Here is a 144,179-nt window from a genome sequence, read left to right as displayed (position 1 = left end):
ATCTCAGTCAGGCAGAAAAAACCCACTTTTTAGCCAGTCTCTAAGATGCTAATGAAACCCAGAGCAACCCACTGGTATATAAAGTACCTCATTTAATGAATTTATACACATACATATGTGTATCTGTATATGTGTATGTATACACACAAACACACAGTTTAACTGAAGAAAAACAAACCCTAAGCAAAAGAAAAATCCTCAGTACTAGATACAGTACCCTTTAAGTACAGAGCTGTTTAAAATAGCAATCTCTTTATTGTAATTTGATGTGTGAAATTCAAGCACGCATTTACAATTCAGATCCTATTCCTTAGGGATTCCCATTTAGGGCCTGTTCATATGATTTATTTAGTGCCTTTCTTCACTTACTTACGCTTGAGATCGTTAGGTATAATGCACATATATGCACAGGGATAAAATGTTTATCATCATTACTTCAATGAAGTCATTTGCCATCCTTGACACCCTCTAATGTCCCAAGTGCTTCAACCCACTGGCTCATTTGCCCAGATTTGCTCTCTCTTCACTTTTTCATCTCAAATTCTCAATGTGTTCCCTTCATCAATCACAGATGTTTAGCGGGTAGCAGAAGGGAAGACAGCAGAATAATTATCCAAATATAACAAAAGAAGGTCCCCTTTGTGATTCAGGAGGGACATGGATGGGGGAGGGGGAGCAGAGGAATCAGGAGTGTGGATTTCATGCTTCTTTGAAAGCATTAATGATGTTTAACAGAAACCAAAGGACGCACTGGAAGTTATCATAGTCTCAAATCTGTGTCCCACATAGCTAACGTGAGGACTTGGTCCCCCCCAAGTGTCCTCTTTCCGCTCTGCCTCTCATTGCCCCAGGTTGCCAGCATTTCACCACCACTGATTGTTGCAGTCAGGAACCACTTTGAATCTACCCTTTTGGATCTATTTTTCAAAAAACCAGGATCCAAATCACTGTGCCCTGGCCACATTCAGCTAATTGGCCCTTGCTTTTGATGACATCCATGGTGTGGGGATGAACAAATTGAAGATGAAAGGGAGGGCTGGGGTGGGGGCAGGGGAAGTTAGCATGGCCTGGGGCACAGTGTCGTGCACAACTGGGGAGAGGCGAGAGGCTGTGGGGTCCCCAGGTGGCTGTGTGCAACGTGACTTTTTCACTTTGAAAGAAGATTGGTCTCTCACATTTCTCTGCCTGCCTGGTACAGGCACCAGCTGCAACATGGTGTTTCTCTATGACGTGAAAGCAGGGATGTACAAAAAGCCTTGTGGGGTCTAATGCTGGGGAGACAGATCCTAGAGATGTTCATGCTCAGGAAAACAAATATTTTTAGGGGTGCTTCAGAGCTCAGTCAAATAATGGTTGCCAATGTGTGCTAGAGTTGGGATGAATTAAAACAGAAACTTCTCATGTAGACTATGAAACCAACACCGAGTAAAAAGCAATCCTTTTGAAACAGAATCGAACAATTCAAGATAGAAATGAACAACTATTTATCTACTAATTTTTCCCAGTAAGTCCATGCTGGGATTTGATAATTTACTCAAACATTAATATTTGCCCCACTCAAAATTCAATCAAAGTGACAATTACCAGAAAGAAAACTCAGGGTTTCTGAATGCTACCTGGCACTTTAAAATACACCAATAAACAAATAGCTAGTCATAGCAAAACCTTTATTTTTCTTTCAGTTTCTTCTCCCTTTCCCTAAATATGAAGATCTTTGTCATGCACTTAGATGGTAGATCTGACATAATCACAGAAACTCTTCACAGAGAGATTGCTCATGATCTTCATAGAAAACACAGTGGTTGCATAGCAGCAGTGGTTGTCTCTGATTACAACAGGAAATTCTGGCCTTGAACATATCTACTGCATCAGCTGTTAGAGGTAAGTGTTCTACCGGGGAATTCCCAAGCCCTTTGTTCACAGCTACAGGGAAATAAATGGAAGATGAACTACTGGTACTGAAGTAAAGGCTAAAATGCATACCTCTACAGAAAACTAAATGTTCTTGATTTACCTTTTTTTTTTTTTTTAGGGCCTATATATAACCTGGGATACTTGTCATCTACTCCAGTTTAAAGTATGTGAGCTAGAGCTCATATATGGTCACTAGAGTCCCCATGGACTTCTTCAATCTTTTTGAATCCCTCTAACAACACGTTAGAATGTTGTGTTAGTGTCCACAACATTCGATGGTAATAAGTTCTACTGTTTAATCAGGCAGCGTATAAAAAGAAAATAATGGACATTTCTGGATCTTTGACAGAGATTTGTCATTTTTGCTACCTGAAAATGAAAAGAGTGGAGTTTTCCTCAGCCATTTTTCATGCCGTATATTAGCAAGTCAAAACCAAAGTAGAAGAGCCAGTCTTTCACAGCTCCTTCTCAGAATTATGCGTTGGGACATTTTTCTGCCTCTCAGAAATGGTCACTTCTACTTTAACAAATATTCAACATTCACTCACTTTTCCTGCTAAGTGGTTCGGTCTATTTTCTTCTCCTTTCAGAGTTTTTAGGAGGAGAAACAGAGGAAGAGAGAGAGAGAGAGAGAGAGAGAAAGACTGTGTTTGAAGATCATGAAAGAGGCAACAGAGTTTATCACAGCTGCTTTGACCTGTGAGGAGTCTGAAACATAGCTTGAGCCACAACCTTAGCCAGTGATGGTTTTGTTATTTTTTTTTTTTTTCTGATCTGAAGTATAAAACAGCACACTCTGGCACAGAAATGCATTATAAAGCTATGGAGAAAAAGCAGAAAGTAAATTCCTCCAAAGGGAAAATGAATCAGCATTCTTTCCAGGGGAGTGGATAGAATTGTAAAAATCATATAAGCACAGTACTTATCTATGGCATTTATTTTTGGTTAATACTCTTTAAAGCAATATTTGGAGTGATTTAAGCACTTCTCTTTATGTCCACCATGAAATTTGCTATTCTGTATTACCTGTCTGGGCTGGTAAACACCAAATAAATACAGACATTTCTTCAAAAACCATTCAGAATGTTACTCATGTCCTAGAAATAAAAGGAATTTACGGATATTAGTTTGTTAGTTTGGTTTTTACCTGATGCAAAATGCCTATTCTGCAGCATTATTTTGTTTTCACACTGGCACTTACAGTTCATGGCACCTGATCTGTATCTTTTAGTCTCCTGAAAGCCTTTCCAAAAACTGGTAGCATGTGTCCAATGTACCGAAATCATACAAGACCATGACTCACATTTCCTCCATATCAGACCCAGCTCTTCAGGGCTGTGTAAATAAGAGGTAGAGGAGCAATAACAGGTCCTCTGTGCTTGAGGTCCTGGCTGGACCACGCTCCCTGTACCAGGGCAGAAATTTTATGCTCCAGGCCCTTCTCTCTTGAAGAAATATTTATTTCTTTGAGTGCTGCTGGGGGCATCTTGAGTTAGCTCTGCTAACTCCATTTCTTACAAGATGCTCCACACCTCAAAAATTTTGTGGTGCAAACACAGGGAGCTAAATAGTCAGAAACTCCAGGCATGCCACTGTAGAACTCTTTTCCCCATTCCACATTGTCATAGTATCTTCACACAGTCTTAACGTCACATTTAGAAATCAACAGGATATTTTCCTTCCAAAAACATCCCTACTCTATGGTCAGTGACATCTGGCTCTGTTAAGCACGTTTTCCTCTTTCTTGGGATTCAGAAGTTACAGCAACAAAACTCCTCTTTTCTGACACACCAAAAGAATAAATGCAGCCTTGCAGGGCTCCTGGCTGAATCAGGATGTTAATGAGTAGGGAAACAGCAGTGAAGATGATGGCTAACCAATCAATAATGACTGAATTACAGTTTAAAAACTGGATGTGTTAGATAGTTATTAACAGTGTAATTATTCATAAATGTGCCTAATTATTCATAATTATTCAGAAACCTTATTACTTCCCTGATTGTCATAAGTGATCTCTGAGGCCAATTATTATTTGATTATGGCCACAGGACTCTATGTTGGTATTACTCCTTTTGTCCTAGAAAAGTACAGAGAAAGCTGGTGAAGTGAAACTCACAATCTGCATCAAGTAGTCCTTTAAGAACAAGAAGCCTGTGATTTGAAAGCCTCTGTTGTGTTTCCTCTTAGCTCTTTCTTCAGATTTCCTTGATTCCTTTATTACAGAAGCTGCTGCTGCCTAATTAGGGTTTTCTTGTTGTAATTGCTGCATTTGATATCTTAATAGTGTTACAGTGAGTGTGAGGGAGGAAGGGGGAAAGGGGCAGAGGGACTATCAATGCATGTTTTGTGGAGAAAGCTCCCCAGGCTGTATGACTGAGCCAGAAAGGCCCAGGAGCCAAACCCCAGCTAGCTCAGGTGTCTTGTAACTCAGCAGGGAGCTCTGTCAGATGCAGCTAGGGTAGTTTCTAGCCCCTGACAATACGAATGACAGTGCCTTTCCCTTTAAACAAACAGCTGGGCTTGATTAGTCATTTCCACAAAAGCAGGTGAGAAAATTGTATTTTATATTTGCTTACATTTGACACACAGGAATGTAAACTCAAACCTAACTGCAAGCTTGGTTAAGTGCTGAACCAGATGTATCCAGGGTCTTGATGCAATCAGAACTCATAATCAGAAAATCTGGGATTTTTGTCAGAAGACACTTCACTAATCAAACAGGAGCGTCAGCTTCTCTCCACTCTCTTTCCTCCCCTGAAAACATTAGAGCCATTATATTGTGGGGCGGCATTAGTCATGTTAAATTAGCATATAGATGAGTTCTGGGGGTAGGAAGGAGGGGGAGGTAGGTTATGATAACCTGATACTGTAATGCAGAAATCTTTGGCTTATATACCAGGCCCCACAGTGCCCTGAGCTTGTTGCACAGGGGAAAATGTAGTTTCCCAACAGGGATGCAACCAGCTTCTATTGTGTGATTTTACTGACAGTGTTTAATAAGAAAACACGCACCCAAGCACTGAAGAATCATGAACCAAGCACCACAGAATCATCTAATTGTCTTAAAAATCATGAGATTCAAAACCCTATACTTTTTTGTTTGTTTGTTTGTTTTTTGTCTTCTGTTTTCTATCTTCTCTTACTAAATGAGAAGGGCTGGAAATCTCTTTACACTGACAGCCAAGATTGTCCTTCTAATAGCTTGAAGGGGTAATAAAGAAAAGCATTAGGCACTGCAAGTGCTGTCAGGTCCATCAGTGGCTCACAACCACTACGGTATGGAAAGAAGGGCTGCCCAGCTGTGTGGTCATTTCAGCATCCCTTGATCCAAAATGTATGTGTCATAGCAGGGGGTTCAATGGGAAGCATTATGGTTCTTCTGACTCTTCCCCATCCCATTATCACAAAGTCTGTGCCCAGGTACTGTCACATATGTATATTTGAGTGCTGTCCTCACTTCAGGAGACGAGGCCAGATTCTGGTTGTGGTTACAGCTCTGTACCCCTGGAGCTGTTTCACAGATGGCAGTGGAATCTGGAAAATGAGATCGTTGTTGTCTGATGTAAGAACTCTCACAGCTGAAGATATGGTGGAAAATAGTTTCATGCTGAGAGACTGCTACCAAATGTAAGAAATGAAACAGTTCGGCAGCAGCTGAAATGTGTGTATATATAGTTCTGGATTTCTTAAAATCCTCTGGGAAGTTTAACAGGGGCATTTTTCTTTTTGTTAGGCTATGTGATATAAACAGTCAAATCCTAGTAACCCCCTTGTTTTGCAGCAGTCTCTAGAATTTCTGTGATAGGGAATAAAACCACAAAACAATTACAACCATTTGGTCTTTCGTGAAGGCTTCAATACACAACAGTAGGTTTCAAACAGCACAAGTTGCTGTGCTCAACAGTAACATGAAAGGAATATACTTGATTTCTCAAGGTATTTGTGTGTAGGAATAAGAGTTTTGCAAGATGCATGCTTGCAGTCTGCACTTTTGCAAAGAGTACAGAAATGAAGGTTTCTATTTTCTTTAGAATATATAAGCAAAAAAAGGAAAATATTACTCTGTCAGACAAAGAATGAAGACGGCTTCCTCCTTCAGAATTCTTTATTTCACCTCAGAAATGAAATTTCTTTAGTCACACTTGCATACCTTTGGTCTTTTCTCATCAAAATTGTGATGGAAATTCAATTTCTACAAGTGCTATGGGGAAACCAGTGCTCAGTTTGCACACTGGGGATACTTCCAGGACATTCCAATATGACTTGACACAGCAGGACAGAACACTTCACAAACTCTTTGACAAGATCTGTCAGAATGGAAGTCAGGAATCTTATTTTGCCACAGTTCAGGCTCTAGCATATTACAGCATTCTAGTCTCAGTGAATCAGACTAGGATGTAACTTCAGATTTTGTAAATAGGATGGTTTATCTAGTTATTTTGTAATACAGACGTAAATTGATCTCTTCTGTTCACCTAATATTACTGCAGCTAAGACCTGCTGCAGGTCTCCTTGGAATGACAACTCAGTCTAGACCCAGAAATGCAAAGTTAAGCTAGCTGCTAATATCACTAGGTATATTTGATCTGAGATTAAAAATAGAGTTCACATATGTAAACAGTCTCTCTGAACTTTTTTAACTATACTGAGTATGTGTTATTTATTTCTTATCAACGCAGAGAAAGAGAAGAAATTGTGAAAAACGTTAAGGTCACATTTAATACTACAGCTTAATTGCTAAGGCAGGGCAGAATATCTCATATATACCTTTTCTAACATGGCTGCAGCTTTCTGGCTTGTAACACAAGCTATAGCTACCACATTGTCTTCTGCCTCCCTGACTCTCAGTGAAGTATATTACACTGTAAGCTAAAGGATAAGGCTTTGATTGTTCTTAACTTACATAGGATGACAGCTTAATTTTGCTAAATCCTGCGCCTGAAAAATTAAGAAGATGCTTCCTTTCCATGAATCTGAAACCCCAAGGCTGCTTTGCCACAAAGCACAACGAACAGCCATGATGTATTCTATTATGCAAAGTTAAGCAAAGCTCTAAGCAAACTCTCACAGGCACTATGAGCTACAACTCTACTTCAGAAAAAAAAACGACCAAAAAACCACTAGAGAAAATGGTTGCAAGTGTGTGTGTTATTTGTTCCCCCCCCCCCCCCCCCCTCCCCACCCCCTTTGTGGCTTCAAAGGGTGAAAATGGAAGAATGTGACTGCAGAGCATAATGGGTCAACACTGCAGCTCTGATCGCTGGAGCATACACTCTAAATTTCACGCTACATTAGGTAGATTTTTAACCTAATCTGCTGCTACGACTGTTTTATTGGTAATTCTATGAAGGTACAGATTTCTTGACAAGTGAGACATAAGAGAGGTACTTGGTAATCCACAACTTTGTGACACCCCAGTGACCCAGCAGTCCAGCACATTCAGTGCACCTTGGCTCAAGGGGGTGCACCATAACAAGCCTCCTTTCAGCTCTCATTCCCCTCTGCTGTGACAGTGAAGGGCATTCATTTAACCAATTACAATTTTTCCCTTGGTGTCCACATAACTCCGAAGTATTGATCTAGTAAGGGTGTATTCTGCACTGAAAGCTTTACAGATTGGCATAGTTTTAAAACCAGCTCCTGTGCTCAGCCAAACACTGTTTGAGAGATGGAGAAGGCTTTGGCTTACTCTGCCTCAGAGCTGTTAATACACTGTGCAACAGTACCACTCACTTTGTTTTTGTTTTTCCAATTTAAATTTCTCCAGTTTAAAACAAACCTTAGCCGAAGTGATGTAATTGCTGAGCTGGAGAGCAATCGTTACCATTTCTGTCCCTGACTCCACTGGTGTTTCAATATTCCACTAAAAACAGAGCAGCAGCAACAAAAGCAACTGGAGCTGCAGAAGAGGCTTTAATATGAGCTGTGCATCTCTGCCATGATGGAAACACTTCTGGTCACCTGTTGGTGATGAGTAAGCTTTGCTGCTGAAAACTACAGGACTGGAGATTTTGGCTGCCGCAAGAGTCAGCTGGAAGCTTGGCAGGTGGCTTCAGGGTCAAACGTGATATTAGATATCTAAAGGGAGGAGATTGTAATTCTCATTACTATCTCTTCAACTAAACCAAGACTCAAACCTACCCACAGGATTTAATTTATCTTTGAGAAGTCGACCAGCAATCCTTTCTAACAGAACTGGGCATGGCTGGATTAAACCCTCCTTCACTAGACCTTCCACGCAATCTTTAACGCACTTTGAACACCTTCTCTTTCTGTTCTGTGCTCATTGTAGCCCCAGTTGTCCTATAATAGCATAATTCTTATGGACTAACTTTAATTTACAGTGCTTTTTCTTTCTCTTTTTTATTGTAATAATTGTTTTACACATGTGTTACAAATAATCAGGGTCCTGCACACTACAAACAGCGGCACAAAGGCCCAGATTGAATAGTCAGGTTGTAATTCAGTCTCCAGGCTGAGAGGTTTGCTACCATACCCAAACCCTAAAGCAATATTCTTCAGTGTGGGACATTAGCAGGATCCCTCAATTGAATTACAGCATTGTATTCCATCTGGGACTCAGTATTGTAGTGTACTTAACATTGTACTACATAGGGAGGCATGAGAGTAATGGAATTTTACAGTAATAAGATTTTTTTTTTTATTAAATGAGAAGTAGGCACATAAGATCCCCAACTATGTAGCATTAGTGGAGTTAGAAATAAAGACCCTGTAAAACATAGCTGAAAAATAAGATTTTAAAAAATCTTATAAATATTGCAGTGTGCTGTTAATATACAATAAACATCTTAGAACACTAAGTCTTTCTCAAGATGTCAAACTTGCTATGCAGTTTTAGGAGGATTTTTATCATAATAATTACAATGTATTGGTAACTGATTTTTGAAATGAAGTGTGTGTCACCCCCACCCCCCAGTTCAGTAAAGTATTTTGGCGCATGTTTCCATTCATCCTTATAAGAAATGAGCTCATGTACATGTGCACGTTTCAGATAATTTATATCAGATATAAAGTAGATATAGTATATATGAAATATATATATATGTATTTATAAGATAGTGTAAAGGTTTTTCTGAAATCAGTGCTGAAAGTTATTTTATATTTTTCATTCTGCTTAAAAAATCCATATACCAGAATAGCATTGACAAGCAAGTAAAGCAAGTGCTAACATCAGTTCAATATCTGCTGCTTCACTGCACTGACTTGGGTAATATCATATTAAATAGTAAGAAACAAACTAGAAAAGCTCAGATTCTTAAAGGAAGACAAGAAGACATAAAAAACAGGCAGACACCACAGAAATAACTCCCTATCATATATTTTTCTTTTAAATTAATATTTCATGATCAGTTAACCAGCAGTCTGTTATCTTCCTAATAAAGTAAAAGTATTATAACCAATAAAAAATATTTATTGCCACATTTTATGTTTTAATCAAGGGCAAGCCCCTCAACATATTCTTTTTTAATTCCTTGACATGGTGAATGATTAAGCAGAAAAAATAACTTTTTATGTTAAAAAGAAAAGGCTGTGCGCTGATTAGTTAATTAACACAGCATCTTTTGGAAGTGCAATAAATCTGGGGAATCAGAAAGAAATAGAGATAAGAATCTGAAAGATATAGTGTGCTGCTCAAATTCTGAATTCACTGTGCTAATATCAGTTTTGTCACTGGCTTCAAGGGCCAGAGTTTTCCCCTTACTTCTCACTGCAGAGATAGGGAGTATTATGGGAACTCAGAAATCCCTGGGGAAGTGCTGGGACTTGAGGTTTCCAGCAACACTAACTGGTGAATTTGCAAGTGCAAGCAAAATGGGCTATATTGATCTTAATAAAAAAAAAAAAATCTTAATGAGCCCCTAATGTGCAATGGGATAAATTTCCAAGTCTGGTGGGTAATAATTAGGCAAAATGAAGTAAGCTGGCAACTCAAGCAGTTCAGACTTCAATTTGGATCCTTCTCTGAGTTAAAATAAATCATGTGTTTTAAGTGGCTGTTATTTAAATTTCTCCCTTCGTTGTTGCCATCTTTCTGGCTACTCTTCAACCAACCAGTTTTTACCAGCTTCTCAAAACCCCGATGTTTTAACCTTGAGGCATAGAAAAGGTGTATTTATTTTACTACTACTATGTTGCTGTTGCTGCTGCTGCTGGTACTGGTACTACTCCTGTTGTTGTGGTTAATCATTAAATAAATACGTATTTCTAAAAGAAATAAATCGACTTTGCCTAAAGTTTTGGCAAAAGTATTTGGAATGCCTTGGCCCCTGTTTCCCAGAAATACACTGGACAGGGTTTCTGATATTCCGGGAAGGATTTAACTGAGAAAGAATTAGGTATTTCTCTCAGTTTACAGCTCTTCATGGGACTAAGATCTAAAATACCATGACAGCCTGAAGGAAAAGACAAAATATTAGGTTAAAAATGAAAATATGAGGGATGTGATACTGTAAACTTTCTGTTTTCCTGAGGAAGATGAACGAAAAGAGTTTGCAAATCTCGCTGTCCAAAAATATTAATGCTTCTTTCTTCCACTTTATGCCCTAGGTAGTCACCCTGTTGAACAGCCAAGGGAATGACGTGAACCTACACCTCAGGATTAACCACAGACCACTGAAGGGTGGTGATGATGCAGAGCCTTACACGTTCTGTTCTGCAGCCACAGACACAGGGCAGCAACTTCTGGAGGAAGGATGGCACGTGCGGCAAAAGGCAGTGATGTTGTACACTCCAGTAACTACATTTATCAGCTGGTCTGTCAGAGTCCTAATGTAGAGCACAGTGAAGCCAACAGCCAGTTAAAGTAGAAAGATGTTATCCACTTTTAGCTTGGGTAAGACAGAGTAGGTCATTTTGGCTGGTATAGTGAGGTATATCCCCTTTTATTTGCTACTACCTTCTTAGAGTATGCTCAGAATATATTTCCTTTAAATAAAACAAAACCAAAAAACCACCTCAGGTTTGGTCCTATCAAAAGTGGGCAGAAAATGATGCACCTGATCCTATATCAAAATCTTTGCATGATCCTGTTTCCCAGTGAGTGATACAGTGGGAAAATGACAAGATGTATTGTACCACAAATGTTTCTTATATATGTCTGCATTTACAATATGCAAGTTTAATTCCTGAAGAATTTCTATCAAATGCTAGTGTCTCCTCTTGTTTCTGGGGCTTGTTGCTCTCCCACATTAAAGATTTTAAATGTCATGGATTAATATCTCATTTAATAGATTCTAGAGTTAAAATAACAATGATAAAACTGAATGATTCGTTAGGAACAACCCAAAGTCAAATTAAAATTACTTGTACTGCTGAGGAAGTGGAAGAATTTTCTTCCTTTTTTGGTCACTCTTCATGTTATTCTTCCAGATATAAGAAGTGTAGAAAGAGTTACTAAATTATTTGCAGCTGTTTTAGTAAATGGACTACAGCAGCTGAAAACCACATAACCAACTACAATTGCACATACTGATATGCATCTATTGCGTGTACTGATCATATCTGAAATGTGCTTATAACGTCCATTAATTATTTATTAACCTTTATAAACCGCTTAACAGTGGAATGCTAATATCGAGTGCAATCTTGTGGGAACCAGGGATAATTTTTCCCAGCAGATAAATGGTATTTTCAGACTGATCATGTGATAACATTTTATGTTTTGAACAAAAATATAGAGAGAATCCATGTATTTTTGAACATTCCAGGGTAAAAATTCCCAGCTTATTGCATGCCTTAGTCATAGCTTCATTTAAAGATATAGCTCGGGGAGAGTGGCCATTTTGTACTTAGATGAGCTGCTGTAGAATTCAAAATCTTATTCATATGAGTCCTTTTATAAAAACAATACTTCTTTTCCAGCATGTTATCATGTTTCTAGGACTCTGAATATTCAATATAAAGCTACATTTTCTCTGAAAAAGCTGTCATTGACAAAGGTTTTCCTCTTTTTTAATTTCTCTGTCTGGGGATTTTTGAACTGCTTTGCTCTGAAATTTGAAGTACAGAGGTGTTAGCAGATATCACTATTTGCGAGAAAGTAGGAAGCGAACCAGTAGAAAAGTGAATTTCATTAATTTCTTCTTAAAGGTACATCTTGCTTTTTCATATTTGCAGTAGCAGGGCTGAAAGTCAAAAAGAGTTTTTCCAACAGCTTCTATTTTCCTCTCCTCACCTCACCTTGCCTTGCCTCGCCTCTCCTCTCCCTATCACACCACTGATCTCCAGAGCTACACTTTTGTGTGTATAGTTTACAGGCCTATAGTTTACCTCAGGAGGAGCAACTAATTTTCAAGGTGTCATCCATAACTGGTTTTTAAATACTACCTACAGTGAAATTAATTCAAGCAGAAATTAATTTTGAAGCAGAAAGATCATGTATGATATACTGAGTACTTGCTTTTGCATTCAAGCCTGGTGCAGGCTATCTGTGCAGAACTGACAGCATCCTTGTTATCATCTAAAGGACAGTCCTCAGCAGTCAATCAGAAGCCCAAGGTTGAAAGAAGCTGACATAATGCCCATCAAAGTCTTCTCATTAAAACTGATTTCAGATTGTAAGTTGACTCTCCTTGACCAGAAGGACTCTGTGGATGTTTGTGTAGTGTGTAAGGCATTGCTCAGACAGTTGGTAGCCCCAGCAGCAAATTGTGCAACATTCTGTACGGCCAGGGGATCAGACGAATTCTGGGATCTTCCTTGCACGTCCACTGAGGCCAAAATATTTGGTCTTCAGTTGTTTCTGTTTTATTAATGAAGGTGATATTTAAGTGCCTCTGAGATTTCATGGGTAAGGATGACTTCTACAATAGCTGACTGCCTCTCAGTTTATAAATTCTCACTGCTACAACCTCTCCCACAACATAGATTTTTCTTCTTCTTCCTATCTTTTTTTCTTGATGTCATTTTCACCTCTTTCAAAAATAATCCTAAAATAATCCTTGATGTCAGGGTGTCTTGCCAGTGAGGCTTTCTCTAGACTGTACTATAGAGCAATGCAAACTATAATTTTTTTAAGACATCATGTTTACTTCCATATTTTAGTACAATTAATCTGTCAGCTCTTTCTGGTTATAGATTTTTGGTTTGCAGTAAAAGAAGCATTTTGTTGCTATATTTTTTTTCTTCTCTTCTTGTTCTGCTGAATTGCTTTTCCTGAGATTGAGTCAATTATTATTTTGAAAAACAAAACATCTTTGTTTGGGGTTTTTTTTTGGAGGGAGGAGACAATAATAGCAGAACTACACTAATCCTACAATGTACAGGATGGACCTAAAGTACGCCGAGATTCTGAACATCAGTGTATTTCCCTTGCTGGTTGCAGTACAAAGTTACGTTTATAAAGCCACAATTCATCCCTTGAAGTGACATTTGCCAATCTCAAAACCAGAGAATTTACTTAAATTGGGCAACTTTTGTGCCACCTAGTGGCCCCTCGTCTCTGAGAAATGCATTTGGTGTTCCCTTGCCTGAAATCCCGCATGCCTCTGGTCTTTAAGTATGTAGAACAGCTGCAGAGCAGTAAATTGTGAACTAAAGAGTCAAACTCACATACTTTAACTATGAAGGTTATCCTTTGCTGTCTTTCCTTGCAGTTTTTGTTTGGCTGTTCACCCCTTATCTCTGCAGGCATTCATCCATGCCTGGCCACTGCTATGCAGAGAGAATTATCACAAATCTGAGTCTGTTTATTACTTGAGTTTATTTCTGAGATGAGGCCTTGTCATTTCCAGACCCTTTACACTTCCCTATTTTGATGCTCTCAACAGATGAGTCCTCAGTTCACCCTTACTTTTGGGGTCATTGAAAATGGAACAAATTGCTACCACTTCATCACTCAGTAGAGCTAAGTCAGTGCAGAGCAGGAAAGGTGGTGAACCTTTTCAAATAACTACACTGTTAGCTGTACTAGCCACAGGTTTTTGAGCCTTGCTGCTTGAAGTCAGTCACCTCCATCTATATTTGGGCAGTAAAACAGCAGCAGAGCTAACAAGTTCCCAGAGGCTGCAAAGATGGATGGATCCTATTGGCTTCAGAAGGAATTTGAGATGTTGACAAGGCCAGCCCATCCCACATCTGATCTAATGATAACTGTTGTGAGGGTCCTAAGAGCGCCTCTTATTCCTGTGGTTCCAGTGATGCACTTCAGACACTAAACCCCAGTATTCAGCCTAGCCAGACTGGTTCCTATCCCAGCAAACTCTTTAGGTGAGGCATGTTAAATGTAAGCCTAAGGCTAAGTGCAGAGCGCTTTCACAGACAGCAATGGGCAATGAACAGGGGCTGCCAAGCACTGAGAAAATCTGCCTTGAGCTGTGTTTGAAAGGTTGTGCACTTCAGGTACATCATCGCCTAATGACACAGTGTTTCACAGACCCACGGAGGACCAGCATATATGAGGGATCTGCTGCTGGACACAGGCAGTCTGACACATGCCTTTTTACACTACTAGCCAGATTTTCTCCTGCAGTCTGTGTCACAGTGTCATCTGGATTCAACTCAAAAATTCGGCATTTAAATACTGGTGTAGTCAGGAAGAACCAGGTGATGAGTTCTTTTTGTAGATGTCCTTCTGGCAGTCACCTGACAGGGTCTGACAAGTGGCACTGCAATGTTTATTTCAATTAGAATATCTAACCCCTTTTCCCCCAAATCTTTACTGTACACTGGGATACTCTGTTTGAAAAAGGACTTAATTATGATGATATTCATTTACAAAGACCACTGATTTGAGAAATGGCCCAAATGATAAGTGCTGTCAGAATAATTACAAGACTATGAGGCTAGCAGTAGTGATATTTGCTCTGCTAATTGTACTTAATTTACTGTGAAGCTTTTCAGTGGCTCCTGTAGCTTTGAGTGCACTGAGTTGTGGTGCCGCTGTATATACCAGGGGGAGAAGACTATCAGTGAGGTAGCTCAGTGAGAACCATTTCTGAAATGAGCCCTTGTGGCAGATTCTCCAGTGCTTTCATTGCACACAGCCACTGCTGTGAGCGACACTGTCCCTGGAGCTCTTGGTAATACAATAGCTACTCACAAGGTACAATAGGGAAGCCAGCAAGCTCCAATCTGGGTGCACATGTGAAGATTTTATTCTATTTCCTTCCTTCTTTACGGCCTTGAACTGGCCCTTCTCATCATGGAAAATTATGTATGTGTTACCAGGGTCAGAACTGGATGTCTGTTTGCAGTGGATGCTGACAGACAATAGGGCTGGGACAGTCACTTACCTACAGACCACCATGAGGCTGTGAATACATTCTCCATTTGTAACTGGGCCATATGATTACCTGTTACATCTCAGGGGACCTCATGGGAGTTCTTCAAAAGGGAAAACCCCATCTTGAGGGAAAGGAAAAAAATCATTCGGGAAGTTAAAAAAAAAAAAAAAAAAAAAAGAAGAGGGGCAAAAGAAAACTTAGAAAGAAAAAATGGGCAACACACTGAACCACAACCCCAGCTTGCCAATGACTGATTTTCAGGCTACTTGACAAGGAACAAGCTAATGGAATAATTATTTTTCATCTCTTCATGTGCAAGAGCATATATCTCTCTCTGATAAATTTTGAGTCTATTGACCAATATCAGCAGAACTTAATAGAACAGTAGAGATCTCTGAGAGACTAAGCAACTTCTTTGAGAGCAGGTTGGAGGAGAAAGATTCTACTGATATTCCAGTTCAGGCAAAATACTTAAATCAGAGCTTACACTTTCTCATACTGCAAAGCTAAAATATACAAATCTGTAAACAGTCATTTGTAATGCTCATGGCCATATTATGAAAAAATAATTTGGGAGATATCCTTTTGTCTTTTGAAAGCAAGGTAGGACTATAGTGAATGTGGCCAGACTAAGTTCCCTGAAACCACTATTTTGATTAGATCAGAAGAACTGACAGTGACTGAACTCTGTTTACCTCCCTGCTTCTTCTCCAGGTAGAACAATGGACCCAAACTATCCAGGCGGTCAGCAATGTTAAAAGCTCTTAATGGATGGACTCATGACCATCAAGCTCATCTGACATCTGAGTGTGGGCTGGAAAAAATCCAGTGTTGTGACATATGCTAAGCTCCTCTCAAATCTCAAGGCAGATGACAGGAGCTATTGCATGGTTTAAACCTTCTCCTTTTTGTCTCTTCTGCCTCTTACCTGTTTTGCATTAGTGAGGCTGACAAGACCCATAATAAGATCACTTGCCTGTTGTTTTTGCCCTTCCTCCCCCCATTAGATAGAGATCAGTGCAGGCAAGGGGAAGAAAGAGGATTGATTTAGATGGACCCAAGAAAAGCATTCTCATCTGAAACCAGGTGTTCCTAATGCCTGCCATAAGATTTATTGCAGTCTGCATCAGGCAGCCCACACCGAGCATTCCTGAGTAATTGGGATTTGGTATCCTATGATCTGATGGGCAATGACCTCTCCTTGCAATCTCTTTTGAGTGTCTGAGCCTCTTTATTCCATCTTCCATCCCCCAGCCCACCTCTTCTGTCATATCCCAGCAGATACTTTATGACATGTGGCCATGCCAGGAAGCCGGCATGAACAATATTACTCTGCACCCAGCCTGGGGCTACTGTGAGAAATGGTCAAGTATCTGAAGTTTAAGCTAAATAATATGATCTTAATGAGCTCGTGTGGGCTACAGATCAAAAGCATAACCAAAAGGTAAAAAGTTCAATCAGCTTTTTCTGTGTGCAGTAAGAATGACCATAGCAACTTTGCACTGAGTCCTTTTGCAAGATTACTAGAGAAAAAGTGTCTCAAAGGGAATGGGTAGAAGGAAATATTTTTGTTGAGCAGTTTTGACCTCAATTTAATGCAGAGAAACTGTTATCCACTGCTATACAAAATGAACCTGACATACCTGTGCAGGTACTGACTATCCTTTTGTCTAGAGTGAGAGTCCAGCATGGACTCACTGTAGTTTACATCAGGAAGTTTACTTTTGTTTCAGATCCCTCTTTGACAATTTTGGTCACTGTTTGATTTTTCTAAGCTGCTGTTTCCAATGAAACTAAGCCCCCCAGTGTGTTAAAAATACTTGTTACTGGCTTGTGCCAATAATAGCATAACTCAGTTCAACTGTTCCTCTTGTAAAGAGTTTTAATGATCACTGTCTCTCACTGATTATCTTTTCAAGAATTTATTTTCCAGTCCTGCAGGTCAAAGAACATTCCAGTAGCACCTGTGAACATGCAAGTTCGGTTTGAATCTGTAGAAAAATTGAAGGGCTCTCGCCTGTGATACTCCCTGGCTTTCAGGCTTTCACCATCATGGTAAACTAACACCTGAAGAGCCAAATAACCTGCAGAACCTTATAGGAGTTTGTCACTGAGACAAAAAAGGGAGCATACCACTCTGGAAGCTGCTGGAGCTGAAATCTGGGCTTAGCATAGCTACAGGTCATGATATCATTAATCAATATTTATAGGCACAATCACCTATGTTTTGACATATTTATGCCGTAGGGTTTTACGTTGATGTTTCTCTCTCCAAGCCAGAAATGTACTTGGGCTTTATATTACAAGTCACATTTTATTGAGGTGTACAAAAGTTCTATCTACACTAGTAAAGGAGTGGTTTTGCTGAGAATCTTTTCACAGGACAGCTAGAGGAAAGAAGCAGCAGGAAGGCGGTGCCTGCTATCTAAATACATTTACTCTAATACTCCTACCCCCCTAGTGTTACCATCGAGAGTCACACTTCCACAGAAATTTTATGTGTAGGCCAGGTTTGAATTCATCAAAAGTCTTTGGTGATATTTGGTATTAATGAATACCAAAAGCAGGTAACTTTGAAGGTAAATAGATATTTAACACCCTATGTTGTTGAAGAGAGAGAGCCTGCCATGCTGATTTAGCTGTTACAGCTGATTAAAATTTTGATGTTCAGGAAGATATCAGAAGGCTAAACTCAATTAGCCAAAAGATATTGTACTAAAGCTGATCTTTTGTTCATGGCAAACATCCTGCTGATGTTATTTAAAGTCACCAGGTAAGATCAAACAACAACTGTGCAAATTGCTGGATTCCCTGCACACAACTATTAAATATTGTCAAACTAAAGGTATTGCTAGACACAGCATGTGCAGACATTTAAATTTTTATACAAGTAAAGATTGTTTCAGGACACTACTAGTAATTTCTACGACATCCATTATCACAGTTTCTGAATGGATTTTCCTGGTTAAATGCATTTACCTCCTTAAATGTATTGTGTAGAAAAAATGCTCCAGCTTCATAAGATAGGCAAAGACTAATGCTTGATCATTGTGTCCTGTACAGTCCTCATGTAATACACAGTTTTCTCTGAGATCTGTAATCCTAGTGATAACTGCATTTTGGAAGTTAGTATGCAAGTGTGAGGACCGAAACAGGGCATTCAAGTTCCCCTTTTGGATACCAAGGTCAGAAAGCAGCACTGAGGTGTCCATTTTATCTGCTGATCCAGACAACAGAGTGTAGGTATTTTGGTCATTTTATTAGAAACATAACTGAAGTGAAAGAGATGGCATTGCATTAATACAGTGAGAGCTTGCTGAGGCATCACTGCCTGGAATGTGTTCTTAAAGTCCTCCTATATTCTGGACAATTTACAACCACAGCAATTTTCCTGCCGTTTTATAGCTGTGTATCATTGTCCTTTCCCCTCACATTTAAACACCATTAAATGGGAAAACACAAATACCAAGGCAAAAAGGTAAGCATCACAAAAGGTTAAAAGCAGGATTACAAGCCTGGCTTTCAAGAGAGCAGACTTCGGACTCTTCAGTGATCTGCTTGAAAAAAATCCCATATGAAATGGCTCTTGAGAGAAGACAGGTCAAGAAAGTTGATTGACTTTTAGGTATCATATTCTCCAAGCTCAAGAAGGATTTATCTCAATGAACAGGAAATGAAACAAAGGTGTCAGGAGACTTGCACAGATGAGCAAGGAGTTCTTGACAAAATTCAAATGTAAAAACGAAGTGTATAGGAGGTGGAAGGAGGAGCAGGTGGCCCAGAAGGAATATGTGGACACTGCCTGGGTATGCAAAGACCAGGTAAGAGAAAACAAGGCCCATTGAATCGAATCTGCTGAGGAGTGTAAAGGGCAACAAGCCTTTCTGCTAGGACCTGACCAGCAAAAGAAAGACCACAGAGAATATGCAAACATTCTGATGAATGGGTCAGTTGATCTGGTGTCAGAGAACAGCTAATAGGTCAAGGTACTCTGCCTTCTTAATCTTGGTCTTAAGGCATGACTGAGCTTAAGGAATCCCAGCTGCCTCAGACCAGTGTGAAAGTTCCAGAGCAAGGAAGTCCTACTCCTACTTCCTACAAGGAAGACCAAAGAAGTAGAAGAGGACTGGGTTAGTGATTATATAAATAAATGGACATACATGAGTCCCTGGGACTGATGGGACACTCTCACATGGTGAATTGAGGTCAGCTTTATCTCAATCCCTGGGAAGGTCAAGCAGTGAATCCATGCAAACCATTTCTGAAAACATGGCAAAACAGAAGAGTGCATTTACAAAGGGGAAATCACACTTCACCAACCTGATTGCTTTTGTGATAAGAGGACTGGCTTGGTGGATGAGAGGAGACTAGTGCTTGTTGTTTATATTGGCTATAGTAAGGCTTTTGACACTTTTGACACTTTAGTATCTTCATAGGCAAATTGCTGAAGAGCAAGTTAGATAAATGATAAGGGAATGGGATGTGACAGCCCTGATTGCGTGAATTTGGGGTGTTGGATGCAGTTTAGGGCTACTCTGTACAAGAAACATTGGAGCAAGTCCAGCATAGGACCATGAGGATGAGTAAGGGTGTAGCACATTGTATGAGGAGAGACCAGGAGAGTTGGGACTGTTGCACCTCAAGAACAGGAGATGCAAGGGAATCTTATCCAGGGAGATTGGACTAGCCTGTCTCCAGAGACCCCTACCATCCTCAATGCTTCTATGATTCTGTGAAAAGCTTCCATACAAATACTTCTGTTGCCACGTAGCAAGAGTGAGAAAAGATTAAAACACTCTAGGGAAGGTCTAGGCTATTTAAAGTAAAACTGTAAGTGAAAACTATTTTAAAAGTATCCTTATTGTGGCCCATATTTAACATTAGATTTAGCCATAACTCATTTTTGTAAGAAAGTACTGGCTTTTATTTTACATTAAACATGTTGTTAACAAATAACCATATAGTTATTTACATTAGGTCTGATAAAACAGGAGCCTCCCAGCTCAAATTTAGGCTAGGAAAGGATTAATGTGCAGACAGAGTTAAATTCATGGTGCCATTCATAATTTTTAATGATGATTATTTAGGAATAAAATACAGATTTTATGACTCTGGCAATAAGAATCCTCTTCAGGAGAAACCTGCAGTGAACATTTGGCTACTCTCATGTACAAAGATTTTGCTTTCTGTCAGAGAAGCACTCTTGTTCCATGGCCTTTATTAAAGTTTAAAAGAAGTGTTGACTTTTCCCTGTATTTCATGCTGTGGAGGGAAGAGACAAACTTCTCTCTGAGCTGACCTTTAGGAGATGTCGTGTTGCCTTAAGCCCTGTCATTAAACATAGCAGTGAGCACTAATGTTTGTGATAGAATGCTAAAACAGAATCTAGACAATAGGAACCCCTCTTTACTTTTCTGCAGCATCCTTCTGTCCAAAAAATATATGTATATTATCCAAGGTCACTTAGTAATTTGTATGTATGGATATATTTTATGCACATAAAAGAATAATATGAATTATCTGTAAGCATCTGTGGAAGTTCTAAAAATCAAAAGCATTTCTTCGGGACTAGTACTGAACAGGAACATGTGCCTGTGGTTTCAGTAGTCTTGCTCTTTGTTTATGTTAGTAAAACTTGAGACCCTGGTTTCCCTTTTGCCCTCGAAGCATTACAATCAACAGAACAGAGTAAAATAACAGTTGAAAAAAACTTTTTTCTGCCAGACATCTGCTGCCTTCATAAGATCACGTCTTCTGATTTTTCTTAACTATTTTTTTTTTTTTTTTGGTACATTTAAGGCCTGAAAGCAGTGACCCTGTTGCTAAGCAACTGAGATGCTTAGGCCTCAGCCCTGGTGGTTGAGATGAAAAAAGGTCAATTAATGTGGCAGGCCTGTCCTTATCAATATGCTACTGTGGCACCAACTTTTATTTCTTTACGGTAATATATCATAATAAGTTTTGTAGGTCTTTATACTGCAGATTTCCTTTTGAATAAAAGCATAACTAAGACTTGAGGGTATGTCTGATATAACAGAAAATGTAACCATAAAAAAAAGAAACCCAGAATAGAAATCATCTGACTGCTGACTATCCTGCTGTGCTGCCTGAGGCAGTTACACATTTCCATTGAGTTATTTTATGATCAGGCCAGTATGTTATTGAAATATTATCTCTTTAGCCTTTCTCATTCTGATAAGAAATGACAGGCTCTCAGAACGCTAATACACATGGAGAACAAAATATGGAGCTGTGGAGAAAATTCAGTTGGGGCACAGAACAGCAGCTCAAGTATATTCCTATTAAAACTTCCTCACCTGCCCTGTGTTGGATTTTAAATAACTGTCCCTTTTTTTATTCCAAAGTGAATAAACCTTTACTCCTAGTACTAGTACTATTACTACTACTGCTGCTACTACCACTACTACTATCACTACTACAAAATCTTGTCAAATAATTTAGCAGTATGAAATACTTGCTATATGGAAAGTCTCCCTAACTGGGAAACATTTAAAAGGCAGTCAGCAGCTCATTACTATATTTCTTAAAGCATTTGGAGAACCTAGAATCCACTGGCTGTTTCTGTTGTCCTCCTGTGCCCATTGATCACACTCCTGGCAGAGAACATTCCTCCCCTTCAGGAAACTATCAAAGGTGAACACCTACACAGGCTTCTACGGAGGAGGTTGCTGGCAGTGGCTGTGGTCACTTTGGGATCAGTGGGTGATGCAGGGAAATACCTTCCTCTCTTCCAGGGTGCGTGGTATCTCTGTTAGAGTCAGCAGGCTGCTCCTCCTTTCCCACATGCTCAGGGTGGGATGGAAGAAGAGCTCTGGATGCCCCAGGAATTTGGAAGCACCCTCTGCACAATCAGGCGCTGCCCGTAGGGTAAAGTGATGGCATCATGCATTCGTTGGTACTGGGATGACCAGTACCCCGACAAACTACCATAAGGAGAAAATGATTTTCACATGATGATTTTAAAACACAAAAAATGCTTTGTCTGCATTACTGATCATTCTTCTTGTCCAAATGCTGTTAGGGTCACAAGCAAACTTAGTTTTCCTTATTTTTGACAGTCTTCTCCGCTCAAGTGCTGCACTATCAAGAGTGATGCTCAGTGCAGTTGTTGATGGACTGGGAGTACCATTTTTTGCCTGCCCTTTGCCCTACCTTCAAAGTTATCCTGTTGTGCAGGGCAGGAAAAAAACAATCTGAGCACTGTCTGAGTACTTAATTATGTATTCATTCCAGCAGCAATCAAGGATTGCATCTAGGTAATGATGGTGGTTTCCATGAGTGACTCTTTTTATGGGTAAGACAGCATGGAAGAAGCTTGGTGAGGATCTTTCTAATGCCTACTAGCATCCTTTTCTGCACAAAATAGGAGTTAAAAGCCAGAGAGACATCTGGCTCTTAATCCTATACCTCCTGCAGAAAGAAATCCTCCAGAAGACCATTTTGTTCTTGTCAGATGAAAGAAATTAAAAATGTAACCTTTTATATCTTATTTGCAGTCACTTCATGATTTCAGGTACATAAATGTTACCTGGCTAATTACTGTTTATAGATAAGAATAAAACTAAAGGTCTCACTCCCTGTTCTGAAAGCATGACTATCCCCTCTTTTCCCCACACCTGCTATCCAAGTTAAGTAACTTTCTTTCATGAAATTCCTCCTGCCTTTACATTAATATGAGACTAAACACAAGGGCTACAGTCATCATCCTGCTTCAGAGAGTGGGATTTAATAGTCTCTCTGTTCTTATACTCCATGTACAGAATGGCAGAAACTGACCTCCAACTAATTTGGAGCGAGGACTCTCAGCTGTTCAGTCCAGTTTCCCTGTAGTTATGATGCTCATGTGTGTTTTACTTCCTTGTTTTATAGCACTAATGGAGAAGCAGATGTTGCCTTCCTCCCTGCAAATGCTATATACAGTGAATCATCTTAGCCTCTATGTAAAATTTCAACTTAATGGAGTCCTGGCATTTGTGATGAGCTGAGGAACTTAATTTTATAGAACAACCTATTGAACAAGCTGTTCTTGGACATTCCCATCTCAACTAAATGTTAAAAGTATTAAAATTCACATTAGCACAAAAGGAAATTTTGCATGGGTAATCCTTTAATACAGTGTTTTATGGCTCTATTAGCTGCACAGCAGCTGGTGACATGATGAATTTAATCCATTAAAAAATTCAGTAAGAGGTTTAAAAGTCAGATTTTAAAAACATAATCTTGCTGCAAGGAAAAAGAACTTCTCCTCAGGGCCAGAGACATGGTGAGTTCACAGTGTGGCAGGTATACGAAATACACCTGCATGACAGGCTTTCATATGCTTATGGTTTCACACCTAGCAGAGAGCTTATGGTGATGAGAAAGAACTCAGGAGCACACAGGAATTCTTAAAGGAGCGTGTTTAAGAATTGCATCTGTCCAGCTTTCTCTCCATCTCTCTTACTTTTTTTCTGTTAAGGGATTTAATACTGTAGAGTTAAAAGGTTGCCTTTCTGCTTCTTATATATGTATTCCATACAAAGACCATAGCACAGGAAATATTTATTTCTCTTTTGAAGATTTACTACCTGCCAAAGCCTGGTAGAAAATTCCTGTGTTTACTATACAAAGAAAAATTACAGATTTCTGAAAAGCCCCTTGTTTTTATTTTTTTCCATACAAAGTTAACATGTTTGTTTTATAAATGTGTATGAATACACAAGCTTGCCAAGTTCTTATTTTACCATGATATTTAGTAGCCTTTTTGAGCAAACTCTTACAGTCACATAACTTAATAAAAATCTGAGCTTCCATTCACTAGTTTTTCTTAGAAGTTTCTCTGCAGATGCAAAGAACCACCTGAAAAGATGAATTAAATTCCTGCAGGCTTGTAACCTAAAAAGTTAATAAAAAGTTCCTAAAAATTAATTATTGTTTTTTTAAGCTGCGTTATTTTTAGGATATTTTAATTATTTTTGGAGCCCTCTTCCAACAATGCTGGCAGTGTTATTATCATATATACTTGTTCCTTGCCAGCCTTATGGAATCAGCCCTTTATGAAATTAGACTGACTAAAACTAATTTTTCTTGTCTGTGCAGTTTCAATCATGGTTTGTCCATACAAATATTTCACCAATATCTACATTTTTCTGGATGACTTATTCTATCAGGCACAAATACATTCTAGCTTCCCTTCCCAAAAATTCACCTTTACTAGGTTTCCCTGGGGAAACACTGCATGGGATTTAAATCAGGGTAAGCACATCTCTTTATGTAACCCTGTTGGCAATTTTTGTTTATTGTACATCTGATTATGCTCTATGATGTACTGTTGCAGATCATAAAACAATAAAGGACACTTCAAATAAATAACAAATCAGTTCTTTAGCCAATCAAACTATGCCAAGGAGGATTCCACAGTTTTTTAGTAACATTGCCCTTTATATTCTTTATCAAGTTTAAGAAAAAGTCCAATGGCATAAATTGCCTTCCTTTTGTGTATCGTACTCCTTTTTCCTCTGCCTTTGGAAATGGTTGATGTGTAGGTGAGAAAGAACTCTACAGAGACAATGTACTAAGATTGACTGAAAGCAAAACCAAGAGAAACAATTTTTTTGTTCATTGTGTTTGATACTATGTGCTATAATTTTATTTAGTTTCCCTCTAATTGGCTTCATGCTTCTTACTTTTCTTCTGGGTGTATATAAAAGTAAGCTTCATTAAAAAATGAAGTCAATAAAAAGAAACTTCTGAAGACATTGCATTTAGTAAAAAAACCCTACAAAATGCAAAACCTATCAGGAATGCGTGTTCTAATTTGAACTAGCTAAAGGCATATCTGCATGCTCAACTGCCTAATGTTGTGCAGTAGCTGTGCCCATACTCAAAATAAATTCATGACTTGCAGTCTAAGAATATCCAGAGATGAATTCTTAACAGCTATATGTAGATATGCAGAGAGATTTATTCAAAGAAAGCCATTACAATATTCAACTTCCTTTTACCTTGTTTGTGGGGGGACCTCTCATCATGTACTTTCTGATCACTTGGGGACAGTATTTCACTAAATAAAGCTCATGTAGATGCTCTGTTTTGCATATACAGCACACATCCACTGTACTAGGACAGGCACCATGACAGTGCCATTGTTATATTTTGGGAGAACATTTGGACATGAAGGTGTGTGGAATACCACATTTAAGAGTCCTACTTCCCTTCTGCTTCATGAAGTCTAAACTGGAGGATGTGGTGTGTGTGTGTGCATGGGGAGATTATGGGTGTCTTAGAGTCCATCCTGGCCCTACACTTGTTTTGCACATGATTTTATGGCTATGCCTGACATTATTTCTCCACTGCTCTTGACTGTCTTGTGACATACTGTCATTTGAACAGCTGCCCTCAGTGCAGTGAGTTGGGTGGGTCAGTATGGAAGTGTCTTTACTGATCTAACCTCCAGAGTGGGGAGGTTATTAGGCTGGTATATTTAATAATCACAGAACTCGCACTTGGCTGTCCTTAATAAAATCCTGAGATTTTGCAAAGGACAAAGATAATCTAAAAAAAAGGAGAGAGAGAGATCAAAATAGCAAGCAAAAACAGGTTTAAAACATACATGCTCCTAAAGGTCTCTGCTGTGCTTTTCCTTAAAAGATATTTCCAGATAAACTGGTGTGAAGGTTGCTACACTAGCTGAGAGAACACATTTTCCTTTGACCCCTAAAGTGCTCTGGTTGTCTAAAATGTATCAATTTGCATGGCTTTTTTGGTTCCTTGATTACAGTGGTGTACAATGCAATTAACATCTCCAAAAGCACAGAATGAACCTCCTTGAGATGAATGTAAATACCATTGAAATAGAAATCTAAATTCAAGCTGTTCTAAATCACCACACACAGTGCAATTAGTAAAGAGAGAAAGAACTTATTAGCCCATTTAGAATTATGAAACCTGTTATAACACACCCTTAGCAATACCTTTTACCTAAAATTAGATTTATCAGAGTAGCATTTACTGGCAAACTTGATTCCTTTTTGTTGTTACAGTGTGTATCACAGATGGCTGATTTATAGACATTCAAATAGCTGACTGTATTTCACATTTTCAATACCAATGATTTTTAAAATAAGATCTTGATGCAGAGAGCAAACACTGAAGAAAGATTTAGAGCAGCAAGAATAATACATTCACAGAATGATTTGCATATATATATAATATATACATGCAGACACATACTACATAAATGCTTTGCATTTTAGAACTGTGAAAACTGGATAAAACATCAATTAATAAAAGTCCACATCATATCTCTGAAGTAGACATTGTTATTGCACTCACATAAATAACAGGAAAGAGCTTATCAAATGTAAATGGGTGGTTCTTAATGTTTTTATTATTGAGACATACAGTTTAAAGTGTTTACTGTGTAGCATAAAAGTATGTGCCTATAGGCAATTTCTGAAAGCATGCATTCTACTTACAATAATAAAATATTACATCCTTTATTTTGTTACTGGAAACTGCCTGATATGGAGAAGAGCATTTTAAAGACTTCTAATACCTCTTATTTGATAATGACAGTTAACTTTCTTCTAAGTTTAGATTGTGCATTCTTTTGAATCTTTCACTTGAATCGTGTTTGAATTTAGCAAGACAGATTTGTCTGTTTGGCAGCTCCATTTTCTGTAAAAACTGCAAGAATATTGTCATATAAATTAGCACTACAATTTCTTCTATCATTTGTTTGTCATTTAGCCAGTTATTGAAAAATGTTTCCAACTTTAAGAACAACTACTGTCCCCATAAAATTTATGTAAAAACAAGATGATGGATTTTACTTGATGGAAGTCATTGACTGAGGAACCTCTGTGGACTGCATTAAAAGAAGAACTCTAGAAGGTGTGACAAAGATGATTATTCACACTAGTTTGTGCTAGCAGCCTCTCAAGTGGACCAGGAACAAACAAACAAACAAAAAGTGACCAAAAAAAATATCATGTAACAAAAATCCCAAACTGCCTAGAAAAGACAATTTTATTAGTATGTGGTCCAAAGTAATCTAGTGTTATACAGGAAGACACCTCAGCAATGGGATGCCTTTATTATCTGCTTCTAATTTGTGATGTCATTTTGATATAAAATTAATATAAGCTATATTTTAAAAAGTGAAGAGGGGCAAAAAGTCACATATGAAAGGAGAAACAGGGGTTAAGACTTTTTAAAATGACCATATTTCTTTTAATTTCACCGCCTCAGGTAAGAAGTCAAGTATGTGCAGCCATCATATGCAAGTTGAACAGCACCTGCACATTGCCTCAGTTCTTATTGAATTCTTTACTGCAGATGTCCAAACATGTGAGTAACAGTGTCAGGAATATGGGTTTTCTCAAACTTCATGACCACTTGGAAGGCAACATGTATTCTTTGTATGTTTTGGTTGTCTTCCCTAGAACCACCAACTTCAAACACCACTGAGCAGCTACAAGGGGCACAGCCAGATGCTCCCTGAGTTTATGAATGACAGACTGACAACAATATGTTCCCATAATGTCCACTGTTTCCCTTCCAGATGAGAGGAGAGGTGGTGATCAGTAATTTGAATAGTTTTTTTGTCCATGCCCCATCACAAATAACACTGCTTGGAGTCCTGCAGGAGTCCTGCAGTTCCTAAGCAGGAACGTGCAGGAGGTTGGTGCTAGTTTTGCCATCAGTAAAATTAGGATGTTAATATTTTGCAATAGCACCATTTTATAATGATGGAACAATCAGTTCTTGAAATGTTTTTAAAAGAGGTAAATAGGCTATAAAAGTATTCATTGCTGTAACTAAACAAGCACTCTGAAGTGAGCAACTTCCACACACATACGTCAAAAACATTTAGCAACAACTTATCTATGGGAGCTGGAAGAGTATAATTCATAAAAAAGACATAGAAATATGACAGCTAACTAAGAGAGACTCTAAAAAGCTGTTTTACTTTGTGAAGAACCACAAGCCATCAGTGATAAAAAGGATCTTTTAAGTTGTCAAGAAAGGCCAGAAATGTATTGCAGGGAAAGAAGAACCATCCTGGAAACGGTTCAAAAAAGAGAATGTGGAATTTCCCACCTGTGAAGGGACAAACAAAGCAAAGCAAACAGTGGGAAAAATGAGAGCTGACATGTGTGTCATATATGAAGAAGACAGAGTGGATAACAAGAACTGACATGTGGGGAGATGCCTTTGTCAAATTGCCAGAAGTTCCAGAACAGGTGACACCTTGCTGAAGGCAAAGGAGGTTGGGAAAGATGAATGCACCATGCCATCTTTCAAGGGTCAAGGCTTTGCAACGCCATCGATGAAACATTGCCACAGCAGCCACACAATCTAGGTAGGGAAAGAAGGCTTTCATTCCTTCCTGAAACACAAAAATTGAAGGGAAATCTAATAATTAGCCTATTACAGGATAGTCAATCATTTAACTACTGAAAATCAGGGGAGACATATTCTAATCTCATTCCACTTGAGAAATCCTGTTGCCTTTATTGGCAGAATTTGTGCCGCTGATGGGAAATCTCTCATTCTGACTTCAAGAGCAGTTGTTCTCTGGCGGCCTGATTCATTAAGTTAATGGGACACTTTCTCTTGAGTCCTCTGAGAATAAGATCTATGCACTGATAAATCTCAGTAGTTTCAGAAGTTCATCTAATCAAAGGTGATCTGAATGTCTTCCATCCAATTACTGCACCAAAGAGAACCAGTTTCATAATACTTGCAGATACTGCTTTTTCAGCTGGGCCCATCAAGCCAGGAAAACCAGTTTCTTCCACTTCGCTGTACACCTGTATCCTTGCCTATAGCTCCTGACAACCCAGAGAGAAAAAGGGCTGGATAGGGGGGGGATGGGGAAGAGTGGAACAGACTCTGTTATTCCAGCATAAAGAAGTGAGCTTTGGAGTTTATGAAAGATTCAGAATTTGATGTCTTTTTGTTTAAATTGCTACAACCATTCTCAGATTTTGAACCGCGAAGTTCAAATCCCTTTCTGTGAAAATTCCGTATTTTCTTCTCTTCCATGGCATCTTTGTCCCAGACACAGGTCCAGTGCTTCCTTGCCACTCTTTCCTTACATTTTTTACCTTCCTATCCTTCATGCCCACTTGTTTTTCCTAAATAACTAATATATGGAGCAGTTTCTTCTGTTTGTTAATTTTCTTCCATTATCAGGGGTGCTGTGTCTTTTGTGCACTTATACTACCCATGACTGCCAGATTTAGACAGCTACATATATCTGAGGCACACTCTTTTAATTGCAAAAATGTCAAAGAGATCTTTGCTTCTAATACACAACAACTCATTGTCCTTACAGTCCAAACTATGACCAAGACACTACATTTTGCTATGTCTTTTATGATGCTTAATGTACTCACGTGATATTCAGGAAAGGTCTTGCAATAAAAGCAGTAATCCCCATTTCGCCAGTGGAAATTCAATGAGGCAAACCCACCTGCTTTGTACTTCCCTAGCCCTGGTGATTAGATCATATTATGTTAATGGCAGTGTAGGGGAGAATAGGTTATCTGAAACTGATATATAAGCAGTCTCACTGTAGGAACTCAATGCAGACTTCATGGTTCCTTGTCATGATGCTTTGGATTGCTTGTCTTTATCTGCAGCACTGGGCAGATTTTCTCAAGAGGCACTGGAAATTAGGCAGTGCACATTGGAAACTAGTGCTGCACAAAAAACAAAGGGAAGGTGCTTTGCTTGTCAAACGTGGCTGTTCTGATTGCAAAGTGTTGGTGGGGGTGAAGAAGGCTGTACAAAAGATGGGATCAAAAGCCATCATACTGCACTGGTCTCCTTCAGCACTGACTGACTGCTAGCCTTTCCCATTTCAGTGGACCTGATGGAGATGAGAGATGGAACAGCCAACTAGTCTCGGTTACAATGGGTGACCTCACTGAGGTCATGTGTTTGGTCTGAGTAACTGTCAATGTGTTAACAAGACCTGCATTTAAAGGAAGAGAGAACAAAAGAGGTAAATAGCCAAAATTTTTCTGCCTATACTATCCACTCTTACTGGGGACCAACTAGAGCAAATGTTCCTAATTCCATCAAGGGCATTTCTTCCGTTTAATGAGCACATAGGAAAGAGAGACATTGTTCAAGTACAAGGGTTCAGTTTGCAGCAAGCCACAAATCACATTTCATTTATCAGGCCTACAGATGACAGGATATCATCAAATCCCTGGAGAGTCATATTCATTAAAAAGAAATCTTAAGTAATTACAACAATTAATTGACTTGAAACAGTTTCGGGTGGAGAAGGTTTACATAATTCATTTGCCAGACAAAACAAGCCTTATGAAGTCAGGGCAACATATTATTTAGAAGCATCCTCCCCTTCCTGTCATCTTGAAAAGCACAGGATAACACCAAACACCTGGAGACATCTGAAATGGGCAAACAAATAAACATAAAACAGGAAAAGAACCTGAACTTTTATAACTTTATCAAAGGGATAATGTTTCACTGACTTGCTCTGATCATTACTTAGAAACCTGAGAGTAAAACATTCTCCCATTTCTCCTTGTTTATTCTAAATAGGCAGAGGATTTCAAAGGATTAATTATGTAATAATAAAATTTGAAAACTAGTAAATCACTTCACACAGCCTCTGTACAATGCAAACATCATGTGTGTCTAGTTGCAAATTTATCCTGAAGTTTCCTCCTGGTTGTAAAATGTGCAGACTTATTTTGTTGCTTCCTGTTGACTGATTCTGAATTTCTAGATATCAGAATGCCATTCTCATGCCCATATTATAAATAAAAAGAAATATTCCTCAGATGAAACCTATTATGCTATCCAGTATTTTCTTGTGTTCCCTAACCTGCCTGTTTCCCAGTTTTACTTCTTGTGTTATATTCCTTTTACACAGAGACAGAGGTTTTTCTGTTCCATGTGTGTTTAGTCTCTAATACAGTATGGTATTAATCCATGAGTAGGACTTCTAGGTGTTACAGTAAACAGGTATAACACTGAGATTTCCACAGTAACTCCAACTTCTTGAGCTGAGAGAAGTTCTCTAAGCGTCTCTGCACATACATATCCATATCTTTGGGGAAATAAAGGAAAAGAATAGTCATGGTTCACAAAACCTATTTGCCAGAATAACAGTCACAGAAAAGTAAGTGCCAGAAATAGTCTGGGATGTTTAGGAAAGCGTTTACATTCGATATGTAAGTATACAATTCATTTATCATATAGCTTCACTTCAAGAATAAGGCAAATATTATTATAAGACTTAAAAACTAGTTTCCTACATCATTAACTAAGAAAAAAATCTGCAATTCTACCTAAAAATAAGGAAATGCTTGATTAAAATGATTAGTGATATACAGTGGCAGTGAGCAGGTTGACAAAAATCAATGCCCATACTTGACAAGCAACAATGCCATTTTTTAAAAAAACTTGACAGTTAAAGATCATTTCTCTTCATGAGTTTCTGGCCTCTACTATCTGCCTGCTGTGTCCTGTCACTAACAAAGATCCTTGTCTCATTTCAAAGCTTACCCCATGATGAAAAAATTAATCCTTACTTCTGGTAATGCTATACAGTGGGAGAATAAATCATATGAGAATTTCCCATGTTTTCTGGCTATCTATAATTTCAGAATATTAATTTCAGAAATATTCTGTCTAATTTCCAGATATTCTCATTACTTTTCAAGTAATCATTGCCTTCCTTTGAAGAGTTTGATCTGCCTGCCATGGTGGAAAGACCCACACATTTATGAGTTTTAATATGGCATGTTTTCCAAATGTACAAACATATAATCCTAAAACCCCTCTCTTATGTGAATTGCATTCTTATGATAAAATGCAAGGAGTGAAAATAATTTCATTTTTCTTAACTTGTTAATCAAGTCTATATCCATCAAAATAAGGTAGCATAGGAGGGTTACATTTGCCTCAAATTTCTGTATGTTTTGGAGGTTTAATTTGCAATTCACAAAGACTGAGTATGACTTTGGTTTTACTCATACAACCAAAGGAGGGTTTTCTATACAAGCATTGTGTTTTCCTCTGATTCTGACCATGGCAAGCAGCATAAAAAAAGAACAGAACATATCAAAGCACTGTACATGTTATTTCATAAAAGGCTGAGGCAACCAACCCATCACAAATAAGACATCATGACTGCAGCAATGATTAATGAGATGCTAAGTGCAAGTAGAAAACAGTATTTTCTGCCTAAGCATACAATCAGAACATTCTGCAAATTTTTTCAGTAGTGCACACAGTTCACATGTGCTGGAGCCTACATAGCAGAAGAGATGCATTTAAGTAGCACAGATAATCCACATACTAAGTTTCAGAACATTACAGATGTAGACAATCTAAAAAGAAATCCTACTAAACTGTTGATTAGGAAAGCAAGCAAAGTAAAAACCTTACCAACATGAGAAAACCAAGGCCCTATATTTTGCTAAACCACCACGCTGAACTTGATGGCTGATTGCAGATCATGACCAGAGCTGAGGCTGATTCCTGCCAGAGCTCCCACCAAGGCAGGTCCCACTGAGAACATCAAGATACATCTCAGCACAGACCATGCCCTGGTAGATCCTGAGCTTTTGCCTGCCAGAACCTACTTTAAAAAAGAAACTCTGCCCTATGCCCTTAAACTGTCTCATCTTTAGAGTCTAAATCCAGATACTCTTTGGAGGGAGAAAAGGCTCAGTCCTTGTGTCTCCCACTGACCCTCAGGCCTGGGGCTGTGCTCCTGCTGTGACTCCAAGAGACACTCCCAAGACAGACACTCACCTGAGGGGGCTGCTTCATTCCTCACAGCCCCCGGGAGCCAGCTCTCCCCTCGGGCACCTGCGGGGAGCAGGAGTGTGGCTCAGGGAGATGTGACTGCACCTGGGATATTGTCTCTTGCAGGTTTATTTCCCCAAGGCAGCCTCAGCACCCACGGCACTACCCTGCACATCATGCCTGCGCTGTCCAGGCCATGACACCACAGCCCTAAGGGGACTGTGATGGAGACTGAGTCCTGCCTGCACTGGTGCCAAAAACAGGGAACCACAGGACTGCACAACCCTCCTGCCACAACATTTTTTGCCTTTTCTTGTTAAGAAAGAATTTCCCAGGGTGGGTTTAAGCCCCAAGCCCCCAGATACTTTCGCCTCTTGCCCTGTCCTTGTTCCTCAGAGAGCTGCCTCTCGCTGTTGCTGGTTCCTCTGCAGCCTCCACCGCTGGTATTGACAAGGTTCATGGCAGCAGCCAGGATTTGGGCTGGCCTAGGTGGTGGGACAGGGCTCTTCCTCACAGCCGCCACCATGCCCTGCCCCTCACAAATAGGCACGGGAAGCTGAGCAGGCTGCAGCTCTCTGACAGAAGGAGCTTCTTCCCACTGCCTCGCAGCTCCCACACTCACAACCACACGGGCCTGTTATACATTTCCTTGTGAACTTGAGAAATATTTGTGAGTGTGGCTGTGAGGAAAAGAATGGACGAACTGTCCCTTTATTACAGTCTTAGTTTATTCAAATTCCTGTTGTGTTTTTTTTTCTTCCCTCTCAAATCCCTCTCCAAAGACCATGAGGTAGAAAGATCATTATTAAAGAATTATACTGATTTTTTATATGCACTTTACTTTGTTTTAGAAAATAAGGAGGCAGTGTCCTAACTGGTGTGATCCAGTCTCTTCAGTCACACTGATGCAGATCAAATGAAATCCAGAGCAGCAAAGGCCTTTGCTTTGTCTAATTGGTTTTTGCTGAGCAATGCTTCTGGTAAGTGTTTATCTACACTGTCTGTGAAAGGGATAAAATGCATTTTGTGTCTGTATAATTGCATTCATCAGGTACTGTTTGACTTCAGGAGACAGTCCCTCTGTAGCCTTCCCTACTTCTTTTTCTTCTCAATTCTTTCAATTTTTGAGTACAACATTCACAAATTGAAATGAAGGAAACCAGAACACCACTTCTTTGGAGGCTCCAATTCTAAAACAAAACAAAAGAGAAAAAAGGCTTGGAACAGAAAATATCTTTATTTTTGCAGAGAAAACTCAAGGTCAGCAGCCATTTCAGAAGATTTGTGGAAAAACACAGCAGTTCTAGACTGTGGGTTCAGAAGCAGTTTAACTCCCATTGAAAGGGTGTGGGACAAATTCCTCCCTTGTTGAGGAGACAAAGAGGTTTAAGAAATGTATCTAAGTCAAAGAACACAGAAAATCAAAGTAATACAAAAAGAGGAAAAGAACTGCTTGGTGTAATTCACCTTTTCCAAGCACATAACCCTGACAGAAGGGGCAGCTTTTCAAGTGGTGTAAATCATTGTCACTCTCTTGACCTCAGTAAAGTTGCTCTGTCAGGGGATATGACCCTCTTGGTAGTTCTTCTCAAAGCACAACAATAATAACTGAAAATGTAGAAAATTACCTAGAGTTTTTCTATCTAGAATATTGTGCTTCATAAATCCAAAATCCATGGAACTCAATAGGAGATTTTAATTGAATCTATCAGTTTTGGATTGCCGTGGTCAAACTAAGCATGAGTCTACAGCCATGTTACAAACCCTAAAAAAATGGTGTTTGCAATGGAATTGCTGACAGATCCTTAACCATAGTGGTGCTAGCGGGAGTCACTATAATATTGTAAATAAGGTGGATAGGCTCTTCTTATCTCATTTCACAGCTGAGCAGTGTATTGCCAGATAAATCAAATCAGGGTAAACGGTTTCATCTAATAAACTGGGTCAACATATAATGTATTTTTCAGGTTTGCACTTTCATTGATTCTCATTTGATTTAAGAAGAGATATTTCAGTTTGTGTTTACAACATTTTAAAATACCTCCTTTGTCCCTTCTCTAGAGAACAAGCAAGCAAGAGAGAGACTATGCAAGCTGGTAGCATCACAATAATGTCAAGTTTTCTGTTTTCTGTAAGTTCTACTTTCCATTTTTATGCATCTGGGAGAGAGTGGGGGCAGGGAATGAGGGAGTTACTATCTCATATCTGCATTTTCTCAATAATGTTTTAGTGATGTTTGCTAATGTATCATTCATTAACCATCAGCCACTACAAAAAACATAATCTATCTCACAAAGTGGACATTATTATCGCATTAAATCATTTCACAATATACCTGAACGGTTCCACATGAGGGGCCTGGCCTGACTGAGCTCAAATGCCTTGGGGGCAAACTCTTCAGTAGTAATGAGATACGAGGTCTGTCTGTGATGAATATGATATTACTCGTGTCAGTGGCTGTGGACTGCACCCAGAATATTTCTTCTTACAGGTTTTTTTTTTCCCTATTGGAAAGGAACTCAGGCAAAGCACTATTAACCCAGTAAATGAAGCTCTAAAGATCACAGAGTGTGCCCATTAGTCGACAAGATTGTGACTAATCCAATTTTTCTTGCAGGGAGCAATTCTAATGCTTCTGTAACATCTGGGGATGGCAGGGCCTGCATTACTGATGAAGCTGGATATTTTTTCTTCTACCTTTTTCTTCATTGAAGAACAATTATTGCACTTACTTATTTCACTGCTTCTTCCCCCTCCCCCACATTTTTCCCCCTGACTACTTCTGCCCTCATGACCTCTTTGAAGATGGTTAAAATAATATTCCAGGCTGACAGAAGAACCAGAAAGGGTGACTGTGAATGAGGCTAAAAAAGATATGCCTTGTGTTTATTGGAGTGTGGACAGAAAATGTGCTGGTTCAATGCAAAAAAAAAAAAGAATTAGGTTCCCTCAAAACAAGAAGAAAAAGGACCTAGAACACTTTGTTATCAGTCACCACTAATGGCATGCTGCCTTAAATTGTCCCAGAGTTGAAAGAGAATGTCATCTTGCTTCTACTTCGGTAAAAACATTGACGATTATTCTTTGTGTGACAGATTAAACATCAGGAACAGTAAAATCCTGCTTTTCTGATTTATTTATTGCCAATTATGGAATTTTATTCTAATATAAAGTGCCACTGAGGACAGACTGGGGCAATTTCATTTAGATATAACCTCAAAAAATGTTTTTCAATAGTAAAAAATTACCTAATTCTGTTGGCTGACACATATATATTTTACAGGTTGATTTTTCTGTGTTCAGAAGCAAATTTTATGTTTGCCTGTTCAAAGATGTAAAAGATGCTAAATACCAAAAGAGTTCTGTTCTTATGGGTAGGGAACAATGCATTAAATTAGAGGAAGAATGGATTAAGGCAAGTTTACTGTAACTTCATTTGCAGAGTTGCAGCATGGGAAGAAGTTCAGGGACAGAAAATAAGTCAGGGAATTCTGCACCTGATTGCTTTGATCTTTGATTGAAGGAAATCAAAACTATTTTGTTGGGTTCCACACTTAAAATTAAAGTTTGTCCAACATTCAGAGCCACTAAGCTAGAACTCTACTTCTCTCAACAGCTGCTATTCCATTTTCATTATTTTATTACAGTGTCTCACAGTGCGGCTGTATCTCTGTGGAAAGTATTGTCTCTTCGACATATCACAAGTAGTCCAGATTCTGGAAGCAGAAACACATTTTTCACAACATATTTCTGCTTCTAACTGAAACCAGAATCCAGAGTTGTATATGAACAAGAAAGAAAGATAGAAGGTTTCGCACTATGGATTTTCTCTTTTCTAGAGTCACACGGTGTGATGAGAATTCTGGTAACAGTCAATAACAATTCTGCAGGGGCTCACAAGTTTGTTATGAAATATCTGGAGAATATCACCATGTGATTTGAGCAGAGTCCTTGAAGAGCTGGTGCTAATCAACATAAGGAGAGTCATAAAGGAAGTGAAAGACTAAGACCAGTGTTTGCTAATATTTGTAACAGTGTAAATGTAGTAAATAGAAAAGAAAGGGGTAGAAGATTTGAAGGTATTCAAATCACCTAGATGTCTGGACCATTAAATAGAAATACATGTTAATTTAGAGAAATAGAATAAAGTTAGAAATGCAAAGAATCAGAGAGAAAGTCAAAGAATCAGATGTGGGAGTATTTATTATGTGGAACAGTTGAGAAAAAGGAAAGGTTCAAGGCATGAAATATCTTTGATGCTATCAGTCCAACTGAAATACTAAAACCTGGCAATGCAGATAGTGGCTTTCATCAATAGGAAATGGAACACAAAAAGGAAATGCAACACAAAAAGGAAATGCCATTACTACCTTTAGGAAGCTGTAGTTTTAGTTTCACAGAGAACAATCATGTTTAATTTGAGGCACTATTTATCATTCAACAAGAAAGCAAACCATGAAGTCTGCAGTGTATTGTTATGCAGTTAAGAAAGAATGTACCAAAAATATGCATTTTGTTACAAATCCCTCTGTCAGGGCTTAGCCTAAGTAAATTGGATATATTTTGAACTCTTCTTTAATTAACCTGTGTAGTCTGGAAAATCTGTTTCTCTGGTTTGAGATTACAGGGAGGTTTAAGGTAGGTACTATTGAGATGCATACATTATGTATAACCAATACCAATAGATGAAGTTAGAGAATGAAACCCTCCAAGTCCACTCCAAGTCAGCAACAAAACTACTTTGGGACCCACTGAGCCAAGATTTCATAGACAGATTCATTTTGGCATTTGTCAATGTATCCACCTAATTCTGTTGCTCTTGGACGTTCTCCGAAACAGCCAAAAGAGAACCCACCCGATGATGTCAGGGGATGATATGCAGAATCAGGATATTGCCATGCACCTTCCAGAACAGATTAACTGGGAACTTGGCCAAATGTGTCTTACATGCCTTTCCTGACAGACGCATGCATGTAGTATTGAAAAGGAGTCTGCAAGGCAGGGAACACTTGAGACTGAAGTGATTAAGTATACAGGTGTTTGTCGGATTAAGCCTTTACAGAGGATCTTGCCTAACAGCAATAACTGTTATGGATGTAACTCATGAATCAAATGGAATTAGTTGATGTATGATAGTGTTACAGATGTATGATAATGTTACAGAAAAGAGGTACTTATTTTTGCCTTTGAAGCGATAACAAACATCATAAATTTTAATGTCAACTTTAGCTATTATTATCTCAGCAATTTAATTTTATTTAAATTGTTTCATTTTTTTTTGTTTGTTTGTTTGTTTGTTTGGATATTTGTCAAAAGCCACCTTTGACTATTTTTGAATAACTGAATCTAGGTAAGCTGTCAGCTGGCTTGTGTGAGGCCACAGCAAAACTGCTGTTGACTTCAATGGTATCAGGTTTTCACTCACAGCTTCCAGTGTGGTTTGAACTGACATGCAAATCCAAATTCAGCTATAAGATGATAGAAATAGGATTTTTTCAGCCTACGGATTGCTAAACTGCCTGAAGCATGCTACTTTCTTACATACATATCTATAAAAACATTTTGAGAACCTTTGTTGTGCCTGGGTAATTCCAGCAGTGGTGGAATCTGAGAATAGTCCTTGCAGAAAGTGTTTCTTACATTATATGTAATTGACAATCAAAGCCTTAAAAGCTGTTTTGGTGGTGGGTCATCAAAACTTGACCAATGGTACAATTCAATGATTGAGAAGTGAATTTTTTCCTCTGGTGTTTTTATTATCCTACCTGATATCTGGTACCATTTTGCTGTATCAAAACCTATTGCGTTTTCTCTTAAATTTCAAGAGAACTATTTCAGCTCACTTTAATATTGAATCCAAAGCATAATTTTATATTTCACACATCCAAGTCTTGAAATAGTTAAATTGGCAGCAAAATCCAGCCACTGCAGAGTCCTGAACAGAACCTAAGGGCTCACTGCACTGCTAATTATACTTAGACATTAAACTAGTAGGTATTGAATTGTACTGGTAGCAATTTTACTATTGCAGAATGCTGTTTTAATGCTTCTAAGAAAGCCACAAGTATTTAGGGATAAACTGTGTCCCAGCTATTGAGGTGCAAGAGTACCCCTAAAGATGGTTCTTAGGCAAACTTGGAGATGGGAATAAAAGCTGGGCAGCACTAAGGCTGAATAGCTCCATCTGCCATCATGTACCTCAACTAACATTTTTCAGGTGACATTTTAAGGGTACCCATCCTAGAAATGAAGTGCTGCAGAGGCAATTGGAGCTTTTCAGGCTTTTTTTGAATTGGCCTGGTAACAGTGTAGCTACACTTTTTGCTACAGGTAAGTGGGTGTGCAGAATTCCTGTGCTTTGTCCTCATCAGCATTAAGTAATCTCTTTCAGAAACTACACTTAAGAAAAAGCACAAAACTAGGATATTTCCTACTTGACTTCAGTGGGAATCCTTTTTTCTTCTTCCCCTAAAAAAAAAGACATACTGTATTTTGTTACCTAATATTGAAAAAGGCACTTCACTTCTGTTAGAGGCATTGGAAGTTGGAACAGGAGTCATAGGACAGCAAGTGGAAGGGACTATTTAGGAAGGGTTTTACCCAGAGTTACCGGCAAATGGCTTTTCAGATGTTATGGCCATCAGTGTAAAGCAGCAACTCACTTGTAAATGATCATAAAAGAAGAGAGAACAGGTATATAAGAGGAAAGCAGGCAAACTTAAGCGATGCAGTTGTGCTAAACTAGTGGGAGCTTCATCCCTTTGTTCAGGAATAACTGCAGTTCTCTCAGTGTCATCTGAAAAAATGATTGAGTGAAGTTTGTGCCTGATCCTGACAGGGCTAATGGGAAAAGAGGCAAGCATCATATTTTTAAATGATAGTACAGTAAGCGGAAGTGGATCTGCTCGTGTAGTAATGCTCTATTAATTAAGATCATCAGGATGCATTAGGAAGGAGAAGTGGAAGAGACGGAAATGTTTAAAAAAATTATTCAAGATATTATTTATGAGCTCTATTTCTAGGACTGTAGCTAGTGTGGTACCTCTCTCAAAAATAAATGATGGAGACTGATGCTGCATAATGGGACAATTTACAAATAGAAATGAGAGAAATGTTTATAATTTTGACCTTAGTGACTCCAGTAAGATTAGTCCTTTGCTGGTTTAATATTTTTTCACAGTTTGTGCTGTTAAATCAAAAGGTTATCTATAATACATCTGGCACTATTAATGCAAAGAATCAGGGGTATTCAACAGACATTTATTCATTATTAATATAGATAATAAAGGATCATTTATGAGGTTACAGATGAGATTTTTATCATCAAAAGCTTAAAAGGGGAAATGTATTTTTGCTCTAGGACAGAGAGGAAAAGAGTCAGTAATGGGAAATATAAGAGTCAACATGAAACTGTCAAATTCATTCTTTTCCTGAAGACAGCCAAGACTTGATGGCAATGAATGAAAAACAAAATAAAATTAAATGTTTTTGCTGTAAAACTGCTTTATTGACAGGGAGGGGCTTTCTGTGGCAGTGTGGTTTGCTCTGTTTTTCTCCTTTAGCATGACAGTTGCGATGTTTTTCCCTCATGCAGCTAGGCTTTCCAATGCCTTTTAAGAAGACCTAGAGTGGGAGAACATATCTGTGTCTAAAGAACTTCTGGAAGGTGTTTGAAATTGAGCTTTACAAGAAATTCAATTGAACTTGAACTTCACAGGAAGTCACAGCTCTAAGGACCCTTCATTTTTGGGTGCAGACATCACACTCTGTGTCATAAGGTGGTACACTTGCAATTAGTAGTAGAAGGATGTGCACATGTGAAACAGGAGTAACAACAAGAGTAAGCTATTGAATTTTTTGCTGTCTCGTAGTTGCTGGTATTACAGAGGTAGAACAACCCCCTAGTGCTACTGAGGAGGCTTATGAAGTGACAGAACTTGATTCATTGAGCCAGTGGAGATTTCTTAATATCACAGGACCTATAACACTTGTGGAGACTGCCCCCTGCATTCCCAAGACTGCAGTTACCGAGTGAAGTATTGCCTGTATGAATGGCGAATGCCAGGATACTCAGAGTTAAGGCTAAAACTCTCTCCTCGTTTCACCTATCAGGCTTATCTAGGGCAGTTGCTTGAATCAGCTTCTAGGGTTCGCAGAACATTCAATTATCTTGTTTCCCATATGATCTGCAATACCCTAGGGTGCATTTGGAATTTGATGAAGTTGTTTCTGATCTGAGGGTATGGACTGACCAGTCTGCTTGAGATGACCTCAAATCCTCACTAGGAACAGTGGTAGTAGTAAAATAGAAATAGTTGCATTGAAAATTAATTTCATTACTTAGATACTGTCTTTGTGTTGTCTAGAGTTTGGGTACAATTCCAAAACCCCTCATTTGCAATCCCTTTTTCCCTTGTTTTCTTTGGCCTTTTTCATGCCAGAAGAAAAAGGTCCACATTCCCTTTGTTATTTGTGGGATCTTACAGAAATTGTTTAGCCTTTCCTCAATCAAGGAGATGAATCTTGGCAGGCATTATAGAAATGAGGAATTTGAATTATGAGATCCAAAGTGTTGTGTTTTGTTTTGTTTGTTTGTTAAGTTTCTGCCTTTTTGCTCATAATCTCGTTGAAAAAAAATTCCGAGGATGTGGAAAACCAGCCCTTTTTGAAACTTGATCCAATAGAGGAAAAACCCACAGCATCATTATCTGGATGTGAAAACTGGATCCACCTTCCCCTTCCTCCAAACCAAATAGGGTTTGAATATTTTAGGTTTGAAACTGTGAATAACACTTGAATATAAAATAAATACTTTATAAGCAAACAAATTAATTTTTCCTGAGGGTGGAAAAGGGAGAATAATCCCTGGATGGTCTTGAGAACTCAGACCCTTCATCACTTGTCAGAATGTGTTGCAACATGATGTATCACAGGGGGTCAAAGAGAAATGGAGCAGAGCACAATGGGAATTTCCTTGTCGAACTTTCTTTCTTTTAGTTAGCATTCCAGCCTCTAACTCAAGCATGATGACAGGTAAGCCCTGACTAATCCAGCAGAGCCTTATAAATTACCTCCCCAGGTTCCATTTCAGCCTTCTATAGATATTACTGTTATCACAATGAGTTAGCAGGATTTAATTTGCACGTGTCTCACTCAGCTGCTTTCCTGCAAACTCCACTGACCTGAGTTATTGGTTGGAGTTGCTGGAAAAGCAGCTGTAGGGTGACCACTCTTCAGGCTCTTATGTGGGACTTTTAATCCTTACACAACTTGTAAAATCTTGTAAGATTGGACTTCCTTGAATATATGACACAGAACAAAAGGACTATAAACAAACATTTGGGTGCAGGACATCCGTGGTATTGCAGATGAGTTTTAACTTTTGATTATCCATCAGAGTTTAGATAGAAAATGGAGCATTTTGAATAACAAGTCCATTTAGACAGTTCATTAAGTTTTATAAGTTCCTTCTCCTTTCTCACTTCATGTCTTTAACAGGAATAGACTAATATATTACAGAAAGTCATTGTTAGTCCCAGGTGCAGCAAATTCTGCCAATGAACAGCTACTTATCTAATTAAAGAAATCACCGTAGCAACATCTGTAGTCACTCCTGGATGCTGATGGAGACCTGTGAACATGCACTGATGACCTTCAAGCTGCAGAAGCCATGAGAGGGCATCAGAAAGACAACAAAGCAAAGCAGCTGGCAAGTTTGAGAATGAGGTGGGCTGGTGTTTTAGCTGGGCAGTTCCCTGTATTTCAGTCACAAAAGATTAAATCCTACATGACATGCAATACAGATACTAAGGTCTTTTCTATCAAAGAAGCTTCTTAAAATTCATGAGAAGCAATCAGAAAGACTTTATATGTGTAGAAAGTGAGGAGAAAGTGATTGATACATCAGGCAAATACATACCTGCCCAAGTCATTAACATGAGGGAGGGAGAAAGGATACCATGGTTCACAGAGAAAATGCAGTTTATAGAAATATCTCTGAAAGCATTCAGCTAATTAAAGGCCTGAAACAGGAAAGTATTACTCACATGAGTAGTCAAAATGGTAATCAAACCATCAGTGTAAGGACAACTCATGAGTAAAAGTTTGCTGTCAAGACCTGAATGAAGCAAATGCGTGAAAAGCCTGCACTGATGATTAAATCCTGTGCTTGTTAAAATATAATAATTCCAGTGACAGGGAAGAGATTTGATTAGTGTGCTTGGACAGGAAGGCATTATTATGGAGGAGTGATTTATAGTATAGAGAGGCACAAATTTTGCAGATTTTTTGTTCTCGTTCAAACAGAATCCAAGGTTTTTTTTTTTTTCACAAACTAAGACCTTGTGTGACTACAAGCACTCTTTGATTTTACTGAACTGGATAGGTATTTCTACTGGTTTCTAGTAAAAAAAATACTTTTCTAGCTTGTAAATGTCGGGTTGGTGGTTGATCAATTTATTTTCCATATTAAACAAAGTTCAAAACGGCTTTGCTCTTGAGTAATTGAGACTGTGCAGATAGGTGGCATAAGATCTGTGTCAGAGTTACATCTTGTGCTGTAGATCATGAGGAATAACAGTACCTGATAATTGAGTGTACATTTCATGAAAAATCAAATATAGTCCAGTTAAATTACTGGGAATCTTTCTGCTGGTGTGGTAGATTTTTTTTCTAAGTCAGCAGATTTACTAGATCTTCAGAGATTATTTTTCTTCTTCATTTAAATGCAAATGAATAAGGATTTACTCTGTTATGGGATCACTGAGAAAAAGAATTAGAGCTTCTGTGACTGGCTTGAGAGTGCTCCCATGGCTTGGGCAGCATGTCACATTCTCAGCTAATATAAATTTGCACGCTTCCATAGCCTTGAAAACAGCTGTGATAGTTAATACCAGGTGAGGCTCAGGGGTTGCTGTATTCCTGGAAACTGGCCTCTCTTACTTCTTCCAACGAGCAAGTAACTTTTTTCCCAGTGCTCTCATTCCATGCCTGTTCACTAACAAGTCTAAAACTTTGTCTAGATGTCTGGGGGCTGTGGGACACTACTTGGAAGTAAAACCAATGAACATGTCCCTATAATTACCCAGGAGACTGCATCTTGAGTACTATGACCAGTTTTGGTCTTCCTACTACAAAAAGGACATTGTCTTACTGACACGAGTTCAGTGGAGGGCCAATGAGACGGTTGGAGGCAGAAACACAGGATATATGAGGAGTGGCTGAGGAATTCACTAGGTGATTTCATTTGGAAAGAGGCGGTTTGGGGTGAGATTTTATTGCTGTCTTCTACCATCCAAGAAAGTATAGGGGTGGTTCATAGTTAAAGAATGAAGTGCAGTGGGCCCAAGCTGCAGTAAGAAAAATTCTGTTTTGATATTAAGAAACAAATTTGCACAGACAACAGTCAAATATTGGAACACATTGCCAGAGGGGCTGGACACTCTCCATCTTTGGTGATATTCCAAACTTGCCAGGCCAAGTCTCTGAGCACCTAGTTTGACCTACTTTGTGCTGGGCTTAAACCATTTTATCACATAGGTTCTTTCCAGTCTAAATTATTCTGTGGTTCTATGGAAGTCTTTTTAATCTCACAAGCAGAAATTTGTTACAGCTGAAACACCACTTCCATATATTATCATGCATTAGAAGAACATCATATGTTCATGTCTGTTTCACTAGATTCAAGTTCTGTTTGTGCAGAATGAAAATTATAACCATAGACAGGTTTGTTCACTCCACCTTCCAATACAACAGCTATTGGGATGTTAAAGGAATAGGAGCAAATTCAAAACAAAGGAAAGAGGGGTTTTCACGGCAATCCTTTCTGTAGTGTGGAAGCTTGAGGTTTCCATGGAGTCCAGCATTGGACAAGTTCATCAGGGAGAAATCTGGTGATGATTTCATAAACAGAAACTACCTCTGCTCTGGAAGTCCCAGAGCTGCAAATTTTCAGAAAATTGAAGTATATTCGAGGCTGCTATTGTTTCATACTTACTTTATTCTTATACTTTTCCTTATGCATCTACTATTTATCGCCATCAGAAAAATGGTATTAGATTAGATGATCTTTTGATCTGACTTAATATAGCTGTCCTTTTGGTCTTTTCTGCTTTTCTGGTATGTTGAGATTATTTTTTTCTTCTCCCCTGGAGCTCTTGGCTAAAGAATGCCCAGCCCTCTGGGAGCAGTGCACGTGCACCTTGCTCATTGCATGGGGCTGCTTAATGCAGTCAGGCTCTTCAGAGACTTCAGCTGTCAAAATCTTTCCAATTCTTGACAGCAGACTTCACAGAGGGTTTATAGAGATTTGAGATTTGATCAAATTTGTGCTAAAGGCGTATATCTAGTATATTCTTCCCACTTTCCAACTTTTGCACTAGAGCATAAAATGTGGGGCATATAATCAACGAATAACTGTGAGATTCTTTTATTAGAACCAGAAAACCACATTTTCTCTCAAAAATATTTAGCCCTTTTTGCTTTAAAACTATTAGTGAGACACAGATTCTTGCCCTGAAAAATTATTTCAGTACAATTACTTAATTAATTTATTGAAAAAAGGTGATGAGCAAATGAAAAATAAGGTCTCATACTGGAAGGTGTTGGACAGGTTTAATATCATATGTCACATATACCAATACTTTGAGTTATGCTGGTTTATAAACCATACAAGTTAGTCTGGACTTTCAGGGCTCACAGTCTGTAGAACGGTGCAGTTTAAATCCTGTTTAGTTTAGCAAGCAAGATGCAGAACTGGGGTGAAGAAGCTGCAGAAGGAAAACAAAATAAAATAACAGGTTTATAAGCTTTTGCTGTTTATGACTGTCCAATACCTTGAATCATGTTCGGGTTCAGATTCATCATGTAGAGTTACAGAGAGATACTCCCATGTTAGTTCTATGTAATAATTTCCTGGGAACTGGGTGGAGGGAAAGAGAGGAGACTTCATGAACACTCTGAAGCCATTTTTGGAGACTACATACTGTTGAGAGATTGGACACTTTGCAGGCTACCCAGAGGCAGCAAACACAAACCAACTTTACCATGAAGAATCCCTGGTCTGGTCAGCCAGCCCACAACCCACAGGTTCACAGCCCCCCAGACTGCTGACCAGGCAACAGGAGGTGGAGCAACAGAGGAGTGATGCAGGTATGACAGCCACACTACATGACACAGTGTCATTGGGAATCAGACTTTGTCACAGCTGCAGATTGTGAAACTTCTTACTGCTCACACACCCCAGCGGAGTCTGGTAGTCTAGGGTTAAGTTCCTGCCTCTTTGAGAGGGATTCTGTGTTTATAGCATACAAGAATGCTAGTAATAAATTTCTCCTAGTCCTCCTCTTTGCAGTGCCAGCCTAGTATTTGGTGGGAACTATTTCTTAATTGGTATTAACGTAGTGTAGATCCCATTAGGATTATGATTTGATGTGAGGCCAGAAATGCAAGTAAACTAGTGACTACATGATGCAAATAATATTTTCTGGGTAGCCGAGAAAAAGGCAAATAAAGTATCCATATCTGATGTAATTTATTCAAACATTTTTCATGAGGAAATATGTCTTGATGTGCAGTCACTGTGGCCTAATCTAGCCTGTTTCTTGTGAAATGCTGCTAAAACAAATGATGGTTGGATCAGGTTCATGTAGGCAAACAGGTTGCAGAACCCAGCACAGTTATAAACTCTTTATAACAGAAAAGAATATCAGCTGTGTGGAGAAAAAAAAAAGATCTTATTTTAATTTTGTGGGGTTTTTTGGTTCTGATAACAGATAAAACAAAAAAAAAAAAAGAACCTTTTTGTAAAATACAGTAGTGCCCTACTGAGGTATATACAAAATTAAGGGAAAACCAGTCATTCAGTTAATTCAGTTCTCTTTTCCTTCTACCTCTGGATCCCAGTTTCCAATTTCAAAGGAGCTCATTTTGGTCCATGAACCAAATAGAATTTGGACATGATACCACACTGGAATAAGCCTTTGTGACAAAGAGGTATTCAAAGCTCAGTGAAGTGAGAAGTATATTAGAACTGGTATATCCAACATGTCCATGTGCATTCCTGAGATATATATCTATATATTTTTTATTATTAATACTAATAAAGGCAGGGCACGGGTGCAGCAGGCCTTAGTTTCTGTCTTTGGGGACTTTCATCTTTAATATAGTCTCTTAAAAATACATGCATTGCTACATTTTTCATTACCCTTAATTTTTTCATCAATCACGTTAATTTATACAGGGGGCACTTAATAATAGCTAATTAACACTTATGACTTTTTAAATTAAAAGACCTTTGGAGAGATTACTGCTGATTGCGAAAAGGTTTTTGTTCCTCCCATTAAAAAGAGAAAGAGAGAGAGACTGAAGATGTGGCTCGGGCATATGAGGGGAACTTCTCTCTTGCTTCACTGATCACACAACAAATGAAAACAGCAAAGGCCTGTGCAAAGGCAATACTGCTATTAGCCTACAGTTCTGAAAGGTGCCTTTATTTTAACTGATTATTAGGCAGCATATATATTATTCAGAGTGACCTTTAAATAGCTGAAAATTAAATTATAATTTACTGGGGAGATATCTAAACCCATGTAGCTATTTTTACCAAAAAACCCCCATGATGTCATACAATGTCCTGAAAATATATTTTTTTATTATCAAATGAAGTGAAGAGAGAAAAAGCATTAAATTTTGACAGTGAGAAGGCTCTCGTGGATTGAAATAACATTTTTTAATAGCCCCCTGTTATTACAGTGAGAAATAGCCCATGTTTAGTTTTTGACTGCAATCACTTTTGGATATATCAGGGAGCTGTTGGGATTCACACCACTTTCCTTCTCTAGTAACAACATTATGATTCCTTCCTTTTAATAAACAAATGTGTTCCTCAAAATTGAGTCTATGTGCTAAACACTTCCAGTGTTCTCCAAGTCTCAATGATCTGGCCAGAAAACTTTCTTTTAAAGCACCAGTGAGGACTTTTTGTTCTTTTCTTTGGTTGCTATTGTCACTGTTATAATAACTATTACTATAATAATACTGATATTTTAAGATGGTGATGGTGACGATGATGATTATATCCCACCAATAGGTGTCTTCATTCCCTGACAGAGCCCACAGAAACACTCAGTATCTGTAACATCTGTAAGATCCTACCTCAGTCTGGTGATGAGAAGAGGGAACCCAGTCTAGAAGGACAATATTCTATCCCTGAGGTAACCTCTGACCACCTCCCTTGCAATGGCCTCCCTTCAGCAGCCCAGGGCCTGAGGGAAGGCTGTCTGACACATCTAGTGCTTCCTCTCAGATTCACCCAAGGTCATGAAGCTTTTACTCTTTACAGGTGAGCATATCTGGTTCATATCAGTAGCAAATACTGCTTTATGAATATCTTTTCTAGACAAGATGAAGGCAGGCTCATGCAGTATGAAAAGACCAACATCATCCCAGTTTGGGAGCTGCTCATTCTTTTTTAGGCACATAGCAAAATGTGCCACCTTGGTGATGGCAGCATTCTGTAGGCCACATCTCACAGTAGGGCCTGTGTTTCACATGGCCTCCCTATCATGAATTTAAATCACATGGGACAGTGTGCTGCTGCACGTCAGACTCAATAAACATTGAAGCCAATTGAAGTGACCTCAGTTGCTCCTTGTAAGGCTTCCCCTCCAGACCCTTCACCGTCTTTGTAGCTCTCCTTTGGACCCTATTAATAGCTTTACATCCTTTTATATTGTGGCACCCAAAACTGCCCCCAGCCCTCGAGGTGAGGCTGCCCCAGTGCAGAGCAGAGTGGCACAGTCCCCTCCCTTGCCTGGCTGGTGATGCTGTGCCTGATGCCCCCCCGGACACGGCTGCCCCTCCTGGCTGCCAGGGCACTGCTGGCTCATGTTCAACTTGCCATCAACCAGGACCCCCAGGTCCCTTTCCATGGTGCTGCTCTCCAGCCTCTCATTCCCCAGTCTGTCTGTACATCCAGGGTTGTCCTGTCCCAGGTGCAGAACCCTTGTTGAGTTTCATACAGCTGGTGATTGCCCATCTCTAATTTGTTGAGGTGTCTTTGCAGGATCTCTCTGCCCTCAAGGAAGTTGACAGTTCCTCCAATTTAGTGTTATCTGCAAACTTACTTAGTATTTCTTCAAGTCCCGCATCCAAGTTGTTTATGAAGACATGGAAGAGCACAGGGCCGAGGATGGAGCCCTGCAGAGCCCCACTAGGGACCGTGCTACACAAGGTGATGTCTCAGCTCTCTCACAGCTCCAAACTGGAGAAAGAAGACAGCCAACAGAAGTGACATTTCAGAACACTGCATGCCTGTTCTCCCCTTTCAGTCAAGATTTTCTGCAGTAAAGGAATACTGAGTCACCAAAAAAACTATGGGAAAATTGCTCTCAGATGCCAAGACAGTCTTAGAACTGGGGCAGCAGGAATCAGCAGCAGTGTTACCAAAGGCAATATGTATCCCCCTAGCTGAGTGATGGGACTTGAAGTGCAGTGAGGGCATTTGCTCACTTCTCATCCAAGGAAGGAGGCCAGCCTGTATCAGGAATCAAAGCAGTGTAACAGGAGAAACTCCTGTGAGTGGGTAGCAAGGCAGTGCAGCATGGCTCTGAAATTGTCTAACATCTCGATGAACTGGAGCAGAATTTACATATAAATGATGTCAAACAGACATATTCTCTGTAATGCTTTGCAAGTAACCACCTCAATATTATTCATTTTGATATGATTCCACGCTGTGAAAACATGCATGAGCCGGAAGAGTTTTACTGTGTTCTACAGGCTAGAAAAAACAATTATGAATAAAACCAAAAAGCAAATAGTCATTATTATATATTGGCAATTTACTTGATAATGGCCCACATAGTTACAATCAGCATCCCTTATGTCAGAGTTTCATGCTACAAGTGCTCTCACTGGCTTAAAATAGAACTGCTGTGGTATACTGTGTTGAATTACCAAGTAACCGAATAATAATAATTAAAAAAGAATTTGAAAAAACTAAACTTCAATTTACAATGATTTGCAATTGAACACTGAAATTTTTAAATCTTTCAGAGTCTTTAATCCACATTTCCAGAAGGTTCCTGATTTTTTCTCTCCCTACAAACAGACAAACATTTTTGCATCATTATCAGTAACCGCACCAGTGATTCATACTTAATTTACTCTCCAGAAAGCCTCAAATGCTCTGCAGATTGAAGTGTATGAAATTCTGATCTTGCATATAACAACAGGCAGTGGAAACATCATCTGTAAAGATCAGGAAGAGGGACATATGTTTAATCTCTTGATTTTCTGCTGAGAGAAAGGTTATAGCAATACTTAACACTACTTGAGACAACAAAAATGCAAGGGAAGATAGAATTCACTGTAATTGGTAGTGTGCTCTCAGAGAATGGATTTTTTTCCCTATACACTCTTTATAAGTAAAGAGTAAAATCACTTTACCAGCTAATTCATCTCTCTACTTAGCTGTTCAACAATTTAAAATCATCATCCATTGTCTTTTATATGACAGCAATAGACATGGCGAAACCTCTGGTGGATTTCATTAAGTCTTTGGCAAGTCTTCCCTATTTGGGATTAAATCTCTTTGTCTTTTTTTGGGAAATGGGTGGACATTTAAGGTTTATAGTGAGCAGACAGTTAAGCTTCAGGGCCTTAAACTACATGTATGCTCAAAGTGGAGTTTCTCAGGCGGCTTGGCTGTTTTCCCCAGAGATTTAACATCTGTTTGATCTCTACTGGAAGACTACCCACTGTGAGATCCCCTTAACTGAAGATGTCCCCAGCATTTATATGCTGCTTCTGGGACTTTGTGAACTGCCTTGTCCCCAGGAAGCACTGCTATCATGGCAGTGCATAAATCAGAACTGGAACTTTGATGTAAATGGGGCTGAATCCATTAATTGCTTTAAGAGTCTTTGTGATTTGCATTGTCCCAGAGGACATGCAGTTATAGTGATTCAAAGATCATACCACGCTTTGATGTTGCCAGGGCTGGATTCATTATTGCCTGAAATTGTAAGAACAAAGCTTTACATGGACACTGGAAATTAGCTGGGAGCCAATGCAAGGATGGGATTCATGTTATTTCCTTCTCCAGGCTTAATGAGCCTTGGAAGACCCCAGCACTTCCTTGGTACACAGGAGTTTAGTTTCTCTTCTGGATTGCTGTAGCCTGGTTTGCGAAGTTTCGGGCTAACAGCCTGTGCAAGAGTCTGCCTTACTGCACACATGAGGTAGCTTCTCTGAACATCTTTCAATTGTAAAAGTCACCTTTCAGCTCTGTGCCTAGAGTCTTCAAAAGCTGTAAAGATATCTTTGCTCATGGATAGGTCCTTGAACTCCAGAGCCCAAGTCCCATTGTTCAGAAATTGTAATCATACTTCAGAGCCCAAAGTTGCAGTGTATGTACAAATTTTAGTCTAGCTCTGTGGGCCAGAAAGACAAGTCTATTACTTTCCCAGGATGAAGTTAATTCATTATACTGTGTAGAAAGCTAACACACATGTAAGAAAGAATTCAGATTCATTTTGTAGTCTGCACAGAAATAATTTTAAAATATACACATAGAATTGATAAATGGGCAACAAAATAACAGTAATGAAATCAATAATAATAATAGTAATTAGCAATTCCTTTCCATTTTCTAGACCAAGCAAGGAAGAGTTAAAACAGTTTGTACCAATTATTGACTACAAGATCTGCAAATGATTGCATAAAATTTCCAAAATATGCCTGCAAGCTTCTATTATTGATGTTGTGCCCCAGGACATGCACATATGGATTTAATTGTCTAAAGCGTTTTATTAATTAAATTGCTATGATTTACCTCTCCCATGTTAGCATTTACAGTTTATGAAACAGCTCGTAATTAGGAAATGACTATACTGATGTTGCTTGTTTACTTTGCAAGCAATATATAATAGTGCCACATTCCTCTTTTTAAACCCACTCTCCCAGGCTACCTTTTTTTTCTAGCCCGATTAATAGGCAACTGCTGCTGGTGCGTTAAATTGCTTTTTGGATATGCCAGGGCTACTGCTGCTGTTGGAGTGCACAGCAGCATCCTTCTTCCCAGACTGGAAGCTTCATCCAGAGCTCAATGGAGTTAACGGACCTCTTCCATTGGTGTGTTTTGGATCTGACCCAACAAGCAAAAATTGGTCATTTTTTTTTTCCCTAAATAGAGTATCATGTTGATTGTGGAACATCCAGAATACTCTAACCAGACACATACCACTTTATTCGCAGAGACAAGGTTTTGTGTTTTCTTTACTGACTCTCAGAAAGATTTTCTAAAATACTTATGAATAGATGCCCTGAAGTTGCACAATTGAATTTATCCAAATGAAAGACAGGCTGTAAGTTTAATGCGGAAGGGTATTTGCAAATGACTAGATCAAAGATGCATCAAAGGTTACTTAGCTGATGAAACAGATAATCCATCTCTTTCTGAAAGTTAGTATTACTAAATCTATAATTTAATTCTACAGTCTCAAATTCTGTACATTTTTTTACTTATTTGGAGAATGCAGACACTATATAAATGGCCCATATGTATATATGGAGGAAGAGGGAGAGGAATGGAGGAATTACAGCAGGCAGTTGGACTTGATGATTTTTGTGATTCCCTTCCAAAAGAAATTTCTATTTTATTATAGTCTAGTCTAGTCTATGTTGCAAGAACAGAATGGAAGAGAGTAAAACTTTCCACAAAAAGTCACTTGCTAGCTTATATAAATATTCCTACTCTGTTTTCATTCTCCTACTCTTCACACTGGGATAAGATCTGACATAGGCATGGCCTCTTGCACTCCCATAAATTCCAAAAGCCTTTACAATCCTTGCTGATGCCAAGCAACTCAGTACTCTGCTCTCACCTACTGAGTTCAGGGATAGTAGGGACAGGCATAAAGCAATTGATGGCATTAATTCAACTTAAATCTGTGCTGGCTCATTTGTGATGCAAGCTAAAACCTACCTGCACCTTTGGTTGAAAGTTGCATTTAAAATCAGATATTTTGCAAAGGAAAAATGATATGAGAGATAAGAACAAACAGGACTTGGGATGTTCACATAAAAACTGGTGCTTTCCTCTGAAAGGGAATTTAATCCTTCATATGAAACAAAAGTCTTTCTCTTCTTAAGACTTCATGTTATTAGTCTAGCAGTGCAGTAGATATCTGGGTAGTGTCACATCTTGGATTCCCCTGCCAGTGAAGTGCTTAATAGAGGCCTTTCACCAGACACCAGAGGAAAAAGTGATCTTTTAACTAGTTACTGTCATTGTTCTTAGCAGACTCAGACTGTTTTAGTGGTTTTGGTAAAACATGAGGTTCTCTCAGAAATTATTGCTGCCCCTGTGGCTTACTGAGCATTTGGTGTGTAGTGAGTTATATTTCAAAGTGGTGAACTAATAAAGGAGCTCTCTACACGTAAAAGTTCTTTTGTGAGAGATCATTAAATGGGATTTACTGACACTGTTGTCTTGACTTTTGATTCTCTTTGATGAATGAGTGAGGTCATGTTCATCTTCAGTTGGGTTGATAAGTTAGTTTCTTCCTCCTTCTTTGCTATCTATGTAACAGGAATGGAAAATTTCTGTAATCAAGTAATGCACTAGAAGAGAGTTAAAATCAGATAAAAAGGGAGCTTTCATGTGGAGTCTTATGTAATGTCCCTCATTTAATGTCTCAAAATGTTCATCAAAGCAGTTCTGCTTAGTCCTATGAAGCCTGATAAGAAGGCAACAACACCTTTGAAAACCAGATCCTCATTGTAGATACAAAAAACCTGAGAATGTTGACCAAAATACCACTGATCCCTCAGGGGCAGACTCTCATGTGACACAAATATTCCTTATTCCAGGCCAAGTTTTTCAAACATTAACGAATTAGTCTCATGCTGGTTTACTACTGTAAGAACACTGGTAGTCTTATTGGTACATTCACAGTTATGGAAATAAAGAGTAATTTCATAGGAGTCAGGATATATCCTCCTGCATAAAACCGGTGGCAGAAAAATAAAAAGTCTAATCTTTTTCTGCTGTTTCCAAAGTTGCCATGGACTAAGGATATGGACATACCCATGACTTATCTATCCTTAGGAAAAGTAACAGGGTGGTTATTATCCTACACTTGCAGAAGAAGCCAAGCCACACTGATTCAGTGTTACCTGGTCCCTCATTCCTCTTTGATTGATGGAGAGTGGCAGGAAGGTGATTTAGAGGAGAAGCCTGATCTGGGTCTAGGTTATTGCTGTAGAGCCCAGGAAAACTCTCCTGTGTACAGGAACTGGGTACAGGCCATGCTCTGTGTCAGCTCTTCACTCCATGTGAAAATCAGCTGTGCATATCTACTTGATGCTCTGGTTTTCCTGAGGGTAAACATATGAATGAAAGCCAAAGAGTCCCATCACATCTCACAGGGGTCCTTACCCGTAGCTACTGCTGCCTCTTGGCGGAATCTCTCTTTTCCCATCCGCTACTGAGAAAGCCTAGAAAGATATACTGGAAAGCTCAACTTCCTGCTCTTGGGGTGGCAAAGTTTGCTTTCCCCGCAGCTGGGAAGCTTTGGGTGGACTGTACCTAAATCATGTCACAGGCTGTTCCCTTTGTGAATGCTAATGCACCTCCTTCGCCATCACGTACATGCTTCAGGCACCTCACACCTTCACAAGGTGATTTCATTAGGATTCCAATTAAAAGCCTGTGAAGAAATATCTCTGTTGCTCTTTTCCCTGTAAATATTGTAACTTTGGTTTGCCACTGGAATTTCAAAGCCAGTATCTGTGCAATTAAAGTACCAATTAGCTGCTTTTCAGTTTCATTTTCTCATTCAGTTCTGGGTAAACTCCCTTACTATAGCTAATAATAATAAAAATGAACTAATCAGAAAAAAAAAAAGAAGAAATGCATGAAATCCTCAAAGATATGATCTAACCTTTATGGGACTCAGAAAACCACTTAGCACCAGCACTTGTTATAATGTTTAGCTCCATGAGGGCAGCAGCGGTATACCTACTAGCGTAATGTTTTTGCCTCTTTATAATATTAATTGATTGAATTTAAAATGGCAACATCAGTGTCAGCATGACATCTTCAAATCCCTACCACGATTTTCAGTGTGTGTACAGAGCATTTCTGGCTGGAGCAGCATGTGGACAGCCTCCGGCTGGTGCAGAGCTCTGCTTGAGCTCTGTGCTTGGCTGCTGGAAGCCCTGAAGTGTTTTCCCCTTATAGAACAACTCACCTTTGCTATAATGGACAATGTAGCAAGCCACAAGCGCTGGATATGGGTAATGCTGCTGTGCACTCCTGCACCCTATTGAAGCTGTTTGCTTCTAAACTAAAAATGACACAGGAAAATTAATCTAGTACATACAAAAAGAAGACTGTTTTTAAAGGCATGCATACATATCTTGCCACCAAACGATTTTTTTCAACAATAAAATGTCATTCCTAACTGAGGGCTTGGTGCAAAGCCCAAGAAAATCAAGGAGAGTAGTTTCTGCTTATTTCTTTTGGTTATGGATAAAGTCTTTCAAGCAGACATTTTTTTCTCTCATCCATAACTCATGTAAGTGATGTGTAGAATCCCTGATGCAAAAAAATTGTGCTTTGTAAGAAATAAGGAGCAGGAGTTTTTCCTTGCCTTGTCACATCTAAAATATACCTGAAGCTGTGAAGTAATGCATATTACTGTGGCCATAAATGTAAAAAGATGTCATACGCAGGACCAGATGTTCAGAAATTCTCAGTTTGCACAGAAGGACCAAACTATGTAGCCAGAGCCGTGAGACCAGTCCTTGGATGACATCAGTTGCAGCAGTCCTCTGGTGGCCTTAGGGCAGGATATGATGGCTGTGGATCCATCCCATGGCTTCTAGTGGCCATCACCACATTAGTCCATATTGACTATGGTCTCTTTTCTAAGCCACAGATAAAGGTTGTCATTTCAGGTGCCCAGAAACAGAAGCTAAGCCCTTTTTTTTGAGCCTTCACTTGAAAATTTAGCCTCATATATGCCTCTGCCAAGTAGCTGTGAATAAATGCTACATTAACAGGGAGATTCCAGAACAAGCGGAAGCCACACTTGGCACCCAGGAAAAGATAAATCTATGCCATTTTCCTCTTCCATTTTATCTCTTGCGACAATATTCATTGGCCCCAAGTGACATATTTTATGATGGCCTTTTTTTTATTAAGCACTAAGCAAAACCTGTATTTCTCCAGAGCACTAAGGGACCACCAGTGTGAATCTGTCATTATCATGCTAAAGAGTTCTGCTCCAAGAATAGTGTGACCTGTTCGTTTGTATGTTAATAGAGCTTGTGTCTAGAAAGATTGGAAGGCAGTCTTCCACCAGGCACAGGCTGCTCCTGAGAACAATGGACAGGGCTGCTGTGTAATAACAACAACAACAATAATAATATAATCAGTACCTTTCCCCTTCTATAGCACCTTTCATCCAAACCACTCCAAGCACCCTGAAAATTAATTAGGCCTGACAGCAATTCTGGTACATTGCATTCCCAAAGATCTGTTGTGGGATCTGAGAGACTGTAGATGGGAAAAGAGTGAGATTTTCCCTGAACTCCAAGGGAAGTCAATGGGAGAGCTGTGGACAGAAGCTGGAGTCCTGATTCATACTTCCCTGAAGTCAGATTATAAGGCAACTTTGTCTAAGAACACAGTGAGTTTAGAAGACAGAGAAAGAAATATCTCAGAAATAAAATACCCTTATCAGTTATTAATTTTCAGTCTGGGGTCCTGAAATCAGCTTCTGTATAAATACATAAATAAAAGTTCCCTGCTTTTCAGTGACACTGAGCATACACAGCTAGATCTCAGTTTAAGTCTAGACATCTCAGTATGAATTTAAGTATCTTGTTGAAAGCATCTGGGATTCAAACTGGTGGCAATTTGGCATCATAGGTAATGGAAACTGAATATTTTCTTGATGTACAATTGATCTGTCTGTTTGTATTGTGGTTAAGATGTAACATGTCTGTGTTAGAGTAATAGAACCATCTCACAGGACCAGGTTATGCTGCAAAGATATTCGGCTGACAGGGAGATAGAGTGATGAGAGCTCCAAGTCCCGAACAGCTTCAGTGGCATCACCTGAGGTCAGGAGAGACAAAAGTCTGTGGAAGCACTGGGAAGTTTTCCTCATACACACCCAGAAACCCCAATCCTTCTATAAGCACAAATTCATCTCCATTTTGTGTGGTTACATCTCTCCCATATCTTATCCCTTACAGGGATATACAAGTGAACTCCAATCAGCAATATTAAATACTTTTGAAATAAACTCAAAAGACTCACTGCAGAGAATGGAAAAGGTTGTCTCTGCTTTTTACCCCAGTCTCCTTGTCATGTAGATAGAATTAAGGGGAAGGATCAAATCAATTGCTCTTCCTCACTGGGTCCAGATTTAAAAATACACCTCCTCAGGAAAGCTGTGAATTGCACATTCCCAGCTCACTACTTGCTCTAGGCAGTTTTTCATATCACACAAACAGTATAAACGGGCTGAATTAAATGTAGTAGGGCAGGGCAGGGCTGGAAAGTTAAAGTTTTGCTGTGTCCCCAGAGTTTCATACTTTGCAACTCAAGATATCTTTGATTCTCCTTGTTGGTCATTCACAGGGACTGATAAACAGAACAAAGTAGGTGCTTCTGTACAGCAGATAAATTTACACCTTTAATCAGGGGGAGAGTGTGTGTCTCAGCTTTGTACCTGTGCTCTTTTGTGCACTTGCTGTTGTGCTGACAGTGGATGCAGAGCAGACCATGAAACCAGCAGCATCTTTGCCCTGAAGAGCATTTAATCTGAGCGACAAGGAGAAACAAGTCGTACATAGAATTATTTTGCCATAGGAATAAGGCAGTTTCATCTGGTCAATTACAAGGACATGTATATAAATGAAGAATTTAGAGGAAAAAACTAATTGCTTTACTGAAATAATGGCAGGTACCTGGGAAGAGATGCATAAAAAAGACTAAAAATGATTCATTAGGCAGGAATCAGAAGGGACCTCAAACACACACCAAGGGTTTTCTTGCTGCATTCAGATGAAGCCAGAAGTTGGCACTGTATAACTAGGAGATTTTTTTTAGAATTCAGGTGGAAAGTGTCTAAAACTGCTGTATAATCTGCACTTCTGGCTCTCATCCATGCCATGGTCTGGCCACATTATGTAGAAACTCTTCCTGTTTTTCTTCAAGGATTTCCTATTTTATGCTAAGGATTAATGCTGTCTGTCACTCAACAATATATCAGATGACCTAATTTACCCAGCAAGGTAAATGTCAGACAATAACCGGAAATACCATTTGATAAAGTAACAGTAGAGTCTAATAACAGGGTTTGTATAAAAAAAAAAAAAAAAAAGGAACACTGGGTAATTTCCATTTGATTCCTTTTAAGCCTGGAATGGGTTGAAGTTTACTTGATTTCAAGGAGGTAAATCACCCAAATCATACTCTGTCTGTGGGGATTGAAATCCATGATAGAGGGAAAGTTTTGAAAACCTGAGAGATGTGACAGAAAAAATGAAGCATAAGAATAAAAAAAAATGAAAAAAGAAAAATCAAGCAGAATGGAGGAGACCCAAAAGAGCAAAACTGAGAGAGAACACATTTTGGAGACGCTTTCTGTAAATGAATTTTTTTGGGTGCATCTTTGCTTCCATACAGGTTCATGTGTTACAGAGTTCATTCAGGCTAATTGAACCTAGAACATTTTCAAAGGTTATTTTGCTAATTACTGTATTCAGAGCTTCCCATCAGCCATGCAAGGCTATGCCACTTTAGGCCACTTGATGTATCTCAGCCTTATGGTAAAACTAGCAATAAAATTTACTTAACTGATAGAGTCATATCAAAACCAGCAATATACTGCTAATTGTGACAATCCAATTTAGAAGTGACAAATCGGCTAAGGAAAAGTTAGCATCAGCCCTTGAAAGCATTTATGACCTTCTTCCGAAGGGCAACGACAGCATTTTGGTAAAAGAGCTAATGTGAGTTAGATTAGGGTTACAAGTTGCTCTGGGAATTACCTGTCAGCTAGAAGTAGAAGAAATGATGTCTATTTTACTAAAGTCCAGAGAGGTAAATTTTGTTGCACGTTGTGTGAAACTGTTTTCCTAGGTATATTTTAATTTGAAAAACAAATGTTATTACATTTTTACATTATTTACAAAGCATATAATTATGTAGCCAGGTTCCCATCTTGTTTAAGAGGGAAAAAAAGCCTCCAAAAGCCCCTGCATGTCATGAGTTCCAGTCTCAAAGGGTGACATAGGAGCACAGTATGTGGGGGTGGAAAAAAAAAAAAGGAAAAAACAGAGAATGTTTAACATTCAGAATTTGTCCACAGCCGATAATTTATTGGAACTCATCTGTAACAAGGTCTGGCACTGATTTATAAGTTGATTTGAAAAATAAATAAAAGTGATAGAAACCTGCGTTTGGTTTTAATGATAGACTGTTGCAGCATGAAAAGTAAGGTTATGAAACATTGCAAGGAAATTAGATATTATGCCCTGAAGTCAACTGCAGCTACCAGCCCATTAATTGTTAGATATTTATTATTAAAAATTTCTTTTCATGAGTGACTGCAGAATATTTGCACTCTTAAAGTTGTTGAGTTCTGACATGAATGAAGCATATGAAGCTCATTTTTTCTTCCCTCTCTGTGTGTCCATGTGTGTGTGTTTGTGTTTGTGGAGCTGACAAGGTAGCTGACCCAAGAACGTGATGAATCTTTCCTGCACAAACCAAACACACAAGTGCTGCCTCTGAATTGAGACTGAATAGAATAATGAATACTGGGAGGTTTGCTACTGTTTTGAATTTCAATAGCAAGGGGCTTGACAGTGCTTGGAAACAAGTCTCCCCGGAAGTTTCCAGTGAAACGGACAGCATCCCCCAAAAGCTCTGACAATAAGTATGGATAGTGTGTGCTCCAAGAGCTGAACCAATTATACACCAAGTGCTGCAGAAAGGGGAAGACAGGTAATGAGTAAAAATAAGCAGTGTATACTTAAAAAATCAAAAAGAAGGCAAGTAAAGTATCTTTTCTAAAAGTCCTCTAAAGCCCTTGGCAAACTGAGGCACTATATCGTGCCTTAAAAGTACAGAGGAAATCCAATGAAATCAACTCTGAAAAAAACCAAGTTCACAGAAAGGTAGGACTTTCTAACACATCCTCCTGCTTCTCCACTCCCACCTTAGGAAACAGCCAGCACCAATGGCTTATGACAAAGCAGTACCTAAGGAAAAGAGCATGAGTAGGACTGCTGCCTATGATGCACACGAAGGAGTGAGTGTTGATTGCCACTTTGACCTGCTGAGTGACTGTGGGTGCTGACCTGCCTGTAGGAATACAGATATTAACATGCCTTTTCTCTTAAAAGCACTTTGAGGACAACCAAGGAAAATGACAAAGGCACAGGGAAAGAAATCATATTGTTTTATTACTACGTGGTTGTTAGATTGCATTGACATCTAGACTCACAAAACATTGCCCAAATACATTAAGGGAAATGGTCCCTATTTCAATTGGCCTATGATTTACCTGTCTCAGAATTTTCTATGCATTATTAACAGCAGTTATAATAATTAAGTATGGTAATAATGTGACTATGGAAGCTCAATGGAGGAAGATAGGATTTAAAATCTTTGCTAGTTAGATTGTCTAAGGCAAACCGTGCTGAGCCTGTACAGTGTTTGGATCATAAGAGGCAATTATTGACTCTGTCACGGGAAAGCAATACATGCATCCTTGTTCCTCTTTTCCCTTCAAGGTTGCATAAACAGTTTAGCCCCTTTCTTCCATCCTCATTTCACTTGGAAAACTCTCTCTAAGGTTTTTTGCTCTATACAACAGGATTTCTGGAATCAGGGATGTATTCACACTTCATCTTTGGGATGCGAACATTTCTTTCTCCATCATGAAATACAACTTCAAGTATACATTACTGTTCTTTCCTTGTCGCTATTTCCGAGTTGTTTCTAATGAAGATAAAATCAGGGAGGACAATACTTCCTCTTCAGAACATGGATTTAAAAACAGAGGAACTTTTATGCAGTGCAAAAGAAGACAGGCAGCTATTAAAGAAGATTCACAGTTATAGGCAAATATATTAATAGTGGGGTTAGCTCTTGAAATGAGGATTTATAACATGCCTTAACCTAATCCCTCATTAAGATAATTTATTCCCACCCTCAAGGTCGCACATCACAGCTAGCACTAGGCAAATAATTAGTAACAAACAATTTATTTGATCAATTTCAACTCCTCTTTTAAAATGAATTGTCAGCCAGTGCAGTACAATTTTCTCAAATATATTTATAATTCAACATTATTTTCCAATTTTTGTGACGTATTTGTAGCTTGTTGTTTATCTAGGAAGAGCTGGGTGCTTGATGGTAGCTAGTCAAGGCATTTTGAATTTTACTTGCTCAACACTCATACTTTCAAGATATGAACACTATTTCCCCTAAATAAAGTTGAGTACATGAAACTTTTAATCCATAACTCACAGATCACAACGGGAGTTCTTTGCTCTGAGGTCACGCTACCCAAGAGGCTCACAGCTCCCTTTGTAGTAAGGTGAGAAAGAGACCTATTTCTAACCTGCTGCTGAGACAGACCATCCTGACATAGTGAAGGTTGCAAGCCTATGTGCTAATTAAGGTAGCCTTAGGAAGTTACTGCATCAGAAACATTTCCCGATGAAACTCCATCAAGTATCCAAACACTTGCTGAAGTACTGGCTAAGCTTCTTGCTCATCTGCCCTTCTGCCTGCTGTGGAGAAACCTGTGGGAGTCTAGTTAGTAAACGTGGCATCCAGAGGACTGAAAGGCTGTGAAATGAATTGGGGTCTCTGACACAGCCCTATCTGGGCCACCACAACAGCCCTGGAAGGTATTTTCAAACTACATTTTTTCATGTTATATCACTCAGAATGAGAACAGTTATCAAGCTAATGAAATTCTCACATCTCTGTCAGCTGATGGGAATAAAGCCAGGCCATACAGTTTCCTAAAACAGCAGCGTAAGGCCACTGACTGTAAGTGCAACCTATAAAACAAAGGAAGAGCAATACAGAGGTTATGGCACAAAGGCACCAAGCTGGGATCCAGCAGGTCCACATTAGAGTCATTCTCTCTTCTTTTCCTCTGAAATGGGGAGAAATATCTTGTCATTTTTCATGTGTGGCTGACTGCCTGTTGGTTTGGTTTGCTTCCCATGACAAAGGTGACTTTGCACCACAGGGCTGTTTGCAAGGCCGAGCTGGGTATGCATTACCCCAACACAAACAGCCACAGCTACGTGGTTCAAATAAACTCCCTTAGACAAGTACTGTAAATCCAGAAAATTCAATTAAAGTTACACTTATGAGACTATGGAGAACAAAGCAGAGAATGTAACTAAAGCCCTCAGCCTCAACTCAGCCTGCAGAGACCCAAAGCTGTAACTATTCAGTGTCAGAGAGGCATTTTAGATCTTCAAATTAGGCACTTTTAAAACAATGCTATAAATTTTTCCCTCAGTGTTTTATCCCTTGGGTGCCTGGATGCAAATCAGGGAAAAGGTGTGGGGTGTTTAGGATAGGAGGGTGAGTAGGTGGGTAAAGTAACAAACTGGACTGTTCTGATTGGGGATAGTTATAACCTCTCCACAAAATTTATATTCTGTGCATTTACATTATCAAAATGTGAATTTAAATTTAATTTAGCTCAAGACTTTCCTTAGGATAAACTATTAAAAACCTGTTACATTAATGCCAATTAAGAAACTCTACTAAGTACCAGCACTCAATATTCCTAATGAAGACACCATCAAAAAATAAAAAAACCCGTACACTCATGCAGATCTCTACTCCAAAAAAAGAGGCTACAGCAAAATTAAAGAATAACAAGTAAGTACTTTGACAATTTTTCTCCCACTTAACTGCTGTTTTAGAGGACTTTTGAAGTGGCAAGATCTTGGAAGGATAGGTAAAACAAACCCCAGTATTTATCCACATCAAGAATGCAGTCTTGACTCCCTGCTAAACTGCCATCCCAGCCTTCCCTTGGAGGAGTAAAAGAAATATGAAGAACAGATTCCCAGGTGTTGATGCTCCAACTTCAATGCCAGTGAAATATAAAGAGTAAAACTGAAAAGAATAATTTGTGCTGAATCTATTATGTCCTGTAAAACTGGTAAGATACACAGCACCTTTAATAGAAAACCTGCATAGAAGACCTAATTCTTTTATTTCACTTCCCTCCTAGCTACAAAACTCCGCAAGTATTGTGGTGGGAAAGTGCCCATCTTTTCATCCTCACATTGGAACCTATCTATAAATTTGTATCATTACAGCCTTCTTAAGAAAAATGGACTGAAAAAGACTCCAGGAGCCAAGATGACTGGTCTGGTAAGTCATTCACTTGATAAAGGTCTATTCCAGCACTTAACTAAAAACACATCTTTTCTTAGATCAAACATTACTTTCCAGTAAGTGCGAACTGTTCTCCCTTGGATTTTGTTTTTTCTGCCTCTCCTACCACCAAAATATTCCCTACACTTTCCCTAAGGATGAAATTTGTCCTCAGCACAAGCCAAATCAAACACACAATTACTCCAGTTCGGCTGTTGAGTTTGAAGGAGTTTAAATTGCTGAAACTCAGCCCCAGGGAGGAGCTGGTTGATCTCCTTTTGTGGTAATCTGTACTCTTTTGCTTTTCAAGAATTTCTTCAAGTCTCAATTTGTATTCATGGTTTCTTTAAAAATCACTAACTGGTGTTCATTGTTCTGCAAAAAACCACTAATTTAGTGCATATTAAACATACGAGATCACACAAGTGTGCTGTCCTTCATTTGCAAGGCAGGGTCTCAAATACTTTCTTTTTCTTCAGAAAAGATGTTCTTTTTTGGCAGAACAGAACTAACTCCTCTGTTTCAACAGGAAATCCCAAGCATATGAGATTCTGTTCTGTTCTGTTCTTTTCTGAAATGTAAGTAGCAGTTACAGTCTTCTTGCAGTGAAATAACAATAGATCTGCAGTCCATGCAGCTCATACGTGTCAACAGGCTTTCTGGTACAGTGTAGTGCAATGCACTACATTCAATAGAACTGGGACAAATTTGTAGTTAATGCATTTCTTGCAAACTAACAATACAGATTTTCATAGATAACTGCAGAAAAACAGAGAGCTGTGTCTGAACAGAACTTTATTAATCCATTGTTAAAAAAATAATATGAAGTAGTGCCAGACACAGACTTCTAAGCAACAAATACAAGTAAATCACTTGGTTTGCTTTTGGATACCAGAATTACAGAGGCAAAGAGATGAAACTGTTAGACCCATAAATGTCAGTTATCTCACTGTCGAAACAAATCAGCTATTGACTACACAGGAGTTAAGAGAGTCAGGATGCAGCTCACACTTTAACAGAAAGGAAATTACACCTGACAGAAAAATGCGTTGGTTTTACTTATCAGGAGGATAATATAACAGGTATGAATTCAGACTTAATACTAACTGGTTTAGCAGAGAGGAGGCACGTTCATCCCTACAGCAGCGGGCAACTCACAGGCTACTGGTGCTGCTGTTTTGATAGCTGGACATAAATAGACTCTACAAGCAATGGGACTTTGCTGTGATTTTTCACCATTTTTTCTGCTAAAGAGACTTCTGAGGCTATGAGGCTACACGTGTATTCAAGGAAGTATTAGCTGCATCCCTCTGCTCACTCCCAGATTTTCTCCAGCTTTTTCCAAAACGTAATGGAGTTCAGGTCACAGACACGTGAAAGCTGCTGCAAGGCATGGAAGAATGTGACCTTATATTGTCAGCTATTCCACAGGAACAACCTATGTGCTCAATACATATGAGAGAATTTATGGGGTTTTGCTCAGTGAGAAGTGTGTGCACATGGGCAGCTCTTTCTGAATTCACTGTACGGAATTTTTCTGAATCTCATGTCACAGGAATTTGTGGACACAGACTCTTTGCTGTCTATCATCCATTTAAAGGAGCAAAACGTTTACATATTTTTGAGGATCTGGTAATTATTTTTAATAATTTAAGACCTTTGCATAAAGAAAAAGCCCATATATCTTTTGCTCAAAAGGAGAAAAAAATGAATGCTCAATAAGGTCATAGTTGTCATGGTGAAAGAAATACAAAATGATAAAAAAATCTTGCAGAGTACAAAATTAGTAACTAGGATGCCAGGTTTTTAAATGTATTCTCCAGTTATGAGAAAATGAAAAGGGTAAGGGCAGAGGAGCAAACATGGACATAAAGCCACAAGCAATCAATCCAGTGTGGGTTGCTCCTCTAACTAAAATAAAACAACGTTCTCCCAAAGGCTCACATCCTCATGTAGCTACCTCAGCTCTTTTTCTGTTGCTGCCTTACAACATCAAAGGGCAGAAAAATTAAGCTTTTTGTGAGAAATAACAGAGGTAATGGATGTACTGCCAGGCCTCCCTGCTGTGGCAGTTTGGTAAGGATGATACACTACACACCATCTTATTTGCTGTTGTGATGAGTTTCAGACATGTACCATTATTTACTACATGAAGCTGAGAAAATAATGCAGGTTACCAATTCTCCTGAAGAGAGATTGCAATAATAGAAATGAACATGGACAAGAAGAGATGCAGACAGTTTTTACTGGGAGTCTCAAGAAATAAACTAAACCAAGGATAAAAGCCTAATATTGAAAATTACTTATGAATAATCCTCTGCACCATAGAATTCTAATTAGGAAAAATAAAATGAATTTAAAAGAATCAATCTAAACTCCCTAAACTGTGCAAAACACAAGAATCTGCATTTTCAAAACCCCACATTTTAACACTGTAAGTCATTAGCAGAAAGAGAACAGTTAATCTGATCAAACAACCACAGCTCCAGAAGAAGAAATCTAGCAGGTTGAAGAAATTGCACACTAAATCATATACAGCTCCCTTCAGCCACTTGTGTGCCTACCAAACATGGTTCAGTCCTTTTCAGTTTGGCATGGATATTCTCAATTTGAAGGACCTGCAGTGAAGATGACTAACAGAAGCCATCCTATTTCCAACCACAAAGTCTCAGCATACCTACAAACATGTCTTTGCCCATCAAATAGGATATACATGCAAGATTAATTTGTCTTCACAGTGAGTCTTCACAGACAGAAAGAGAAGTTTTACACAGAGAGGGACAGTCTAATGCTCTTCTGTGGTGGTTGAATTTGGTATTTTCAGAACAGTAAAGTAGTAAAGGCTCAACAGTATTTATATTGTCTTCAATTCCTTTGAAAAATTCCTGTCCTGAGCATTAGTTTGATTACTGAAACCTGCTTTGTATTTGTTGCATCCAATACTATGCAAAGTAAAAGCAGGACGGCCCAGAATTAATGCTATTGCTCTCCAACACATCTTGATTTTCATTTCTTTCCTTATCCTACCACAGTGCAGAGTGCAGAAATATAATCTGGTAAAAGGTATCACACTGCACCTTTCTGATACACAGCTACACCTGGTCTCCACACAAATTTAGCTTTCAGTAGGAAGAAAGCTAGCTCTCTTCACTAGTGACATTTTTACTGAGAAGCCAAAATATGTATCATTTGTACACAGCTATGCTTCAACTTCTTGGAAAAAACCCCAAGCTCTTACCTATTAAAGAATAGATTCTATTGAAGCTGTGTTTCAATGCAAAATTTTCCAAGTCTAAGATGGTTGATTCAAGCAGCCTTTACCTTATGTGCCTGGGGATCCAAAAGCTTCAGGCAGCAAGTGGTCTCATACCTGGCAAGCATGCAAGCATGATAGCTTAATCTCAGGCTGCTTTAATCCCAGGAAAGATGAAGTCTGCAAGCTAAGCTTGTACAGCCAGGCACGAGTCATTTATTAAGGATAAGGAGTCCAGGGAAATCAGGTGTGACTCTTAGTAAGGATTAGCTACCTTTTAACCAGTTCTTACCTACAAAGCTACACAGAATTTGTTTTCTTTTATATATTTCCTAACAGCAAGAATACAGTCTTCATTTGAAGGGGCCAAGCACTCACTCAGTTTTTGCCTATTAGCTGCACTGCACAGGATGGTGTAAGCTAGGTATCCAGCACTACCAGCTGTTACCTTGAACTGCTTATTAAGGGCAATTTTTAGTGTATTTCTCACTAAAATGATTTTCCAATACCAAAATCTGGATAGTACATAAAATAAATAATCCTAACTTTAGGCTACATCAACAAAAGATTAAAGGGATGTTAAAGCTTAAAGAGCTTAAATTCTGCTTGTTGCTGCCTGAAGCCTATATGAACCCTTCTTTATGCATTAAAGCCTTCCAGGGGCCTCAAATCCTCTTTGAGAACATAGAGTAGTTTGGTTTAGAAGGGACCTTTAAAGGTCACCTAACCCTCCACAATGAGCAGGAACACCTTTAATTAGATCAGGTCGCTCAGAATCCTGTCCAACATAACCCTGAATGCTTCCAGGGACGGGGCATCTACCACCTCTCTGGGGAATCTGTTCCAGTGTTTTGCCACTCTCACTGTAAACAGTTTCTTCCTTATACCCAATCTAAATCTACCCTGTTTTAGTTTAAAACTATTACCCCATCACAACAGTCCCTGATAAACAGTTTGTCCAGGTTTCCTGTAGACCCCGTTCTGTGCCGGACTTTTGCACAGATCTGCTGGCATTACTGCCTGTTACTACAGGACTCTATTCCAGTGGAGTTTATACTCAGGTTCTGAACAAGTACGACAGCATCTACCACAGCTGTCCACGTTCATGCAAAGTGCTGACAAGAAGGCAGCAAGCAGTGTAGCAACACTTCCAGCTATCTGTGGATCAGGTGCCGTGCTAGAGCAGCAAACAGCACTGCAAGATCTAAATGCAGAAAATAAAAAGAAACTTTGAACTCCTTCTGTATTGACAGTATCAATTTCATCTGCAAGTGTCTTGCATTTGCTCTCAGTCACATACTCTTGTTTTGCACTGAGCAGCAGTTACCAAATGAAGATGCCTCTCTCCCCATGGGACTGCGCTCTGAAGGTACTCACTGTTCAGCCAGTGAACACTATCAGGTGTTTTCAGCATGGCTTTGCCAGCTCCAGCAGTTACTGTAGCAAACTCAGATACTAATTTTAAGTATATTTATTAACAATTTGTAAACAGGAGAAAAAGTGGAAGATAGACACAGCAAGATCTAAGATGACAGAGCGACTGAGTTTGGAAGGCCACTTTGGAGCTCATATGGTTTAACCTCCCCTGCTCAACACAAAGCCACCCACAGCCAGCTGCCCAGGACCACATCCAGACAGTTTTAGAATATATCCAATGATGGAGACTTATCAAACTCTTTGGGCAATCCATGCCAGTGCTCAATCACCTTAACAGTAAGAAAGTACTTCCTCTGTTCAGAGGGAACCTCCTGTGTTTCAGTATGTGCCCACTACCCCGGTGCTGTCACTGGGCTTCGCTGAAAAGAGCCTGGCTCCCCCATCTTTGCGCTCAGTGTTTATACACATTGATGAAATTCCCCCCAGCCTTCTCTTCTCCAGGATGAAAAATCCCAGCTCTCTCAGCCTTTCCTCACAGGAGATATGGTCGAGTCCATCATCTTCGTGTCACTTTGCTGGACTCTCTCCTCTAGCCCCATTTCTTTCTTGTGCTTGGAGAGCCCAGAACTGGACACAGCGCTACAGGTGTAATGAAAATTACAAAGTAAAACTTTACATTTAAAACATAAGTAATAAAAAAATAAAAAGGGAAAAAAAGGCAGAGGAAGCATAAAACTGAGAAATCTAATAAAGAAAACATCTAAAAAACCAAAAGCAGAGAGAAGCAATACATTACCAACACACCTCAAAAAACCAGCACAACAGCACAATCCAGGTGTAGAGAAGTGTTAAGTCAGCACTGTATTCTAAGCTATTTGTGCATGAATGTCCTTTATTGCATTAGTCTTTGCTTCTCTACAAGCGAATGGCAAAATGATACAGACCCGACAAGGCATCATTATGCTTAATTCCTCATGTGATGACAATTGCTCACATTTTCCCATGGAAGCAGCTTTTGACTAGTAGCAAAGTGAACCAGCCACCTTAAAGTGAAGGATATTACGCTTCTCCTAAAACTGCTACTGTCTCTGGCTTGCTTCCACAGCAGTGCTCACAGAAAACAGAACCAATCAACAAGAAAATAACAATGCAAAAAAGCTTCAAATAAAATGCAGAAAAGATATTTTATGGCTGTCTTAATTTCCTTTTAAATCATACTTGTACAGAACAAGGAACAGAAACAATTTAACACTTTTAATGCTGGGGGTAAAAGTAAACTGGGCTTACATTGGTACTACTTCATTTAAGTACAGATGGGCTCTGCTGGACTTGGGGCACAGGATCACCGAGGGTATTAACATCTATTCCTTGCTCATCACAGACTTACCAAGGCAACTTTGGGCAAGATACCATTTCTCCTACATCTCTGAAATGGATAGGGCTTTTCTGCCTCATAGGCAAGACTGAATTTAATCTCTATAAACTGTCTGAACAGTCAAGAGTTTTATATTAAATATTAAAATTAATATAAAGATTTTTAAAAAGGTAAAATGTAAAAGAAAAAAAAACAACCTTCCACTAACAAATTCTGAGCTATTAACTAAACCACATATAAAATCCCTCCAGAAAAACGTATTAATCCATTTAATTACTTCCTTAACTTGTGAAGTTTACTTATTATTTCCTGCCCTCCAGAGTATACAGGCAATTTTATACCTCTTTTCAGAACAGTAAACAACTCAAAAAGTTTCCATGATTGAACAAGCAGCGGTCAAACATGAGAGAAGAGCTTGTTTGTGCCTGGGAGCATGGGAGGCAGAAAGAAAAGAAACAATTAAGACACACCAGGTTAGTGAGGAAGGCACTTATTAAAGAAAAAAAAGAGCACTTGCAATAATTTATTTCCTCTTCCTTTAGTTCTCACAGGCAGGCAAGGGACAAGAGAGATTTTCTTGGAAGATGGAATGAGGTCAAGGAGTTAACTCATACGTTCCACTCATCAAGACCTTTCCAAAAATAATGAAAAGTATGACAGATTTTTTCCTGGAGAAAAAAGGATTTAAAAGAATCATCCAGATGGTTATAAATGATACGAAACAGAAAATCTGGAATGTGACCAACCTGCAATAGTGTGATGTAAGCCCTTAAATGCAGGAATACAAACCTGAAACAATCCACAGTGCGTAAATAGAGCATGTTGAGAAAAAGAGCTCACATCCAAAAGCAAGAAAGACAAGTAAGGAGGTAAGAAAAACAAGCAGGAATGACATAAAGCCCAAGCTTCAGCTTAAAATGTCTGGTAAATTCAAAGCACAGCAGTGGTAAAACAAGATTAAGAAAAACAGTTTAAAGGAGTATCAGGAAACACTGTAGGTTTGGAGGGCAGGGCATTAGTTCTTCCACGCTTGTATTCACACACAGGTACCTGCATAATTAGCAGTTCTGATGACACTGACGTACTGGAATACTGAAGAAATCCACTGCACAGTCAATTACTTCATTACTGAAGTGTGCCAGACAAATGCAAAAATGTAATATGAAAGCAACTGCAAATGCATGCTGACTTAGGAAAACAGAGCTCCCTCAGCTTTCCAAAGGAGGCAGAAGCAGGTGTCACAGAGGTAGATTGCTGACATCAATGGAGATCCTGGTCAGACTTAAATTTTACTGAGAATTTCAATGCTGTTATAACTCATTTCTACATCATAGATTTTTTTATAGAGAGAAAAAGGCTGTTAGCACAAGGATAAGAAGCAACTAATTCACATTATATTTAGATAACAATTTTTCTGTTGAGAGAATTGAATGGTTTTTTCTATAGTTTCACCATGCCTACTGTAAAGAGTCCAGGAGACAACGAGTATAAAATGCAATAGTTACTGTGACCAGCCTTCAACATTGGGAAGGGTTAACCAACATCCCAATATAAGTACACAAAAAATAAATAATTTACAGTTACTTTGTGGACAAGCCCTTATTCATATTTCATAGACAACACAAAACCAACATACATATACAGTACAGAAGACTCAAACTCAAAATTTTGTAGTAAGAACACTTGCAGGTTTGTAAGGTTTTCTAACTTGCATGCACTATGAAGTTCATTAAAAAGACCCCACAACCCCACAAACAGCAATTCACTGAAATGAGGGTTTTCTTAATAAAGGCATGAAACTGCACAGACCATGATGTGTGGCAAATCATGAACTACTCTCACTTGTGTGTGCACTTTCTTTAACACACATATTGTTGATTGGCAAGTACTAGAACACCTATGAATACCTATGAAAATAAAGAGCTCTTAAATTTATGCTATTAACAGTAAACCTACAATATTAATTTGTATATAAAAATAATTTTTAAAGTACACTTGTAAAACAAAACATACACTTCTACAGTTAAGAAAATTATTTAAAAAATAAATCAAGATTTCCCCTAATGATAGCTTCATTAACTCAGTCCTGCATACAATAGAGACTAAATTAAAAGGTGAATTATTGTGGTTACTATTCTCTCTGAAGAGAGACAATAGAGACAAAACTGGATTATATAAACAGTTCAGAAACATCCATACTACATTTGAATTCTAGTCAAAAACTTTGTGAGTGACTTCTCATGTATTTAAATAAAACAGATGTCAAAGGAATTATATTTACTATGACTTACTGCATGTATTGTAGCTTTCACATAATTTGGTTTCCTGAAGCTCAATAAAGTGTAGCAACAGGCAGAGTTTACAGATGGCAGAACTGAGACTGTAAAATTATCTTAACCTTGCTGGAAAGAACAACTTCATTTAGTGAAAAGAATGCAAGGGAATGTAAGAGTTGATAGATATTATGGGGAAAGAAGTGTATCAATCCCCTTGACTTGGTCAAGTGCACTCTTGCACCAAATTTGAAATTGTAATGCTTTATCTCACCTTACCATAAAACTTTGGCTGCAACATGAAAATGGACAGCCATGGCAGACTATCTGTCTCTTTGAAGGTGTATCTGTTCAACAAATTCTCACCTCTCTACCTCATCCAGGAAACAATTGATCATGCAGCAGCTGGGAATTAAAAAACCAAAAGTGTCCCATGCAATAAATTCTCCTGACCTGGCAACAGTGGGTTTGTATGTGTTGAGAGGCTTTGCTGACACCCCAGAGAAGCATCAGCGCTGGGAACAGTGCAGTTATGTTAGCACAACTCTTCTCTTGTTCATCCCATTATGCTAAGACGGCTGTTATTCCGTGTTCTGGTCCATAACATATTTAATATGGCAGATGTGAGCTACCAACTCAATAAGAAAAATTTAAGGCACATTTTGTGTCTGTGCTTTGATTACAAACTCCTTTGAACAGCAACTCTTCCTAAGTGTTTGAAAAACATTTTGCACATCTTGAATACTTTCATCAACTAGTATTTTTGACAGAAGGCCATCCTGTGAGATATTTAAATTCTTTGTATGTTATTTCTGACTATATATTTCCATTATCCAATTAATTTTTGTCTAAGTTGGAAGAACACACACCAAGATGAATCTAAGGGACACAACAACAAGAAAACCATGACCACATAAGAACAATGATTTGTAAGGTGATTAGTATTTTTAAAGTGCTGTAGTTAAATATATAAAATGAAAGAGCTGGCAAGCGATTCAAAAGCAAGTTGAATATGAAAGAAAGAGAGATAAATGGACTTAGTCTTCCTAAATTCATGATGAAAAAGACACTGGTAGCACATTGTCTCCTCCTGTCATTGAAGAAAGAAAATGGTAATCTGTACCCTGATCCTCTTAACTTCATCAGAAGACCACACAGACTGACACAATACATATTCCAATCACATTAGCTGATGCTGTTATTATTTACTCCGATATTGAAATAGAAAAATTTTGATTTGATAATAGGAATTTAAGAACTTCCATGTCTCTTTATACCACTATAATAGAGAGGGCCACAGGCCACTAAAAATTCTGTATTTCACCACAGAATAGGCAAGTAACAGTTTCTTACACCACTACTTCAATCTCACTCTGTTCAGGCCCAAAAGCCCATTTTCCCCTTGGAAAAGCACGAGTGTTGACTGCACAAACTCAATCTCAGTTTTGTTACTTGCAAGCAATAGTCAAAAAGAGTAACACTAGGATTTCCATAAAAATTTCAATTATTACAATAAATACCAAGTTCTGTGATGATCTAAACAATAACTTAAAAAAACCCCAACATTTTTATTTAAAATGTAAAAGAGTGACAACATACTGTATTCTAAACCTTCCACCTTTAAAATCACAATTTGGTCAACCCGTTGGTGATTAATACAGTATTACATTTAAATTACCCCACCTAGACAATCACAAAGAACCACTAATCTCAGATCAGCCACATGGCCAATATTATTAAAATGCCCAAACTATTCTTCTGTGTCCCACTTGAGTGCAGCTTCTCAGCGGTTTGCCAGGAGCTGCTGTCCTTCATTGCTGATAAAACCATCTGACAATGGCCTACAACACCGTTTATGATGAATTCAAGTGCTCTGAAGAAAGGGCTCACAACAGTGTGCATTTATAGCAGTCTGCAAGCAGACAATATGCCTTCAGCTCCTTTGGTTTTAATAACGTTCCCTTTGGAAAGTGAATCAGTTGAAGACTGTTCCAATAAAATAGTAAGTCAAAGTCTAGACAAGGCATGAACCACTGTCTATACGGTTTGTGACAACGTCCTTGATTTTCTTTCTTCCACACTTTTTTTCCAAAGACCAAGCAGTGAAGGCAGTTTGAATTTGTCCATATTCTTACTGTAAACATTAAGAAATATACCAAGGACAACCAGTAAGCCTGACCACACATACCTAGAGGAGAGGCAGAGGAGGGGAAAAAAAGTTACCATTAGCACTTTATCGGTAGCAATTAAACACCAATATTTGTGGATTAAATAAACCTTACTTTAAGAAGAGAAAAGTTGAAGAAAAACCCCCCACAAATTAGTGGGCTCTGAGATAAAGATTCAGGGACATTCTATTATTACTGTCTTTCCACCATTCTTTTTTCCTGTCCTGGCTGGAGAGCTTATTAAAGTGCATTTATAAGTTAAATAGTAACTAAAGAGTATTTGTTCTTTCTCACATGAGCAAAATAATCCTGAGGGCCTTTAGTATGTTCTTCCTTCCTTTGGTTATGAGAGCTATGCTCTCTGTTACTGGTCCAAAACATTTTCTCACTCAGTGCCTTATATCCATACTTCCCAATGTAGGCACATTTTTGTTTCAGCTCTCCATTCTTTCAAGGCTCAATATTTTTGGCTGGGGTAAATTCCATTTGGGATTTGGGTGCAAGCTTTGTTCTTAAATCAATTTGTATATTGAAATAAAACAGAATATTATGTTGTTTCAAACCTGAAGCAATTAAGATCAAAGTAGCAACTTAGCTGCATTTTTCAATGTAAGATCTTCCTTAAAATTAAAAAAAAAAAAAAAAAAAAAAGAGATAAACCCAAGCTCAAACATAATAGAAGCTTTCAGTTATTTAAAAGGGCTAGCTAAGAATTCAAATCTGAGCTTATAAAAGCAGGAACAATACCATAATGGAGAAAACCCCTTCTTTTAGCCAAATCTTCCACCACAGACAAAGTACCCAAACAATTTATTATGTATCATAAGCACTAGATATTATGTAAGGCTTTTCTTAAATTTTCTTTGCTGTCATTCAGACCTTTAGAAAAATGTAAACTCTTTTCTCTAGCATGATTGGTATCAACAAGCCAGTCAATATTTACAGTAGATTGCCAACATTTGTAGAAGATATGAAATGACAAGCATTAAACCCTGAAAATGATTAATTAGTGTCATTCTATTTCCATGATGAAGAACATGGTTTTTTATAAAATACTTTGTAAAACACTATAAATACTTACTGTAATGTGAATGGCTTTGCAAAGAACAAAAAGGAAAGCACAATGGTCATTGCTTTTCTTCCTGTTGTTACTGCAGACAAAAACAAATATTAACCTCTTTAAGAATTCAGTTACAATAAAAGAACATAACAAAGGCTTAGCAGGTGACCTCATAAAATAACTAAGTGTCTCACTGAAATGATGATCACAGCCTTGGTGCAAACACAGACTGCAGATGCACCAGTGCAGTGCAAAACAGCACTGGAACCATGTGCTGTTTGAGAATGAGTACACTGTGCCAGTGGTAACATCTCCAGTCACACTCTCTGCAGCAAGGAAATTTCCAGAACAAGACTTGCTATTTAAAAACTTCATGCTAATCAATCCACAGCCTCTGAGAGCAACAAACAACCCTTGCAAGTAACTCATGATATAAACTCATCTGTTAAAGCTTTGACCAAAGGTCAAATATCTTGCCATTTCCACCTCATGTTATTACAATTCTATGGTGTTTTGGGCTCTGTTTTTGAGTGGAATGGGATTATCCTCGCATCATTCTTTTGAAGTTACTAAAAATTTCTCTAATAGTGCAGAGAGTTACAATTTTGGTTAGAAGCCTAAGAGACCAAGGATGACTGACTTCAATGATTGCATTAGGGAGATTTCCTCAAAACCACTAAGAGATCTTCTTCTACACGTGATCTGTTCACTAGAAAGAATCAAGGTAGTAAGAAGAGTGGAGAACACAATCCTGTTTCCAAACTGGAAATAAACTCTTTGATTGCTCTGAAATACTGAAAAACTACAGCTCCAACAATTATCTGAACATTTCCAATGCTATCTGCAATGAACAAGCATAAAGCATTACTAGCAAACTGTGTACCAGGAAACCCAGGAAGTTTATCACTGAAACAAAATCAACACATGAGTGAAAGTAGTAGAAAATGTTTAAAAACAAAGTAAGAATGCAGCCAGGCACACAGGTTTAGCTATGCAGGCTGAGGGCCTGAGAAGGTGTTATTCTGTATGATGGCACAGGGTTCACCTGAGAAAGACCCCAGTACAGGGTGCAGTAGATCTGTACCTAAAGAATACATTTTTTATTAACAGAAAATATTTTGCTTACCATGAAGTACCTTTTACTATACCATACTGGAAAGTCTTACTGCAAATTAGTCTTACTGCAACAACTGGCAAAAGGAACCAATGACTACTGATGTATTTTCATGTTGCTATGGCTAGAAAAGCAAGTTTCATTCTTCCCAACTCTACCCCACAAACTAATATTCATTTAAGTGTGTTTTGTAGTAGAAGAAACAGCCCTCGCTACTGCTTCATCTGCCCCAACCTCAACTTTTCAGTAATAATTTTCTTTTTACATTTTAAGAAATTTATGTGCATCAAATAAAATGATTTTCTATTACATGAAAAATTAAAGGAGAACGAAAAAGAAAATTGAGTTTTAATTAGAAAACAGTTTACAGATGAATAATTTAAAAAATGGTTAAATTACTTCAGTTTTTCTAATTACAATTATTTCTGTTCTTTCAAATCAGTTATTAATTAAAATATTTATGTAACCATTTCCTTCTAAATTAAGTGTCTTTTCTTCTTTTTCCCAATTAAGTCTGATAATTTCTCATTCTGCTAATAGAAATACAATTTTCATTAAACTCTTTCACCCCACTCCCCTCAAGAAGGGGGAGGGGGGATGGGGGACGTGGGAGGGACAGTAATGAATGTGGTGTTCTTCCAAGGCACAATAAACATTTTCATATTGCTACAGGCAAGACAGAAAAGGCTCAAGTGTTAGAATTGTCAAGGTCAGGCACAGGAAAACCTGGGAAAGGTTTACTATTCTACAGCATTTTAAAACTTTTTTAGTATAGTGAGGCTTTTTCTTTAGAGAAGTATTTTAATACATGAACCAACCCTCTCTTCTGGGTCAGTTTCCAGTCAGGAGAGCTACTGAACTTGGTTAAAAGCAAATACGAGACAGATATGCTGCAGAGGAAATAACTGATAGGAAATCAGAGCATGCAATCCTCAGGTCAGAAAACAATGATGTATTTTCCTCTCCACTACAGTGAATGAAGTAGAGCATTACCTGACAGAAACCAGGGCGTCTTTTAGGGGAAGAAGAAAGGAAAATAGCTACATGACATCTTGTTATACCTTCCCCCCCACCAGGCCCTTGTGACTAATGTTTGTAGTTGCGTGTGCTTAGAAACAATGTCATTGCTTACTATGCCTTCCTAGAACATCCTTACCTTTACATTTTAAAGGATACGTGTCTTTTCCTTTCTGTATTTCCCTATGAAGACAGGCTGAGACACTAGGGATTGTTCAGCCTGGAGAAGAGAAGGCTCTGGGGAGACCTATAGCACCAGTACCTAAAGGGGTCCTGCATGAGAGCTATAGAGGGACTCTTTACAAGGGCCTGTAGTGACAGGACAAGAGGGATGGCTTTAAACTGAAAGAGGGTTGCTTTAGATTAGATATTAGGAAGAAACTCTTTACTGTCAGAGTGGCGAGACACAGACTGCCCAGAGAAGCTGTGTCTGCCCTGTCCCTGGAAGTGCTCAAGGCCAGGCTGGATGGGGCTTTTGAGCAAACAGGTCTAGTGCAAAATGTCCCTGTCCATAGCAGGGGAGTTGGAACTAGACGGCCTTTGAAGTTCCTTCCAACCTAAATGATTCTGTGATTCTATTTCAACTCCTCAATTTAGAACAGTGTTTGCTTCTGCACTAAAACATAGCACAGACTACATGTACAAGTCTACTTAACAGGCTCTTCACGGCTGAAACTGTGGCACAAGAAGAATCAGGAAGCTTTCAAATACATTCTACCAGTGAAGATCCATGCTATGGAAATCAGTCAGCACAAAGAACAGAAAAAAAGCCAGAGTAAGAATAATTCTCAAAAGCTCTGTCCTAAATAATAGAGTAGGATTACTTTGTTTTTATACAAAGGCTGTAAAAATATAATTTGCTCATACCTGTTACAGCGAGAAGGGCACCAAAGATTTTAATCAAAGCTAGAACAAAGGATATGCCAAAATACCCAGTCAGGGAGAAAAGGAATGCATAACCATAAGTCTGAACTGGATGCTGCAACAATAAAAAAGCCGGTTAGGAAAATATAAAACAAACCCTGAGGTATTGCAAAATGACATAAAACTACAGACTTTAATCAACTGCTTGAGCAATAATAAGCTGTTCAACAATGCATTCATGCAAAAATCCTTATTTAATTTTAGTTAAATAATGGAAAAATAATAATGAAATTATAAGCTCATAAATCTGGTCCTGTGATTTTGCTGCTTTTTAAAACATTACCCTATCTTATACATCAAAGACTGGAAAAACTTGCTTACTGTATGAATTATACAAGTTAACCCATTTACATGATGAAAATAGAACTTTAGAGAGAGAATTGGTGAGATTTTCTAAATCATACAGAGCAAGGTTTTCCAATGAGGTTCTTCATAGAAAAAGGGAAATCTTTACACCTACCTTTGAGCAAAATGTTACAGCAGGGCTTAATCCACTAGTGCATGTTAATCCAAATAATATATACACAAACCCTATTGAATAGGAATACAAAACCTAGAATAGTGTAAGAGAAAATAATTACTAGGTGATACTATACAAAAGGACAAAATTAAATGCTTTCAGATGCTTGGCCATATTAATATGCTCAGCTTCTCAGAACTGAATTTGCAGCGTTTGATGATATTTTTACCAGGATTTATAGTTGATGTACAGTGAAAAGTCAACAATAAATGTTAGACACATTCTTCCTATCCACAACAACATAAAAGAAGTTTGGAAAGCTAGTCAGTTAATAATATCCTGAGGTCAGTTGTCAACTGTGGTAAATCCTTCAAGTTCAGGATTTCACAGCCTAAATAAAACTTCCCACAACTATGCAATTTAATAGTCTGAAGAACATGTTACACATTTCATTTTCTGCTACTTATCCAGCTCAGTAAAGATCCGTATTACATCAAATGTGCAAAGGACAGCACAGAATCACCATGGGCTGCCAGAAGTGTCACGTAAGTTTCATCTGCGTCACTTCAGTTCACACGCATGGCACACATGCACCATGGTTACAGCATGCAGGATTTTCAAAAATCACCAGCTCAGTGGTCAGAACACTCAGGACAGGAGACAGGTAAGCTATTTTGTCTGGACCCTTATTCAATTCATAGCTTCACTGAGCAACAAAACAACCTTTATCTATTCTTTCCATGTTGAGTCAACAGAGCAGAAGCTGGAACTGCCCATTCGCCCATCCGTCTGTCCGTCCGTCCATCCATCCTGCCATGCAGCAGGAGGCATTCGGCTGTTTGGGCAACATTTAGTAGCCTTTTCTTGTGAAACAGGGAGTGAGACAACAGAACTAGTCTACACAATACTGGCTAGAACACGCTGATGTACTGTGCTTTCAAAACTCAGTGTCTTGTTATAGTATCTCAGTTGTTGGGGAAAATCTATTAACAACTGATAGCAATTCCATGAGACAACAGACCACTTATCACTGCTCTATAATAAGGAAGGATGAATGCATGTTTAAAGAGCAGACCTGCTCTCAAACACTTAAAAACCAATGACCTGATCCTCAGAGCTTTTACTTGACACTGTTCAAACACACAGAAGTCAGTCTCTAGTCCTTCACTTGCCTCTGCATCCAGCTTGTCTCCCTAAGTACCCAAAGACCTCACTTTTCACGACCAGGAATAAGCACCACATTGCTATTTCCTTGTTTGGCAGTGTAATAAAAGTCACTTCCATAGAATGATACATAAGGCAAAATCAGGTATAACCTTCCAGAAGAGAGGTTACTATGTCAGCCACGAGACATCTTTTCACTTTTCATCACTGCTTAAATCCAGCTCAATTTCCAAATTTGACAGAGTAAGAGAGATCCTGTGGATGACAGGTTCCTTTATTATTCAATTTTATTTCCAGATCACTGTCCATTAAACATGATCTCCAATTCAGATCCAATTTTTACCCACAGTCTCAAGTATAGAAAATTATTTCCAAAATTCTGCTTGTACTTCTGCACCAAATTCTCTTAACAAAATCCTGAAATGTAATGTCTAAACCACAAACAAAACCTTTATACCCTAAACCACTGCACTTGTAGCTCAAACTTCTTGATCTTGAGCCATCCTAAATCACTTCTAGCCTTAAACGAAGACTCCTTCTAACTTCTTCTCCATTTATGAAGCCATTCTCCTGAGAAACTAGATTTTTCTAGTTAAATGTCAAATACATGCCAAATATAAAAAATAAATTTCAGTTAACTTTTTACCTGTGTCTTATTTACATTATGCCTTTTATAGTAAAAGATTTACTTGTATTTACTCAACTTCAGAGAAAAATAGGCCAAATTTAAACAAGTTGTGTCTAAAAAGAAAAATAACCTCAGACCATATGAACAGATAATCCACATTCCAAGTAAGTATATAAAAAATAGTCAACAAGACTTCTTCAAAACTATGTATTTCACTGAATCAGGAACAAAAATATTCACCCACTGTGAAAGTCAGTTTTATTGATTTCAAAAGATTTAAAAAAACCTGCCTCCCAAGTGCTAGCACACTCTAGAATATAAAGTATAGCAAGTAAGAAAAGCAACATGTTCCATGTAACACATGTTCAACTCTGTCAGAAGAACAGTGTGTATTTTTCAGAGATTAAGTGCGTGATCATACAAAAACCACTACATTGATCTCAGGCCTGCAGGTAGACAAAGAAATTGTTGCTAGAAATGAGTGTTTCTGTAGCTGCAATATACATTTGGAGCTGCACACAGAAAGCAGCACCCTTGCAAGATTAAAAACTGAAACAGAAAAATCAGCAGAAGTCCTCAAACAGAAAACCCCAAGAACAGTACACTAAGAGCTTTTCCTTTCATAAGCAAGAGAAAAGCACATTAAGTTCCATGTTTTGTCAATGTAGGCCTTAGCTATGATAACACATGCTCTTTTAAAATTGCAAATGTGGTATTTACCATTTCTGAATTAGAACCATTGTGCAACTTCATAGCTTTTTCTTGTACATTTCCTATAACGGCATCTGCGCAGAGGGCAAGGGATATTAGGACCACCCCTATTAAAACAAACAAAAAACCCCCTCTTCAGAATATTCACCAACAAAGTAGTGGCAAAACCCCCAGGAACAGAAAAATAATAACACCCCCCCACAACATATTCTAAATGTCAGCAAAAACATTTCAAGACACCAGTACAAAGCAGTGCCTACCTCCACTCTCCCTCCACCAATTAACCCCTGAGCACTGTGTGTCTCTAAGCTCGATGGGAACATCTGGACATTGCTGTAAAGAAGGCAGCTGTAGTTTTTGTAGTAACAATAGTGACAGAATATCAGTTGCAGTTACTTAATGAGATAAATAACCAGAGAACATACTCTTTTTGAGCAGTTAATCCCACATTATTTTTTTCCTGACAAAGGCAAACATAAATGTTTGATGTAACAGTAAAACAAATGCAAGAGGACTCACAGAAGAAATCCTTCATTACTGAAACATTAATTAAAAAAACTACTGTTCAGGTACATGCCCCATGGTTTTAGGTTATCATATATGCTCACAACAAAGTCACTACACAGTCAATAACATAATCAGTTTTCCAATAACAAAAAACTAGTAACTCTAGTTACGTCAGTCACAATTCATTTCCCAACCTCTAAACTTTCATGACTGTTGTATTTAATGATCAACACAGGTTGAAATACACTTTTCCTAAGTATACAACATTACAGAAGACACTAATCATCAAAATGCAAATCAAAATCTGCTCTAGTCTTGGCTCCTTAAAAGATCGTGTCAGCAGGAAACTGGAAACAAGCAGTGTTTTATTTCCTTAATCCTATGTTCTTACAATCAGAGGTGGGAGATTTAACATTTTTAAGGCCCATGAAGTTTAAGGGGGTATTTTCTTGGCAAGCTTCTGAATGTATACCAACTTCTAAACCAGTGGTTTTTAGCTTGGGAACCATTTCCTTTCCATGGCTAGACTTTCCAGGTCTCTTCATCATTCAAAGTTATCAGGCATTGGAAAAGGTACAACTCAATGGAAAAGACATGATAACATGAATAACATTGGTAATGCTAAAAATATAGATATCTCATCTTCATGGATTCAGCTCTGGTCCAAGGATATAATAACAGCTCCAGCCCAGCAATTTCACTCTGTAAAGTGATGGATGCATGTCTCCATGGGCATTCCCCACCATGATTGTTCCAGCCTTGCTTAATGGCACACCACTGGACAAATGCATGGTTCAGCACTGGACTGAGATGAAAAGGTTACCTGGAATCTGAAGCACCAGTGCACATGGAGAGGAGAAATGTGAGGACAAGACAAATGTTAATCTTACTCCCATTACACAGTTTGGAGTGTGAGAAGAATTGTTCCACTCATTCTGGCAGTACTGAGCAGAAGCAGCAGCAGCAAAGCCATGAATGAGACCAACAATGTCGTGTTGTATATAAAGCATGAGCAAAAACAATCGGGAAAATTGGTCCCAAATTAGTTCTGAAAGAAATCTGCATGGAAACAGTTCTACACAAGTCATGGGAATTAACTAAGGAATTCAATTATCCTTTGTCATTTGAGAAAGAAATTCAACTAAGTTTTTAAATCCAAGCAGGTTAAAATCCTTACTTTGCTTCTGATTTTAGACAGAATTAAAAGGTTAAAATGTGAGAACTCCACGTAGAAACTACAGCAAATCTGACTGAGATCATCAGTTAATATAAAGTAAATGGTTCTGAAATGGAAGAAGACTTAAAATTTACCTAGAAAAGACAACTAATCTTTTTAAGTTTTAAAATGGTCCAACTGAATTTTAAAATATTTATTTTAATATATATATATACGGGGGTAAGTCTTGAGAATACATGAGACATTTCAACCAAAAGGGTGCAGTTTCCAGAAATTTTAGGAACCTAAGAACTTACACTTTGAATAAAGGTATCTTCTGCCACTGACAGAGCTCTGCTAGTGCAAAACCGCAATGAAACTTGCATTTTCAGTACGATATCTGAAGGCACTCCACCAAGAACTCAGAACTTCTATGGAATGCTTATTGTAGGAAAAACCAAGCATTTTCTTAAACTCTAAAATGTAATATATCCTTACCTGTCAAGTTGAAGTTTGGTGCAACTGTGCTGTCAGCTAAAGTAAACCATATTAATCCTAGACTCATACATAGGGCAGCAGACACATCTACAATATTGTAACGTTTTCCTACAAAATACAAACAGCAAGAACGGACCGTTAGCACTCAGAATTTCATGTTTATCCTGTTTAACAGACTAGAAGGCAAAGGAAACACAATGTCATTCTTTTACTTAAACAGAAGACCATTTAATGTTTTGATCTTTCACAACCGGACTTAGTTTCTCCTACAACCGGTGTTCCTGCCATGGCAGAGGACCCTATGGGAACTCCTTTCCCTAATGGGAAATATCTGATTCTTGTGGTCAGCTTTGGTTTGACTCCTACTAACACAAAGCACATCCTCCCTGACAAAGCATTCTCTTAACTTCAGGACCACTTAGATGTTTTCTTAATACTCTTCCCTCATACAAGACATTTTGGCTGCCTTCACCTATCAGAAAAAAAGCAATTCCAAACACTAACAGACAACTTTGGCACTCAGAGAACCCTACACTGTCTTACAGGTTGTGGAGGGGAATGGAAAAAGAAAGTAAGGACATGAAAAAGCAGGACTTAGTATATCTTGTTTGAAATAACATATTCCTTGCTCAGAAGCTGAACTTTGAACATGAACTTCCAAGGGAACTGTTTTGAACTGGATTTTTTAAACAATATTAAAAAATAAATAGCTTCTGAGACTATAACACTAAAACAACACAATAAAAAAGTTTCACAAAGCTTTAAGAAAATACCAGTCACTTTGCATTAAAATGATAAAAAATTACTCCTAATAAAAGGTAAATACTGTGCAGGCATGTGTATATATAAAGTTGTAATCTCCTCTGAAAATTCAGCTGTTTTTCAACCAGAAGACCAGAATTACCTACAGAGGCAGAAATACAGCATTCTATATTTTGTTCCATAACACTTGTCCATGTAAAGCTTTAGTGACTGAATTTTTGTGTATGGAACAAATAAACTTTTATAAAATACTTAAGGCTTCTAAATCCAGGAATACTGGAGTATATTTATTCACATAACTATAACCTTTATCTGTTTTTCTCCAGATTACATTTTCTTTTCTGGGAATATGAACTATGACTTTAGGACTAGCCAAAGACATGAAAAATCAGGTGTATTGCTGATTAAATATTCAATCAAAATTTAGGAACTGATCTTCTCAAACAAGAGTAGGAATTTTATCAACAAATCATGGTTGGATTTTTTTTTTCCCATTTCAAGTTTTCCATTTCAATATTGAAATGTTTCATTTATAAAGGGATTTATTTTAGAAAACAAACTTACTTTTCTTAAAAATTAAGAAAGCTTGTGTAAAAATAAAGTTTTGCAACTGATATGTAGAATGTTTTTCCCCATATTTTCTGTTGATCTAATCATATTTGTACATTTTCTCAGAAGATGCTTCAGAAATTCCCATTTTTCTTCCTATAGGAAAAATTCTACCAGTGGAATTTTAAAAAGTACAGGATTCTATATACGACTCCCTCCCAAAGAAACAGTAATAAAAACATCTAATAGCAAGACTAACACTTACCTTGTATAAAAACCCCACCTATCATAACTGGAATCAGCTTACAGCACTTGAAGATGACTTGAGTAGGGTAATTCAGATATCCTAAAGAGGTATTTGACAAACCCATAGTTCCCACTGTCAAAAATGCTATTATCATGTAGGTTTTGCCAGGAATTCTACAAAACATAAACATACAAACCTTTGTATTACAGATTCATCTAGAGGAGATTTAGCTTGGAAATTGAGGTAAAGAAATACTTTTGTAATACAACTTCAACATCTTTCTCACTGAATGTCACTCTTTAGAAATTTAAAAATGCACATAAATGTCTGATTTCATATTTCACTTCTTTCAATTACTCCAAATACACAGCACAAATACAAGACAATAAAAACTTTATGGCTCATGAAGTATTCAAGCAGTAATTCTTTAACCTCCTTCTGAGAAGGTATGTTATTTACACAAGAATCAAGACCAAGGTTTCAGGTAATTTGTCAAAGGAAACACGGAAGATTGGTATACCAAGATATCCTGGATCTTAGTTCTGTCACAGGTCACTGTGACAACTTCTTTGGTGAAGTTTTCACACGAACCTTGACATTTTTAAAATTAAGAAAGTTAAAAAAGTACCATTGTTTTATGAAACAACAAAACTAAGGGAGCAGTGATTCAGATACCATGAAGAGAGGGGCTCGTTGAACATTTTCAGATGTTTTGTTCACAACTTGATGAAATTAACACCTGACAACAGATGATCCAACAGTAACTTTTGTGCTCACTTTGTGATTTTTTACAGTTATTGCTGCGCATATGTTCGACTATTTTTCATGCCTACTCAGAACCACGCTAAGAACATAAGGAGCTGTCTTGCTGTAATTCTGTCTTATCTGTAACTCATTATGTGGTGTACACATGCTCTGAGGCATGCAAGAAAAATTTAAAGGTTAAGAAACATAGATTACTGCATGTCTACAAGGTGACTAAGTTATAGAAGATAAAATGTAAAAGGTATTTCAGACCTACATTTCCAACAAAACTCACTTGAAGGGTCATGCTCTGTAAGCATCACCAACTAGTAATAAAAACCTGTAAATACTAGTAACAGAACACCCCAAAGGTAACTGTGCAATATTACCTGATGCATCTCAAAAAGTCAGGTAACTCGAAATATAAGCTGTCAGTGTTTAAAATAAAAGGAATAATTTATCGAAGTTGTGTTGTTTGGCTAAAATAATTTTATAATCTAAAACCAGTATATGCAAAATCATCCAAGGCTGACATCAGGTAAGGAAAACTAGTTATGTTCAACTAGAATATAAGGCAATTTTAAAATTCATGACACCATGACAGCCTCTATTCCAGTTTCCAGAGTGCCTCAATATACACTTTGCAGAGGTTATAGATGGGTAGGAAGCTGCAGAATGGCTACATTGAGTCAGAAAATATCTCTTTTCCACAAATAGGAGATCAAAAATCTCCTTGGTCAACTGCATAGACAACAGAACAGTTTTGTGGCAGTGTTATGAGTGCTGTCTCAAATAAAAACCACAAAACTTTAGCACATCCTTTGGAACAAATCCACTCAGCCACACGGCAAGCAGAGAGCAGACCTCTGACACTCCCCAAGATGCACAGCATGTTAGAGGAACCCCTTGGTGAGGAGGTGGCAATATCTGAGGAAAATGGCTTCAGGTGCTGTGAAGTGCATTGGCTCTATTCTAGATGTGATAATCCCAAGCAACACATACATGAGTCAGTCTCTATCATCCAGCTTAAGGATACAATATGTTCTGTAAGTGGGACAAAGTGACAGCAGAGTCAATAAAATCACTTACAGGTCTGAAATCTAAGTGGGTACTTCTAAAACATTCTCTACATCACTCAGAAATTCCTTTATTTTATCTATGGAACTGCTAGCAATGCCTCACAGTACTCACATTCAAAAAGCAGAAGTTAAATTTACCATAAGTATCAAATACTTCTAATTTCATGGACAGTGGGTAAAATGCTTGGAAAAACACATACCTTCTTCTTTTGTCCTGAATCAACTGCAATTCTATTAGTCCAAAAATGGAATAAAATCCGAATTGCACTAAAGTGAGGTACCAACCAAAAGGTTTAAAACCTTCCACTGAAAATATCAATTCCTATAAAAACAAAAACCCACCAAAGTCATGTACATACACCAAAATATTAAATGGACAAAAAAAAAAATCAACAGACCTTTTTCCTTCATGTACATGCAAATCTAGCCTTTGCAGACGCTGGTTATTAACTATAATTTATCTGCCATAAGTAACTTGCAAAGTATTGAAAAAGAAAAGACCATTTAGGTTCTCCAAAATGAAAGAAGAAAATTTACTGTTGTTGTAAACACACTGAAATTAATGGATCAATTCATCAGGGGAATACATTTGATCCATTAGTAATTAACTCAAATTAGAGATGGCTTCCTGTCTGCTTTTTTGCTGGTTTTCAGTTCACTTACTTCAGTAGACCGTTTTAATTCAGATTTTATAAATATCTCAGGATACACTTAATACAAATTTTATCTGACAAACATCCTTACTGATAATTTTCAGCTCTTGGGAATGCACATCTAATATTTTGAGTGCCTGCATTAAATAGCACTTGTGAGTTCATGAATTTGCTCGCTGTAGGAACATTTTAAACCAGAGCAATTTGTTAAGGAAGAATACATACACTGCATAAAGACTTATGTAGGTCAGTTATAGAAACAAAAGGGTACCTAGCATTTTCCTTTTTGAAATTCTGCTTTTAATCACTGATAATGTTGTCTAAGTCTTTGGAGTAACTTTACGTTAAAAAACTTCTCAGCTGCTTTTGAAAACTGCATTGGAAACATGATTTTTAATTATCAAGTTTTTAAATCACTGCTTTATTGAGAACACTCAGTGAACTTATAACTGAGAAAAGGGAACAGAAATGTAGTTGCTGAAGATAAAAGAGAAAAGATTAGCAGAACAGTAAATGTTTAACTGAAATGGCATAAACATTATGCCTCTGTTTAACAAACAGTACATGTTTCAGCTATGTCCTGAGAGCAAAGAGAAAAATAAATGTACAGCATTCATGGAACAACTTAGGGAGATCTAAAGGTTTCATCATCAATGAAGACCTTGCTATATCTTGCACACAGAAGTAAAAGATCAAGTTATGAAAGTCAAAGTGATCTAAACTTTGCAGGCACATGAACTATAATGGAAACTTAGATTATACATTACTTGCTGTTCTTGAATACTAAAAGGCTGACTTTGCCATAAATATCTAGTTTAAACATCTATACATATTAAAATACACATTATATTGTTATGCTATTGAAAAAGAAAAGGGGTAGGAGGAATTGGACCAAGACACAAGTTCATAGCATTTACCTGTAAATATCCATAGATTAGATAAAACATAAAAACTCCAGAAACACAGATGAAAAATTGAGTAGGTTTGCTAAATTTGCTGAGATTCATGCCAAGAACTACAACATCATCTACTGATTTGATATGGGGAGACATAGCTTGAGATTTGGAAGGTACACTGATGGAAATGTATTTTCTTGATGAAGTGAATTTCAGATCCATGGCTCCTGGTTCGCTGCATTCGGTGCTATTGTTGTCTTCTGTCTGCTTTTCTCTTTCTGTGTGGTTTTTGTCTGAAAGCTGAAAGAAATGCTAAAGTCAGACAGGAGATAGTATACAGCCTTCCAACAACAACAATAAATGAATGTGACACTTATGGGAAAATATAAAGGTTTCAGAGTTTTGTTGAATCGTTTTTATTCATATATTTTACTTATTTTTTCTGATGTCCAAAGTTAGTACCAGTTAACTTTGCGAACACCAAAGTTAACACCAGAGGCCATCAACACTTTATGAAAGCACTTTTGGTTCATGTGGGAAGTAGAATTGCTACACTCTACAAAGCAAACAAACCAATGAATCAACCCCAAAACATCAGCAATAGAAAAGCAGCTTGATTTTGTCAACAGCTCTAACTAGTCCAATCCATGTACTCAGAGGAGTGACTGGGAGAGAAGTGATCTCCATGATAAACTCACAGTGAAAGAACTGGTTTTGAAGCACTGTGGTTCTGCCTACTTTGCTTCATCTTCACAGCAAAATACACCAGACTAGTCCACAACATGGGAAACCTTGCTAAAACTACAGATTTGAGCCAATGACCAGTTACAGGCATGAAGTGGAAGAAGTTATCCCCTCATCTTCACAATTATTCACTATTTCTTGCATACTTTTGCAGAAAAGAACATGGAGATGGAAAGAAGCAGGCTGAGAAGCCAGTCTCAAAAATCAGACTGTTTATCTGATGAGGTCTATGATATGGCAATCTCTTTAATATTCATCACATGCAGCTATTTCTACATGCAACAGAAAACAAAACTGGATGACTCAAGCCTAGAGAAGGAATTTAGCAGCTTAGTAGACTGAGATGCAATTAATTCTGTTCTCCAGCTCAGCAGACAGTAAATATGATGTTTGAGGGGTTTTTTTTAAGATAAAACACACTGGTCAGACAATTGTCCCAAGACTTTTAAGTGTAGGTCAATATCAAGTTCAGTGAGCAGTCAGTAATTAAACTCTGTCTCAGCTGTTTAGTGGTTTGTTTTTCCCAGCTCAATAATAATGCACCTCATCACACATGTATAAAAAATGCTTTCCCCATTGTTTTTAAATGGAAAATGTCCTAGTGTATTAACACTAGATCATGCAGTAAATGTAGTCTGCAAGAACACTGGCAATTTACTATACAATACTTGAAATTACAAGTTCAGCTGACAAATGAAGGTTTAGTATGAAGTTTGCAATGTGCTTATGTTTCCTTTTTTCATATGATCTACTATCAGGTTGGTACAAGACTCCTACTAGAGTTCTGATAGAACATCTTGGGGAGCTGAAAAGGAGTTTAGGTACCATAATTACTTGTGCTTAAATTCATAGCTCTTCAGCTGAAGATCAAAAGTGAGAGGTAGAAAGTTTACCCCTGTGGATTTTTAGCTAATTCCAACATGAAGTGACCATAAAAAAAAAAAAAAAAAAAAGTTTTAGACTATTTTTAGTAAAACCAGAAAAGCACTAATGTCAGACAATGAGGCATGAGTGAGCCTTCACATACAGTATCATACAGTTCTGATCACCCTCAAAGAAAAATTGAAATAACAATGGCAAAAAAAGGGCTATGAGGATGAAGAAACAGGTTGCCCATTTTAGGAGCTGAAATAAGATTAAAGCATAACCTGTCTAGCATAACAAAACCCCAATGAAAAGAAAGTAGACCTGCTTTCAATAAAAATACGGAGTACCACTAAGGAGAAAAAAATAGTTCTAATTTTAAAGATAGAAGAATGAGAGCAAGTGGGTATGAAGTGATCATGAACAAATTTACCCTTTCCATCTCTAGACTATCTGTATTCTAGAGCAGCCTAAAAATGAAAGAACGAACAACTGAACAGTTTTTTTCAAGGTGAAGCTTATAAAAGCCATTGTGCACAGCTGTTGAGATTGGGCATGATAAAGAGCAGTCCTCTTTAATCCCGTGTTTATAGCATCCCACCACTAAGCTGCCTGCAAAAGATGCTTGGTGACTTGATCACTAAACCCAGGATATGAACTATTACTCTCCCCAAAAGAATTGCATGCAAAGTCAGGACTTCCAAGTTCAAGCCCAAAGATTAAATCAGCGTGAAGGAAAATCAATGTAGTTTGGAACCTCTCCCTTGGTGGCATCTCAGCTGAACTTGTATTTTTGTCGATGCCTGTTCAGATCTCTCCTGTCCAGTGAATGCTTCCTCTTACATGCACCCAGCATTTGTTAATGTCACAGTTTCTCGGTGGAACAAGTACTGCAGGAGCAATCTTGAGTCTCATTTTTCAGCTAAGTGGAAACAGTATGACATATGCTCAGAAGAAGACATGGCCACGTACTGTCATGGGTGCTTCAAAAGTCCAAAACCTGAGAGTTTTAGTGATTGCTGAGAGAGCTTGCATAGCATCAAAGCCTTTTCTCCTTCTCCCTCTGCCCACCCCTGCAGTGAACAGACTGGGGTGTGGGCTGCAGGCTGGGAGGGGGCACAACCTGACAGATGACCTGAACTAACCAGAGATACTCCATGAAGTGCCATGGACAGCAACAAAAAGTAAGGGGGGGTAGGGGGAGTTCAGTGAGGTTAGCCAGCTTTTGCTCAGGAACTGGGTGGACATTGATCTACCTGTGGGAGAGGTGATCATCTTTACATCACCTGTTTTGGTGTGCTTCTCTTTTTCCATTTCTTCTCCACTTCTTAAATAATTTTTATCTTGACCCACAAATTTTCTTTTTTACTCTTCCTTTCCTCTTCCCCAATCCCTCTGGGGGTAGTGAGGAAAGTGAGCAAGCGGCTGTGTAGTGCTGAGCTGCCTACCGGCATTAAACCACACAATTAACGTAATCTTCAATTTTCAACTATTTCTATGCAAAGTATTTCCTCAGGAACACCATCAGATTTTACAATCTGTCCATTTAATTTTTTGCAGATTACCAAATCTCTCATGAAAGTAGTAAGGAACAACACTGATTACTCCAGACACACCCACGACCACCCATAAACCTATGATACATGGTAATTGCTTTTCTCTACATCCTTCAAGGAACATTATGTAACAGCTGAAGAAACTGCACATGTATGTATACATTTGAAACAGTCTCCTCCAAGTAATTTCACTAGCAACAGTGACAGAACTCTTCTGAAATTCCCTGTGACTTCTCAAACTGCTATTTTTTTAAGTATGAAAACTGCTATTCCTCCTCCTCATCAAAATCTCTCAAGAAACTAATTCACCTCTTGAATGAACATACCGCAAAAATCTGTTTGATGAAGAGTTAAGAGCTGTCCTGATTTGTGTAAAATACCCATTTCCCTCTTTTCTTTTTCCTCCTATGTGTAAAAGTGTAAACAACACATTCTTTAGATCAAAGATTTCCTGTTTCTTCCCCTTTAAAGAAAAGTCCCTTGCAGATCAGTACTTTAACCTACTACACAAAACAGTGATCACATCAAGGAGAAACAAATGAACAAGTGAGGACAAAAGCAAAATTTCTTTGGTCTCCAAAAAGTTAACGACTTGTACTAAGCATGGAAAAAACATCATGAAGGAGCTTGAGCCTTGGTTGGCCAAGGGTTTTTAACACTGACGAACATCTGTTAAACCCATAATTTTGGTAGAAACCAGCATCTTAGTGCACTCAGAAAAACTGTTCGTCTGAGACACACAAGGCAAGCTCCACGTTGGCCTTGGCCATGATCCTCTGGAGATATGCCAGAAATGCTTGGTGGCAGGACAGCAGCTGGCACCACAACAGGGATGCGTCAGGAAAAGTCCATCTGTGGGAAACCTGAGCAGGTACTTCGCTTGACGGTACCTGGGTCCTGCCCCGGAGGCAAAAAAGGGAAGGGGCATAGGGTTCAGCATGATCCCTGAGACTTCCTTCCTGCCCACTCGCCTGCGCCAGGTGTGTCCCTTCCCGAGCACCTGGCAGCTGTCCCGGGCAGGGCTGGCACGGAGGCTTTCCCCCCAGCTGCCACAGGCCGCCATTCCCCGCCCTTCCCCCGGGAAAGGGAACGCCTCGCTGCCCACGGGCCTCGCGGGACGCCGCCTCCTCGGGCCGGCCGAAACCCTCCCGACACTCAGTGCCAGCCTCCCTCCGCTCCAGATCCTGCCCCCGACGCCCCTCACCGCCGTGCCCATGGCCCCTGGATGCCGGGCGACGCTTCCCACGAAGCGACCCCGCCTCCTTCCAGCTCGCCCCCCGTCCCTGAGGGCGGGAGGAAAGGAGGGAGGAGCTGCCCCGCCCCCGTACCTGTCCGGCGGGCGAGGAGGGGCACGGCGGCTCCAGCCAGCCGCCCGCCGCCAGCGCGTCCCGCCCGCCCGCCGGGATCGCTCCCTCCTGCGGCCCCGCGCCGGCGGAAGTGGCGACCGCGATGCGCCAGGGGTCGGCGCGAGCAGCGAGCGCATCGAGACGGCGCCGCTCGCTCGCTCGGCGTTCCGCAAGCCGGCCTGAGGCGGGCGGAGACGGCGCCCTCCAGCCGCGAGCGTTGTGGGCGGGGCCTCGGTGCCAAGGACCGCCCCCCGCGCGTGAGGGCCGGGGCCGGGGCCGGGGCCGGGGCCGGGGTCGGGGTCGGGGCCGGGGCCGGGGCCGGGGCCGGGGTGTCGGGTCACCGCTGCCCGCTCCCGGTTCCCGGCCGCCAGAGGCTTCCCCGTGTGTCTCTGAGGGAGACCGGGGAGATCACAGAATCACAGAATCGTTAGGGTTGGAAGGGACCTCTGGAGATCAGCCAGTCCAACCCCCTTGACGAGGCAGGCTGACCTAGAGCAGGTGACACAGGAACACGTCCAGGAAGGTTTTAAATGTCTCCCGAGAGGGAGACGTCATGACCTCCCTGGGCAGCCTGTTCCAGTGCTCTGCCACCCTCAGTGTAAAGTTCTTTCCCGTGATGAGGTGGAACTTTTTGTGTCCCTGTCACTGAGCACCACTGAAAAGAGTCGGGCACCATCCTCATGGCACCCACCCTTGAGATATATATATACATTAATGAGAGCGCCTCTCAGTCTTCTCCAGACTAAACAGGCCTAGCTCCCGCAGTTTCTCCTCATAAGAAGGATACTCCAGACCCCAAATCATCTTTGTGACCCTGTGCTGAACCCTTTCCAGGAGCTCCATGTCTCTCTTGTACTCAGGAGCCCAGAACTGGACACAGCACTCCAGATGTGGCCTCACCAGGGCCAAGCAGAGGGGGGGATCACCTCCTTCCACCTGCTGGACACACTCTTCCCAGTGCACCCCAGGGTACCATTGGTCCTGCTGGCCAATAACTCCGCTGTGCCCTGCCCCGCCGGAGAGCATCCGGGACGTGGGGAAGGAGCCCAGGGTGGCAGGAACACCGGGAGGGGCCGAGGAGCTCCTCGCCTGCCTGCGCTCCCCGCAGCTGCCAGGGGGAGCGACAGGGACACGTGTGGGGGTGTCACCTCCCCGCCCAGGTGAGCTTTGGTCAGGCGCTGCTTTAGGTCCGCAGCGACTGGGACTGCCTTAATACTCTGGAAAAGCCTCCTGGAGAAGGCGATCGTGTTTCACAACACGGTGACACCAAGACTGTTTGGAATCCTGAAAAAGTTTTTTCCCGATGCTTGATTGATGCTCTGTTGTTCTGATGTGAGCAGTGAATCACCCACCCAAAGCTGCTACTTTCATTAGGAAAAAAAAGGCAAACATGTGTTTAGAGGGAGGTGTTCTTGTGATCATTCCGCATGAGGCTGCAGGAAGGAAATAATAAAAGTATTTAATAATGACAAGCGAAAAGGTAAATGAGAGCAATAACAGCAGAATGCATAGAGCATAATGGCCAAAGGAATCAGGTAAAGAACTTAGAAGAAAGGTAGCTAAAGGCATTTTGAGGAAAATGTGCAAATTAGATGTAGCTTGAAAATACATAAAATCCATTTATTACTCATATCAGTCTATAAAATGACCGTGCTGTGTTTTCTGTAATTATGTGCAGAGGTATTTAACATTTTACATAATCACTACAGGACAATAGACATGTATTTAAGACATTCAAGCTTTTATGTTTACAGTGCTTTAAAAGTTTTCTTTATCCAGTGTTAGTGTAGTAAATCAGTGTGTATTATAAATAGCAACAAGTGCTCCAGCATTTAAAATTGTATTTTTAAAGGGTATTTATTAAGTGACAAACACCAAAAAGAAAATGTGCACTACAGGGTTACCTAAAAACAAACAAATAAAATTTGAAACCTTTTAGCAACTAGCTGTTTCTAAAAAATGGGATTAGTGATTATTGAGAAAAATACTTGCAACCGTCTTCTTGTGAAGTTCCAGTGCTTCTTGGTTTGAGTTTCCTTTACCTGGATTAAAGGATTTCACATTTAGCAAACAATTGTGCTTTTTTTGCAACAGTATGGATGGTGCTCTTCACTGTCTCTGTGAGAGAAGTAACTACCTCAGTAACTCAAGTAAATATATTCAAAGTTGCACATGATCAGCTGGGATTTTCTAGCTTCCTGTAAATACATTCTCTAGGTATATCACCTGTAATAAACTTCACTGTTACAGATATTAAGTGGAGTGATTACACAGGAAGTTCCACCTGAATATCAGGGAGAAGTTCTTTTAAGTATGCTTGACTGAGCACTGGTACAGATTGCCCAGAGAGGTTGTGGATTCTTCCTCACTGGAGATATTCAAAAGACATCTGGACACAATCCTGAGTAATGTGCTCTAGGGGACCCTGCTTGAACACTGATTGGACTAGATGACCTCCAGTGGTCCCTTCTAAACTTACCCGTTCTGTGCTTCTCTGAGGGGCCCTTACTGACTCAGTGGAAGCAGGCAGATAGCAGATATCAGGCAGAAAAATAAAACTGCACCACTAAATTGGATTGAGTAAATAACCTGTAGCTTGCAACAGGAAGGAACCTGGATATGTAAGGCCCTTGCTTAGGAAGACTGTTGAGGAGAAACACACCAGCAGATGTGATCGGATATTCCCTAATATCTGAGACTTGTTGATATCCTACTGTAGTCTTTTTTAGTTCAGAAATGTAGAAATTAGGCTGCTTGATTCTAGGAGGTCTCTTGCCTGTTGTTAAAGAGCATGTATTTTGCTGCTTGTGATGTATTTTCTATTTCTATTATCTGTATTCCATCATTCCAACTGGAAAGTGGCATGTGTGCTGGAGAATGTTCTCTTTAAATAAAGCAGAGAGAGGATGTTTATTATTGATCTCACAGATGCTTCTGCTGTCTGCAATATGAACACGTATGGATTACTGGTAAAGCTGGAAAGCAAATTACATTTTCTTTTATCGTTTGTAAAAATGAAGTTAGGGCTTATGAAAGGTACTGGATTCAGGCTCTGGGGACCTAGCTTCTCTGTTTATCCAGGAAATAGATGTTGTACATCACAAGCAGAGGCAGTGGAAGTATTAAAGATCTCAAAAGTTCTCACACTCCCTGTCTGCCTTCTTGGTCAAATCAAGGTACCAATAGGAAAGTTTAGTCTCTGCACAAACTTAATCCCGTTTTTTTCTCCAGTAAGGTACACAGTAATGCTGTTGGCTGTAGCTTTATTAACCAGAGCTTTTGTTCACAACAGTCTAATTTAGAAATGCCAGCTCCATCATAGGCTTTGTTGCCTTTGTTGTCTAACCTAGATTATTTTCACGCCCTTTCAACATGAGCATTTCTAATTTTTCAGCAGTGAAATGGTACTCCTGTACCCATGTCCCATACAGCAGGTTGGGAATTAACCAGAACAAAGGTGTTAGGCACTTATTTGTGGAAGGGAACACAAATATCGAATATTTATAATAGATGCACATCTTGCATTTTGCTGATGGGCTATGGACAGTAATATCTTTGTGGTATAAGGTCTGTTGCTATTAAGAATTTAAAGGAGTAAAATATATTTCCTGTGTGTGGCAAAATTACCCCATACGGGTATGTTTCCCCAAGAAATGTGTGTAGGTATACCGTGAGTGGCACAAGTATCCACGAACATTTTCATCCGGGCGATAAATAAAATGAAGCTAATGAAGCAGAACAATGAGGGGGGGTTGTTATATTTCAGCATGAAAGGCAAATTAATACCAATTTCAAATGCTTGAGCCCACCTCTCAGAGATGTGTGTTATTTGTATAAATATTTTTAGAATCTTCTACGTTGACTAAATCAGGGCATAAGCAAATGAGGATGCAGTTTGTGAGTCTTGATACAGCTAAAGCCAACGTAATTTGCTGGTTTATCATCTTTATCAAAAATGGTGGGGAATTACATGCAAAGTGGCCAATTTGTCTGTGAATTTTGTTTTAGGGTTTGCATTTGAGACAGTTAAGTATTACACCAAAGAAAGTATTTTGCTTAGATGAAAGTGCATTTTGGCTGTCATAACTGATCTTCTGCTGCATTAGTGGGAGTTAGGTAAACATAGAAGCTTGATTGAGAAAAAGAAGAGCAGCTGTTTACTTCTGTAGCATGGGGAAAAAGGGGGAAACCAATAGTTCTCTTCTCCTGTTGACAGATATAATGATATTCCTGATAATTTAATACAGTAACATTTTTCTGCCAGCTTTGTACAGGTTTTGATTGCTGTTACTCCGAGACACAGTAGAATGAGAACAAAATAAATAAGACGCACACAGAAGAAAGACTCGATGGACTTTTTGCTAGGAATATTTTTAAAATTGGAATTAGCGCCCATCAAAACTGAGGATGGCTAGTTAAGTATCACAATATCAATGCAATTAAAAATCCATATGTTTTAATATATATGTTATTAAAATGTGTATGTTGTTTGGGATTCTGTAATAAATGTTTTCTGAATACTTTCCTATAATTTTCTCTACTTAAATTCCGGCTGCAATGATTTTTCTTAGCCTAATTTTAAGAAATCGTTTCTAAGGTATTCCTTGTATGACTCCACTTTACTGCCTCAGAACCTAAATTGTGGCTTTAACAGTAACAAAAAGCTCTATGATTATAGAATACGGAGTTTGAAACGTGTGATACATCACTTCATATTCAAGGGAAAGCTATTGTATCTAGAATTATAAAGTCAAATTAAGGTTCTGCCTTCTGACATTACAAAGTACTGTAATACTGATTTTTAAATTTTTAAATTGTACTTAAAACATGGAACGTAGGGCCAGACAGATAATCTATCACATGTTGATAACAGTTTAGATACAACTTAATTATTTCTGCCTCGTCACTGGTGCATACAAATACTAGTACTTAGAAATGCAAACAGTAAGTAATTTTTTCAAAGAGTGGACGTCCAGATGTATATTCTACAACTTGGTTAGAATAACAATGTAGCCAATTTTGCAGTCATAACTGGTTGATATCAGAAAAATTGTGCTTAAACCAGGATGCCTTCAAATTATTTTGTACTTTGTGACTGGAGGTGTTTAAAGTAGCTTTACCAGTCAGTTTAGGTCACAAGCAGCCTTCTTGAGAATAACTTCTTTTTATTCATATACAGTTGTGAGCAGGCTTATGACTTCATATTGACAGCATTACACTGACGACCCTCCAGAGCATGGGAGTAAAAGTGGTCTCACTTGTGCCTGCAGGTCTTGTGTTACACTGGGGACAATGGCAGAATAACTACTAGTGAGGCAGGTTGATTGATAGAACCTTTTCTATAAAAAATTTCTCACTGTCCTATTGCATGATTTTTGAAATAATTTAGGGCTTTCTAGAGTGTAAATAATAGAGTATGTTGTGGCTGTGCAAAGTTTGAATTCAGGCCCTGCTTCTGAGAAGTGAAGGTGTGATGGATGTTTTTTGTTGAAGTGTAAGATTTGGAACGTTTGCTGAGTAAAGAGGAAACTGTTTATATGTCCCAGAGATATGCAATGTGTGTTTTGATAAATGTTGAGGGATATCTGGGCATGAGAAGTAACCTAAGGACAAGTATTAGGTCAGATCAAAGGTCTGTTTAGTCATTCTCTGTGATGGAGTCTAGGGACCTGAGGATATGTTAAGTAGTCCCTCTCTCAGCATAGCCCCTGGCTTGTGCTAGTAACTTGTGTGGAGGTTGTGTATAGATTGTTTAATAGCCTCTAGTAGACATTTCCTCCTACACTTTGTCTATTGCTTTGAAGTCATTTAAGTTTTTGGCCTCTGTAATGTTCAGTTAGGGAGCTTTAATGGGTTATCAGTCTGGATGAATCTAGGACTGAACAGTACTGTGAAGGTCATGGAATTGATAAGTGAAGTTACCACAGAATGGTTTGGGTTGGAAGAGACCTTAAAGATCATCTAGTTCCAATTACCCTGCCATGTCAGGGACACACTTTCACTTGACCAGGTTGCTCAAAGCCCCATCCAGTTTGGCCTTGAATGCTTCCACAACTTCTCTGGGCAATGTGTTCCAGTGACTCATAAAAGTAAACAATCACAGTAAAGAATTTCTTTCTGATATCTAATCTAAACCTACCCTTCTTCAGTTTAAAGCCATTCTCCCTTGTCTTGTCACTACATGCCCTTGTAAAAAGTCCCTCTCCAGCTCCCCTGCAGGCCCCCTTTAGGTACTGGAAGGCTGCCCTAAGGCGTCTTCGGAGCCTTCTGTTCTCCAGGCTGAGCAACCCCAGCGCTCTCAGCCTGTCTTCATAGGAGAGGTTCTCCAGCCCTCTGATAGTCTTCATGACCCTGCTCTGGACTTGCTCCAACAGGTCTGTGTCCTGCTTATGTTGTGGACCCCAGAGCTGGGCATAGCACTCCAGGTGGGGTTGTACATGACTGGAGTAGAGCGGCAGAATCACCTCCCTTGACCTTCTGGTCACACTTCTTTTGATGTAGCCCAGTTTATGACTGGCTTTCTGGAAAGCTTGCTGAGCATGTGCTCAATCCCACTGTCTGTGTCACCAAAGAAAATGTTAAACAGTGACAGTCCCAATGCTGACCCTTAAGGAATGCCCCTCATCACTGGTCTCCACCTGGACGTTGAGCCATTGATTGCAATTGTTTGAGTGCAACCATCCATCCAGTTCCTTATCCATTGAGCAGCCCACCCATCAAATCCGTCTCTCTCCAGTTTAGAGGCAATGGCATAGCATGGGACAGCATCAAATGCTTTGTACAGGTAGATGGCTTCAATTGCTTTTCCCTCAATCGCCAGCACTGTAACCCCATTATAGAAGGTCAGCAGATTTGTCAGGCATGATTTGCTGTATTGAAGCCATGCTGGCTGTCACGAATAGCCTCCTCACTTTCCATGTGGCTTAGTATAATTTCCAAGAGGATCTGTTCCATGATCTTGCTGGGCACAGAGGTGAGACTAACCAGCCTGTATGTCCCCAGGTCTTCCTTTTTTTTCCTTTTGAAAATGTGGGCTATATTTCTGCTTTTCCAGTAAGTGGGAACATCATCATATTGCCATGACTCCTTAAATATGATGCACAGGGGCATAGCCACTTTCTCTACCACTATACGTATGCATTATATGGTATTTCGAGGTAAATAAACTTGGAAGTTGGTATTTGGCAAGAAGAGTATGTTCCTGGAAAACAAAGCAAACAGGTTTTTTGGTGTCGAGTAGATAGTGGAAAGGAAAGATTGATATTTCTGAGAAGAAGAAGAATATGGAGGTCTATTTTATACTTCTGATTGGTAACTTTAGGGAGAGAATAAGTTTGGACAGGCTTGGCTGGAGAATGACACTTTTAGATAATCATCAAAATATTTTATATTGAATCGAAATTAATTTGAAACAAAACTCCCGAGTTTCTGAAGTTCATTCTTCATTACATCTTAATTCCTCTTAAAAAAGGATTGAAGTAATTTTTACACTACATTGGTTTCTCCTGAATTAGCTTATAATATAAGTTAATAATTGATGTCAAAGAAGTGTGTGTACTTTGCTGATGTGCTAGAAAATAAAATCAGCTGGGAATTAGCCACAGTTGAAGTTAAAAGCAATATACTTTATTTATTACTAAAGACATGGTGTAATAAATAATGGATTTTATATGTATTCTCAAATTTTCTGAAGGCAAGATTATGAAAAACCTCTGTAGCATAATGTAAACTGAAGTAACTAACGTGTTATGCATGGGAAGGTATTGAAATGAATTTTTACATGACTTGTTTTGTACTCATGGGTGTTTTTATGATATTTTATAGTGTCTTAGGAGTATCTTTTAAAACTAAAGCAGCACTCCTCTGAAGTAGTTTTGTTACTGCTTTATTGGCATTGGAACTGGTATGCTACAAGGCACGATGATATGCTCACATTTATATAGACTCCAGTGTCTAAGGTAAGAAGGGAATGCAGATCTCCCTCTTGTGTTAACTCTTCCTGGTGTTTTACAAGGGCTGAGAGCTTGTCCTCTGTGTGCTGAACCATTTTAAGAGTAAGTTCCGTTGAGGTATCCTAATGTCTACCCTGCAGTTTTCTGAGAATGAATCCATATGACACACTACAGCAAAGAATGACCAGTGAAACTGTTTGCCATTGACCCTATTTCTCCCTGCTCCAAATCAACATGAAATTACATCATCCACGTGTGAAAAGACTGCAGAGAAATTATCAGAGGAGCCAGAGAGTCGATGACAAAGATATTCTCTACCTGTCATTGGATTTATTCTCTTTTGGACTGACATGTGTCAGGTACAACTTCCTCTGGTCTCTTTGTTGAGAAATGTGGTTCAAATTTGGCAACATTCAAGTGTTTAAAGCTGTCATAGCCAGACACTTCTGTAAGGGCCAGGTTCACCCTCTGGCATCTTCCTTGCTAAAAAGTTAAATTCTGGGTTGGTTTGTAGCATTTGTCGTCATTGGGAATGTTTTCTGTTACAAATGCCCTAGAGGACCTCTAAATATTTTATTTCCATTGTATTTTACTTTTAGAGCAATTTTTAAAAAATTGTTTCATAATAAGTGTCTTCTTTGCCCATTAGTAGTAATGTCTCCTAATTAAGCTTCAATCTTTTTTATTACTACGATAACATCTAGATTCTTACAGCAAGACAGAGCTTGAGCTGTGCTCAAATTTGTATAAACTTACAACAAATAAGCCTCTCTAACTAGGGGAGTTTATAATATGGAATAACTTAGGAAAAAAATAGAAATAGATACAAATTCATATGATGCACATTCCATGTGGTGTAGTGCACCCTCTGCATGGTTGCTTTTTATTTGGCATCTCCTGCTGTGCGTGGAGAGAATGCAATAATTCCTGGAACTCCTCTGTCTTTTTGAAGCTTGATGTTTATCTGCATTATTGGTGCTATGTTGATTTCTTTTTATTAGGATTAAGTATGTTGGTAAATTTTCACTTTTTAAAGCATTGGCTTTTCAAAATAGGGTAAAATATGATGTATCCAAAGTCTCTCTAAAATGTTTAAACAGAATAATATTTTGACAAAGATAAATTTATATCTAGAAAGTTATATGCAATGCCCTGAGAGTTGTCCTGTGACTTCATTGCCTTCATAAAAAATCCTCATGGATGTATCCAACATCTAACTACACAGGGATCATGCCCAAATTTATGCTCAATGCATTACACAAACATTCAGGAGAGGACAATGCAAAAAAGTGGTTTAAGTTCTAGATAATGGCAAGAAATTGGAAAAAAGCCCATAGTAGAGTCCAAAATATTTTGGATTTAATTTTTATTAAATTTTGAATGTTCTATTTTATAATTTTATTTGCATAATTTTTATAGCAACTGAGTTACTCTTGTAGACATTAAGTAATTGTAAAGGCACTACATTTCTTTGAGTGCTTATTGAGTTATCATAGGTACTTCATTTTTATTTCATTTTTATTAACAATTCATGCACTAAATAGAAGGGAAAAGTTTGCTGATTTTGCATGAAATTGCTAATTCCACAATCTGTGAGTACCCATTACACCATGAAGCAAAGAATATAATTTTTTTTTTACAATCTTCTACAAAAAAGAATACGTTATATATATATTTCTTTTTTTTTTTTTGAAAAACACCACTCTTTTTCCCCTCTTTTTTTTTCTGGAAATAGTAATTGCAATAAAATGGCATACCACCTCCAAATATGCTGAAATGTCAGACTATTTACTGTCATAGTAGAGATGTAAAAATAAACTAGTTTTGCTTTACTGAGTAAACAACCAAGAATATGTTGATTATGAATATGTAAGTGTCATTTATATGTGGGGTGGCTGACTTTTTCCCATCTGTCAAATCTACACAGATTAAGAGTCTGGTGTAAATGTCAATATGAATCCAAGTATGACAGCTCTATTTATTTCTAAACATGATGTACACCGTGGTGCCTGTTTCTGTAACAAAGTGTGCCTGAAAATTAAGTGTGTCATAAGCATTCATTTAAAGAAACAGCCTACAGTCTGCTAAAGACATCATATAAAGAAAAATATCCTTTTCAAGAAGGGAATTTGTTACTCGACTATTTTAATGTCAGTTGTTTCTTCTTTGCAGCATGTCTACTATGTCTTTGGTAGCCAACCTGATTACCCCATATCATAAAAATTTAGTACCTTTCTACTGCAGTAGTTACTGGGTTATTGTTCATTTTGAAGGTATAATCAAGTCCATAAATTGCTAACTCTGCTGCTGAACTTAGGCCAATAATCTAAAGTCTTTTTTTTTCCCTATGGTCCATCTTGCAAGTTTTTTTCCTTTACTAAGCAGTTTAAACTGATATTTACAAATAAGTGAATAACATTATAACATGGATATTATTCTCGGTTTATTACAGTTGTATTTTGATTGCTTGGATATGTTGAAGGTAGTGTATTTCTGTATTTTTTTTCTTTTCCTGAACCTACACATCATTATTATTTGGGGTAATCTGGCCAGTTCTGCCAGGCCTTCAGCATGTTCTTTATAGACCTAGATCACATTGCAACATGGCTAGGTTGCAGTGTTCTTGGGCTCCATTAATTATATTGCTTAGTGATACCTGGAGCAGTAGCATTATTAATGGTGTGTGAGAAAGATGAAAATTACTTGGGGCATGAAAGCTGGTGGCAGAAAATCCTTCTACAAGCAAGAATCAGCAGAGTTCACTGCAAAGGAGTAAAGGTAGTGTCAAACAATTTTTGTTTAGATAGAAACTAGTGGCCTTTAGTTCCTGTGTACCCACTGCATTTAATCTTGAAGATTAATCAATTCCTTTAAAGAAAGAGAAAAATAAATTTTTTAGGTTCATTAACATAAAGAAGTGTTCTTTTAATGGTAATGGCTATGGCAAATACTTCGACTGGTAAAATTGGTTAGAATTATTCTATTTGTTTGTGTGAGCTATAATCTCAATCAGCCATACTGAAAACATTCTGTACTACAGTTGTATTAGAAGAGCACCTGCTTGTATAGAAAAATTAATTTCATGGTCCTTTGCTTGTAAGATATTACACTTCATCTATCTTAAAGGCCATTCCTTATGGGAAGTAGCTAGAAATGTGCTAGTTTGCAACCTGATAGTTTGGAACCTCCCTATTGGGAACTCTTTGATAGTTCACTCAGCAGCACGACTGTTCCAGGGCTCACTAACTAGAATCATTGCTTTTGGCTGAGGTATCTGGACATCTTTCAGTGACTCTTCCAAAACTGATAGATCTATATTTTTTTGTATTGAAACAAAGTTCCTTTGTGTAATTTTCCATGGAATTCTTCAGACTCTTTATATTCAGTGCTGGAGTGTCCATGTAGGTGTTAAAATTGCTTGACTACAAAACTGAACATCTACTCAGTTCAGTTCAAAGTGAGTGAACACTGATTTTTCATGACTCACACCATCCATTTATAACATTTTCTATTAGGAAAGAATGAAAACCATTCTGTTTGCTCGTTTCCTGAAGTGAAAAGTCATCTGCATAGAAATGTGGCTTTTTAGTTTAACCATTTGTCTGTAATACTTCAATCTATTACACTGTCTGATAATTTCTGAAGCTGATGTAAGCTCTCACAAGTAGTCTTTCAACACCATGCTGCTTTTATTCTAGCTCCTGTTTATAGGTGAGAAAACTGAAGAAGTGAGTGAAGCATTTATAACACAGTGGGCAGTAGTACTTGTACTGTTAGAGCTCATTAATTCCTTTCACAGCCCAGTGATCATTGTCCCAGAATGCTTCAGCTTTAAGGAGAGTTTGACTTTACTTTGCCATTTAAAATGTAGGCTTATTGTTATAATATTATTTTTTAAATTTGTTGTTGAAGACTGGCATATTTGTCTTTGTTCTCAAAATTTTGCTGGCTCAGTGCATTTGTCACTTTCAGAAAGAATTTATTTATATATGCATGTTTCTGTTCTGTGATTTATTTTATTTATTTTTTTCGAAATATTTGTGCATGTAGCATAGTCATGGAAAAACCTGATTTTAATTGGATGACATTCAAGAGTGTAGTGGTTCTGTTCAAATTATCACTTAGTCAGGATCAGTAAGGCATCTCCGATCATGAATGTGAATAGTACTATTGTATAAGTAAATTTTCTTCCTAATAGTTTGTGCCCATTTTGTTACTGGAAGATGAAGCGTGTGGATTAGGTCATGACTTTTAAGGAACAAAAATACAACTGAACTACTAAACAAACTTTTCATATAGACTTAATTTCTGTAATGTTTGTTGAAGAGTAAAGTGTCTGTTTCCCACCAAACTGGAAGAGTCTGGAACATTGATCTTAGGTCTTGCTGCTTTTGTGGCCAAGTGCTCGAACGCTATTAGGCTCAACAAATGTTGCCTGAATTTAATATGCTTTGGCAAAACTATTTTTCATTTCAAGCAATTGGTTTATTAGTGTGAGGTTACTAAAAATGATGAGGTGTTTTTGCCTACTACTGAACTGAAAGTCTGGTAGAAGGACCCATAGTTTTCCCTGCTGCACACAATACTTGGCAGTCTGTGCCTGGACTTCTGCTAGATTTAGTTTTGCTTTGCTTGAGCCTTGCTTTGTACTCCCTGCTGCTCTGCAAACCTGGAGAAAGACTTTTTCATTCATCTGTTTTGTTGCGAATACGGTTCTTTTTTTTCTTTTCTTTTTTTTTTTTTTTTTTAAGTGAAAATGCTTTTTAATCTTCTCAGAGAGGCACAGTTTGAGTCCATATTTTCTTGGGTAATGGATTTGGGTGCGTTATTTGTTGTTCTTCAGAGTCAGAAGGGACTAAGCTAATTTCAGCTGTGAATGTATTCTCCAGTATTTTTCGCTCACTTAGTTGTTTTGGATATTTGGCTGCTTGAACAGAAGGGGCAGGAAGATTAGGGATGTGCTTTTCCGTGCCCTGGAGAGATACGCCTAGAGGCAGCTTTTGTACAGTTTCTGGTGATAAGTGGATATAGTACTGACAGACAACAAGGTGCTTTGCTGTATGTTTGTCATGAACATATAAGAGTGTGGACAATCTTGATGGAGCAGAGCAGAATAACTCAATGGTTATATTCATAATGTAATCTGTTATATAAGCATGTCCCAAGCTTCCCAAACCCCTTCAAGTCCTGCTATTGTTGACCTGCTGAATAGAATTTGAGGAAGATAGTGCATCCACGAGTGAAAAATACTTCATTTTTAAAAATTTTGTATCCCTTTCTAATACTAATAAATCCTCTGCATAAATACAAGCTGTTTCACTAAAGCTTGTCTAAGAAGTGATATTTGCAGAAATGTCAGTTGCAATCTTTGTTTTCTTCATGTCAGTTTGATAAAGGAAATAATAGCCTGCACTAGTATTTACTCTGGGTCCTCTGAAATTTAAATACAGCAGTAGTTCTTAATAAACTACCTCGGTTAAACTAAAACTGTGTTCAGATGCTGAGAGTCAGAAGTGCTAGGGGCTGGACTGGGGAGATTTGCAAGCGAACAACCACCAGCAGTACCACCCCAGGATGGTGACTGAACATGAGCTATTAAGGGAGATGGCTTACACCACAAGTCCTGTGCCTTTCCTCCCATGGCCGTGGCTGACTAGGAAACATACTCTTTTTGGCAAATTCTGTTGGCAGCAACAAGGAGACTTCGTATTCTTGCATTTTTCATTTTTTTGATTTTGATTGCTAGGTGGACTACTATGCAGGAATGGATGACAACTAAAATTTCCTCACAAAGTAAGAATTCTTGGAAAACCATAGTACATTTTAAAATCTTCGTTAAACTTGCATATTGATTTTGTAATTCTATATTTCTAATGTAATTCTGTATTTCTAATAGAATAAAAATTTGGGAGACCTTCCCCAGAGGATGCTTTTCTAGTGCTCGCTTTATATAGTGATGCTGCAACTAGATGGTCTTAGGTCTCACTGCAAAGTTTTTTGTTCTGCTTTGAGGTAATGGTGAACAATTCTTTTATGAGAAAGACAGCCTGAAGAATAGAAGATACTTTTAAACATGCAAAACATCAGGTATGAACCCAGTCTTCATATACTTTATCTAGGGTTTTGGGTCACTGTAAATATGTGCGTCCATACAAGATTTTCCTTGTACTAGACTTCACTGGTGTCACATCTGATGGTGAGTTTTATATATGCAAGAGGTTTGGGCTGAATAGACGTCATCTACTTCTAGACTGTCCATCATTTCCTTAATGAGTGGCTCAAGGAAAATTTTTGTCTTCTGTAAGAAGAAGGAAAAGCTTTTCATGCTCCTACATAGCAGAAGTATATTGTATGACTTTCACAACCTCTTGCTTGACTAGCATGTTACTAAAGACATTTAGGTCAAAGCAACCTTGTTAAACTTGGTATGGATTATTTCCTCCTCAGTGGAGTCCTCCCATACAGTTGTATCAATTCCAACAGTGCAAATTTCTGTAGCTTGTTATTTACTAGAAATGCCAGCATAGCTTCATAGGGAATTGACACCAAGGAAACCAGGTTAAACTGTATGGCGTGATATAGACATATGTATAAATGTAATACAGTATATAAGTCTTTCATGTCTTTTTGAGTATTAATTGCCCCACAAGACTGTCCACGTTCTATCACAAGGGTAGAAACAGAAAACATTTTAGAAATTAATGCTGTGTGTTTAGCCAGCACCAGGACCCTAAGAACTTTGAAAGTATGAATAAATGTATTCCAATTACTGACTAATGCAGGTAATGGGTTTATGGTACTTAGAGGGCTGGATGTGTTCCCTGACAGCCTGCAGACATTAGGGGCCCCTCATGACCAGCCTGCAATGTAGGCATTATGGAGTGATTTTTACTTTACTGCCTTTTCCATCAGATCATCCCCTTTCTTTCACACACAAGGTTAATTCACTTCTTGATCACATTATTTCCTCGCTGCTCTTTGACAATATAAAAATTCTGAGTGGACAGCTCAATCCCTCTTCCATCTCAGATTTGATTGTTATGGTATTGCCTGGCGTCCCTCAGAGGCCTCCAGCAGCCTTTGCTGCACTTTATGACACTTAAATGGCTGGGCTACAATTTCTCCATCTATTCACGAAATGCTGTTAATAACTCATTTTCAAAGAGGCCCTTCTTTATGTCTTGGCATTAAAGGATTTTTTATTAGGTGCCAGGATAGGTGACACACAGCCCCAGTAACCAAAGAGTTAATTAATCTGTTGAAATTTATTGCCTTTTATACTGCACTCAGTGTGACAGTCCCTAAGAGAAACAGATACTATATTTACAACTGAGCTGAAATATTCAGTAATATAGTCTGCATACTGACCCACTCCATCAGTGTATGCCTTTTACTGGAGTATCCATTAATCAACTAAGATGGATTTGTGTAATCTGTCTTCTTTCCTATTCTGAGATCCCAATAAATATTGAAATAATAATTTATTGATTACTCTGCAATATAAATGTGTAGTAAAGCCACCCAAGATATTTGCATACTAATGCATTTCAAAGCTCTTGGCATTCTGTAGGTGTGAGGAAGAGAGAGATTGTAACAGGGGTTAGGATGGAATTCCTCTGGAATGTAGAACACCAAATTCTGTGTTAGCAGGATGTGGTGGTTCTCTAAGGTAATTTTTGAGATTGTATATTGAGGGTAAACCTAAGTTGTATTACTCGCCTTTCATTTGGGTGACAATAAACACAGGAGTGTTTTTTTTTTGTTTGGCAAACAAAAACGTTTCAATTCTTTTCAAGTGAGGCGTTTATCAGAAGATACTGGCTTTGTTCTTTCTGAAAATAACAGTCTGGGCTGCCCACTATATTGAAGTCCTGCTGTAAAGGATGTGTGTGCCTGTAATATGCATGACTCAGTGCGGCAGATTATTTGATGCAACTCTCCTGAGAGCTGAAATAAAGAAGGTTCTGTCAAGGGAGGAATTATGACAGCTTCTGGCATAAATTAGAGAATTTATGTGCAGTGCTGTAATTCACTGCAGCCTTTCTTTAGCAGTGGGATGCAACATACCATGTATCTGCTGTAGCACTGAGATCCAAGGTTTTCACACACCTAACCCTGCTCTGTACTAGGGCATGAACTATAAGGCAGTTTTGTTTGCTCTGTGCTGCCTTCCTGTGGTAATTTCTCTCTACCTCCTTATGATTTACTCATTTGTCTTGTTTATTACATTAGTAGTGGTTAATCCAAGCAGCTCTGCTTAACTACCGAAATGTCATGTCCAAGTAGAAGAGTTTGCACTCATTTGCAGAGCAAATCTCTTTGTTTATGACCTTGTGTGGCACATAGCACTAAATGGGATTCAAACTATGATAAATTTAATTCTGTTTTAAAAAATCCTACTGCATCAAAAAGTTGAGGCTGGACAATCTACTTGGAATATCACCTGATGAATATTGAACGACTCTTGTGAGGTAGTAACAATGTACCTCTTTATGCCTTGTCTTCTCTTCCTCATTTCTTTCTGACTATGACAGCTGGAAGCAGCCTTACAGTAGATGGTGAGACTCTGGTGTTTTTGCCAGAGAAACCTGCAAGAGAAAAGCTGAGCAAGATTTTTGGGTCTCTTGGAGATGTATTCTTTTATGAACTTCAATTAGAATCTTTGCCTTTACTTCATAAAGGCTTCTACCTTTGCCAGCAATGGAGAAATGATTAGGTAACATTTTCCTGGCTGCTGTTTAGGAAAAGCAGATCATTGTCCTTTCTTTGAGAATGCCTACAAGTAAAAAAGTCTGCTCTGGCAAATCTTTTTCAGTAAGCAATTAGAAGAACCAGTCAGTATGCCTGATGACTTGCACTTCACTTTCTAGCACGGCCTAAATTTGTTCTAAAATTTCAGTGGTCTGTTTAGGAGACTCTATTGTCTCAAACACTGAGAAAGATCAATTTTCAAGAATTAACACAGAAATGCATCCCTCTAGTAAAGTATGAGATGTTTAGTTCTGCTTGGCTCTTATGCTATAAGTTCAAGCGTTTTCTCTCTCATATGTATATGGATAACCACTGTGAGACTTTCAATGTAACTGTTGATCTGTAGGATAAACATGTCCATTTTGCCCTGAAGATCAAATGAAAAATTTGATTGCTGCTAATCTTTTCTAAATGCCAAATAAGTTACCAAGACAGGAATATCTGGGGTTTTTTTGCATATGAAGAACTTTAACCTGTTTCTGGGTGCTCTGCTTTCTCAGTACTTTGGTACCAACCAGTACTATCTATTTGTCTAGTATAGAACATAGCATATTCTCACTCATGAAAACCATGATCATGAGTGGAGTTTTGGGGGATAATCTTTTTCCTTGAATAGTGCAGAAGCCCTTAGTTCAATTCAATCACGAGTGGTTTATGCAGCACATTTCAAGTCTCCATAACAATTTTTCATAGTTTTGGGTAACTGGTTCTGATCAGAATAACTGAAGTATAGATAAAATTGTACTGCACAGGATTTGTTTTCTATTGTCTTGCTGATGAGGTTAACCAGATGGCGAAGTATAGTCATCTAGGCAGTACCATAGATCATCACGCACACACACACAAATAGACAAAAATGGAGGATGATAAATTTTCTGTTAGTTTTATTTGTATATGAATCAAAAAAGACTCAAAACGGGCAGAAAGCCAACCTTTTGAAACTAAAGAAGTCCAATGCCATTATTTTCTATATTTCTGTATATAGCACAGCATTCTAAGGAAGTCTAAACCTGTTTGTTGCCCTTTTTTTTCTTTAATGCAATTTCACCTATTGTGAATTTTATAACAATTTTCAGGAATGCATATTCTATTTTATAATTCATGACATTAAGTATCTTAATAGCAAAAAAAAGGTGTTAAAAGTAAACTACTTAATATGGGATTTTTTTATGCCATGTGGCTTTAAGTGATCTGAAGTCAGCTATGGAAGGAAGGTCACAGGATTAAGCTGCTTTGCACCCCGATCTGGCTGCTAACTCAAAAATGGGTTAACAATAATAATAATGTTATAAACATACAAATTTGTTTTTGTTTTTGTTTTTTTTCCCCTAATTATTTGATCCCTGTTCTCAGAAACAGCAACTTCAGTGCCACAAATTCTAGTGATAGCAAAAATACCAGCATGGTCTTAGGGTATCTAGTGAGATTGTGCATTTTGAATATTAAGCTATCAGTTGTTTCTTTAGTCAATAACATTCCCCAGGGTGGTTTGGTGATTACAAGGGCTTGATATAAAAATGATTGCAGCACATAGCATTGCAAGATGCACATCACTCAGTAACTGTGCTTCTTCAGCCACAAATTAAGTTGTACTGAGATTGACTGTACTGGCTGGATATGAAAGACTTTGGGTGTCATGAGATATGTTGCTGCTTCTGCTCAGCGTAGTGGGAATTTTGTTTCATTGAAACCCTTTTTGGAATGCAAAATCAAGTCTGGTATCACATATTTGTAATTATGTTAAATACTGGGGGACTGGGCTTTGCAAGCTTTTCAGGGGTATATGTATTTGGGTTTTATGGTGAGTCTGTGTGTGAATTATAACACTGACTGCTGTTGCAGTGCAAATGATGAATGGAAACAAACTATAGCAAAGTATTACTTGTGGGAAAAGTTATGTGAGTTGGCTGTTAGGACTGTGCTAGGATTTGACTGGAAGAGAGGAGTCAGAAAGAGGACTACTGCAGGGGTAGAAGTGAAAATCATGCACCAATTTATTGTCTTCCATTGGAAGTATTGATTGATATACTAGTGTTTCATGGTGGTTTGTAGGAGGAGACCAATTAGTTCAATTTCACAGCTGCTTGTATTTCTGGAAATACTTCTCTAGTTTTATGAGGAACCTTTTTCATTGTTGTCCATACTCAGATTAAAAATATTATCCTTCATAAGTTCAGAAGTTTATACATCTTCTATTATTTTCAGCTGTTGCTGTCTATTACTCAGCTTGGGTGTGAAGAACCATTTTCTAACCAACAATTTTTGCAGGAAATTTACTATTTCTATTTCCAGATGTGTCTCTATATGGGACATTTTTATCTTTTAGAGAAATTACAGCATAGTAAGAATTGTTGTAGGTGAGTGAACCCGTCATTTAGGCACTGAAACAGCATATATGTTTTAAAGTGAGAATACTCAGGAAAAAGCCATTCAATAGCTTAAAGGTGATTTCTGCTTCATGCTGCTTCTAATGCTTTCATAATAAACCTGAAAGAAATGAAGGTTATATATATGTATGTGTGTGTATATAAATATATATGTCTTTACTGTTATGCCTGTGATTAACACAAACATGACCTTTCTTTAAATTGAAAGTCACTTGGGACCATGTACAGCTGTGGTGTAAGGAAGTGTTACACCATCCAAAGTCAGTGGCAGTTGTGCCCTCGTATGCCAGGCCTGCCTATGGCCTCTGTCTGTTTAGCCATACTATATTAATATCATTTGGATATTCCCAGAGGTTATTTTTCCTTACAAACTACATATTATGGTTGGCAACTTGTGACAGGTGAGTTCTGGTTCCCATATGTCATATGCAAGACTGCGGGAAAATATATCCATGTTCTTCACATCAAAATGCCAAAATGTCAACAGTCACCTCTCAGCATAAAGACCCTCAGAAATACAAAAGAAAAGTGTTTGGCATCATCCCTTGTAAATGCAGGCCTGTCTGAGAAGCTGTCTGTAGAAATAGATCTATCAGTCACTGTGGAGTCTTATTTGTGAGGGAACATGACACAATGCTGTCACAGCTTGAGCACTGTGCTTTCCTCCCATGGAGTGGTGCATATGGCATGAATGCCAGCTGACCACAAAACTGAATGACACTCAAGGTGACTCTGTCATTGGCTGTTGGTTTTTATTAAGCCACCTTCTAAAGAAGTAAAATTAAAACTGGCCAAGTTGTAATGAATCACAGAACCATTGAAAATTCTGAGTTGGAAGGGACCCACAAGGATCATTGAGCCCAACTCTTAAATTTTTCCACAGATCTACACCTTGCATCTGATATGTTTTTTCTGGTCTTTATTCAAGAAAAAACCTTGTAAGTTTGTGTTATGTGGAGTTATATTAAATCCCCTTTGGAAGAAAACACCTAAGCTGTGTGGTAGATCATCTCTTTATCTTACTCAACTCTGAGTTTCTTTTTTTGTTATGTTCCTCCATGGTTGCTACTAATTAAGAATACTTTACATAACATTAAGTTTAGAAAGCCAAACTGAAAGGCAATATGATAGTATATGTAATATTTAATTTAAATCTGATTTGAAAGAAATTAATCTAGTGGAATCAAGTTGCAGTCTATGTTCATACCATCAAGAATTAAAAATTGAATTATACCAAACTCTAACATCCATAAACTTGACAGAAAGAATGACTTCTGTCATTTACAAGTCAGAGCAAAAACTCCTAATGTTATCTGTAGGTCTATTTTTTAGGAGTTTTTTTGTTTTATTTTTGTTTTGTTTGTTTGCTTTTTCTTTTTAAATACATAATTTATTTTTTTTTCTTGAAAATGATGAGAAACTGACACATGGAACATCCGTTTTGGGCCTTCTACTTTTGAGATCTGCTTCAAACAATGCTAAAATTGTTACATACTGAAAACTGACAGTTACTTTGTTGCAAAAAAAATTTAAAAAGATATAAATATTGATTGAGGGTGGCATGTGAAAATTTCACATTTCACATGTGTGCAGATGTGTGAATCTTTTGAATTTGTTGCTCTTATTTCAGTTATATTCATAAAATTCCATGTTTATTTGGGCAAATGACAATATCAAATTTAATACATTCTGGTTGACTATTTTTCCTCTACCGAGAAACTCCGAGAAGCTAGGTACAGAAAGGTATAAAACACCTTATGCTTTATGTAATGTTCCTTAGAGATTTAGAAATCTGGGAAATTTGGGCTATCTATCACTTTCTTGCCTTTATATTTTTGTCGAGTAAATGCTTTATTTAAAGCTTGTCATCACTGAAGCTGGAAAAAATTTTCTTTAATTCCTCTTTGTTCAGCTGGGCTTCGTGTGTGGGGAAAGATTGTATGTCATCTACTAATGTTAGCATTGCTAATGTGAGTGTTGCTGGGGGAGTTAAGATTCAGTAAGCAAATCATCTGAGACAAAAGAAATTTACAAAGGCATGTTTTAATATTCAAAACATTCTGTTTCTCTGTGCACTAAAAAAAATTTGTCATTCTCTTATACAACAATAACAAGCGATGAAGTCAAGCTTGCACAAAAAGTAAACTAGAATTTTATTTATGGAGTTTTTCTAAAGAATTGTATTTTGAAGAGCTTGCCATTATAAGAAAATTTTGGTGCTGTATCAAAGCATATGTTTAAGGAAAACCTTTTAATATCAGGTCATTCTACCATTAAAATTCATTGTAATTCCATGCAAAAGAAACATAAAAGTAAGGATCATTTAAGTCCCATAAATTTCACCAGTAAAATATTTTTTCTTTCCAATATTTCTGAATATTTCACAGCTTTTTCAATGAAAATTAATTTTAGTTTTTAAAAAAAGTGATTGACATGAACTTTCGGGATAATATTTTTAGAGGAAACCAAGTGGTTTTTATTTTTTCCTCCTGACTTTATTTTCCTCCAAGGGGAAAAAGAAAGTGGTGTATAAGTTATTGTTTATATTGAGGAACACAGTACTTTAATATTCCTGAACTAGTTCTAACAAAACTAACTTTCATATAATTTGCTGATATAAGCATTAATAAATTAGCATTCACAGAACCCCTGTGAGTGCTGTGTCAGAACTAGTTAAAAAAACTGAAACTGGACACTTCTGTGTTAGAAAATTAATCTCTTTTAAGATAAATCTGCTTCATGAAATTGCTTCTTTTCATGAAAACATATTTTTAAAAACAAGATGCTTGGATAGTGGGAGCATCCTGTTGTGGTAGGAAACATTTTGAATCCTTTTACTTTGTCTTTTTATAACTTTTTTATTTATTGTGTAGAGAGATACAGCCTGCACTAGATGGGAGAAGTTCAAGGCAAGGAGGTCTATTCTTACACAGATGAATTTGGACATGTCCCTGTCTGTGATATTGTAAGAGATGGTGAAAGGAGGTTGTAGTCAGGTGAGGATTGGTCTCCTCAACCTGGCAACTTGCAACTGAGCAAGAGGACATAGCCTCAAACTGCAGCAGGGGAGGTTTAGTTTGGGCATTAGGAAGAATTTCTTCATAGACAGAGTGATTGTTTATTGCAGTGGGCTGCATGGGGAGGTGGTAGAGTCCCTTTAGGTGTTTAAGGAAAGACTGGACATGGCACTCAGTGCCATGGTCTGGTTGGTACGGTGGTGTTTTGATCATAGGTTGGACTTGATGACCTCAGAGGTATTTTCCAACCTAATTTTCCAACCTCATCAGCCATGTTTTTATTTGCCAGTAGATTGGAAGAAGGCCCTTTCTCTTGACCTTGAATGTGTAACCATCCTCTTAGGCATTAACTTCCTCCAAGGTTCAGCATTGATAAGACAGTGTAACAACTTAGACTCCAGAGAAAATCCGAGTTGTAAGAAAGTACCTAAACTAGAACAAGACAGGGAAAGCAAAATGGCAGATGGAGGTAAGATAGATAAACTGAGTTTAGATAAAAGTTGTCAGGGATTCAAGAGGAAAACTGTTAACATGGGAAAAAAAAGAAAAAAAAATTACTTGGCAGATGGGAGATCAACAATATCAAAGAGTAACAGGGACCAACCATTCCCCACCAGGCTGATGCCTGCCTTGCTGGAAAACACTCATTATTACTGAGGTGTATTACTAAGAACAGTGACAATGCTTAGTGTAGTAACTCATTTGTCCTTGTTGTCTTTTTGTGTGTGTTAGCCAGTAAACTCCTGAGTTGCATGTAAAATATGCCGGAGCAAAGTGATGCAGAGAAGGGAGAAATACAAAGGCAAATTAGTAGTTTCTGTCCTTAAAGCTACACTCATTCTTACCCCTTCCTTTCCTGCCTTCTCCCAGAATAGGCTGCCCTTATCCATCTTGAGCATTGAGAACAAACCCTGTGCTGTGTTGCACCACAGATGAAGTCTGGGAATGGTCTTGGAGATAGCTTCTTGGCATGGCATGAAGCCATAGTGGACACTGTGTAGCAGCTACATATTAATAGATGATTATAGGTTAGTGTTCAATCCCATGCCTTGGCTGCGCTCTATTTGCTGCTGTAGATGCAGCTCTTCATTCTAAATGAGACTTGGGTCGGATTTTTTAATCACAGGTTTTTATGGGACTGTTTCAGTGTCAACTTAACTTTTTTATGTTGTGTGCACACAAGATTGCACCTTGTTCAAAATCTTCCTTTTTTCTGTCCATGTTCTTCCTGGTACCCTGCGTGATACTGCAGAGCCAAAATTGTATGTTCAGCTTGCTTTTACCTCTGTTGGTTTTGTTGCTGTTTTAACACTAAGCTTTGATTAACTTGCTATGGTTTTCCCTGAACAAAAAAAGGTAGGATACAAACCAGAGGTAATAGTCTCAGTGCCTGAATAATAAAAGAAGCAAGGCAAGTTAAGGAAAAATGAGAGTTATTAAGAGGATTCAGGATTATATGGCCACATCATAATGGTGGAGGGAGAAAGGATCCTTTTATGAGGAAATTTAATGCTGTGAGTTCCTACCAAAATCCAACAGAGCAGAAGTCTTAAAGTACAAGAGAAGAGAATAAATATTTTTTCATGTCCTCCCCTGTTTGTCATCATTAACCAGGTAACTCATTTGGCTTGAGTGACATGTGCTGCACGGTGAAACCTCTCTGTTGTTTATTTTTTTTTTAGCAGATAGGGCTGATAGGATTTGCAGTGAATGAGAAGCTGCAGTTCTCCTAGGAGAGGCAATATAATGTCCCAGAAAATCATCAGTTTGGAAAGCACTTTTTTGCTCCAGTTGTAGTATCAGTTTAGAGCACTTTTGTTTCAGTTCCAAAACTTAATGTTGATTTTGTCAGGAATGTATTACAGTAATTGGGACTGTGAAAAAAATTGGATTTCATGGAATTTCTCCAGGGTGCAATTCAAAAAGAGGGATGAACATGGGAGAAATGGTGCCTGGAAACAAGTGGATGGTGATCAAAGTAGGCAAATGGCTGAACTTAGTCTTCTTTTAACAAACTAACATGGAGCAGCAGATACACTGTTCTATGACAGTCCTTACCTCTGTGTGCATTTCAGTAGAAGAATCTCTCTGTTTGCATCATCCTCAAGTTCATCATTATTTATTAGAGCTTTAGAATTAGAATAAAACTTTTGGCCCTTTGGAAATCCTGTCCTTTCCATTTACCCTCCTTTTCATGGGAGTTAACTAAGAAGTTTTGTTGCTGCTTTTCAGCCATTTCTTTGTTGTTTGTCTACTCTTTAGCTGAACTTTTGTAGACTAGTTTCACCATGTGGATGAGGTAAGAAATGGCTTCTGAACATATGAGATTGGACAATTATGCATTAAACTCTGAAATGATGTTATCAATGACAATAATTTTTTCTGATTGCCCAAGGACCTGCTCTTTCAGCTCAGTGTGGTATTGCCTGACTTCTTGGTACAAATTCTTTTTCTTTTTTTTTAAATTTACCTTGTGAAAAAACCATAATAAATGCTCTTGAATGAGCACTGGCACTGTTAGTGGTGTAGTTTGATTTTAGGGTGCAATATGTAGGAAGGAGATATTCTGGTTTGGGGTCTTTCTTTAAAAGAAAAATATACCTTTTAAGCTTGCATTGCCATAAATACCAACAAGTATTTGGATTGCAGAACTGTTGGAAATTAAAAGGTTAGCCAGGGCCAAATGAGGAATGATTTCTTTTTTTTATATTTATTATTAAATTAGCTTTCAGTTTAGCTTTAACTGTTTTGCTGGGGTTTTTTTTTACCGTTTCTTTCTTTTCAAGAATGCATCTTCATTATGGGATTAATGAGTTGGATGCACATTTCTGAGACCTGTACTAATATTGGCTTCTCAATAAAGTAATGTAGATTACATGAAGTTCCAGAGAGCAGATATAATATAACCTTCCCTAAAGCATTTTCTGAAAATTTGTCTTATCTCAGGACTAATTTCTGAAAATATATTATAAAAATATTTAGATTAATTTGTTGTAAACTAAAATTAGACTGATATTTAAATTTTAAATTCTTCAATTATGTGATTTCAATTAAAAAAGTAAAATCAGAGTTTATTTTCCTCCAGCTTTGGCCAGAAGAGGGAACCATCTCACTGTATCAGCCGCTTCTGTGACTGCACTTAAAAACTTTTTTTGCTTTTGTTTTTATTCCTGCATTGCAACTAAATGCAAATCTAAGACTGCTGAACCATCTCAGGACTCCTTCAGGATCATAAAGATATTTCTTTACCTTAGGATTTATTAACACTGTGGAATCACAGTGAGCATATTGTGTTCTGCATTTACAACCAGGAGGAGAAAAAAGAGGAAAAAAGTTGCTTAATGCAGACTAGTTAGCTTGATTGCTTTGCATGTTAGGAGCTTACATCTACATTGTTTATGCACCACTAAAATAATATCATTTTCTATAGTGTCTTTGAGAAGTACAGCAAATTGAGAAGAAAAAAAAGGGGAATATAAGAATTTGAGTAATCCGGAGGGTGTATTAGTGCAGTTTTTGTTACACAGCTAGACGTCCACACATCCAGAGGATTTCTAGATTGCTGAGAATGTAAAGTACTCAGGAATGACTGATGGAGTTCAGGGCTTTAAGCCTGGGAATGTTGCTGCCAGAAACTGCTGCCAGGATTCCTCCTCACTGCATAGAAACCTCCTTACAGGTAATTGCAGACACAGGATTTCATTGATTGGAAAGGGGCAAGAATTGTGTTTTTCCTTAGCACACAAACATTATTTTAGAAATATATTGGAATCTCATTTACTTTGCTTGGGTTTTGGCACTGGGGACTTCTGTCCCGTTCCTGCAGTTGTGAGATTGCCAGGCAGAACAACACCAGGGATAATTCTCAGGTGTCCTCAGCCTGAGACTGTTACAACTCCTTTTCTGCAAGTAGATGAGTGGAAGGAAAATGAATTCACAGGTCAGTTTTTCCTCAGTTGGGGGAGGATGCAACTTGCAGGTAGGCAGAGACATAAAATATTGTTTCCTTACTATTTTTCCCAATAGCCCAAGACTCTGTGCAAAGCGGTTTTAGCACCTGGGAAGTGAAACATACCATGGTAGAGTATTTTGCAAGCTTTCTAGCCTTAATCTACAACATAAGTAATGTTAGTGCCTAAATACCAAGGTAACTCTGTTAAAAAAAGTCAGTCAGCTTTGAACTGGTCTTTACTTGTTCAGCTTCATTGGGTTGCTGAGATTATTCACTTGTCAGGATGCTACTCGGATCTGAGATGAGTTGCTGAAGCCCTTGTCCACTGTGCCCTCAGGACAGCAAGGTTTTGCGTATTGGGTGACACTGGAATGCATTAGTGTGTTATGTCAAGGTGTCTTTTGCTTTTAGATTTGCTTTTGGGCTTCTATTTACTAGTTTGGCTCAACTAATTTAAAATTGCTGGTAGTGATAAGAGGTGATCAACACTCAAATACATAATTTGACTGATCTTCTGTTTCATAGGGTCAATGGCTCTGAACTGAACGCAAATAGAGCGGATTGTTGGCTGATGAAATTTTACCATTGTATTCACAGCATCTAAAGATCTCAAATTCTGTGGATATATAGCCTTTGGACTGACGTTTTGTTATTCAACCTCAGATATTGTTCATATATGCCCAAATTATCAAACTTACTTTTAAAGAAATTTAATTTTCTATTTGTAGTGACTAGATCTCCATTATAGATTTAGTAAAGTCAACTAGAGCTGTAATGCCTTGCATTCACAGGAATAAAATGACTCTGAGGTTCTTAACCATGAGTGTAGAAGTATTGTTTTAAGCACCTAGTTGTAAAAATGTAAAACATAGTGATAGACATAACATTAAAAATTACATAGAAATACTCTTAGGAGGACCATCCACTTTAAGAAAATGGAGTAAAGAAAAGGTTATGACCAATTGAAAATGCTGTACTGAGCATAAGTGGAAGAAAATTTAATTGTCCAAGATGTACGTTTCCTAGGGCACACGATTAATTGTAGTGGAAATGTTCAATTGCTTGTAATTTTGCAGAAAATTCCCTCCTGGGCTCTGAAACTTTACATGCTTAGTCATAGCCTAACGGAGCATTTTCTTAGAAAGTTCAGCTAATTGTTTTTAGTTATACATAAAACAATTTAGGGGGACTTAGCTAAAAATGGTTCAAGCTGACAATAAAAACTTTAGATTTAGATGAGACTAGTAGAAACCAAAATTAATTTTATTTTGTTTGGGGTTTTTTTTTGTTTTTATTGATTTTGGTTTATAGAAATGGATGTCTTTTGATTTAATTTTGGGGAGAAAGAAACATAATAAATAGATTTGTGTAAATAAACACATAATATGTGCTGTAACGATTTGTAGGTCCAGTGACTTCATATGACATTAACATGGCATATGTTCAACTGTGCACTGGAATATGGACTCACTGTCTCATAGAATAACTTAAAATATTTAGAATATCCTTATTTAAGCAGTATAAGCATGTAGCATTCACAAGATGTTCCTTACTTTAAGAAAATCTTGGAAAGCTTGAAAAAGGTTACTAGCTAGACCAGCATACCTTGTGTGCAATAGGGAGATTGCTGGACTGTTCAAACGATGGTATTTGTTTATGAGAATGCCCTGATGGTGACCTTGCATTGAAGTATGGTCTCTGTCTGTCCCTTCACTGACCTATGTTCCATTTTCAGTTTGTATTACACTGGAATTAAAGTTGTGGTTATTTCATGATCAGTCTTACTATGTAGTTATTTTCTTTAGCTGGAAATCTGCATATTTAACAAACATTCCTTTCTAGAATTTCTACTACCCAATCTTCTACCAAGTATTAAGATTATGTGAGTGATTTTTAGAAAATTGATCAAGCTGAGACGTATGTTAGCATGTTATATTTGAATTTTGCAGGATATTTTCAGCATCTATATTGAAATGTTTCTCATCTCTTAATGTTGTATTTAATTAATATTTTTACTCTTCTATTACATTTATAACACTTTACAATGTTTTGTTTTGCAAATTGAAGTAGAGTTTTAAATAAATTGAGTACTGTTAATAGTGAATTAATCTTTTCTAAGCAGGATGTTATGAAACTAGAGAGCCTGATAGTATGCAGAAGTCCCTCTATTTGTGGTGTATTATATCAGAGTTTATTATTTGGTGTTAGATAATTCTTCCTCAGAGAGTATGCCCATATGGAATAATTTTTATTATCTATTTTGGAAGTTTTCTCAGTAATTTTGCTACAACTTAGTTAAAAATGACCTTGGATGAAGCTAGTTTTCTTTTTTTGGTCCTCCTGTGGCTACCTAAGGCAAGTTTTATTGTGTATCCTGCATCAATTCTTGGTGGCAAATCTCTAGTTAATGGAAGAGAGAATTTTGCTCTAAATGCCTGTAATCGTAGTTGTTAAATACACATACGATAATATATAGTTAGTTTTGTATTTCTCCTTCGTGGCTGTAGAACTCTAGTTGCAATACTTTTATTGGGCATTTTTGCAAGTTTAGGTAATGGAGGATTTAGAGTCAGAGTTGTCAGTATTTATTGACAGAGTTAAAAGCGGCTGGATTTGCACAGAGTTTAGGGGTGGAGAGAGTAACTGTGTTTCCCGTGGGGGTTATTTTATCCCTCTTTTTCAAGTTGTTTTTTTCCAAGTGGGGAGCTGCAGTTTAAATTTTGAGCTGATGAGGTGTCGTGATGCATGAAGCTGCTGTAAACATCACCTCCCTTCACCATCTTGTTTGTACCTCTGCAGCACATTTAGACATAAATACTCAGTACCACATTGGCTTGAAATAATATTTGCTTGGGTTCTGAAAATGCAGTAAATATTCTTCACCTGTGGCTAGCATTTGTGGAACTAAAATATTATATAGTTTGGATTAATTTTTCTGTAAGCTTTGCAGAAGTGATTTGGCTGGTTAAAAAGAAGACTCAACACCTAGATGTATATAAAGCTGTCTACACTCTACTTCATCTGGTTTTAAATGGCTATTAAAAGTGTCATTAGCCCAAAACAAACTTGTTCCCTCGTAGAATGCTTGTTATACGCTAACCACTGCTGAGAATGGAATAAATACAGAAAAATAAAAAAAGAGCTAGTGAACCAGAGTATTTATGGTTGTGTGAGTTTTTCTTTTCTGTTTAAAATAAGAAAGAGTGACCAATAATGGAATTGGAAACTAACATGCATTAAATAGTTCTGCAATATATGGATGTATTATTTATATGCTCAAGCATAGTGTTTGCTTCCCTTTCTGTGCTGTTAATTAATGTTAGTGTGGCTAACAATTTTTGTTATTATTATGTGCCAGTAGGTCAGCAAAACATGTTCAGAAAGGCCCACTATTTTGTGTGCTCTGCTTTGTGTGTGCCTACTTTGAAAGGTTTTCAGTGTGATTTTTCACAGGAAGCGAATGATCTCAGCTGCTGTTGAGCTCAGAGCAGTGGGTACTGATTACCTTTCAAAGTTATGCTTTGGGAGTCCCAAAATGAGAATCCAGATACTGAATTACTCAAATTTAGCAAATGGTTTAAAATGCATAGACCGTGATATCTGTCTTCCAGTTCCTTCATTTACAAGGAGGCAGAGCAGCAATTCCCCTGTCTCATTAGGGTGTTAAAAGGTTTAGTTGAAAGTCTCTAGGATACTTTGAAAATGTAGAACATCATCAAAGAACAATTTAATATATGCCAGAATCAATTGTAAGCTGCTTGCTGGCGACAGAGAAATGAGGGTCTTCTTCCTCTTTTGTATAAGGGGTAGCAGTTTTGCAAGCTCTGGGGAGAATGAGAGTGTGTAATAATGTACCTCAATCCAGATGTCCAGTATAACCACTGAATGAGGGGAAATCTCTGCAATGAGTTCTGGATTGCTTCCCCTCTTCCTTGAAGACACCGTTACTCCCAAACATTCTGTATAACAAACTCACCATATAGCTTCTACATTCTTTATTAATTTACATTAAGATTGAGTGAAAGAAAGTACTGACCACAGTCTAAACTGCCTTAAGACCTTTGGGTGGAATTAATCTTGTCTTTAGAATACAGAGTAGGATGCTGAACTTGATCCTGCTCTTAGTTTCTGCTCTTAGTCAGGGTAAAGAAATGGGCATCTCTAGGGTATGATTCATTTTGACCATCTTGGACAAGGGATAGGTTAAAACTAGAGCTACCACTGCTGGGGACATGAGCAGGCATCTACCTTCTGAATGTTTGAAGTTAGAAAAGATGCATCCTGTTGTTGCTTTCTGGAAATCCCCTGAGGCTGACCACTGGGGAGCTGCCTGATTACACCTCAGCTGGGCTCAGGTACAACATGGATCTGAAGGAGGAGAACTGCAGGTATCCAGGGAACTTCAAAGCCAAACCAAGATAGTTTACTGGGTTTAGCTAATGAAATGGTTGAGTGGGAAGTTATTTCAGCTTAAGTTTTTTTACTGGAGCACCTTTGTTGTGTCTGGTTTTTGTGCTAGCTACCTACAGCTTGTACTGGCTTTAGACCACCTTGTTTTTCCTTCATGTTTACAAGCTCGTAGTTGTGTATCAAAACCTAGAGTCACTTAAAACTTTCAGCAAATTTCACTGTGGGCTCTGAGCTCTGTCATGGCTTGAGACTATCAAAGAGGAGCACTGTTCAGTCTATGGCAATCTCAGTAAGAGATACACTAAGATAAATGCATTAGTTTTTTGTCTACTAAATAGAATTTCCTATTAAGTGTATTTGAACTCCATTTAATCTTTTTTTCTTCGGTTGACTTAAGAAAACCCACTCATCTGAACAACGGAAAAATCAGCAGAAGAAAGTAAAAATGAAAAAGAGAAAACCATAGGAAGAATTGTTCATTGTTAGATTCTGATGTGAGATTCTTTCCAAGGATAGGCTCCTATTCAGAATTTCTGTGAAAATACCCTTGTATCATGAAAGTTGCCTGAAAGGGCCTTTTATTTAATAGCCTTTTGTTAAGTACTGAATTGAAAAATAAACAATCAGAGAAACTGTGAGCTCTTCTGAGAAAAATACATGTGAACATGGCTGCTGCTCCAGCATGTATTTGAGAGGAAGTCTGTCATTGAACTAATGGTACAAGTTCTTAAAAATGTGATGCTAAGGTTTTTTCACATTGTCTTTTACAAGTAGTCCAGCTAATATCAGTCAATATTGAGAGTCACTATGCAATATTGCATCCTGCTTGTCTCCTTAAGGTCTAGATCCTGCTACCTTCATGTGCCTTGCTAGGAATATGCAGCTGATGGAAGCTACTGCTCATGACAAGGTCATAGTGGTATTTTCTACCTCAGCAGAAATCTGTTCCTATAAGAGGAACCACATCCCACACAAAGTCCCTTTTATTTCAGTGCAACATCTTTGAATATGTTGTTATTTAGTGTCACAGAGAACAAGAGAGTCTGGCACACTTAAAGGCTGAAATAAAAGTGATTTTGATAAATCAGATGAGAGTTGATGACAGCGAGCTGTGAAATGCAAAGATAACAGTTAAATGTTTAAATTAAATCAAAAGAGAGGAGTAAAAAGTTTGAAATCATAAAGAATTTTTTTTTCTTTCCTCTGATACCTTATGTTGAATAGCCAGATCATTTTATTATTGAAAATACTGTGGCAGTAATCTTTTATTGCTTGCAGTATAGGCCTACAGCATTAAGTTAGTATAAAATTACATATAGTTTAATATATCTGTACAACACCTTTAAACAAGCTTCTCTAGGCAGGAAGGTTATCCGTCTTATAAATCTATTATTTCATTGTACATCTTGATAGCCTAGCATTGCTTCTAGCCATGTTTAAGCATTAAATAGTGCATTATTATTTCACATAAATCAACCAGAGATGTGTGAATTCATAAATTTTGCATTTGCACAGACAGTATTTTAAACGTTTTATGGCTTCGTGGGAACTTGGTTGAAAAGCCTGTACACAAATCAGTGCCCAAGAAATTTAAGTAAAATTTAATATTGCAATTACTGCTTTTCAAATTCGTTGCTTGCATATTTTAGAAATGTTTTAACAGGGTCTAAAAATAAAACCCAAAACCTGGAGACAAGGCGTTCAGTCAGATTTTGCTGGATAGCTCCTTTGCTGCAGTGGAGTGGATGATTGTTTTTTCTGATGTTCGCTCGGTTATCATTTGTGTTTTGTTTTCTGCTTTATTTGTACTTTCTTTAATGCTCTAACTTTTTGCTGCTTCTTGTCTTTCATCTCAATTCTTCTAGGCCCTTAAACTGTAAAGAATCTTGCACAAGCCTGATATTTTAAGGAAACTTCACTGATGGTTTGGGTTATTTTGAACAAAACCTTGAAAATACCTTCTCGAGACATTTTATTTTTAGAAAATATGTACATATTCTGCTGCTAAAAAGTATATTGTCAAGAAAGGAAAACCAGGAAAAACTGTCTATCAGGCATTGCACCATTGTAGCACATGATAAGGTAGCTTTATGTTTCACAGAGTATAAGCAAGCATATTGGGGAAAGATGTCCACAAAAAAGCTGAGTTATTGTTGCTTCTGGAGTCTACTATGTTTCTTATGTCAAGTGTTCAAAATTTGACTATTGCTTTATTTATCTGTAGTTAAACTTTGTGAATTCTCTACTGCTGTACAATTGCAAAGTAATTCAGTACCCCTTTCTTTTACAGATCTGAGCCAGGGAAGTTAGAAGCTGTGTGTTGCCGTGCCCATTTTGCTGCAGGAATTACCTTTAGTTCTTTTGGACAACTCAAAGAGCACCAGGAACTACTTTGTAGGGAATGAAGCCCAGCTGTGTTGGATATCCAAATGAGTGGAGATGGGAGGAACTTGGGAAATTACTCACAATTCTTTTGCACTTTGAGGGGAAATATGGGTCTCTGCTTCTTCTGCTTTTCAGCCTCTTCCTCCTCACCCTTGCATGTGCATGATGAGACCTCAATTCCAGGTAGCACACCAGTGAGCTGAATCAGGCTCTGAGTATTTTACTTGCAGCTTGCACAGATAATTTTTTGCGGGAACAGCAATGGAATCTGCATCCAGAAGGACTGAATTGTGTTGACTCTTCCTTTTTCTTCCTTAACACTATCCCGTGTCAAGTGAATGGGAATTTTGCCATAAAATTTAATGGTGATAGAATAAGATCCAATTATTATCTTTTGTGTCTATGCAGAAATTATCTGTAATTATTTAACTAAAAAAATAGAACAGTTTTGACTTTTTGTTGCTTTGTTTCATTTTTTTTTCTTTTGCACTTTGCTCTTCTTGTGTTCTTTGCAAATTGTTGTAATTGAGGTGGAAATGCCTATGCATATTTAAATCATATTCTCATGCACTTAGTTTAAACATTCACAGCTTCAGTCATTTTAGCTGTGGTTAAAAATCTGGGTAGGTCTTCTCCTACCAATTTGGAATGTTTTTTATTTTACCTTACCGCAAATAAATGGCTGGAGGGAATTTAATCAAATGTTAAAATATTTCAACATGGAGTGAAGACTTAGGATGGAAATTTTTACACCAAAAAATAGATGATTAGCGAGCATGTTTTTAGATTTCCATTAGGGCAGACATAACTGAACAGCTGGCAGAATATTGGCTTGTCTTGGAACTACACACAACACAGAATCAGCTTTTTACAGGATGGAGATCATGGGGCAAATTTGATACAGATTCTGCTCTTAGATAAATCTGGGCAACACTTCCATGTTTTACTGATTAAATGGGCAATAACAGTGACAAAGAGAAGACCTTGCTCCAAGATTTTATCTGGTCTGCATAACCTGGGAAGCAGTAGTTTTCATTTGTGATATTGACAAAAAAAGTTTGGTGTGATTCCTGTGAATTCCTTCTCTTGAGCATGTTGCTCCTTTCTTTTCACTTTTTCCCAGGAGGTACGTGGTTGCTGATGAAGAGAGAAGGAAAAAAAAAATCATCATGTATGTATTTGAATAGGATCGACTTTATTAATAAGAAAAAGAATGTAATATCTGTGTGGGTGGCACACTGTGAGAACTTACGTAAATGTGAAAGAGTGGATCCAACCAGGAAGTTATATAAGGAAATTTACACTGGTTGGAAAGAGGGCTTGTGAAAAATGTTCTGAAACTGAGGGGCAAAAATTCAGTTCTCCATTGCTTGGAACTCTAAGGAGCCAAGATATACTGAATAGAAGAAGAACACAGTTAATAATTTTGTCATGCACAAGCTTAAATATATTGACACTGTTTCACCAGCAGTTCTGAGAAAGAGCACTACACTAACTTATAGAAAAAGCTTGGATTTTGAAGCCATATAGTTTGCTTTCATGTGAGTGAATATTCCCCTCCTAGACATGGGTTAACTGGAGTGAAACAGTATTGCTGCCTAGAGAACTGGATTTTCCAGTGAGTTTGGTGTTAATGGAAAATGTTCTATATGAAAGAAAAAGAAAAAAATTTGAAAATGAAAATTTTCAATTTTAGTGGGTTTAAATTTCTGCTAAGAATATGATTTTTTTTTTTCCTGGATGATGTGGATTAAAATTACTTGTTAATATTTCTGGAACAAGGAATATTTTTTTTCTCATTTCTAACAAACATTATTTTAAAACAAGGGAAGAGGAAGTGCCTAAGTGACAAGTTTCATAGAGAGGTGAGTTCTGGAGTTTTTATTGAGGGGAAAATATGTGAGCAGTTGAACATACGAGTAGTGATTCTAGAAAAACTTGTTACTCCTTGCCACAGAAAGATTCTCTCTCCTTCTGTAATACAAAGAAGATGAATACATTTGTGGTACAGTGCTGGACTGCAGAGCCATCTGTATCATGGAGTGCATGTGAAAACCTGGCACTGAGTTTTCTACTCTGGCAGCAGCTAGAATTATATTAATGTCAATAGAGTTGGCTTGGTACAAAAATGGGGCAGTGTTGTAGAGAATAAGGCTGTCTCACCTAGGTTGCCAGCTTACATCGATATTGTGCTGCAGTGAAAAATTCCAAGTGCAGAGTCCCAACAAATCAGATCTCTGTTGTTTTTGAAGGCAAGGCATTTTTTGTGTTACTGTTCATTACTGGGCAAGAAAACAAAGATGTTCAAGACTAAGATTAATGATATCAGCAGATCATTGTCTAAAGATTAATCTTTTTAAAATGATGAGAAAGGGATAGACACAGTGAGCCTCTAGCTGCCTACAGCTACAAAGAGTAATAATAAACATTACTATGGCAGGGCTGGCTCTGGAATACTAACAGAGGCATATCAAGTTATCATCAGTAAACACTAATGGTGGGTTCTTGTTGTTTTTTGGCTACTGATGACTATTGAAAATGGTGTGGCTTTTTCCCCTTCCTTCCCAAAGCAACAATTGTGTACTTTCTTTTGATGTCTAACTATTTAATATTCATTTTTTTGGGATCAATTCTCTCTTTCATTGTATTGTCAGTGTACTACTTTCTCTTACAAAAACTTCCACCTTATTGCCTAAAATTATCAGGGATTTAAAAAAATGTTCATTATAGAAATTACATTTACTCTGTAAACCCAGGAGGCATTGACTTTCTGTTAGCTCCCCTATAACTAATACTTAGTGCATGTATATTTTTGTGCATGCCTGCTGTTTTTATATTTAGCAGAATATCTATTTATACCACATAGGAGGTCTATGTAGCAATTGCATAAATCTGTTTATTTTTCAAGGGCTACATATCAGCAACTGATGGTATAGGAATGGTCTGTGTAAGCTAAAATATACTAATATTATTTCTTTTCAATCTCTTCACTATTTATGCATCTCTTGCCAATATCACAAACTTTGTGGTTTGAAAAGGAATTGCAGACTTTTGTTCAGAACAGTCTGAGCTGAGAAGTCTGCAAATTTTGAAGTTTGTTTATGCCAAGCAATTCTTTTTTCTCATAAGCTTAAAAAGGCAGGCAGTGATAGAAGCAGCCCATTTTCATATCCAACAACGGCAATGACAGTGGTGATTTAAATGTCCACAAGAGTCAGATTCTGCCAGTCTCACTGTCAGACAGAGCAGGATGTTACATCAGGAGTAGCTCCACTGACTTCAGCCAAGCTCTTGGAGTAGTGAAATGTTAGTATGACTTGGTGATGGTTGCAATTGACATCTTTATAATACTGTGACTTGACCAAAGAGGTTGTTTTGATAATTTGCTTCCATGAAAGAAGGCTTCTGTTCTTGCCTTGAGACACAATTTTGATTCAGTTTAAAATGAGATGTTTATGTATTATGAAGTTTGAGTTTTACCTACATTATGTCCTGAGAGCTGAAAAGTGCTCACTACCCTTCACATTTAGGTATAATGTTAGACTACATGAAGTTGTATCATGATGATCAACTTCAAGACGAGTATGGGAATAAGTGAATGGATATAGTCAAGGGGAAATAATTAGTGTGGTATCTGTGAATATGTAATCATAGAATCATCTTGGAAGAGACTTCTAAGATCATTGAGTCCACCCATCACCCCAGGACTGCCATGTGCACTGTTAAACCATTTTCTCAAGTGCCACATTCAAACATGTTTTGAATACTTCTAGGGATGGTGATTCCACCACTTCCTTCAGCAGGTGTTGCAATGCCTGACAACCTTTTCAGTGAAAAAAAAAATTCTTAATATTCAATCTAAACCTCCCCTGGCACAACTTAAGGCTATTTACTCTTGTCCTGCCATTTGTTACTTGGGAGACTGACTTCCATCTCACTGCAACCTTCTCTCAGGTAGTTGTAGAGAGTGATAAGGTCTCCTGAGGACCCTTTCCTCCAGGCTAAACAACCTCAGCTCCCTCAGCTCCTCCTCATCAGACTTGTGTTCTCACCCTCTCACCAGCTCCACTGCACTTTTTTGGACACACTCCAGCACCTCAATATCTTTCCTGTACTGAGGGGACCCTGTATAATTGTCATTTATCAGAGCTTGCAGTGTTTCCCAAACATGGAAGTACTGCTGATAAGGATGACAGTGTAGGAAAATTTAAATATGTGGTTTTACAACACCTTCCCTCTGGACTATTCTCTTTCTTCAGGGCTGGATGAGAGCTGTTGCTCCTTTTGAAAGAACCTGAAGGCTAATTGAACAAGGAAAGCTTAAATTTGAATTGTTACAGTGTGGTGAATACTTAGCAATGCACGACTAAGTCGAAGGAGTACCTATATGAAAGTTTATTTCATTTTAAAAGTCTGTAAATTATTTATGATGGAGTTTATGCAACACATTTCTCTTGTGGCTAAAATTTGATTCAGCATTTCATTGTTTGTATGTGACTGTGAATTCAGTATAGGAAATTGTTTCAATAAGGAACAGATAAATTTTACTTGGGGGTCTTATCTAGCTTTATTTCAGGTAGTTTTAAAACCGAAATCCATGATGCATTTTTTTGTCATTGATGCAGATGTAGGCAAATTAGGTATGCAGCTTATGTCCTGTGATCTAGATTTGTTTTAAAATCATCATGGTGGAGATACTAGCTGGAATAGAAGTAATATTAGGAAGGTGTATCCAGATCATTACAAAGGTACTGTAGGGGTCTCTTTGATTAGTGGGTCTTTAAAAATTCCAATTTATGCTCTTGAAGTGATTTCAGTAGTTGCATGAAAAAAATGAATGATGAAGTGCTTGAACAGGTTTTTTGTTTAAGAAATGTTTTCTGTGTAGAAGAAAAAGCAAAAAAAAGTTTACCAGAAGTACGCAAAAGTGCTTACAGAGCTCATGCCAGTTTTGCTTGCCTTCTGTCGCACTTGGTTTATAATCATTGACTTGGTTACCCTGGTTCAAATTTCTGTAGCCCATTATAGCTCAATGAAGAGCTCTGTTAAAAATGCCATTGGCTTCATGGCAACAGTGTAATGTTTCCATAATTTTTCTCCTGCGATGAGAATTGGACAGATTGAGTTGGAAAATCTTAAATTTTTGCACAATGTCGTTGTGGTAAAACTTGGTCAAAATTCGGGATTAGGAGTGCATCTTTGGGTTAGAAGTTCTTTTGATGATTCCATCATCAACTGTAAAAGTCATTTCAGTGTGTAAGTGTGCATTGCCTGAGACATTGTGCATCACTTTTAAAAAATACGGAGCATTTATATTTGGAAAATATATCTCCCTAATTGTATATATTGTTCTGGGTCATTATTTTCTCATTGTTTAAATTGCAGCTCATTTATTTAAAAGAATACTTGTCAAAGGAAAGCTTTAAGTACTGATTTAAGAAAGCAGTGTTAAATAATTGAAATGACTGTGATAAAATTGCCTTAGTTTAAACAGACCAGTTTTATCAGTCTGTTTAATGAATTGTGCTTTTATAGGGTGAGATAAATCTAATGTGAATTCGAGTGGTTGCACTAGAAATACAGCTCTAGGTGTGATCTCTCGTGGTTTTAACCAGCAGAATTAGAGAAAAAAAAAGGCAGTTCTATTCCTGCATTTCCTTTCAGAAACACTTCATGTACAATAAGCAATGCTGATATCTTTACAAATCTTTCTAATATCTACGTACCTGTAATGTCTGGGTACTTACATGTGGATTCTGTATTGGTGACAAAGTGTCTTGGTCATTACTTGGAAAATATTTGTGCCTCTTGAAGTAGAAGTAAACTTAGAATTTCATATAGTCCTGGAATCACTAATTTTCACGCACTGGAATAGTGACACAATCAATTTCTTTGTAGACTGAGGGGACTTGGCAGGCAGGTCTTGCTGCTTACTAATGGTTTAGAAGGACATTTCTTGCACGAAAACCATCATACCTGCTTTGGGGCTGAAGACAACCACTGGTCAGTGGTGACAGAGGAGAATGCTGGGATGTTTTGGATTCTGCTGTTTATGCTTCTGTGCATTGTGAGAACACATCTTGCACACAAGAAGATAAATAATAATTAAAAATATGTAGTAAGTCCTTTAGAGCATCATCAGCTTTTCTCTCCACTAATCCATTTAAATAACCTACACAGCAGGATTGGTACCTAATTTGGGGGATAAGTAAGGGTTTCCTGTAGAACCCAGACACTTTACACTTAAAGGGAAGTCCTTGTATGCCTCCCATACTGGACTAGCATGCACAGTGCCATGAGTTGCAATAGAAGCTCTAGGAAGGTAGCATACAGTGTCTGAGACAATGTCACATTCTGGTCCCAAAATGATGGTGAAATCCTGTCTAGTAAGACCAAGAACGTGCAGGTGGTGTTGCATAACTCAAAGGAGATCACCGGGCCAGTTACTTGCAGTTCTTACAGCTGGATTTATCCACCTTAAGTGTTTCTTAAATACTGTTAAGCTGATTTGGGGCTCAGTTTGCCCTGTCAGCAATCATTTTGCATCTAAGGATATCTCAGGATAAAAGGCAATGCTCTGAGTGGGGCATATACATTTTCCTTCAACAGCTTTCAGTCCTTGGTAGTCTATCTAGAGAAAGAAACACTAACTTGCAGTGTGAGCAGAATATGTCAGACAGTATGTGACTGACTTCCCAGGAAATATTACTCCAGCTGCAGTTGAATCCATTCAGATATTTCTTATTCTCAACAAGGCCCTCACGACTAGTCTTGTGTAAACAGTCTATACCATCAACTCTGCAACCTCACTTGCAGCACTGGAAATTATAATGATTACTTCAGGAAAAAAAAAAGAAAAAAAAAAAAAGTTGAACTGGAGTCTCACTGGTTTATACAAAACACTTTCCAGGGGAAGGACATGTTGCAAGACACTTGTATATGATGTCATTTTGCTGTCATCAAATGGACGTGTAGATTTCAAAATGATGCTTATCTTTATGCCGCATATTTTTGATTTATTATCCTTAGGTTAGCTCCTACTCAGGCTGTTTTCTGCAGCATTGCTGTGTCTACTGACTGATACAAGGGTGTTGACAAAAACCGCAGTTCACCTGAAGGAAGTTTATTGAGATTTCAATTGTTTTGCTATTCTGAAAGGTGAGGGGAAATGCTCCTTCTTGCAGAAGTTGTGAAACATGGTATTTCATAAGCTGAGCTGCCTATTGCTCCTCCTCTTCTTCCTCCCCAAAACAATCTATCTCCAAGGTGTGTGATTTCCTGTTCTGTGTCTGCTACTGGCAGAAACTGCTCTTTCAGTTTTCATTACAGACTATCAGCTTGTCCATCTGTGGAAAACAGACAGGATTCTTGTATTACTTAGCAGCTGTCTAGGGAATTCAGCCTAAGTTTTAAGGTTGCTGAAATCAAGCTGCTTTGAAGAACAGCTTGATTCTGATGGATTCTAATAAGGGGGAAAACCAGGTCTGCATAGCTGTCTTTCATACTGGTTTTATGATATGAGAATGAATCAGAAAACAAGAGCAAGTGAGTCTATAAAATGGGGGAGGCACTTGTAAAGTACAAGAGGTTAACATTTTTACTGTTCAGAAAGTACTTATATTTTTATTAGACAGTAGACTTTTCTGTCTTTGTTTTCAAGCCATTTCATCTTTCTACTACAAAATTGTAAATAATGGAAGGATATATTAAATACCAAGGAAAATTATTTTTAAAAGTGATTTTAAAAATTAATTTAAATTTAGACAGACATAGTATCATGGCATTAAAACACCCCAGGGTCCTTTTTATTGGTCCATTAATACTTGCCTCGAGTGGTAGAACACACCTGAGGCAAGATTTAATGAACCAATAAAACATGCCCTAGAGTGCCCTAATGCTATATTGCTAACCATTCCTATTACATAAATCCACTGTTTGCATACTTCCTTCATATGTTTCAGAAAAATCTCCAATTAAGTGAAGAGCATATGACAATTCTTATCCTGAGTTTCCTTCAGCATATTTTGGAGTGATTAAAATGATTATTTGAGATATTTTTAATCAACCAATGCAATATACTGTGCCTAGAACTTTATGGACTGCCCAGATAGCAAATCCTTTAAGTGTGTTTATGTGTTAAGTCATTGTGTTTCTTTTCAGTTACTGAGAATTTTCTAAAGTCTCCCTAAAGAATTTGAATGCAATGCTGTTCTATTTCTGTTTTTGTTTTGAAACTACTCCACTTGTTTGTCTAGAATCCACCCCAAAGCAGAAATCTGGCAGAAAACTGGTCATAACTCCGGTCCCATTAAAATGCTCAAGGATGTTGCTAAAATAATGCTGTCTGAAACCTCTGACATTGTTTAGTCAAAGAGTCATTTTAGTCCTTTTTAAGGAGGAGGATTTTTAGTGTTGTAAATCAACTTTAATGGAGTTAAGATTATTTACATCAGCTGATAGTCCAGCTCTTTGTTTTCTAGAACATTCAGTAGGACTAGAAATGTTGTAATAAATCAGACAGCTGAGATGGAAGAAAATACAAAGGATGCTTATTGTATTTTGCAATTGTTAATTTAAAGCCTTTGACTGAAGTTAGCTTTTGCCCTAATGATTTAGAATGTTCATAACCATGAGCAAAAATTGATAAACATACCTAAGTGTATCTGTACTTCGTAATAGGAAAAAGAAGGAGAAGATTGGTTTTGAATGTCATTGCATGAAGAATAATAACCCTTCATCAGAGAACAGGAGTGAGTTTTGTGCCTTATTAGTTTTGCTTTCCAGCGCTGTTTTGAGGCAGGATGATATTATGTTAAAGAAAGAAGACTGAGATTTATAGATGTAGATTGCAAAAATGGCTTATGACTTTTACATAATTGAGAATCTAGCATGAAATAATTTTCGCATTAATGTGACTTCATAGTAGTCAAAGCCAAATCAGATGTGACTTAAGAGGTATGCATTTAGCAGAATCCTTACTTGAAGGCTTAGGAGGGGAGAAAGAAAATCCTATGTTGTTAAATTGATACATAAAAATTGAAGAAATTACTGCTTAGGCGTTTTCAGGGGTGGAGAAGCTTTGTAGGCCAGGCTTGATCTCTGCAAGAGTATTTGACAAGTTGAGCATACATGAGGATATGAGCCACACATACTTGTTAGGGCAAAAGTAACTTCACTTACAAGTCTAGATCCTCAGCTATTGTGAGCTGGCGTAGTTCCATGTAAGGCAATGAAATTATACCAGCTTATACCAGAGGATGAACTGGCCCCTAATCTTTCAAATAACATGCTCATTAAATGCTTAGGGCCAAATTCTTTCCTGGCATGACTCCATTGCACTTAATGGAATTAAGCCAGGAGAGCATTTGGCCATTATTTAATACAGATAACAATCTAAGGGGAACCAGGTTTCTGTCTTTGTTTTTCTTTTGATATGTAGCATTAGCGAACTGTATGTGATTTTTATAAGACATAATATATGAAATACTGGCTCAAAGAGTCTGCACAGAGATCTCACAGGTACACCCCCAAATGTTCTTGATATGTTACCTTCTTTGGAGCAAATACTGTTGATGTCCTCACAAGGTTTAAACCTTTTACTCTCTTCTGGAAATGTACTGTCCAGACTGTCATCTCTTGTCCCTACTTCTTCTTTTCTCATCATTTCCCTGTACAGTCATCTGAGAAATTTAAGCAGGGTTAAGCTTATTGCAGAAGTTAAGACTATCTGAAAAATGATGCTGTTTTAATTCTAGGACCAAATAACTGACATACATTTTCCAGAGTCATCTGGAAAAAAACTAGCATAATTTTTTTCCTTTCAAAAGCATAGTGGCACCTTCTGTTTAAGATTTTTTGCTGCATCATCTAGCAGCTAAAAGGCTCAAATAAGTAATGAGTAAGCATTTCTATTATCAGGAATTGTTTTCTAGAGACAATTTCATTTTTTTTAAAGCTTGAGATACTTGCCTAAGTTTTACCTTCATGTCTTTTCTACAGCCTTGTTATGGCTAGGTAGGCCTTATTCTTTTGGCTTAGTGTGTGGATGACCTGAGCTTGTTAATGCTGGACATGAAATGTGGCTTAGAATCAGCCATGAACACTCAAACCTAGTCAGTTCCAACCCCCCCCCCACGCCCCCCACCCAGTTACCTCAAACAAAACTTGACCTTTTTTCCTTCTTTATCATTGTAACATCTTTTTTTTTATGAGTTGCTCTGAGATGTTACATACTACTCTCAGCAGCAGTTAGGTTTAGACCTTTGGGGGAAAAAAATCTTTGTTATATTTTTGGAGGACAATTTTGGAAAGGTGAGTGTTGCTACCCACCCTAATCCATAATTGGTATTTACTAAAAACAAACCCGTTTTTGAAATAAATACTTACCATTGAAGGGTTTGAGGCCTTGATACAGTGCTTTGCAGCTGAGTTTGGGCATAGCAGGAATCATATCTCAGGGAAGATGAACTTCCCATATAAATGTTATAAATCTGGTTCAGTGGTTGCTTTGTGACCCGCGTGCAGCTTTATGGAAGCATGAGTATCCCAAACACTAAAATCCAAAACAGAATCACCAGCCCTTTCTACAGCTTTCTTATTAAAGCTGGGCCAAGAGAGATCACTGCAAAGTATTTGCAGTTGTGAGTGATGTAACACAGCTCAAGGGCATTCAGTACCTGGCAAGCAGAACTGTCTTTGAATGGACTTAGATAAAGGACCACCATGAAAACACAGAATGGAAAACAGTGGAAGGGAAATCCATTGCCAATTAGTACCCAAAATATTCAGATGAACAAGAAGAGCTCCTTAAGCAAACCAAGTGGGGGATGAAGTGTCTGGAAACCAGGTGGTAGGATGAAGTGACTCATTTGAAGTTATGCATGAAAACATAATCAAATGTCAAGGAGTCAGTAAAACTTCTGGCTTCCATAAGTAGGGCTAATGTTTTCCAATTTCTTTCATGTTTTGGACTTGACCTAGGGCATGTAAAAGAAGCGGGTATCTTTCCATGGAAGGGGAAGGGCACTATTACTGTTACAAATAATACCTTAATAGCCTTCTTTAGTGGAAGCCTTCGCTCTCTACTCACCGTCCTGGTTTAGATTACTCTAAATCAAAATCTAGTCAAATAATTTATGACAAGTAAATGTAATAGAGGGAGAAGAAGCTGTGTGATTGTTCTGCTAATGCCAGCCTGCAGAGTTGTTTGCTTGTAGAAATGAGAGTTTCCCAAATCTCTGATGAAGTGATACAGTGGAAGCTACAGAGCACAACAGCACCAGGAGTTCTTGCTGGGGCTGGTGAGTAGCTTAATGGCACAGACTGAATCTGTTTATTTGATTGTTCTATTTTTCAAAGAGGGCATCTGCATGTGAGCATGTTTTCAGTTCTACTGAGCAGCAGAGTTGCAATCTTGCAGTAGCAGTCAATGCATGTGTGGGGCTGTGTGTTTGCAATGAATATAGTTTTTTTTCCCTGGAAAATCAAGTATAGAGATGTGTACCAAGTTTAAATTAATGGCTGTGCTTAACTACTGGTGGTTTTTTCCTCTCTGCATGCTTGAGTAGATGGATACTTTCTCTGTTCTTAAACACAACTTATGGGAAAAATATTTGTGTGAGATCGCCCAAGTAATTAGCCAGTTTACTCATGCAAATAAATATTTTTTTATTCAACTTGGAACATCTTTTTGGCAGCATTGCTTTTAATTACAGAAACATTTAAAGGATGACAAGGATGTAGTGCATACTAAAAATGTTCTGTGCAAATAGTGAGAGGATTTAGGTGAGCAGCAGCAGCTCTGTAATTACCTTGCAGCCAGAAAGACCCTCACGTAGTTCTAAGGCTGTTAAAAATAAGGAAAGAAATAATTTTCTTCTCATGGGAAAGGAATTAATTAGCAGTGTGCTGAGGGCCTTGGGATTGGTTCTCATCCAAAGCAGATAAATAAACCAAGCATTATTTCAGACTGCTCAACACGAGCAAATGTTACACTGGGAAAGCACCTTTGTAGGGTTGAACAGCAAATCTGGCCCATGAGGAGAATGGCTAAGGGAATTTTAAACCACCTTTGCACCTTTCCAGCATGGCTTCTTCCAGAGGTCGCCGAGGCTCTTTACTGAGTAGACACAGCCCTGAAGGCCTTTCTAAGTAACTCCATCCCTTTGGCTGACCTGCTGGCTGACCTGCTCTTCTTTTTTAATTTGTGTTCTGTCAGCTTGGGCTTGCACTGGGGTCTCGAGAAGGCAGCTTCAAAAATAAATTTGTGAGACATCTGCACTGAAGGAGACAATCCTTAGCTGTTAAGGACCAAGTCCGGAGAGCTGGCCAGAGTAACGACACATACACCGATACGATTTAAGCATTGCTGTCCCTTTATTGTTCAACTATGCAGGCTCATATCTACTTTTGCAAAGATTCATGCCCAGTCCCTCTAGACAGCCTCTAATCAGTGGGGAAGATGACCAGTGTATACCTTTCCAAGGACTCTCAGGGCTGCCTGCAGCCAGGCGCTTTCCAGGCCTGCCTGCAGCCAGGGCCCTGTTCAGGGGCTTTTCCTCAGCAGCCCTGGGTTGTCCAATCTTTCCAGGGGTATCATATGCCCCTGTTCCATAAGGAATCCCTCTACATATCCCCTGTTTTCTTTTTGGGCAACCCAGGCCTGGTCGATAATCTTTCGCAGCCCTGCTTTAATGCAAGAAAAAATGCACCCGAATACTATTAAGCCTAATATAACTACAAATAGCAATTGGCAGCTTTCTACTACCAAGGTATGCAGCTATCTGGTGATACCTAGACTCTTAAGCTAATCTCTAAGAGGGTCGTCTGTCTAACGAAGCTTACGCAGGCCTCTCTTCACCGCACCGGAAACAGGCTACTCCGCCCGTCTGGGGACCAGGAGGTGGGCCAGTGGCCCTCGCCCTCTTTTTACTTTGTGCCCCTCCCGTCAGCGCTGCGGCGATGACTTGTCCCTGCTTTTGCAGGACATTCTGCAGCGTTGCGGTAAATGTAGATGTAAATGTTTGAGATGACTGCTCCGCATGGGTAGCACGCACGAGCATCTCGTCTACTCCTGCTCCCTGGGGCAGCATGGCAAGAATTGTCTTAGTTTGCCTATTAGCATTTTCAAAGGCAAGGGCCCAGAACATTTGCTCCTGGAGATCTTCAGAGAGCTCAGTTGCATCCTTCAAGGCTGCTGACAGACGGTCAATGAACTGACCGTATGGCTCCGACAGCACCTGTTGGACTGCTGCATACGGAGGAGACTTCTTCTTTTTGGGTACTGACAACAAGGCTTTGTGGGCAAGAGTCTGTGACAACTGATGAATGATTGTGGGCATAGTCAGCTGTGTCACTGTCTCTCCATAAGCCCCACTCCCAGTTAGCATGTCGGCTTGGATCGCACACAGTGGGTCTTGTGTATCACCTTGGTATTTGCTAGCTTCTTCTTGTGCTAGCTGCTTCCACATTCGCTCCTAGAGCAGGAACTGTGAAGGGGTCAACAACAACAACTGTGCAATGCTGATGCAATCATTAGGACACAGGACATCTGCTGTAAAGATAAACTGCAGAATGCTCCGTGTAGCTTCGGACCGGAGGCCGTGTGTGGTGACCGTTTGCTTCGCTTGCTGCAAGATTTTCCAGTCATGGGGCTCCCACCTTGCGGTGTCCCTCTGTATCAGTACAGGGCAGGCAAGGGCATCTACGGCTTGCCAATCTCCTTCAATGATTGCATTACGGACAACTCCATTGCATCTGCTTCGCAATGGATCAGTCCTTGCTGTTGGGGCTGATGGAGGCAACGGCTGCATGTCCTCTTGCTGGGAGGGAAGGGCCGTAGGCCCAGTGCGCTGTTCTCCCAATGGGAACGGAGGAGTTCTGGTGGCTGTCTTGACCGGTGGGTCCACGGGACGCCACGGTTCTGATGGTGTGGTTTCGCGAGCCTTAGACTCCAGCGCGTCCTGACACATAGGCAATTCAGAGAGCTTCTTCATTACTTCATGCATCATCTCTCAGTGCTTCTCCTCCTCTTGGGGCTGACCCCGGCAGCCCTGGCTGGCTCTGCCTCCACAGGTGCCAAAGTCATAGAGGCTGCTTCGCAGTTGGACGACGATTCACTGTCCGGCAGAGGGGGATGGCGTGCTGCTGTTTTCGGCCGGGAGCTGGGACCGCTCGTTTCTCCTCTGCTCGCCTGTGCCCCGCCAGAGTCGGGAGGGTATATTTCTGCCTTTGCTACCAGTTCTCCCTCAGGATTCTGCAGGGTAACTTCCTTCCCCGTAGGGTCCAGCAGCTCCTTCAGTGAGCAGACAGGTGCTGATGTCCCCTTCATCGGTCGACCCCTGGTCAGCCCGAAGAATCGCGCAACCCTGGACTCCGCCCTGGCCTCCGGCCGCCACTCCGTGAGACCCCCCTCTCTTTCTTTTCCGGGGCTGCCACCCCCCAGCGTCTCCATGGCTGCTGCGGCCACCTTCCTCTCTGCTTTCATTTCTGCGAGGGTATTAGACACAGCTCTCCATGTTAATCCAAGAGCTTTAACTTCTTTACCTTCCTTTCCACCCTCAGTTGGGGACTGCCACAGTCTGTTTGCAGTTTCCCACCACTCTTTGGTCAAAACCAAAAGCAAAGCGCATTTCAAAAATCCTTTTTCCCAGGCCCACGTTATTAGGGCATAGAGATCTCAATCTTTCACAGTCTCGCCTCTCTTAGAGAGGATACTGGCTAGGAGACGAGTGCCAGCCTCGTATTCCATAGCTTCTTACCTGCGGGGGCTCACTCGGCCGTGCGAGCTCCGGTCTCCGGCTCCACTCAGCTTTTTGCTGGGACACTCCTGCTCCAGCTCTCTAGGTTTCTCACTGTCAGTGCAATGATTTGGAGTCTTGCCGCGTTTAGGCGACCGCATTTAAGTGAAACAAACCGCATTCAAGCGAACCGCATTTAAGTGAAAACAAACTGCATTTAAGCGAACCGCATTTAAGTGAATAAAATCACTCGAGTCCCTGTTTGGGCGCCAGGTGTTAGGGACCAAGTCCAGAGAGCTGGCCAGATAAACGACACGTATGCCAATACGATTTAAACATCGCTCTCCCTTTACTGTTCAACTATGCAAGCTCATATCTACTTTTGCAAAGATTCACGCCCACTCCCTCTAGACAACCTCTAATCAGCAGGGGAGACGACCAGTGTATAACTTTGCCAAGGACTCTCAGGGCTGCCTACAGTCAGCTGCTTTCCAGGCCTGCCTGCAGCCAGGGGGCAGTTCAGGGGCTTTTCCTCAGCAGCCCTGGGTTGTCCAATCTTTCCAGGGGTATCATATGCCCCAGTTCCATAAGGAATCCCTCTACACTTAGCCACATGGTTAGATCTGGAGTTTGATTATGTTCCAGTGTGTTCAGCTGACCTCAGAGGTCTGGATCCTAGGATCATAGACCTATCCCTAAATTTCAGTATAAGTAAATCTTTCTAAATTGTCTGATATTTATTAATGAAAGAAAACAAAAAAACCTTTGCCTACTGTAGCTTAACATGGCTTCAGAAGAAAATATGACTTATCCCTGCAAGCACCTCTTCTCCAGGATTAAATTTTTAGCTATTTTCCTGATTTCCACTGTGCAATTTGACAAAAACCTAGAGACATCAAAGATGATAATTTTGTGGACATTTCTCAGAAAGCATCTGGATAGAGAAAAAAACATTTATTAATCCCTCTGCAGGAAAGAATTGATGTTTTAAGAATGTTTATTACCAAAAGCGAATCTGTGCAGGGGGGAGAAATTATGATGCCCTAACCGTTAGAAGAACTGCAGTTGGAAGTCACATCTTGTCAGGCACTAGAAAATCCCAGTCATAATATACAGACTCCTGTGAGATCAGGCAGTCTTGATTCCTCTGCTCATAGACCTTTTTATATACATATATATATATATATAGGTTTTTCCCCTCTCCATATACTGGAGCCTTATCTTTAGACCTGCTTGCCTCTGTTAAAGTAAAGGATATTCATCAGTATCTCCTTATGATTTTTTCTATCAAGTTGTTTTATCTGGTGTTAGAGATATCAGGGGATCAGACCACTGATAAAATTTCATACCTAAGCAGTGATAGGTGTCCCCCCCCAAATTTACAGTGTTTTCCTTTTGTTATCATTGGCTGTTACTCAGCTCTGACACTGTAATAGCTGCTAATAGAGACAATTATAGTCCCACTATGCTAGATCCTGTGAAAACACAATGCAGGATTGTCAGATGTTCTGTCTTTAAGCCTGCAACTGGTCTCACAGGCTTATTTTTTGTTAACTAACTTCTGTGTTATAATTTACTGCCTAATATCCAACAGTCTCTTTCAGCATTAGGATTACTAAGACGGGCATTTGGGTAAAGCCTTGTACTTGTAGTAGCTATTTAGCTATCAAGTTACAATCTGAAAAATTCTTAGTTCTACAGAAACAAGAAGGGAAAGCTGTTGACAAGGTTTTGGATTTATAAGAGAGAAATGTCAAAGACTATTAATTTTAAGGGAAGAGCCAATTTACAAAACTGGTTTTGATTATTTGCTTTTCTCTTCTATAGTGATTTTTGGAAATCTTTTATGTGGCTCTGTGCTGCTTTCTTAGTGGTCTAATTTGTGTAAATTGAGTTCACTCTGGTTTTTTTTTAGTGCAAGAGTAGCATCCTGCATGTGTAACAGCAAAGAGGAAAGAGTTTTCAATGCCAGCTCATAGAAGAGGATGTCTGGAATCCTTGAAAAGGCTTAGTATGGCCAACTTTAATGAAATATCAGTGCTAAGATGCTGAACTACTGATACCTGTCAATACTGAGTCTCTACAATGTGTATTTCTTGAGAATTTTTACTACTAGGACTAGAAGATCCATTTGGTATTCCTGCTATGAAATATGCTTAAAAATACTTCACAAAATGAATGTTATTAACTTTGCTTTTTTAATAATTTTCTTCTCTGTTCATTTAAATTTCTTGTATGTGGAAATTTGAGTATCTGATATCTATGTCTAAGCAAGATTTAAGCTTATATTTTATTTGAGGAAACACCAAGACAAAAGGAAAATAATGTTTTGAGGATAACTTGCGTTCTTTTTGTTGAGAAACAATATGATTATTTCATAATTTTGGAAAAATGGGGGAAAAAGGAGCTATTTCTGCATGAATATATGAAAATGTAAAGATATTAAGTATGGAGAAAAGATTAAAAAGTTCAAAAGGCATGTTAGCAGAAGATGAGATATGTATAAATACATTATGATGGATTTTTAAAGATTTTTCAGCCATTAGGGCAATTTAGGTTTTGAGTGGTAGGGACAAGAAGCTTACTTATTTTGTTGTAAAATACACAAACATAAGTACAGGAATGAGTTACTTAGCCCAAGAGAGCTTAATTTTGGTGACAAAAGATATCTCTGTCACTCATTTATTCCTAATAAATTGTGTAAAACAAACAATATTTTGAACAGTGTTTTGGTCAAATAGGTGATTGCAAACATTTGTCCAATGCTTCTTACTGGGTTTACTCTTGTTATAACAGTTTTCAAATACTTTGATTCCTATAAAGCTGCTTAGTGTCTTAAGAGTTTAGGGTGGAATATACTCCAAATGTCCTAATTATTTTGATGTGGCCAGTTTTTTCAATATGGTGGATGGGTAGATGGTTTTGATTTCATGTGCTATTCTCTGAACCTTTTAAAATTAAAATTATTTTTTTCACATGAGCACAAATGCATTCCTAGCCAACCTGATCTAAAGTCCACTGATGCCAGGACTTCTATTTAATCTTTGGCTAGGATCAAACAAAAGAAATGGGGTTTTTTTTGCTTTCTTTGTAGGGGAAGGATTAAATTCAGGTAAAAGAGCCATCTCTTTAGTCTAATATTGTACTTTCCTCCTCTTCTCTTTGTGCATATATATTCCTGCTGTTAAAAGCTTGTTTGAAACAAAAATTCAAGGCCCCTCTTACTAACTTGCATTGTTTATTGTGCCTTCAGGCTAGAACTAGTGTGTACACCAGAATTGATACAGAACTATGAATCCAGAAGATCTATCACAGTGATATGACTTTGGAAGCATCTTTGCACCAAATTACTTGGTGTACATTTTCAGAGGCCCAGGAACCTAATATTCTCTCAGACTTCAACTTAATGGGTAAAGCTTCAACACAAAAAATAAAAGATATTTACTGTATGGGTGTACATATGCAAATATTTAAGTCTGGCTTCATTGAAGGCAATGGTGTTTTACCACTGACTGCAGTGGGACCAAGCTTTTGTTCATATGCTTATACTGTCTGACAGCAAAAAATACACTCAGACAAATGTGTCTAAATATATAAATAGATAATGTCTTTCAGTTATTCACTATATTCACCATATTAAACAACAATTGCAAATCCCTACCCATGACCGTATATTTTCTGTAACTGTGAGTCTGTGGCATGTAGTATAATTACTAAGTCTTTCCAATCTCCCTTTCTTTGTCTAAATGGGAAAGCAGGAACCTGTTAAATATTTTAAAATTGTTTTTCTCCAATTGATATTAGTAACATCTTGCATTTTTAAGGCTTTTGTTTTTCCAGGACTTAAATTTTTAACACAATATCGCTTACAGCATTTTCTTTGCTTTGGAGATGACATTAAAAATGGTTTTTCCATGTCTCTGCTTTCCTAAGATGCACACAGTATCTAATTTCACTGAAAACTAATTTTTTAACCTTAAGTTAAAAAGTGATTGGACAATGGCTGGGGGGCTTCAACAACAACATACAGTTCCTTTTGCCACTGAGATGATTC

General features: G+C 38.4%; 1 protein-coding gene across 2 annotated transcripts; it reads right to left on the bottom strand.

Annotated features, from left to right (window-relative positions):
- Positions 1 to 49,999: 49,999 nt before the first annotated feature.
- On the bottom strand, positions 50,000 to 92,612 carry SLC35B3 (solute carrier family 35 member B3). Of its 2 annotated transcripts, XM_082281517.1 has the most exons (10): positions 92,516 to 92,612; positions 88,045 to 88,323; positions 86,675 to 86,796; positions 84,670 to 84,824; positions 83,094 to 83,201; positions 80,942 to 81,039; positions 78,430 to 78,522; positions 77,913 to 78,024; positions 74,936 to 75,005; positions 67,691 to 73,874 (listed from the first exon to the last, which is right to left on the bottom strand). In XM_082281517.1, exons 2-10 carry the CDS (start codon positions 88,243 to 88,245, stop codon positions 73,724 to 73,726), a joined length of 1,110 nt encoding a protein of 369 aa, XP_082137643.1. In that variant the 5' UTR covers positions 88,246 to 88,323; positions 92,516 to 92,612; the 3' UTR covers positions 67,691 to 73,723. The 2 variants fall into 2 exon arrangements, with proteins under 2 accessions (XP_082137644.1, XP_082137643.1); XM_082281518.1 differs by lacking the exons at positions 67,691 to 73,874; positions 74,936 to 75,005 and adding an exon at positions 50,000 to 50,210.
- Between the last annotated feature and the right edge of the window lie 51,567 nt (positions 92,613 to 144,179).

This window comes from Coloeus monedula (assembly GCF_965178545.1).
Source record: "Coloeus monedula genome assembly, chromosome: 1".
Lineage (NCBI taxonomy): Eukaryota > Metazoa > Chordata > Aves > Passeriformes > Corvidae > Coloeus > Coloeus monedula.
This window is presented reverse-complemented; position numbering and strand designations above follow the sequence as displayed.

What these genes read in the sequence shown, in the direction of transcription:
- SLC35B3 (XM_082281517.1), bottom strand. Translation starts at nt 88,245, where the DNA reads ATGGATCTGAAATTCACTTCATCAAGAAAATACATTTCCATCAGTGTA. An exon ending in ATGGTTCTAATTCAGAAATG is followed by an intron (nt 78,523 to 80,941) that starts GTAAATACCACA and finishes ACACTATTCTAG; the next exon opens with GTTTTGTATTCCTATTCAAT. An exon ending in CTGTAACATTTTGCTCAAAG is followed by an intron (nt 78,025 to 78,429) that starts GTAGGTGTAAAG and finishes TTATTGTTGCAG; the next exon opens with CATCCAGTTCAGACTTATGG.